The 122,947-nt window shown below is 41.8% G+C and overlaps 3 protein-coding genes and 1 long non-coding RNA gene across 4 annotated transcripts in view; 2 read left to right on the top strand and 2 right to left on the bottom strand.

Annotated features, from left to right (window-relative positions):
- Positions 1–11,696: 11,696 nt before the first annotated feature.
- LOC117514748 (B-cell receptor CD22-like) lies at positions 11,697–33,472 on the top strand. The gene is made up of 9 exons (XM_034175315.1): positions 11,697–11,778; positions 12,015–12,353; positions 12,444–12,668; positions 14,033–14,311; positions 17,163–17,450; positions 17,931–18,009; positions 23,161–23,191; positions 32,905–33,095; positions 33,221–33,472. The coding sequence occupies exons 1-9, from the start codon at positions 11,697–11,699 to the stop codon at positions 33,273–33,275; spliced, it is 1,569 nt and encodes a 522-aa protein (XP_034031206.1). The 3' UTR covers positions 33,276–33,472.
- A 1,186-nt stretch (positions 33,473–34,658) lies between these two features.
- Positions 34,659–83,899, bottom strand: hpn (hepsin). The gene is made up of 12 exons (XM_034175314.1): positions 83,815–83,899; positions 68,413–68,520; positions 66,677–66,718; positions 66,447–66,576; positions 58,005–58,124; positions 57,888–57,928; positions 57,502–57,667; positions 42,778–42,968; positions 41,993–42,082; positions 38,979–39,124; positions 38,472–38,636; positions 34,659–34,851 (listed from the first exon to the last, which is right to left on the bottom strand). The coding sequence occupies exons 1-12, from the start codon at positions 83,849–83,851 to the stop codon at positions 34,807–34,809; spliced, it is 1,281 nt and encodes a 426-aa protein (XP_034031205.1). The 5' UTR covers positions 83,852–83,899; the 3' UTR covers positions 34,659–34,806.
- LOC117514746 (B-cell receptor CD22-like) lies at positions 75,748–116,996 on the top strand. The gene is made up of 11 exons (XM_034175313.1): positions 75,748–76,075; positions 82,148–82,250; positions 94,198–94,331; positions 94,365–94,430; positions 99,109–99,242; positions 101,984–102,072; positions 102,751–102,956; positions 109,066–109,329; positions 109,421–109,732; positions 112,346–112,439; positions 115,164–116,996. The coding sequence occupies exons 4-11, from the start codon at positions 94,370–94,372 to the stop codon at positions 115,225–115,227; spliced, it is 1,224 nt and encodes a 407-aa protein (XP_034031204.1). The 5' UTR covers positions 75,748–76,075; positions 82,148–82,250; positions 94,198–94,331; positions 94,365–94,369; the 3' UTR covers positions 115,228–116,996.
- Positions 116,997–122,641: 5,645 nt separating this feature from the next.
- The window catches only part of LOC117513375, a 5,415-nt gene continuing 5,109 nt past the window's right edge, over positions 122,642–122,947 (bottom strand). Inside the window, exon 3 of the long non-coding RNA XR_004561595.1 lies at positions 122,642–122,933. This is a non-coding gene — a long non-coding RNA (uncharacterized LOC117513375). The remainder of the gene's footprint in view (positions 122,934–122,947) is intronic.

Genomic DNA, 122,947 nt, shown 5'->3' with positions numbered 1-122,947 from the left:
TGGGTAACATCTAAACCAGGGGTGGCCAAGTTCGGTCCTTGAGATCTACCTTCCTGACACTCTTAGTTGTCTCCCTGTTCCAACACACCTGAATCCAATGAAAGACTCATTAAAACCCTGCTCAAGAGTCTTTCATTGGATTCAGATGTGTTGGAACAGGGAGACAACTAAGAGTGTCAGGAAGGTAGATCTCGAAGACCGAACTTGGCCACCCCTGATCTAAATGAATTGAGTTGTTTGAACTTAAATTTGTAATTTAAAGTTGATCGGACTTATTACCTGAAGTTCAAACAGCTTAATTAATTTTGATGTTACCAACTGAAATAACTTAATAAGTTGGTTCTTTTTTCAGTGTGGGTTTAAATACAACAGCACACACCATGACGGACTTTCTGTCATGATACCATGGATGACATGCATTGGGGAGCGGGGCTTATGGCCCTCACATGGCATGCTGGGAAACTATACCATGCAGCAATCAAAGTATAGTGAATTGCACATGATGTCGTCTTCACAGTCTCACAGTGTAAACTATATTTGCCATGGAATCCCCCTAGAATAAATACTTTACCTGTAATATGGGTACTGTAATTTTATGATATATAATATCACAGAAATAAATACACTTTGTAATACTACATTTTAACATGAAGTAAATTTTGTCAAATTTATTGAAAACTCAAAAGGGATTGCACCTTTAAATAATTACTTTTAAATGTGCATTTGACATAATGTTCTGCTTATGTAGACAACAAGCATAATTGGAAAATCATGCTATCTGAATAACATGTCTAGATGACTAGCAGAAAATTAGCTGACCAAATAGGTACTAGGCAATGATAGGTGGCTGTTTTGACTAGTTGTCCCAACCCCCATTAAATTTCTCGTGACTATTCAATGATGTTATTGATGATGACATTTACTGGGAAGACAGGAAGGGAACTCACTACCAGGTTATTGCAAGTGTAGCAATTAAAATCATAGAAACTAGAGCACAAACCTCCGCCATTACTAGTTTCCAGTTTCACAAATGTTTACCTTAAAAAAAAAAAAAAAAAATCAAAGTCCTGTTAGAAGTGGCTTTTGATAAGCTAAAACATAATACAAAATATTGATCAAAAAGGCTTTTCAATGTTAAAATCAAATGTTTGCTAAATTCGCAATACAGATCAGATCTGGATCAAACTTTGGCAGATGATAGTGAGTACCAGTCTGCACCCCACTTTCAAATATGAGAGTGATTGGGGCACGTTTGTTAATTAAAATATAATGTAAAATATACATTAAATGGGGTTTTCAATGTTAAATTTAAATGGCCACAAAATGTGTAATCTGGATCAAATCTGGATCAAACTTTGTCAGTCGATAAAGGATACCATCCTACATAGTATCCCAAGATTTTTTCTGACTTTGACCTATGACCTTAAAAATGAACCAATTCTTGCCTATCAGGATATGAATCCTCTCTAAATTTTCAGAACGATTTCTGAAAAATTGTGGGTCACAGGCTGTTCACAGACTTCACTGGCGGAGGTAATAATAATGTTTTTCTTTGGTGACACAAGCAGAAAATATTTCTATTAGTAATAAAAGAACTAAAAAAAATACCATAACTAACCAGTCACCACTGTCTCAACTAAATGTTTCTGTTCTGGAGCATAATAAAATACCAAAAGTTTTTGGTTTTGTTGTTATTCTGCACAGTATTTCCACTGTTCCTGATTGATTTAGGTTCCTTGAACTTGTTCCAAGCCTAGATATGAAATGAAAAAGTGTTCCATAAATGTGTTCATAAAGTCCAAACATGACACAAGAGCGAGGCAGTAGTGGAGCCCTGAACAAAACTGAATAGGAGCAAGGAGAAGTGGCAGATATGATGTGGTGTGTTTCTGATGGAATGGAGAGCAGGTGTGTGATGTGACGAAGAGCAGACAGCATCCTTAGTGGACGGATGGAAAGCGATAGTTTCTGGATGGACGACATGTTGGAGACGACACACAGAGAGACGCCATCATGACTGACACAGGAAGTAGAGTTTGATGCCCAAAATGTTTAGTATGGGGAAAATACACACTGGATCTACAAAACACAGAAGAGAATTTTGAGGACTACCTTAAGTTGATGAAGCAAAAAAAAAAAGAAAAAAAAAAAAGCTTTTTCTGCTTACCAGTTTAGTGGTACTATCCCGCCCCCTTATGGACAAAGATGGAACATGGCAATCTGAAAGTGTAGCTAATAAGAACAAGAGCAAAATTGTCAAACACACATGATGGAATTGCAGGACACTGGTTAAGAAAAGCTTATTACCAGCTAACAAACTGATTGTAATTGGTTAAGTAATTTGATATCCATCGTTTGTGTCAGCAAACATCAATTACAATGACATTTTCACATGAATCAGTCATATAACACAAAATATTACAAAATATAAAAAATATACACACACACATTGAGGGGGCTGGAGCCTATCCCAGCAGACATGGGGCATATGACTGCTGGGATACACTCTGGACAAGATGCTAGTCTAAAGTATAAAAACACCTTTTCGTAATTTCGTACAGCCTCCTAGATGCAACATCTTCAACTTACATATGTTTAATTATAGCGATAATAACCAGAAAAGCATTTTTTTTTTTTTTTTGTCAAAATTGGGGCTGCTGAGAGAAATCCACCCAAATACAATACAAATATGTGCCATCAAGGGCAGCACGGTGGATTAGTGGTTAGCACTGTTGCCTCACAGTGAGAAGGTCGTGGGTTCAGTTTCTGTGGCCTTTCTGTGTGGAGTTTGCATGTTCTCCCCGTGTCTGCGTGGGTTTCCTCCGGGTGCTCCGGTTTCCTCCCACATCCAAAGACATGCGGGTTAGGTGGATTGGAGTCTTTAAATTGTCTGTAGGTGTGTGTGTGGGTGTGTCTGTGTTTGTTTGTCTGTTTGTGGCCCTGCGACAAACTAGCCTGGGTGTCCTGTCCTGGGTGTACCCTGCCTCGTGCTCTATGACTGCTGGGATAGGCTCCAGCCCCCCGTGACCCTTAATTGGACTGAGCAGTAGAAGTTGGATGGATGGATGGATATGTGCCATCAAAATTTAGGAATCAAATACAGGGTTCATGAGGATCTTTAAAAAAGTCTTAAAAGGCATTGAATTTGTTCATCTAAAAATAATGCCTTGGTATTAAAATGTCTTAATTCAGTCTTTTAACAGTCTTAAAAATGCAAAAAAAAAAAAAAAAAAAAACAAAACAAAAAAAACACGGGGAACAGGATTTTGTTCATGGTTTCTTATGATATTAATAACAAAATAAATGGTGATACATATACGGTAAGTCCCTTCACTCGGGGTCACCACAGCAGATCCAAGGTGGGTCTGCATGTTGATTTTTGGCACATGAATTACACTGGATCCCCTTCCTGATGCAACTCCGCATTACATGGGGAAATGTGGCAAGGCTGGGGTTTAAACTACACTGAAACTGGTACTGTATGAGTCAAAATAAGACACCAGAATGCAGGATAGCTAGGACACAAAGGGTTAAATTCCAGGCAGACAAAGGTGCTTTAATCTTCCAAGGTGACAGTGAACAGATAGTAGTGACCAGGCAATTCCACGTGACAAAAATCCAAACAAAAACCATACAAAAGTTGGTGAGATAACGACCGGGGAAATAAGTAAAAACAACTGTTAAAAACACAGTGGGGTGCAAACACTTACTGATATATAGGAACGAGGTGGAGATGGATAGGGCGGGTGACAGGAACCAAGTGACTGACATAATCGACAGGCAACAACGTAATGTGCAGGTGCAGTTTATAAGCTGACTGACAATTCACAACAGGTGCGGAAAACAAGAACGGAAACACGAAAACATGAGTGAACACCAGAGGACAAAAATTAAAAACAGAATGTGGAAAATAAAACCAAATTCATGAATGTAACATCAAAACCCAAAGCATAAACAATACAAAGATAAACCTGGACCTGAAAGACAACATGGAACATCATGAACAAATAAGAATCAAAATATGTGCAGAATCCAAAAACGCAGACCAAACGTACATGGTAAGTACACATGGAAATAACATAAGACACATGAGGCAAAATTACAACATGTATAAAAGCACATGACCTGTCATAAGAGGACCAGAGCAGGGGACAAATGTAAAGACACAACAGGCACACAGACAGATGCATGTGCAGAGCGGACATGATGATGGACAGTTTCACATGCACACACACACATACACAGGATTCAACCACGAACCGGGTACATGCAACACATGCATTCACACACAGACCGAGGGGTATTGGAGGGGGCATGCCCACACACACCAGGTGCAGAGCATGCACCCACACATACACCAAACACAGGGCGTGCGCCCACATGGACACACAGGGGAGCAACAGAGGGCGCACACCCATCCACACCGGGTGCGCGGGCGCACACACACACACGCATACACGAAAATGGGGAACATCCAAATACCAAAACAGACATGATAAATAAAAGGGACCAAAAAAGGACAGACAACATCGAACTAACAGGGCACACCCACAACAGAATATATATATATATGTTATGTGTGTGTGTGTGAGCAGTGGTCCACCCCTCTCGTTGGATTTTTATTGCGAATAAATGTCTGAACGATTTGGAGCTTTGCTGCATCAAATTTTTCCAGAAACTGTGAGAGACCTCCAGGTGGACACCATTCGGAAAATTCAGATGGCTTTCAGGGACGATTTTATGGGGATTACACAGATTAAGGAGTGCTCCTGTTGTGTGTCGACGCGGGTTGAGGAGCGGACCTGCGTCAGACGGAACCCAGCGCTAAAAATAACCAGAAAGCGGTTCCAATAACAAAAACAATTGATTTATTTCACCCACTGGTGCACAACAAAGTGTAAAAACCAAAATAGCGCCCTTCTGGTGGAGTGAAGGCTGGCACGCTTTCCAGCGCCCAAAAGGATCGAAGCCCGGCGCTCCTGGACCCACTACCACCGCCAAACACCCCCCAGGTGGACACGACAAACCGACTCTCTGCGAAGCATAGAAGAGGTGAGGTAAGTCAGCGGTTACAACTAATATCCTTCAAAAGACACACACTATCAGCAACACATTCAGGTCTGTATTTTTAACTTTATGCAAATGAGCAGCTTCTCACAACAGGTGGAGGATCACTCGTCCACACGCCACAGCAGTGAGAAGCAAGCTGCACAATTCTCATCTCAAATTCAAATATACTGCGTAACAAAATACCAAGTTACTATCAACAATTAGTCAAACACTTAATCACCTTTGATGTGTGCTGACAGCATGTGTCCCTCACCCTTCCTTGCTTCACGGGCTCGATGTGTCACACCCAGGTGCGGTCCTCAGCGTCCCACAAACGAACATCACAAGGTCGAGTTCCCGGCAGTTCTGCTTGAATCACACATGACTTAAATGCAGAACGCCATCCAATTATCTGCTTCAGCTGAAAGTCTTTAAGGTTGCATGTGAGCACCATTCACAGGTGCTGCACATGATGTTGATAAGGGTGAAGGATTCTTCAGCCAGCACCTTCTCCACAGACAAATCAGTTCTCATGCCACCTGGAGAGCAAAGAAAAGAAAGGAACACCAAAATATCCAGCCACACCCCCCCAACACACAACAGTACCCCCCCTTAAACGGGAAGCCTCCCGGCGACCGAACAGACCAGACCCGAGAACAGCACCTCCCTCCGGGGTCCTCGTCAGGTTGCAGACAGCACCACGCTCCCAAAGTCCACCACAGACAGCAGGACAGGGCACCGCAGCTGGAAGGCCGGCTGGCATCAACAAAAGCCCCAAAACATTCCCCAGTACAATCCAACACACAGGAAAAAACACAAAACCCACCCAAAACCTCCCCAGGGGACCGTCCCATCAAACCCCGGGAAGAAAAGAAAAACTCCCAAACACAAAAACCCAACACAGCCCCACAAACACAATACAAACATAAATACATAAAAGAAAAATAACAAACAACCCCCCCAGAACGACCTGCAGAGCCCAACCCCCCCCCAGAAGGCCTTTACCGCCAGTTCCAGGAGGAACAGCCAGAACCAGAATCCCACAAAGGTCCCCAGGTGTACATGGAGCAAACGGCGCCCCCCAGAGGACCATACCATCAACCCCAGGAGGTACCCTCCCCACAACCCCGGAACCCCAGACCCGGCCACACTTGGCTAGTTGGCCCCAAGCCAATTCCCCCCCAGAGGACCGTCCCATCAACCCTGGAGGTGGAACCCGGAAGGAAACAGAACAAAATCAAAAATCAACCCCCGGAGGACTACCAAAAACAACCCCGGGGGGATATAAAACGACCGTAAATCCTGTTACCCTCCCCGGCACCCCGAAAGACCCCAGGTTCCTCTCAAAGCCCCTCGGCGGCTCAATTTTGGCGAACGGCTCTAAACATTACGCCGGGGAAGGGAACAGGAAAAACTAACCCAGCCCCAACCCCAAGGCGCAGCGGAGAACCAGAAATACATCCGGTGCCCCAACTCGACCATACCCCAGCCTCTCGGGAGGGGTGGAACTACCGAAATGGCGAACGGCAACAGATCGGCCCACCCCTCCGACTGAGGTATGACTCTGCTGCACCACACCCCGGCAACACCAATGACGAATGGTACAAAGGCTCACCGAGGCTGGAGTGGAACCGGGCCCTAACCAAACCAAGAAAAACGCCCCTAACACCCCCCCCCCACCCCCCCCAGGTGCAGAGGTCTTCTGAGAACGCTCAGCGTGACCAACCTGCACCACCCCACAACCCACAAGACAAACGGTCTTGGGGCAAGTGAGGTTGGGGTTAGGGATGTAGGGAAATAAAAAACAACAAAATAAAACGACCCAACAACCCAAACAGAAAATACCTAAAAACACATAAAAATTGACAATTAAGTGAGCCCAGACGGGCTTCTATCCGCCTAACAATCACTCCACCAGACACGCCTCTGACTCCCCAAACAAATTATAACCCCTATTTAAAGGAAGCAAAGCATTAACCCGTACTAGATTTTTTTTTATTTTTTTTTTATGTGTGTTATTTTGCCTGTCCCAGAACACCTGGAGATACGTCACCATTTTTTTTCTTGACGCTTATATGTCGGGACAATACAGTGATCTCCGTTCATCCGAGCTGCATGGGCTCGTCAGCAAGAGGAGCCAGAGGTCCCGTCGGAGGAGCCTCAGTGGGGCGAGAGAAGAGGCGACCCAGATCTGTGTCGGGGAAAGCCCCGAGACGAAAAAACCCGCTCTGATGGGCGCCCTCTCTCGCGTCCACGCTCCTTCATCCGATCATCTAGACGAATCACCAACGATATTAGCTCATCTAAATCGTTTGGCTCGTCATGGACTGCCAGCTCGTCTTTTGATGACTCATTTAACCCATCTACAAACACGCCTCGTAAAGCTGCGGCATTCCAACCTGACTGAGCAGAAAACAGAGAACATTGCATCACCACACAAGGCTCCGGACGACAAACAATCAGTTCGGACGCCGAATCTCTGGGTGACGGAGTTATCTGCACTGGTATCGATGGTGCCGCAGCTGGAGCAGCAGGAAGCGGAACGGCTTGCGCTGAATTTTTTTCGGCAAAAGGAACCGCCTCTGCCGCTGGGTCCATTATGAAATGGCCGGGAACTACTGTTGTGTGTCAACACGGGTTGAGGAGCGGACCTGCATCAGGCGGAACCCAGCGCTAAAAATAACCAGAAAGCGGTTCCAATAACAAAAACAATTGATTTATTTCACCCACTGGTGCACAACAAAGTGTAAAAACCAAAATAGCGCCCTTCTGGTGGAGTGAAGGCTGGCACGCTTTCCAGCGCCCAAAAGGATCGAAGCCCGGCACTCCTGGACCCACTACTACCGCCAAACACCCCCCAGGTGGACACGACAAACCGACTCTCTGCGAAGCATAGAAGAGGTGAGGTAAGTCAGCGGTTACAACTAATATCCTTCAAAAGACACACACTATCAGCAACACATTCAGGTCTGTATTTTTAACTTTATGCAAATGAGCAGCTTCTCACAACAGGTGGAGGATCACTCGTCCGCACGCCACAGCAGTGAGAAGCAAGCTGCACAATTCTCATCTCAATTTCAAATATACTGCGTAACAAAATACCAAGTTACTATCAACAATTAGTCAAACACTTAATCACCTTTGATGTGTGCTGACAGCATGTGTCCCTCACCCTTCCTTGCTTCACGGGCTCGATGTGTCAAACCCAGGCGCGGTCCTCAGCGTCTCACAAACGAACATCACAAGGTCGAGTTCCTGGCAGTTCTGTTTGAATCACACATGACTTAAATGCAGAACGCCATCCAATTATCTGCTTCAGCTGAAAGTCTTTAAGGTTGCATGTGAGCACCATTCACAGGTGCTGCACATGATGTTGATAAGGGTGAAGGATTCTTCAGCCAGCACCTTCTCCACAGACAAATCAGTTCTCATGCCACCTGGAGAGCAAAGAAAAGAAAAGAATACCAAAATATCCAGCCACACCCCCCAACACACAACAGCTCCAGCCGGTTTAAAGACTGCCCACAGCTGCTGAGAGCGCGGCGCACTCCAAGCGCTGATCGAAAGGCTGACACCCCGCTGAAACAACCAGATCATTTCCAACGTGAAGGCTTTGTTGATCCAGGACGTCGTCTGACTTCCACAAAAATGGCAGAAGACGTGGACATCAACACTTTTTTGGCACATGCCACTGTTACAGGAGTTTTTTTCATGGAAAGAGAAGCGGAGGGATGCGCCACAGAGCCGCTCATGGCGCGGGACAAAAGCACCTCCGTGATGGTCTCACAGGACGGCTTTCAGATGTCTTTCAGATGGCTTTCGGTGGCTTTTCAGTCGTGTGACTATCCGAGAAATTGTGCATGAGCTGGACATGCCAGAACATGTTCTGTGAGGCTTCATCATGGCGTTGCTTTGCTCCATGCGGCTCCACCGCGCCACGCGGAATTCCTCCGCTCCTCTTTCCATGACAGAAACTCCTGTAACAGTGAAATGTGCTGTTCATTTCCACACTGGATGCTGTGTTGATCTGGGACATCACCTGACTTCCATAGGAATTGCGGAAGACGTGGACATCTGAACTTTTTTGGCACATTGAGACAGACAACCCCTGGCAAAAATTATGGAATCACCGGCCTCGGAGGATGTTCATTCAGTTGTTTGATTTTGTAGAAAAAAGCAGATCACAGACATGAAACAAAATTAAAGTCATTTCAAATGGCAACTTTCTGGCTTTAAGAAACAGTATAAGAAATCAGGAAAAAAAATTGTGGCAGTCAGTAATGGTTACTTTTTTAGACCAAGCAGAGGGAAAAAAAAAATATGGAATCACTCAATTCTGAGGAATAAATTATGGAATCACCCAGTAAATTTTCATCCCCAAAACTAACACCTGCATTAAATCAGATCTGCTCGTTAGTCTGCATCTAAAAAGGAGTGATCACACCTTGGAGAGCTGTTGCACCAAGTGGACTGACATGAATCATGGCTCCAACACGAGAGATGTCAATTGAAACAAAGGAGAGGATTATCAAACTCTTAAAAGAGTGTAAATCATCACGCAATGTTGCAAAGTCAGCTGTGTCTAAACTCTGGACCAAATACAAACAACGTGGGAAGGTTGTTAAAGGCAAACATACTGGTAGACCAAGGAAGACATCAAAGCATCAAGACAGAAAACTTAAAGCAATATGTCTCAAAAATCAAAAATGCACAACAAAACAAATGAGGAACGAATGGGAGGAAACTGGATTCAACGTCTGTGTAAGAACTGTAAGAAACCGCCTACAGGAAATGGAATTTACATACAGAAAAGCTAAACAAAAGCCATCAGTAACACCTAAACAGAAAAAAACAAGGTTACAATGGGCTAAGGAAAAGCAATTGTGGACTGTGGATGACTGGATGAAAGTCATATTCAGTGATGAATCTCGAAACTGCATTGGGCAAGGTGATGATGCTGGAACTTTTGTTTGGTGCCGTTCCAATGAGATTTATAAAGATGACTGCCTGAAGAGAACATGTAAATTTCCACAGTCATTGATGATATGGGGCTGCATGTCAGGTAAAGGCACTGGGGAGATGGCTGTCATTACATCATCAATAAATGCACAAGTTTATGTTGATATTGACACTTTTCTTATCCCATCAATTGAAAGGATGTTTGGGGATGATGAAATCATTTTTCAAGATGATCATCTTGCCATAGAGCAAAAACTGAAAACATTCCTTGCAAAAAGACACATAGGGTCAATGTCATGGCCTGCAAATAGTCCGGATCTTAATCCAATTGAAAATCTTTGGTGGAAGTTGAAGAAAATGGTCCATGACAAGGCTCCAACCTGCAAAGCTGATCTGGCAACAGCAATCAGAGAAAGTTGGAGCCAGATTGATGAAGAGTACTGTTTGTCACTCATTAAGTTCATGCCTCAGAGACTGCAAGCTGTTATAAAAGCCAGAGGTGGTGCAACAAAATACTAGTGATGTGTTGGAGCGTTCTTTTGTTTTTCAGAAAGTTGCCATTTGAAATGACTTTAGTTTTGTGTCATGTCTGTGATCTGCTTTTTTTCTACAAAATTAAACAACTGAATGAACATCCTCCGAGGCCGGTGATTCCATAATTTTTGCCAGGGATTGTAGAAGTCGTAGATCATCTGGGTACCATTCAACTACAACTAATTGCCTGCTGAGCATTCGGACACCCTGTGGATTGTGACGTTCTGCTTGTTGCCTAATATAGTGGTTCCCCCTCCCTCCAAAACAATAAATTGATTTATTCCTTTTTTTTGTTTTTTTCCCTTTCCTTTTCTCTTTTTTTTTTTTTTTTTTTTTTTTTTGGTAAATAGAAAAATGATGTAATAGGGTTTCCCCCTTTTCTCTTTGGTTCACCAAAAGAAAATTACCTTTTTAAATAGTTTTTATTGTCAAGTGTGTTATTATGACTTTATTGAATAAATTGTAATAATCTCAGGGTAAACAAAATCTAGGCTACCCCCTGTGATCTTTGGTTCCTCCCTAAGTGGGGGTGGCTCAGATTCCGGTTGGGAACCAGAGCTGTAAACTACAGAGCTGCTGTTAGTATTATTTGGATGTAGCCAAATACTAACCCTGAAAAATCATTAGGATTCAAGTCATCTGAGAAAACGTGAGTCTGTGTCAACTTTCTTCTCGTAATCTCTGATGTGTGAGCACAACTTCCTCTGTGTTCACCCTGTTGGAACATTTCATGTCATCAGCTCTATGACGGGGAGGGCTGGTGTTATTAATCTGCTGCCCACTTCTGCATTTCACTCACTTTTCATTTTATTTGCCTTCAGCAAATTTATCATCACTCTGCTTCATGTGGTGAGTACAATTACCATTGCCTTTCTGACAGTTCATTTCTGCAATTTCAGAAACAAGGTGAAAACCACACTGAAAAAAAAACAACTTAAAAAAGTTACAATTGGTGAAACCTGAATGAATTAAGTTTTTTGAACTTGTTAGCAAGTTAGATAAACTCTAACTTATAAACATAAGTTCAAGCTATTTAATTCATTCAGGTTTTACCAACTGTAACTCTTTTTAAGTTGCTTCAACTATTCTCTTTTTTCAGTGTATAAATTTAAAGCTGCTTTTGTTGCTTTGTTCTTTTCAGATGACATTTCTTAATGAGGCACATAATGTGTGTCGTTTCAGGGTTAATCCTCAAGATGGAAAGTGCAATTCTGGTTGTTCTGGTAATTTTGCAAGGTAAGGAAACTTTTTCTGTCATTAAGTTTCCTTTAAAGTGATGCATCATTTTATAATTAATTACTGAGTTAAATGATTTAATTATAATTAAATCATTTAACTCAGTCTGCCACATGTTTGCATTTTTTGACCAAACAACCTCCAGTATTATAAAACCCGACAATTTGTCGAAATGATCATGTAACGTCTGTACTGGAGGAAGAAAAAAATATAACATCTTCCTTTTTTTTTTTTAGGTGTTTTTGGTGGAGACTGGGGGGTGACCTTCAATAACCCATGTGCTGTGAAAGGATCAACCACCATCATAACGTGCTCCTATGACTACCCTATAATTAATTTTGTCACCTCAGTTGCCTGGTATAAAGCGGTGTCCGCTTCTGGCAAGTGGACATTGGTATCTGTCTATGATCTCACTTCAGACCCAAACCACTTTGAATATGTCGGCAACTTCAGACATGACTGCAGCCTGAAGATCAATAATGCACAAAGCAGGGATAGCGGACTGTACACATTTAGTTTTACAACAACCTTAAATAGGTGGAGGAGTAAAACATATGCTTATTTGAATATTAAAGGTAATAGCAATTCATGAAAACTATTATTTAAAAAGGTTAAATCCATCAAGAATAAAAGAGCATCATTTATGCTTTTGCTTTTGTCCTCAGAGATGACCGCCACCGTGCAGCCAGAAACTGCAGACGAGGGAAACCAGGTCATCCTGTCCTGTTTGTTAGGTTGTCCATCACCTCCAGCTTTTGTCTGGTTCAGAGATGGACAACCAGTCCAAAATCGAGTTTTCCAGGCAAAGATCGAGGATGCTGGGAGTTACAGCTGTGCCATCAGAGAACAACAGGAAGTCAGATCTGCGTCTGTGGCTCTGAATGTTCGATGTAAGTACGCAATCCTGAAAATTACCCTTTAACTTGTCACAACCTTTTTTTTTCCACAGGTTATTTTTGAGCTGGAGCACTTAAGAAACAGTGACTACAGCTCACTCAGTAAAGGAGAAACTGGTGGTCAAAGTGAGACACTGAAACCCGTGCTGGCCTGTGGTATTGGTTTTTCACCTTCACTTCTTCATGATGGGGGGACTTGTTGCAGGGTTGAATTACATGTCACTAGGGGTACCTAATAAACTGGTAACTGAGTATATATTTGCACACACACCTACCATCAGATGACAGTGATTAATGTATTTAATGATCATGGTGTAGAACCACTGTAAGCTGTTCAGGCGGCCCTTCAGAGTGTGTTATTATTGTTCTAAACAGGCGCATGTCTCATGTATATGAACCACAGATATACTTTAAAACTCATTGTTTGCTGAGGATTTTTGGCCAAGTGCTGCTCACCACCCACTTCTTGTTTTTTTATTCAGCCTATGAGACTACCTTCAATTTAAAGCTTTGATTCAAAGCTTCAAATACTCCAGAGTGCTTCAGCTGTCAGTTATGTGATATCCTACCTTGATATCTAACATTATCAATCGATAACTAGGTATCTTAACTTAGTTAATCCACAGTAAGCTTCTTGTTTTGAATTCGGCAAAAGATTTGAGTCAAAGTTTCAAATCATGCTTTACGATTCCAAAAGGATTGTTTTGCACTGAGCTTTGCTTCAAATTATGTCGCATGCTGATCATAAAAGCACAAAGACGAAATAGGACAAAGGTAGGAATTTGGACTTGGAACACAGAAGCCGTGGCAGTCGTCTGTGTACCAACACTTTTTCTGTGATGGCAGGTGAGTCAAACTCCTGTGCTGGAACTGAATGATTTGGGATGTGTCCATTGCCCAATAAAATGACAAGAGAAATATGATGCACAGGGCTGCATCCCTGAGGAGAAGTTTGATGCTCAAATTAAAACTCAGCCTCAGGTTATGAAAGTTTACAATTTTCCATAGACTTTGATACGACTGGTGACCCAACCAGAAAATGGGCTTTAGTTTTACTAACAAAAATTAAATGAAAACACTGACACTCACAGACATTTGGATGCTTCGTCTCTGAGCAAGCCATAGTTGTTTCTTATTTATTAATTATGCTGTGTATTTCCTTTTCTCAATATCTTGAGGTGGAGGCGCCCTCACGGCCTCTATTGACCAGGAACCCCTGGGTGGCACCATATGTTGTGCAAAATTTTTGAGTTAATCAAAAGAAGAGTTTTCGAGTCTTCTGAGCGGATGCACACTGAGGTGGTTTGATTAAGACAGTTGGCAGTTTTAGTTTGTTAATTATCCTAATCTCTCCTCAGATGCTCCAAAAAATGTCACCTTGTCAACAAATCCATCAGGAGTTGTCTTAAAAGGGAGTTTGGTGACTTTTACCTGCAAAAGCGACGCCAACCCGCCTGTGAGACCAGGGGCGTACAGGTTGTTTAAGGACAGAGATTTTATCAGCTCGGGAGAAAACTACACCATCTCTGACGTTTGGCCCGGCCACAGCGGGCGATACCACTGTCAGGCCCAGAATGGTATCACTTGGGGGGGCGTCCGAATCGCCAACTCCACAGAGGTTGATCTTGACGTACAGTGTAAGTATGCAATCTTAAAATTCTCTTTCATATATCTCTCAGTCTATTATTCAAACTCTAAGTTGCAAGCATCAAAGTCATCCAAATGCGGGACGCCAAGTTCGATCAAACAAAGAAAGGTATATCATGAGCTTCTATGAAATGGAGTTCGGTGGAGGTGAGGTTTGCTGCAGGTGAAGACAGATGGTTCCAGGAAAGGGAACTGAATGGAGGTCAGGTGTGCAGCAGGTGAAGGAAGATAGGAAACCAGCATTGGTAAACAGTCTTCTAACCAGGTTTGGAATCTGCTCATCCTCTAGAGTGCATGGAGAGTGATGGTGGAGATCCGTGGAAGTGACTTGGGATGTAGTAGTATCAGGGAAAGACGATTTTGACATTAGGGAATCAATGAGGTGAGTGATGGCGATTTTGGTGAGGTGGAGAGAGAAGCGAGGGAGGACAGGGAGCAAGCAAACCACCAGGGAGCAGTGTGGAGCAGATGAGCTGGACAGTGCAGAGATCTGTTTGGTTGACTCATATGATATCTGAGATATAAGAAGAAACAGGAATACTCATGAAAAGAAAACTTCACCCCAGCGTAGAGAACCACAACAATGGTTGTGTAAAAGCTGGTTATTATACAAAGTCCAGCACTCTAGATCAAGAATCCAGACACAACAATGGCTCTTACAGAGGCAGGCTGGCAGATTGGTCCCTTACACAGGCAGAGGTCAAGTATATGAGTAATCGGGCCAATCAGCAAACAGAAGTAGAGGTTCGGTACACAGAAATCTGTCACACCAGATGACCAAATCTGAAACTGGCGTACAAGACTGAGAAAACATGAAATAATGTTGGGCAATAACATATAGGCAAACACGAAGAAACACCGTGAGAGAGCATGCATGAAACTGGACAATCTGGCAAGGAGGTAACACATAGTGAGAGGTTCTGAAGGCCTGCAAACAATTATTCAAAGAAGTACAGAAACAAGTGAACCAGGAAATCAGTAAAGAGGACGTAAAGCTACACGGAGAAAACATGGGAGGATATGTCAGATCACGAAGATAAGTTGTAGAGGTCTCACCAGAGAGCATGAAGGAGAGAAATAACACATGAGAATTATTAGACAAAGGGGCTTGTTTTACATTATAAACTGATGAAAACAACACCGATCAATGAATATTCCTTCATTAATCAATGTGTAATTGAATAGGTATAAATTTAGAAATAGGAAAATTAAAACCATCAAGTCTGAATATATTCAAATTTTAGTTTCAGCTTTACAGGAGCCTTAATGACATATTTAATCTCATTTTTATAAATAGTAAAACTGAACTTTATATTATAGCTAACAAAATTAATTGAACAAGTGTGACTCATATAATTATGAAAGAATGAATGTTGACCCAAATGACTGATGCTTAACCGTTGATAGCAGAGTGGTGTTAAGTTCACTCAGAGATCTGATCTGTTTGTGGTAGTTATTGTTTGAAGGGAGGTGAAGCCAAGAACAGGATTACTGGTTTTCCCCCTAAAGTACAAATGCACACATATTCTGGGGTTGATATTTTTATACACAGAAATATATGCTACTCTATAAACTTCCCAAAAACAGATCAGTATAGTTTATAGTAATTTATAGTTATAGTAAGTAGTACAGTAAGTAAGGCAATACTATACTTAATACACCTCCTTTACATGTTGATTAAGTAGTGGTTGCACTAATAGTGTTATGCACTAGGTAACTGGAATGTCTGAGTCACAGAGATTAAAAAAAACTAGAGTGGACATTGAGTTCTTTACCAAGATATTTTCATCAACCATCTTGGGAGAGAGATCAACCCACTGCTCTACTAATGGTAACACCAACATCCATAACTCAAGTCATTACCCATGAGATAAATCTTACATATAAAAGTCAGTTATATATGGGTATGTATTTATGTCTGCTTTTGACTGGACTGTTGCCTAGCAACATTAATCAAATTCATGATAGTTAGCATTATGTTTATAAAAAATAAACATGGAGATAGAAAGAAGAAGTAAGTACTACATAGGCCCTGAGGCCCATTGGTGCCTGTACGCATTACCAGATTCCTTAGCGTGAAGCGGATGAGAGTCTTTGACTCCCTCTGGATGGGATTCTGAGCTATCGCAAGTTACTTCCCCCAACCAAAGACTGTGCCCATTTACAGTTAGTAGACTGGGATAATGTGTATAAATAGTCAATTATCTTCTAATTAAGAAGATAATTTTATTTGGATGAATCAAAGAGAAATGGGGAAACCTATCATTCATTCATTCATTCATTTTCTATGCCTGCTTATTCCAGTTATGGGTCAACTGTGAACTAGCAAATGGGAATTGAACCTGGGTCTATTGATAGCCCAAGTCTTTATTCCACTGACCTAGTACAGTACAGAGTCAACAAAAATTTGGTCAGTTTTTGAACTACTTCATGATTTGGTCTAGAATCCTACAGGAACTCTGTTTTCCCAGTGTCAAGTCACCATAATTCATGACTTAAATCACAAAATTTAATACTTCTTGCCACATGACTGAGAATGGCACCCACATCTACTTATTAGTCATCAAACTCCCTACCTCCTCTGTGAGGTATGGAGTTTTTAAAATCAAAAGGTAATTCAGTGTTGAGATAAAATTCTGAAGGCATGTTTTCCACAAGACAGAAGGTGCACCGGTGCAGTTTAGTCCAACTCCAAAAGAGATACAGGTCTGTTGCATTATGACACCAAGACAAAGATTCAACTCCAATAAGTGCTACTTTGTTTTGTCACACCGACATTGTAAAAGCATCACTTTTCATTTGATTTTGTAGGATTAAACTACACAGTTTGTGTGTTTTCAGATGCACCAGAGAACATTTCGGTTTCAGTGAATCCGCCAAATGTTGTTGAGGGAATTGGTGTGAATCTGACATGCAGCAGTGCTGCAAACCCTGCAGCAGACAGCTACACCTGGTACAGGAGGATGGCTGATCCCAGCCCCACCTCTATGCTCCAGGTGGGCTCAGGACCGGTGCTGTCTCTTCCCTCTATGGAGTCGTCCCATGTCGGAACTTACCTCTGCCGGGCCAGAAACCACTGGGGTGAAAACAACTCCACTGAGGTGCCGCTGATAATGCAAACCTCACACGGTTTGTTCCATTTTATTATCTTAAGTATTCAACCCTAATCAGTACACCTCAGAGTATATTTGCTGATATATGTTTTTAATCATTATAATTATCCAGCTAAAATTTTATGCAACTGTCACCTATCCGACTGGCTTCAATTTCACTTATTTTGATCCAGTTTGATTAAATACTGTGGGCTCTATAATAATTTTTTCTATGGAGTGCACTTCAAAATACTTGCAAAGTGGCCCTATGGAGTTATATGTGCAATAATGCTATACATAAAAAAATTGTTGATAGTATTAAAAAACAAGATGTTCTGGTGTACAGATTAGTAAGTTTCACAACGTGTACTGATGAGGGTTGAACTCAGTTATATTTGTTTTAAAATCATAAATATTCCTCAGTACAGAGCAGGGTTTTTGTATCAGTCCAAGCTGCATCTATCTTATCGATAAAATACAACTGTTTTTAAAGTTAATTAATTTTTTTTCTCCTCAGTTGGCATGCCCCTCTCTATTTTAGGTGGAGTAGTAGTTGCTCTTTTTTTGGTGCTCTTGGTTGCAGTTCTCTGGTTCTGGTGAGTCAGTGACAGAGTTGTTGAAATGTTACTTTCCATTGACAGAAACCAGCTACATATCATAATTTTGTGTTTGTTGCTGTTTTTAACCACTTGTGTAATCATCAGTTGACCGTGCACTGAAGACTCACTAAAGCTGTGTGTTTAACATGTGATGTGATCACAAACATACAAAAATGACCTTGTTATTAGTCCAACAGATTTACAATGAGATAATATGAAAAAAGAAATTAATTTTCAAATCACAATGTCAGTAGGAAACTTTGATTAAATTCAGATGCGTGAATGTGGGGAAAAAGGTGTATGTTGATTCAGACTTTATGAGGCTGATGTATTTAATGGAAAGTACATGTACTCAAGTAATGTTTTAAGTACAAATCTTAGCTAATCAGAGGCAAATGTTCTTTGTAGATTCAGACTTAAGCTAGTATCTCAAAGGGCAGTGAATGCTGATGAAAGCTGTGAATTTTGGGTTTCGTCAGGGTTTGTAAAAGGTTCCAAAACAGTTACCGAACAGTTTTTACGTTCACAAACAGAATGCAGCTGCAAAGTTTGCAAAACTGTTGTATGTGTTTGCAATCAGTTGTAACATGTCTTTAGGGTCATAAACAGAATTTATCCATCCATCCATCCATTTTCTTCCGCTTTATCCGGAGTCGGGTCGCGGGGGCAGCAGCTCAAGCAAAACAGCCCAGACCTCCCGATCCACACACACCTCCCCCAGCTCCTCTGGGGGAACCCCAAGGCGTTCCCAAGCCAGCCGAGAGATGTAGTCCCTCCAGCGTGTCCTGGGTCTTCCCCGGGGCCTCCTCCCAATGGGACGTGCCCGGAACACCTCTCCAGCGAGGCGTCCAGGGGGCATCCGGAAAAGAAGCCCGAGCCACCTCAACTGACTCCTTTCGACGTGGAGGAGCAGCGGCTCAACTCCGAGCTCCTCCCGAGTGACCGAGCTCCTCACCCTATCTCGCCCAGCCACCCTGCGGAGGAAACTCATCTCGGCCGCTTGTACTCGCGATCTCGTTCTTTCGGTCATGAGACAAATCTCATGACCATAGGTGAGGATCGGAACGTAGATCAATCGGTAAATCGAGAGCTTTGCCCCCCTACTCAGCTCTCTCTTCTCCACGACGGTCCGATACAGCGACCGCATCACTGCAGATGCTGCACCGATCCGTCTATCGATCTCACGCTCCATCCGTCCCTCACTCGTGAACAAGACCCCGAGATACTTAAACTCCTCCACTTGAGGCAAGGACACTCAGAGGGCAAAGCACCTTTTTCCGGACAAGAACCATGGCCTCGGATTTGGAGGTGCTGATTTTCATCCCGGACGCTTCACACTCGGCTGCAAACCGCCCCAGTGCACACTGAAGGTCCTGATTTGACAAAGCCAACAGAACCACATCGTCCGCAAACAGCAGAGACGAGATTCTGTGGTTCCCAAACCAGACCCCCTCTACACCCTGGCTGCGCCTAGAAATTCTGTCCATAAAAATAATGAACAGAACCGGTGACAAAGGGCAGCCCTGGCGGAGGCCAACGTGCACTGGAAACAGGTTTGACTTACTACCGGCAATGCGAACCAAGCTCCTGCTGCGGCCGTACAGGGACCGGATAGCCCTTAACAAAGGACCCCGGACCCCGTACTCCTGGAGCACTCCCCACAGGGTGCCCCGAGGGACACGGTCGAACGCCTTCTCCAGATCCACAAAACACATGTGGACTGGTTGGGCAAACTCCCATGAACCCTCGAGCACCCGATGGAGCGTGTAGAGCTGGTCCAGTGTGCCGCGACCAGGATGAAAACCACACTGCTCCTCCTGAATCCGAGGTTCGACCATCAGTCGAATTCTCCTCTCCAGTACTCTGGAATAGACCTTACCGGGGAGGCACCCTCCGGTCCCCCTTCTTAAACAGAGGGACCACCACCCCGGTCTGCCAATCCAGAGGCACTGTCCCCGATCGCCATGCGATGTTGCAGAGGCGTGTCAGCCAAGACAGCCCCACAACATCCAGAGACTTAAGGTACTCAGGACGGATTTCATCCACCCCAGGAGCCTTGCCACCGAGGAGCTTTCTAACCACCTCGGTGACTTCGGCCTGGGTAATGGATGAGTCCGCCTCTGAGTCCCCAGTCTCTGCTTCCTCTTCGGAAGACGTGTCGATGGGATTGAGGAGATCCTCGAAGTACTCCTTCCACCGCCCAACAACATCCCCAGTCAGGGTCAACAGCTCCCCACCCGCACTGTGCTGGTGGAGAGCTAAACAGAATTTATTTATCTGCAAACAGTTGCAAACCTTTGCAAAACTGTTGTGTGTGTTTGCATTCAGTTGTAACATGTTTTTAGGGTCACAAACAGAATTTATTTTTCTGTAAACAGGTGCAAACGTTTGCAAAACTGTTGTGTGTGTGTTTGCAATCAGTTGTAACATGTTTTAGGGTCATAAACAGAATTTATTTATCTGCAAACAGTTGCAAACCTTTGCAAAACTGTTTTGTGTGTTTGCATTCAGTTGTAACATGTTTTTAGGGTCACAAACAGAATTTATCTGCAAACAGTTGCAAATGTTTGCAAAACTGATGTATGTGTTTGCAATCAGTTGTAACACGTGCCACTAAAGTTCTTTTTTGTTCAAGTAATGCACACAAACAATTCTTTTCTTCTGCTGCAAGACAGCTGCAGCAGCATCCAGTCATGTTCTTCCTGACAGAAATTCATTTACATATCCTGAAAATCCATCTTCTATACCTTCTACATAGTGTCTACATGCAGATTTTCTGAGCTCTGTCTTACACAGTGGTCAGGAGAAATCTAAATGCTGGGGATGGTTTGCTTACCCTTTTTATAGGGTTGGTTCCATCGATAGGGGTAAGAGGTCATTCACCTCCAAGATTCACCTGACATTCAGCTGGAATTTTACCAGGAGTTGGCAAAAGGTCCCAATTGTTCCCAAATAGTTGGAAAAGACTGGCAAATAGTTGTTAATCATTGCAAACATTATCACTACCATTTGCTAACAGTTGCTAATGTTTGCCAACTGTCTTTTGCATTTACTTGAATGTTGCTAATTGTCACTAAATGTCGGTAAGAAAAGTTGGTGAATTCCAAAACTGTAACATTCGTCAGCATTCACCGCTCTGTGAGATACTAGCTTAGGAGTAATATATATATATATACACTCAACAAAAATATAAACGCAACACTTTTGGTTTTGCTCCCATTTTGTATGAGATGAACTCAAAGATCTAAAACTTTTTCCACATACACAATATCAGCATTTCCCTCAAATATTGTTCACAAACCAGTCTAAATCTGTGATAGTGAGCACTTCTCCTTTGCTGAGATAATCCATCCCACCTCACAGGTGTGCCATATCAAGATGCTGATTAGACACCATGATTAGTGCACAGGTGTGCCTTAGACTGCCCACAATAAAAGGTCACTCTGAAAGGTGCAGTTTTGTTTTATTTGCCTCATGCAGTGCAACACATCTCCTTCGCATAGCGTTGATCAGGTTGTCAATTGTGGCCTGTGGAATGTTAATCCACTCCTCTTCAATGGCTGTGCGAAGTTGCTGGATATTGGCAGGAACTGGTACACACTGTCGTATACGCCGGTCCAGAGCATCCCAAACATGCTCAATGGGTGACATGTCCGGTGAGTATGCTGGCCATGCAAGAACTGGGACATTTTCAGCTTCCAAGAATTGTGTACAGATCCTTGCAACATGGGGCCGTGCATTATCCTGCTGCAACATGAGGTGATGTTCTTGGATGTATGGCACAACAATGGGCATCAGGATCTCGTCACGGTATCTCTGTGCATTCAAAATGCCATCAATAAAATGCACCTGTGTTCTTCGTCCATAACAGATGCCTGCCCATACCATAACCCCACCGCCACCATGGGCCACTCGATCCACAACATTGACATCAGAAAACTGCTCACCCACACGACGCCACACACACTGTCTGCCATCTGCCCTGAACAGTGTGAACCGGGATTCATCTGTGAAGAGAACACCTCTCCAACGTGCCAAACGCCAGCGAATGTGAGCATTTGCCCACTCAAGTCGGTTACGACAACGAACTGGAGTCAGGTCGAGACCCCGATGAGGATGACGAGCATGCAGATGAGCTTCCCTGAGATGGTTTCTGACAGTTTGTGCAGAAATTCTTTGGTTATGCAAACCGATTGTTTCAGCAGCTGTCCGAGTGGCTGGTCTCAGACGATCTTGGAGGTGAACATGCTGGATGTGGAGGTCCTGGGCTAGTGTGGTTACACGTGGTCTGCGGTTGTGAGGCTGGTTGGATGTACTGCCAAATTCTCTAAAACACCTTTGGAGACGGCTTATGGTAGAGAAATGAACATTCAATACACGAGCAACAGCTCTGGTTGACATTCCTGCTGTCAGCATGCCAATTGCACGCTCCCTTAAATCTTGCGACATCTGTGGCATTGTGCTGTGTGATAAAACTGCACCTTTCAGAGTGGCCTTTTACTGTGGGCAGTCTAAGGCACACCTGTGCACTAATCATGGTGTCTAATCAGCATCTTGATATGGTACACCTGTGAGGTGGGATGGATTATCTCAGCAAAGGAGAAGTGCTCACTATCACAGATTTCGACTGGTTTGTGAACAATATTTGAGGGAAATGGTGATATTGTGTATGTGGAAAAAGTTTTAGATCTTTGAGTTCATCTCATACAAAATGGGAGCAAAACCAAAAGTGTTGCGTTTATATTTTTGTTGAGTGTATATATATATATATATATATATATATATATATATATATATATATATATATATATATATATATATATTAAACTACAAGGGGCAATTAAGACGTTTTGAGCCTGACCCAGAAGAAGTAGGACATGGTTCTCCATCTTTTGCATTTTGAGAAACCAAAATTTCTTGAGAAAGTGTGAAATTTTTACTTACCAGGTGTGGTGTTGCTTTTTCAGAATACCAACGACAGAGAACCACACCCTACTTTTTCTTCTGTCTCGAGCTGTATTTTGCTTTGTCATGAAACTTCTGTAAAATAAGATTCCACTTCAGTGGGCAACAGTCCAGTCCAGAGTGAAGAAATCTGAGTGTCACAGCATAGCTGATCTGTTTTTTTTCCCTTCTGCTTTTATACAGGAAGAACAGGAAGTCTCATGCTGACAAAAAAGTGAGTACATCCACCATAAGTCATTTAGGCTGAGTTTCAATTCTACCCCTTGGCCCTTACCCTTACCACTTCCCCTCCATTTTGCGCGGGCACGAGAGACGGCGGGGTGTCTCAATTCTCTTTTTGGAGCGAGGCGGAGGGGTAGACTGAGGGCTACAAACCACTCCGTTTGGAGGGGTAGGAGGAGCTTACTGCTGTCTCCAAAAAAACAAACATGGCACCGAAAGAGCCGCACAAATAAAGCGGCTTTCATTGCAAATTACGCTGTTTAGAAATTCATAACTTGAACAAAAACTTTTCAGGCACTATGACAGCAACATGTATGCTGCTGGATACATGTTGCGTATACTCGTATTGTGGTTCTGAAGAATATCGTAACTTCGCTCGTGCGCTGAGGCGTTATAATGCATATACACAAGAACGCTATGATAAGACACTTTTATATCTCACAACGGACAAAATCATGATAAAGGATAAGCACGTTAATTTGTATGTTCATAAATCTTTGGATAATAGCGACCCCTGCTGTTGGATTTCAAGGTCTGTAACGCGTGTGTATTTTGTAAACAGACAGGGAGCCCTGAACACACTTGGTGCTTTCAGGCAGAAAATGAGAAGTTTCATCAATGGGAATAAGATGGAAAACACACACACACACACACACACACGTATATGTGTAACACATAACCTGACGTCCTAATAGACTGTTATTATTTGTCAAGGAAATTTCTAAAAGAAATATGGCTGGATGCAAAAAAATGGGAGAATTTGAAAAAGAAATATCAGGTTGAAAGAACTAGATGCAGCCCATAACATACATACAGGTGCTGTTCGTATAATTAGAATATCATGAAATTATCATTTCTTTCAGTAATTCCATTCAAAAAGTGAAACTTGTATAATGTATACATTCATTGCACACAGACTGATATATTTCGTGTTTATTTATTTTAAATAAATAAACTGTTTTCCTGTTTTATCATTAGTATTTTATATGATTGTGTGTCTTTTTATTCTTTTTATTATTTTACTTCTTTTACTTATTTATGTTTACATTTTTTTATTGTGTTTTAATCTTATTTCATTTTATTATGCTTTTAAATGATGTTTGTGAAGCGCCTTGAGGCGATTAGTCGTGATTTGCCGCTATATAAATTAATAAATTATTATAAATTATTTTAATTACTAATTAATTAATTACTAATCAATCAATTAATGATTAATCAAACAATATTAATTATTACTATTATTGAGTAATTATTATTTGTATTATTAACATTAATCAATTACTAATTAATTAATTATTAATGCTATTAATTATTATTATAAATTACAAATTAATTAAAATAATTAAGACGACATGATTGTGATGCATCGAAGAAATCTGTGAGTTCTTCTATTTCTTTGCATTTATGCAGAAAGGCAAGGAAATAAAAAGAGCAAACAGGCTACTGCAACAAGTTGCATTTCGGTTGCCATGTTAACAGACAGTGAAGACGGCAGTTTGACACCGGCAGTTTTTTTTTTCTCCTAAGGCAGAGGGGTGTCTCAATTCATAGGGCTAGAGGCATACCCCTTCGCCTTACCCCTTGTTTTAAAGGAGTAGGTGTAGGGGTAGGGGTAGGGCCAAGGGGAAGGGGAAGGGGAAGGGGTACAAAAGAGAATTGAGATTGGGGGTTAGCCACAACAGCGCTCGGAGCGCATCTACCATAAAGCTGTATGGCCTTTCAAATTTCACAAAAACTGACAAAACTTACTTTCTACTGAAATCCAAACATTAGAATATCTGTTTATTTTTGTAACATGCTACAAAATTACAGCTTATTTTAATGAAGAGAACATATTTTGGCGGGGGGGGGGGGGGGGGTCCATAATGAATATTGTCTTTTCCTTCTAACACCGTTGTGCAAATGAACCCTTTGAATTTCTGACCATCAGGGGTCAAAATTCTAAATTGCTTCCAGACAGAGATAATTTTGATCATATTGGCAATATCATTATGAATCCCTTTTAAAATGCTAAATAAAATTAAAATGGCTACAAAAATCTTATGACTTCAAGCTTTAAAAAACCAAAGTCTCTACAGCTTTAATCAGAGACAGCAGAGCGCAATCAGAGTTCTGACGTTCATCCCCGAGATCTTTGCGATGTCATAAAAGAATAATGTGAAACAAAGAGATAAAATTAAAATCCATTTCACAATGTTAGAAGCTAGAATTTTTTTCTGATTTAAAATACTATAATTAACCCTGATTGCTGCAAGAGTTTTATTTCCAAGTCATGAACAAACAAACAGAATTTATGACTATTATTATTATTATGAATGAATGAATTTATTTATTTATTTGGCACACAGATGAACAACAATAAAGACAATAACAAAACATAAAAAGAACAACGTACAGAGAACACCTGTGGCCGAAAGGGTGAAGGTAGAAGCAAAGCTTATACTCATAGCAATAATACAAAAAAATGTGCATGAACAATGTAACTTAATCAATCACTAAAATTTCAAAACACAACCAAACAAGCAATAGTGCACCATCCCAAACACAATGACAAAAATGGTAAACCTAATCCTTCAAAACTACAATGGGTAAATATATTATTTAACAGTAAACAGATCCTGGACATGTAGCAGCAAAACCTTATGACTTTATACATAATTTGTATTGTGATGTAATTAATTAAGTCCCAGAATTTTAAAATTTGTAAATAAGCAAATGACGGATTTTATTTCTATTATTATTATTATTATTATTATTATTATTACTGTTATTATTATTATTATTTAGAACCACAAACTCAGCTGGACTTATTATTTGTTGTAAGAAATTATGTGATGAAATTTGAGATCCAGAAAGACAGACATGAATATGTATCTGAAAACCTTCAACAGTTCTAACAGCATGTTTCCTGTTGTTGTTTTTTGTTTGTTTGTTTTGTTTGTCTGTATCATTGCTTTACAGTGCATCTGGAAAGTTTTCACAGCGCTTTACTTTTTCCACATTTTCTTATGTTACAACCTTATTCTAAAGTGGAGTAAATTCATTTTTCCTCTCACAGTTCTACTTACAACATTCCATAATAACAACATGAAACAAGTTTTTCTTTAAAATTTGTGCAAATTTATTAATAATTAAAAAACTAAGAAATCACATGTACATAAGTATTCACACCGTGTGCTCAATACTTTGTGACGCACCTTTGGCAGCAGTTACAGCCTAACATCTCGAACATGCAGCACCTCTCATGCTCTATCAGGTTGGATGGAGAGCATCAGTGCACAGCCATTTTCAGTCAGATTCTGGTCTGGGCTCTGGCTGGGACACTCAAGGACATTCACAGAGTTGTCCTGAAGCCACTCCTTTGATATCTTGGCTGTGTGCTTAGGGTCATTGTCCTGTTGAAACATGAACCGTCTCCCCAGTCTGAGGTCAAGAGCGCTCTGGAGCAGGTTTTCATCCAGGATGTCTCTGTACATTGCTGCATTCATCTTTCCCCTCAATCCTGACTAGTCTCCCAGGTCCTGCCGATGATTAAAATCCCCACAGCATGATGCTGCCACCACCATGCTTCACTGTGCCTGGTTTCCTCCAAACATGATGCCTGGCATTCACACCAAAGTGTTCAATCTTTGTCTCATCAGATAAGAGAATTTTGTTTCTGCTGGTCTGAGAGTCCTTCAGGTGCCTTTTGGCAAACTCCAGGTGGGCTGCCATGTACATTTTACTAAGGAGTGGCTTCCGTCTGGTCACTCTACCATACAGGTCTGATTGGTGGATTGCTGCAGAGATGGTTGTCCTTCTGGAAGGTTCTTCTCTCTCCACAGAGCTGGAGCTCTGACAGAGTGATCATCAGGTTCTTGGTCACGTCCCTGACTAAGGCCCTTCTCCCCCAATCTCTCAGTTTAGATGGGCGACCTGCTCTAGGAAGAGTCCTGGTGAAGCTGAACTTCCTTCATTTACGGATGATGGAGGCCACTGTGCTCATTGGGACCTTCAAAGTAGAAAATATGTTTCTGTACCCTTCCCCAGATTTGTGCCTCAAGACAATCCTGTCTCAGAGGTCCACAGACAATTCCTTTGACTTCATGCTTGGTTTGTGCTCTGACTGTCAACTGTGGGACCTTATATGTAGACAGGGGTGTGTCTTTCCAAATCATGTACAATCAACTGAATTTACCCCAGGTGGACTCCAGTTAAGCTGTAGAAGCATCTCAAGGACGATCAGTGGAAACAGGAGGCACCTGACCTCAATTCTGAGCTTCATGGCAAAGGCTGTGAATACTTACGTACATGTGATTTTTTTTTTTCTTTTTTTGTAATAAATTTGCAAAAATCTCAAAAATACTTTTTTCACATTGTCATTATGGGGTATTGTGTGAAGAATTTTGAGGAAAAAAAATGAATTTCATCCCATTTGTAACATAACAAAATGTGGAAAAAGTGAAGCGGTGGCGAATATGCCCATCTGGCTGTTTGAATATGGTTCCTGTCTTGTAGGTTTATACGTTATGTTCTGTTATTGTCCCGTGCTTCCTGTATGTGTGTGGGTGCGTCTCCCCTCGTCTGTCATGTGCACCTACTCCCTGCTTCCTGTGTCTGTATGTGTGTGGGTGTGTCTCCCCTCACCTGTTGGGTGCTCCTTCCCCATGTGTGTGTGTGTGTGTGTGTGTGTGTGTGTGGTTGTCAGGTGTACCACCTTCGTGCCTTTTTGTGTCCTGTGTATGTGTTAGGTCTAGTCCCTTGCATGTGCTCATTCATTGGTTTCTGTTAGTCTGTCCAGTCTTCGGTCTGCGCCCCTGCGTCTTCCACCTACTTCTTGTGTGCACTGTTTATTCTTAGTTCCACGTCTTAGTTCTGTTGTATTCTGGATTTTGGTTTTGTTCTGATTGTCTTTCACGTTTGATCACCTTGATATTTCATTCTTAGTTTTTTGTAGTTGTAGTTTTTGTAGTTTTTTTTGTTTGAGGGTGGGCGCTAAAGAGGTGAAATATGACGTACGAGTATATGACGCAATTTCTCTATTTCCTTGGACGGAAACACGTCACTTTCTCTGAGTTTCTGGGCAAATTACACGCAAACAAAGTGAAAATGCAAAAGTGACGATGCGGTGGGAAAGTGGACATGTGTTGCGGCTTGTTTATGACTTGGAGCTCAAACGTGTCGAGGCGGTTGTGCAGGTGACAGAACGCAGCTACTCTGGTTAGCTGTGTAGGCTAACACTTACCGACACGACCTCCCCCATTTACCTCGTCTTCCCTTCTCCACTGGGAACCAAAGAAAACTGCACTTTTCACAACTGCTTCGGTGATTGCAACCAAACACAAAACAGTACAGCATTTTTCTGTGTGACGTGATGCTGTGTATATATTGTGCAACGGGAGCAGCTGTCCCCATAAGTGGTCAAATTCTGCAATATCACGCGGGATTCAAACGACTGCGCTGCCCTATTGTTATTTATTTTCTACTCACCTTTGCTGTCCATAGTACTGTATTATCTATCACCGGTTATTGTCTGTTTATCTCCTTGGGTTCTGTTCGTTCACGTGCATCTTTTAGTTCCGCCTCTTTGTTTTTCGCTCATCTGTTGTCACTTAGACCTTTATTATTTAAGCACTCACTTGTTTGTCTGTATTTGCCAGTGTAACAGTATATCTTCACCCCAGATATCTTAGGATATCCTAGGATATATAAATATAAATCCCCACCCCTGACAGGCAACATTCCTACAGGGCAGCACTGATTAACCCAAACCTTGATAAGGCTCAATCAGGATAGAGCAACCTTTAAACTCTACATTTTGTGGATGTTTTATGGTCCCAGATGAAGCAGTTTGATTTATGGTAAATTACAAGTATTTGAACACCCTGTGATTTTGCAGGTTCACCCACTTAGAAATCATGGAGGGGTCTGAAATTTTCATCTTAGGTGCATGTCCACTGTGAGAGACACAATCTAAGAAAAACATCCAGAAATCACAATGTATGATTTTTTTAATATTTGGTACAGTAGCCTTTGTCTGCAATTACAGAGGTCAAATGTTTCCTGTAGTTTTTCACCAGGTTTGCACACTGCAGCAGGGATTTTGGTCCACTCCTCCATACAGCTCTTCTCTAGATCTTTCAGGTTTGGAGTTTCAGCTCTCTCCAAAGATTTTCCATTGAGTTCAGGTCTGGAGACTGGCCAGGCCACTCCAGGACCTTGAAATGCTTCTTACGGAGCCCCTCCTTAGTTGCCCTGGCTGTGTGTTTGGGGTCACTGTCATGCTGGAAGACCCAGCCATGACCCATCTTCAATGCTCTTACTGAGGGAATGAGGTTGTTTGCCAAAATCTTGCAATACATGACCCCATCCAGCCTCCCTTCAATACGGTGCAGTCATCCTGTCCCCTTTGCAGAAGAGCACCCCCAGAGTATGATGTTTCCACCCCCATGCTTCACGGCTGGGATGGTTTTCTTGGGGTTGTTCTCATCCTCTAAACATGGTAAGTGGAGTTGATTCCAAAAAGCTCTATTCTGGCCTCATCTGACCACATGACCTTCTCCTATGCCTCCTCTGGATCATCCAGATGGTCACTGGTGAACTTCAAACGGGCCTGGACATGTGCTGGCTTGAGCAGGGGGACCTTGCTGCCCTGCAGGATTTTAAACCATGACAGCATCATGTGTTACTAATGTAATCTTTGTGACTGTGATCCCAGCTCTCTTCAGGTCATTGACCAGGTCCTCCTGTGTAGTTCTGAGCTTTCTCAGAATCATCCTTAACCCACAAAGTGAGATCTTGCATGTAATCCCAGACCGAGGGAGATTGACAGTCATCTTGTGTTTCTTCCACTTTCTAATAAATAATCATAACAGTTGTCTTCTATCAAGCTGCTTGCCTGTTGTCCTGTAGTCCATCCCAGCCTTGTGCAGGTCTACAGTTTTGTCCCTGGTGTCCTTAGACAGCTCTTTGGTCTTGGTTATGGTGGACAGGTTGGAGTGTGATTGATTGTGTGAACAGGTGTCTTTTATACAGGTAACAAGTTCAAACAGGTGCAATTAATACAGGTAAAGAGTGCAGAATAAGAGGGCTTCTTAAAGAAAAATTAACAGGTCTGTGTGAGCCAGAATTCTTGCTGGTTGGTAGGTATTCAAGTACGTATTTGCAGCAGTAACATACAAATAAGTTATTTAAAAAAATCATATGTTGCGATTTCCTGATGTTTTTTTTTTTTTTTTTAGATTCTGTCTCTTACAGTGGACATGCACCTAAGATGAAAATTTCAGACCCCTCCGTGATTTCTAAGTGGGAGAACTTGCAAAATTACAATACTTATTTTCCTCACTGTATATTGGTATTCTTTCTGTATGTATAACTATCTACAATAGTAATATTTCCTATTCTGAAGTATCTTTAAATCCCCTACCAAATATACTCTACAAATATATGGACCTGATTTGGAAATGTGATGGAAAATACTCCAAATTAGTTTTTTACATACACTCAACAAAAATATAAACGCAACACTTTTGGTTTTGCTCCCATTTTGTATGAGATGAACTCAAAGACCTAAATCTTTTTCCACATACACAATATCACCATTTCCCTAAAATATTGTTCACAAACCAGTCTAAATCTGTGATAGTGAGCACTTCTCCTTTGCTGAGATAATCCATCCCACCTCACAGGTGTGTCATACCAAGATGCTGATTAGACACCATGATTAGTGCACAGGTGTGCCTTAGACTGTCCACAATAAAAGGCTACTCTGAAAGGTGCAGTTTTATCACACAGCACAAAGCCACAGATGTTGCAAGATTTGAGGGAGCGTGCAATTGGCATGCTGACAGCAGGAATGTCAACCAGAGCTGTTGCTCGTGTATTGAATGTTCATTTCTCTACCATAAGCCGTCTCCAAAGGTATTTCAGAGAATTTGGCAGTACATCCAACCAGCCTCACAACCGTAGACCACGTGTAACCACACCAGCCCAGGACCTCCACATCCAGCATATTCACCTCCAAGATCATCTGAGACCAGCCACTCGGACAGCTGCTGAAACAATCGGTTTGCATAACCAAAGAATTTCTGCACAAACTGTCAGAAACCGTCTCAGGGAAGCTCATCTGCATGCTCGTCGTCCTCATCGGGGTCTCGACCTGACTCCAGTTCGTAACCGACTTGAGTGGGCAAATGCTCACATTCGCTGCCGTTTGGCACGTTGGAGAGGTGTTCTCTTCACGGATGATGCGAAGGAGATATGTTGCACTGCATGAGGCAAATGGTGGTCACACCAGATACTGACTGGTATCCCCCCCCCCCCCCCAATAAAACTGCACCTTTCAGAGTGGCCTTTTATTGTGGGCAGTCTAAGGCACACCTGTGCACTAATCATGGTGTCTAATCAGCATCTTGATATGGCACACCTGTGAGGTGGGATGGATTATCTCAGCAAAGGAGAAGTGGTCACTATCACAGATTTCGACTGGTTTGTGAACAATATTTGAGGGAAATGGTGATATTGTGTATGTGGAAAAAGTTTTAGATCTTTGAGTTCATCTCATACAAAATGGGAGCAAAACCAAAAGTGTTGCGTTTATATTTTTTTGATTATAAAATATCCACTGTGTGTGTGTAGAACACACAGTACCGCACCATCTTTATTTATAAAGCACTTTACTGCAATCAAAGCTGACCCAAAGTGCTGTACTCTAAAACATGCAGCTAAAACATTAAGACATATATTTAAACAAGTTAATAAATAAATATAGTGCACACACACACACAAACACATACACACAGACACAATAGTATGCAAAGAAACACGTTTAAAAAACATAATGAAAATGAGGGGTTCTATAATGTCTGCCACCTTTCTCAAATTTATTTTGTACGAACTAGGTCATAAATATAAAGAGTGTCAGATAGGAATCAACAGAATAATATAAATGTAGCATGAAAATTGACAAATATGATTATTTGAAACAGTGTGATTCTCACTGGACGAGCAGCTCGACAAATCATTTTTAACCACTAGGGCTCTAATCTGTCACATTTGACCTCAAGTGAAACACTGAAGGTCAAGGTCAATCACTTATCCCAGGTAATGGCTTATAAGCAAGGCTTATCACTATGTGCATGCCAAATTTGGAGGCAAAGTTTCAAAAATTGCAACCAGGAAAGTTGTTTAGTTGAATTTAATGTTTGACCTTCCTGTGACCGGGGGAATAACCAGGGAGGAAGATATACTGTTACACGGGTACATTGTGAATGTCCATGTCAAGGTCCTGGTCTTTGTCATTGCCTTGGTTTGCGCTCCCCACACTTCGTGTAAGTACCTGCTCTCTGTTTTTACCCCGCCGTGGTCTTGTTTAGCTCTGGTTCTCTTTTCGATGGGTTTTTGTCTTCGTCGTATTGAGGGTATTTTTGGATACTCATCACCTCTGCACTGTTTGAGCTGTTTGCTCGTTTTTCTCATGATAAATCACCTGGATTGTTACACATCCTTCCCTGGCTTGCTGTCTGTATACTGGGTTCATCACCATCATAAACCATAACAGAAGTGCTGTGAATATTTTCTGGATGCACTGTATTTGCTTTTTCAATCTGAAATTTTCATGCTGTTGCACAGTAATGCTGTATTAAATCAGAAATTTTAGCAGAAACAACTAAAGCCATGTTGAAAAGTTCCAAGCAAGTATAATGAGATGTGCTGGGTCCTCTGCAGCAGGAGGCGCAGAATGGGACAGAATCAAAGTCTTTGGCGTCAGAGGCACCGTCCGAACCAGTTTATGCAAACATCCAGAAGCCACCCTCACTGCCTCTTGCTGTTTTTGAAGAGGTCATATATTCAACAGTGTCCATCAAACCCAGGAATGCCAGCGTGTCCCGTCACAGCAGAACGGTGCAGGGCTCCAGGTGAGATTAATGTCCACAAATTGCCCCCCCGATCATTCATTTTCTTAATGAAGTATCTCCAGATGATTTGGTGACACACAGAGGCTGCGGTCTGATTAGTAATCCATCCTAATTTTCCTCTTCAGGGAAAACCCTGCAGATGACGATGTAATCTATGCCACTGTGGTCAAATCCAGCTGAGTTTGGTCAAATGATTTCAGCCATCGTGAAGAAACTCATGCTGAGTTACCATAAATGAAATATTGGTGTTATAGTTTACAGTGTTTAAATCTGTGTGCAACAGATTTACAGTTATATTTGACAATTTACAGTTTTACAAATGCAGTGGATATATTTATTCATAGCAGCATTCTTTCTTCCACTTCTCATTAGTTCAAAGTTTTTTGTACTTTGTGTTTGCAACATTTGCTATTTGTGTGTGTGTGTAATATATATATATATATATATATATATATATATATATATATATATATATATATATATATATATAAAGAAAAGTTTGTATACCTTTGCAGTGAAGTATTTTGCATAAGACAATTTATGTAAATATTGTGGATATAGACTACTGAAAATATATATTGTAAATATTTTGTAGCTCCTGAAAAAGTACATTATACAGTGAAATGCTGCAAATGTAAAAAAATAAAATGTGGAAACAGTTACTTAATGATGACAGCATTGTTTCTGTTTTGTTTTTAAAGATTTTTTTCAAAGATTTTATTTCAATACAACGGACAATGCAACGTTTTACTTAATAAAAATTCTACAGCAATACAGACAGTAAAAATATTTATTGCTCCAGTTCACATCATAGTGTACATTCATTCACATTATTTCACAGACTAACTTGGAGACACAAATTGTGCAATGTGCATTCTTTCTGAGATTAAACATCGGAGACATAAATTTTGTTGTTCCACACAGTTACTGTAATGTCAAGCTACATATAAGTAATTTCATCACTTTGCAAATAAATTTCTATGGTGCATCTGTATCTGTTGCAGCATAGAAAGAAATTAGCTTTTTAAAGGCAATATTGTGTTCAGAATGTCAACACACTTACGGTGCATCCAGAAAGTATTCACAGCGCATCACTTTTTCCACATTTTTTAATGTTACTCTTATTCCAAAATGGAGTAAATTCGTTTTTTCCTATCAAAATTCTACTCACAAAACCCCATAACAACAATGTTTTTTTTGTTTGTTTGTTTTTTTTTTTTTGCTAATTTATTACAAATAAAAATTTAAGAAATCACATGTGCATGAGTATTCACATCCTTTGCTCAATACTTTGTTGATTCACCTTTGGCAGCAATTACAGCCTCAAGTCTTCTTAAATACGATGCCACAAGCTTGGTGCACCTATCGTTGGGCAGTTTGGCCCATTCCTCTTTGCAGCACCTCTCAAGCTCCATCAAGTTGGATGGGCGGTGTCAGTGCACAGCCATTTTCAGATCTCTCCAGAGGTGTTCAACTGGATTCAGGTCTGAATACTTATGTACATGTAATTTCTTAGTTGTTGTTTTTTGTTATTAAATTTGCAATGACATGAATTGAATGACATTAACGGTCAAAATGCTCAAAGGTGCATTAAGCCTCAGAAAACCATTTTTGGTACCAAAGGGGGCAAAAAGTAACACCTTTCATCCCACCATTGCTTCACATTGTATCAAGAGCAGAAAAGGTTGAGATCCATAAAAGTCCAGCATTCTCACGTCCGGGCCATTTTGTGAACACCAGGCACATTGTGAAAATTCTGAAAGAAAGAAATAAAAGGAGAAAATACTTAACATCTCTATAATGTCAATTATATTTCTATCTATGGCATTGAAGCATGATGGATGGGCAGTATGCGTGTAGTATGTTCAAAGATCAGATTTGATCAGAAAAGATGGGAAAAACCCAGACAAGACAGAAGACCTTCTGAATTCATGGAAGTTCCACATCCGCACATAAGAACGAGCGGAATGTTTCAACACCGGAGGTCATAAATCCAGTGCAGCATTTCAAAATATTTGTAACAAAAGAGTTGGTGAAGTAACGAGGCTCCATTTGTGTTCCTCTTGACACTGACTCTGTAGCAATGTTTTGAAAGATGGGTATTGTAAAGGTTTCAAAATGTTCACAAGCATCATTTTAATTTTGCAGTCAATAATTTGCAGTACTGCCAAAAGGTTTCCCATCCCATTGTATAATTCATCCTATATTTGCAGCAGTTGCTACCTTATACACTGGCATGCGCATGAAGGCGGTTGCTAGCTGACACCAGACCTGGCGTCATGGGCGGGCCTTAGGGTGCCTTGCCCGCCCTCTGAATCAGTTAGGACCGCCCTAGGATGGACGAGCCTGTCAGTCACCCGCCAAACACACACACACACACAAAAATTTGCAGGCTACCTTGATGACAATTTGTATAAATTTCCAATTTAGATGATTCATAATAATATTGATAAACACACTGTGCTTTAACTGATTTTTACTAAAATAATTGTGAATGATTCGATTGGTTCATGAAATGATCTGTGTAAAGGACCTTTCACACCGGGCGCGCAAACATGGCGCGCATCGCTCCAAAACCCATTATTTTCCATTAGAAGTGTGGCACAAACTCATTTTTTGCAAACAAATTTGCATGACGCCCCACCGGGAGCGCACACCGCCACTTGACATCAAACCCCCAACTGACTTCTGGTTTTAAAAAAGTGCTCCCTCAGAGCAATGCAAGGCTCCTCTGCAAATCTGTGTCTGGCACCGGGTCTGGCTGACACTCATGTGAAGGTGGGCAGCTGTTATTCCATAATCTATCCAACATCCACTAACCATCCAGCAGGTGGCAGCCATGACTATGGGACATTGCATAGTCAAAGCAAAACTGCTTTTGGCATAAATCTGGTGCATCAAAGTTAAACACAAACTAATCACTTCATCCTCATTATGTGCCATTTTCAATTTGTAATTACAAGATAGCAGCATTCATTTTATTATTATTATTAATTATTATTATTATTGTGTACACAAGCTGATTCACTCACTCACCCAGTCATCTACATTTTTGCTGTCCAACCTATGTTAGTTCCAACAATTAAGTTTCTGTATTTCAAACTGAAATACAATTTTGAACAAAAATAAGAATACAATTCATAATTAAGAGCAAGACCTTACTACATTAATGTTAAATATGATCAACATGTATATGTAAGAAAAACTGAATAATCATATGTCGGTCCTTCAACTTCCATTTGTGAAGTGATAATGAAACGGCATCTTGTATGTGTTGAATATATTCACAGAGAAGATTTTGCTCAACTTTTACTCAACTTTTTCATTCCACAAAAGTGTAAAAAAAAAAAGCACATACATACATTATATAAAATTTAAGGGGAATATGCTATACATACAAGTAACAGAGCTCTGAAGTGAGCTACATGTAGCAGCAGAACTAACTCCGTAACTCTGTTGAAAAGCCACCATAAACCACTTTGTGTATCGCGTGTATTCTATGATTGCTGGAGGCATGAGCTACACTGAAAGTACAACCCCTGGCAAAAATTATGGAATCACCGGCCTCGGAGGATGTTCATTCAGTTGTTTAATTTTGTAGAAAAAAAGCAGATCACAGACATGACACAAAACTAAAGTCATTTCAAATGGCAACTTTCTGGCTTTAAGAAACACTATAAGAAATCAGGAAAAAAAAAATTGTGGCAGTCAGTAACAGTTACTTTTTTAGACCAAGCAGAGGGAAAAAAAAATATGGACTCACTCAATTCTGAGGAATAAATTATGTAAATTTTCATCCCCAAAACTAACACCTGCATCAAATCAGATCTGCTCGTTAGTCTGCATCTAAAAAGGAGTGATCACACCTTGGAGAGCTGTTGCACCAAGTGGACTGACATGAATCATGGCTCCAACACGAGAGATGTCAATTGAAACAAACTCTTAAAAGAGGGTAAATCATCACACAATGTTGCAAAAGATGTTGGTTGTTCACAGTCAGCTGTGTCTAAACTCCGGACCAAATACAAACAATGTGGGAAGGTTGTTAAAGGCAAACATACTGGTAGACCAAGGAAGACATCAAAGCGTCAAGACAGAAAACTTAAAGCAATATGTCTCAAAAATCGAAAATGCACAACAAAACAAATGAGGAACGGTCTGTGACCGAACTGTAAGAAACTGCCTAAAGGAAATGGGATTTACATACAGAAAAGCCAAACAAAAGCCATCATTAACACCTAAACAGAAAAAAACAAGGTTACAATGGCCTAAGGAAAAGCAATCGTGGACTGTGGATGACTGGATGAAAGTCATATTCAGTGATGAATCTCAAATCTGCATTGGGCAAGGTGATGATGCTGGAACTTTTGTTTGGTGCCGTTCCAATGAGATTTATAAAGATGACTGCCTGAAGAGAACATGTAAATTTCCACAGTCATTGATGATATGGGGCTGCATGTCAGGTAAAGGCACTGGGGAGATGGCTGTCATTACATCATCAATAAATGCACAAGTTTACGTTGATATTTTGGACACTTTTCTTATCCCATCAATTGAAAGGATGTTTGGGGATGAAGAAATCATTTTCCAAGATGATAATGCATCTTGCCATAGAGCAAAAACTGTGAAAACATTCCTTGCAAAAAGACACATAGGGTCAATGTCATGGCCTGCAAATAGTCCGGATCTTAATCCAATTGAAAATCTTTGGTGGAAGTTGAAGAAAATGGTCCATGACAAGGCTCCAACCTGCAAAGCTGATCTGGCAACAGCAATCAGAGAAAGTTGGAGCCACATTGATGAAGAGTACTTCATCAGTCACTCATTAAGTCCATGCCTCAGAGACTGCAAGCTAAAAAAAAAGTAACCGTTACTGACTGCCACAATTTTTTTTCCTGATTTCTTATAGTGTTTCTTAAAGCCAGAAAGTTGCCATTTGAAATGACTTTAGTTTTGTGTCATGTCTGTGATCTGTTTTTTTTTTCTACAAAATTAAACAACTGAATGAACATCCTCTGAGGCCAGTGATTCCATAATTTTTGCCAGGGGTTGTATGAGGGGGAAGCGGTAGCATTTTGCGAATGTTTACGATATAGCAGGCAGTGTAACGTGAGGGATCCCTGTCATCTGGATGAACCAATCCAGTCACTGATTGGCCGTAGCACAACAGGCCTCCAAGTTCAACATAATCTCAATATAAACATAAAAATGATGTCTGTTTTTATTGGACTCATCCAAGCTGAAGAATTCAATGACCCGAAGCAGTCCAGGAAATAAGGTTTAAGAAGTCACAGTAAGCAGTTTGCTTCATTCTCCACATCTGGGAGTTGTTATGTCCTTCTCTTGAATTATGATATGAAGTCCTATCAAACTCACCCTCATGGCAGCAGATATCCAGGGCAGAAAGCGTGACACTCTGGTGTAGACCCCTGGCTTTTTGGGTTTGGCACAGCCCGTGCCCCAGCTCACCACCCCCAGCAGACGGTACCGACTGGTCTTGGACAAGCAATCCTCAGCCACAAAAGGACCGCCGCTGTCACCCTGAAATCACATTACAATCACATAAACAGTACTATGGCCAGTTTCCCACAATCAGCCACAAAAGCCTATGGTTCCTTCAGAGCCTGACTCTCTTGATGGCTTCCTTTACTAGCTGTTACTCAGTTTTTAAGAACTGCCTACTCTTGACAGTTTTACCATGTAGAACCATTTCTGTTTGTATTTTAACGACAGAGGTAACCAACATCCAAGAGGCACTCAGTGACTTGGAATTGTTCATATGTCCATTCCCCTTAATTGTCCAAAAAATCTGGCCATAAAATTAATGATTTAAATGCTCTGAAAATGGAAGTATGGTCTATAAAAGTTACTGTTCATACAGACCTGACAGGCATCAATGCCGCCCTTCTCGTATCCAGCACAGAACATGCCGGTGGCGATCTGGTTGTCATAGTAATCAGGCGCATTACACACAGTGTCGCTGATGATGGCGACATTTGCTTCCTGTAAAACATCTGCAGCATGGTGACCTGGAAGTGAGGAAGAGCTGTTAAAGACATTCCCAGTATTAAACCAAAGTAGCTATTTTTGTTGTGTGTTGGGGGGTGTGGCTGGATATTTTGGTGTTCTTTTCTTTTCTTTGCTCTCCAGGTGGCATGAGAACTGATTTGTCTGTGGAGAAGGTGCTGGCTGAAGAGTCCTTCACCCTCATCAACATCATGTGCAGCACCTGTGAATGGTGCTCACATGCAACCTTAAAGACTTTCAGCTGAAGCAGATAATTGGATGGCGTTCTGCATTTAAGTCATGTGTGATTCAAGGAGAACTGCCGGGAACTCGACCTTGTGATGTTCGTTTGTGGGACGCTGAGGACCGCGCCTGGGTTTGACACATCGAGCCCGTGAAGCAAGGAAGGGTGAGGGACACATGCTGTCAGCACACATCAAAGGTGATTAAGTGTTTGACTAATTGTTGATAGTAACTTGGTATTTTGTTACGCAGTAAACTTGAATTGTGATGAGGATTGTGCAGCTTGCTTCTCACTGCTGTGGCATGCGGACAAGTGGTCCTCCACCTGTTGTGAGAAGCTGCTTATTTGCATAAAGTTAAAAATACAGACCTGTATGTGTTGCTGATAGTGTGTGTCTTTTGAAGGATATTAGTTGTAACTGCTAACTTACCTCACCTCTTCTATGCTTCGCAGAGAGTCGGTTTGTCGTGTCCACCTGGGGGGTGTTTGGCGGTGGTAGTGGGTCCAGGAGCGCCGGGCTTCGATCCTTTTGGGCGCTGGAGAGCGTGCCAGCCTTCACTCCACCAGAAGGACACTATTTCTGTTTTTACACTTTTTATGCACCAGTGGGTGAAATAAATATATTATTTTTGGAACCGCTTTTCTGGTTATTTGTAGCGCTGGGTTCCGTCTGACGCAGGTCCGCTCCTCAACCCGCGTCGACACATAACATATTTTATCTTCTCCAGACAACCCTAAACCACAATCAGGATGTTACTAAAAATAGATCTTCAGCGAGATATTTTAAAATGGCCACCAGAACAGGATGTTCTGTTATCATTAATTCTAGTATTTGTTGTAATGATCCATTTTAGGGGTATTTTACTGGAAAGCAGCCATTTAGCAACCATTGTGGATGCCATTTTAAATGTAAAATATCATAAATTACATTGAGGAATCCATCCATCCATCCATCCATTTTCTTCCGCTTTATCTGAGGTCGCGGGGGCAGCAGCTCCAGCAAAGCCGCCCAGACCTCCCGATCCACACACACCTCCCCCAGCTCCGCCAGGGGAACCCCAAGGCATTCCCAAGCCAGCCGAGAGATGTAGTCCCTCCAGCGTGTCCTGGGTCTTCCCGGGGCCTCCTCCCAATGGGACGTGCCCGGAAAACCTCTCCAGCGAGGCGTCCAGGGGGCATCCGGAAAAGATGCCTGAGCCACCTCAACTGACTCCTTTCGACGTGGAGGAGCAGCGGATCGACTCCGAGCTCCTCCCGAGTGACCGAGCTCCTCACCCTATCTCTAAGGGAGTGCCCAGCCACCCTGCAGAGGAAACTCATCTCGGCCGCTTGTACTCGCGATCTCGTTCTTTCGGTCATGAGCCAAATCTCATGACCATAGGTGAGGATCGGAACGTAAATCGATTGGTAAATCGAGAGCTTTGCCCCCCTACTCAGCTCTCTCTTCACCACGACGGTCCGATACAGTGACCGCATCACTGCAGACGCTGCACCGATCCGTCTATCGATCTCACGCTCCATCCATCCCTCACTCGTGAACAAGACCCCATTGAGGAATATTTTTTAAAAATGAAGTCCTACATATGTTTATTGGATACTTCAAATGGGATCAAACAACTTTCAAATATGTTTTGGATGCCATCCGAATTATTTGTCTTGAGGTCAGTTTCATTTTTGGGAACATCCTGATTGTGACACACCACTGCAGGTAACCAATGCTTTTACAAACAGAAAAACATTTCCCGGACATTATTTTTTTTCTCAACATACCATGGATTTTTCAATGTGCGTTATGCACATGACAAAGCAGATGATCCTGTGTGACTCACACTGTTTGTTGCTTCTTTATGTGTTTCCAATGCTTGAGATAAATGTTGGAAATGCTTTTGTTCACACAGAATTAATATAATAATTAGTTCACCCCAGCTTCCATATACAACCTGTGCCATTTGAGTAAATTATGCAATAAAGGATTTATGAATCAATCACCCTGCACACATGCTAAGATTTTATTGATGTAGCAGATGGAGAATTTTGCAGAATTAGTCATTGACCACAATTCATATTTATCAACAAGGTACGAAACTAGACCTGTTTTTAACCACGATGCTTGTGAATGAATTGAATACCGTATTATACAGGTAGTAATAATAATATTGTTATTTGTAACTTTCAGGTAAACAGTCTTGTCAGTGACATGTGGTCGTGGCTTGCGGGACTCACCCCTGCAAGATGACCATGGCCCAGAGCACTCAAACTAGTCATACAAACATGGGCACCATGCACTGTGTGAGTACACCCTACCATACTACACTGAAAAAAGAGAATAGTTTAATCAACTTAAATTAATTGTTTCAATTGGTAGCATCTAAATGAATCAAGTTGTTTAGTTTGTAAGTTAGAGTTGATCTAACTTATTAACTTAAGTTCAAACAACTTAATTAACGTAGACATTACCAACTGAACTATTTAAGTTGTTTCTTTTTTATTTCAATGTGGCTGATCTGAGTCTTGATAACATTACAGCAGCTGAGCCGACCTGGAGATTCTTGTAATGTTAATCAGAACAATTAAACTTTTCCTGCACATCATGTGTTAGTAACAGGGTGGATGAGGTCATTTCAGTTTGTGACAGCATAGTACTCACTGTCTCTGTATCCCCAGCCGGTTACTGTGCCCACCTGTCCATCTATCAGTCTTTGTCCATATGCTGGCAGGCAAACAGGCTGAATATATTCTACACACAACGACAAATATATCAAGTTCTAAGAACATAGACAAGTCAAACATAAACAAGACACCTCCATTTTTGTTGGGGATGCTGATTTGTTGCCATTGTGTTTTCTTGCAGCTACAGAGTTGGGCTTTGGATGAATAAAGCATGAGATGGAGAAGCGGAAAAGCAAAGAAAATTAAAGCAGTGATCTTGTCACATGTCACATATCTGCAATATGGTTAAGAGGTTAAACGAGAACACCAACTTGGGCTCTATTGTTTGAGGTTTTGGTCATCTTTTCACTCAAAATAAATGCTGAAAGGCATTATTGGAAATTCAGTTGTCTCTTTCGATCAATTCCCCCCCATAAAAATGCATCTGCCATTTACCGGATGAGAGTGTGAATAGCGGCCCATGTTGGTTGTGAATTACACTTTACAAACAGAATTTTCAGTTTTGCAAATGTATTTTTTTTTTTTACAAATGAAAAAATAACATGTTTACAAATACAGATTTATTAGTAAAAACCAACACACAAGTTACAGCAACTTGTGTGTTGGTTTTTACAAATAAATAGACCAACCAGTGAAGGAGACTCAAACGCAAATTGTGTTAAAATTTCTTTTTCATAACAATCTTGTCATCAACACCATGCTATAAAACATTATTATGGACTTTCTTTTCTTAGATTGGCTCCATATGTCCTTACGTCCTACCGTTGAAGGTGAGAGGTTGGCTGAGAGCCAGGACAGCGATGTCCCTGCTGTTGTCATCAATGTTATGAGCCACAAAGGGCAGGTAGCTGCTGTGGTAAACGATGGTCTTCACCTCCGCCACGCTGATGTTCACTGGCTTATTATAGATGGAGCCCAGCAGCACACGCCAGCGGTGAATGACGCGGAAGTGTCTGACAGGATGTCAAAGAGGTAGAGGTTGGTCGCATTATTCACTCCAACACTTCCAGTGTCCAGCATTCTTCTATGCAAAATTCAATGTACTACACTGTGCAAATGTAAGATTGTTAGTTCTTGTTTCTTTAATTAAAGATACACTGATGGTGATTTTACAAACACTGTTTTCATATTGGCAAAAAAAAAAAAAAAAATCAAAATAACTACATTTCTTTGCAGATGTACTGTCTAATACATATCAAGATGAAGGCGGTTGTGTTGTAATTCTGCTCATCAGCCCGTTTGGCTGGATTTTTGAGTTGTCTTTATTTTTTGTATTAATTGTATGTAGGTTTGAGCATTTGGGTTATTGATTTCGTGGTATTCCTTATCTGTATTGTGTTTTCATGCTGTTGGGTTTTCTTTTGATGGTTAGGTTTTTGGGGCCTTGCTATTTGTTTTCCTTGCACCTTTGATATTGATCACTGTTCCATTTAGTTCTGTATCCCATTGACCATTTAGTTGCCTTTCCAGGTGTTCTTTCCCTGAGTCGCCACTTGGTGTCACCCTGTGGTCCTGTTTTATGTTGCACTTCACTTGACAGTCACTTAACGTTAAATTTCTGTACATTATTTTCAGTATGTCTATTCCGGTTATTTTGGGGGTTTCTATTGTAGTATTTTCTGATGGTTCTTTCATGGATCAGTTCTGGTTTTACACATTTGGTTCTGTAGTCTTTTTGGATTTGTCATTTTCTGTTTCTTCTTTTACTGTGGTACTTAGATTTATGTTGTATTTATCTTTAGGCTCAGGTTGCTATGTGTCGGACGCAGCTCGGAGAACCGACCAGCGTTTGAAGGACCCAGTATGAAATAAGCAGAGCACGGTACAAAGGCTAACTGAATTTAATACATAACAGTGATGTGATACAAAACAACAGAAGAGTGTGCGGTCTGGCGTGGTGGTGATACGGTGCGCTCCCAGCAGCGCTAACGGTCCGGAGCCAGAAGCCGTTCGGACCCAAGGACCCCGCCGACACCCCCCAGGTGGCCGCAACAAACCGAGTCTCAGGAAGTGTGCTGACGAGCGTGAGACCTCACCCCCTCCTCTTTCACAGACCGTGCATCAAACCCTGGACGTTCTCTGCATCCACTGATGATGAGATGGCTCCTGAGACGACGATCTCACCCGTCTGGTCACAAGGTCGAGTCTCTGGCAAATACACACTGTACACTCCAGTCTTAAATGCCACCATGTTCCAATCCATATAGATGCACCACAGCTGTGAGTCCTGACGAGCCGCAGGTGATCAGGGTGAGGTCCTGATAACCTCAGCAACACAGCCACTCAGTCCCAAATGCAAGCCACCTGGAAGGAAAAACAAAAGACAGAAACAAAAAGGCAGCCAGGCCCCCCAGCCATACAACAGTACCCCACCCTCACGGGAAGCCTCCCGGTGACCACACAAACCTGGCCCAGGAGAAACACCCCCCTCCAGGGACCATGGCTGGAAACCGCATCTGCATTCGTCTTCCAACAGAATGGTTGATGTCCTCTCCTCTGGCTGCATCCTTGCCTTTGTTTCAGTCAGTCACTTAGCACAGGTGTGGCCAGGAGTTCTTAAACCTGTGCGGTCAGCCTTTATCCAACCATGTTTGGTCTTTAGTCATAAAACAAAAAAGACAAACACAAACAACCAAAACACCCCCCCTCCCCAGGGGACCGTCCCATCAAACCCCAGGAAGAGGAGAAAAGAAAAACCCCAAACTTAAGCTTACAAATAAAAGTGCTAAAACACCCCCCCCCCCCCCCAAACAACATGTAGGGACCAACACCCCCCAGAGGACTTCCCGCCAGCTCCAGGAGTAATAACCACAGCCGAGGTCCCTCTGGGACCCAACGTCACCCACGGGGACTCCCAGCGCCTCCCAGAGGACCACTCGTCAACCCCAGGAGACGCCTCCCCTCATGACCAACGGACCCAGCCCCGGCCGTCTATGGCTAGATGGACCCACAGCCCTTTCCCCCCCAGAGGACACCACAGTCAAACCCTGAGGGCGGAAACTGGGGGGAAAAAGAAGAAGAGAGAAAAAAAAAACATACAAACAAAACAACCCCAACCCCACCCCCTTGGCGCAGTGGAAACTGGAAGCACGTCCAGTGTCACCAACCATGACTATACCCCAGAAGCCAACCGGGAGGAGTGGAACAGCGGTTATGGCAAACGGCACAAAACGGCGCCACTCCTCCGACTTCTACACCAGCCACTAGCTGCGGGTATATCCCACTGCCCCAAACCTCAGCCACGCCGATGGCAGACGGCCAAAGGCGTGCTGAAGCCGGAGGTGGAACAGGGAATCCAAAAACACCCCCCCCCCCCCCCCCCCCAGGTGCAGAGGTTACCCGGGAAACGCCCAGTATAACCAAACTGCACCACTCCAGCAACGCCGACACTACGGCTCACCCGGCTGGAGCCAGAGGAGAAGAGAGGGAAGAAAAAGAAAACACCCCAAACCCCCCCCCCCCCTCCCGGATGCAGAGGCCACCTGGGAAATACCCAGCACAACCAAACTGCACCCCTCCAGCAACGCCGACACTACGGCTCACCCGGCTGGAGCCAGAGGAGAAGAGAGGGCATAACAAAAAACAAAACAAAAAAAAGAAAAAACAACCCAATTACCCCCCCATGACCCCCCAGGGGACCGTCCCATCAAACCCTGGGAGGCGAAACCGAAAGAAATAAAAAAGACTAACATAAGGTTGCTTGGGTCCTTTATTTATTTATTTTTTTTTTGACAGAACTGCAGGGTCACGACCCAGACACTAAATAGTGTAAAACAAAAAATAAAATCCCACACAAAAACCAACTCAAAAAACACCCACACGAAATGAACTAACACAAAACAAATCAGTGACGTATACTGTTAAGCTCAAACAAGTCGAACACACCTGTTCTAACTTAAGAGCTTAACGGTAATGTGACTAGTCACCAAAAGAGGGAGCCAAAGTGCTAAAAATGAAAAAAACCCCTTTGGTGACAGAAAACAAACGAGCTGCATCTCCGTGCGCAGCTGTGTGCAACACACAACCAAAATGTGCTCAACTAAATAACGCCGGAGCTGATACAACAGACGCAGTAGTTATCTTTATCCGGGGAAACGGGGCTACAACTGTAACACAGGAAGCTCAGTGACCCGTGCCACAGAGCTCCGCCGTGCGCGTGCACCCATTACAGACACACTCTTGCAGCTCCCGTTTAAACCTCTTATCCGGTCGGAGCGTGACGCGAAGCCGTCGCCAGTCACACTCCACCACGACCCACGGATAAGGCACAACACAGGAACACGGCTGCAAGAGAGCACAAATCAGTATTCAGCAATGGGTCTCAAACACGCACCATCCGGGCGGAGAGCACCCGCAACTGATCCGGATAACTACTGAACGTCTGCTGCCGCCTTCCCGGCGCATTACCGTCTCTGCTACCGCTGGGTCCATGATGTTTGGCCAGAGACTACTGTTATGTGTCGGACGCAGCTCGGAGAACCGACCAGCGTTTGAAGGACCCAGTATGAAATAAGCAGAGCACGGTACAAAGGCTAACTGAATTTAATACATAACAGTGATGTGATACAAAACAACAAAAGAGTGTGCGGTCTGGCGTGGTGGTGATACGGTGCGCTCCCAGCAGCGCTAACGGTCCGGAGCCAGAAGCCGTTCGGACCCAAGGACCCCGCCGACACCCCCCAGGTGGCCGCAACAAACCGACTCTGTGAAAGAAGGAACCATTATGTGAGTCCACACTCTACACACAGAGAGACCACTCAAAGGTGTACATAAACAGCAAACACTTCCTGGCTTAATTACTAATCAGCTTCCCAACCTGCAGGCATGGAACATCCAGTTCACAAATCTCCACTGCAGTGGAAGCCGATACATGACTAACGTACAGCTCAATATAATAAGGTGTGAGGGACACCACATTTACTGACTGTATAAACGTTAGTCACAAAATCTAACGTACCTCAGGAAGTGTGCTGACGAGCGTGAGACCTCACCCCCTCCTCTTTCACAGACCGTGCATCAAACCCTGGACGTTCTCTGCATCCACTGATGATGAGATGGCTCCCGAGACGACGATCTCACCCGTCTGGTCACAAGGTCGTGTCTCTGGCAAATACACACTGTACACTCCAGTCTTAAATGCCACCATGTTCCAATCCATATAGATGCACCACAGCTGTGAGTCCTGACGAGCCGCAGGTGATCAGGGTGAGGTCCTGATAACCTCAGCAACACAGCCACTCAGTCCCAAATGCAAGCCACCTGGAAGGAAAAACAAAAGACAGAAACAAAAAGGCAGCCAGGCCCCCCAGCCATACAACACAGGTTTCATTTTCAGTCACCTTAGGTTCAGTGTACACGTGCTTTTTGTCCTTCCTCAGTTTCCTTAGTTACCGCACCTGTACTAAGTGGCTCGTTTGTTATTTAAGTCCTCACCTGTGCTCTGTTCTTTGCCGTCTGATTCTCACTCGTGCTCTGAGATCCTGGGCCTTTTCTCCGTGTGTGTTGAATGCTCTTTTTTCCTCTGTGTGGATTTTTTTGACTTTTGGATTTTCACCTGTAAATAAATCACTTTGGATTGGAACTAATCCTTTGAGTTTTTGCTGCCTGCATTTTGGAACTTGTTTTCTGACTATTTACAATCATAACAAAATCAGACGGCCAAAATAATTATGAGCTCCGGAGGTAGCTTCCCTGACTTAGTGACTTTTAAAGCCTTTGGGGAAAAGTTCAGACTTTGCTTCAACTCCTTTCACTGCTGTTACATTCCCAGTAAGAAGCAGGACTTCTTGAATCAAACCTGGGATTTGTTAGACACTAATTCGTGGGCTTTTGATCTCTTTCCAGAACTTCTTGCTTTAGAGGGTCTGTTTGACCAAAAACAGCTTCCTGAATGGGCTGAGGACCCAGAAACTTATTTTTGTTCACATGTGTATGAACGTGCCAGTGTGGACAGCTGTAGACAGCCCTCCAGTTCCTCCCTCCTGGATCGTCAACAATTTTCTAAAAGGGCCTTATCTGCAGCTTTGGATCAAGAGGCTCTTAGAATGATTTTCTCTGAATTAACTCATTTGTTTGTTTGCTTCCACCACGCATACACACCCAAGAAAAGATATGACTTTTTGACTCAAGCATGGGACTTGGTGGAGGGTAATCCCTGGGTATTTAACTATTTTCCTGCTCTTTATGAATTGGATTCCCTGTTTGAAGCAGATAAACTGCCAAATTGGGTCTGGGATCCAGAGAAGCATTTGCCAGCTAAAACTTCAAAACCTCAGTTTGACTACACCTGCTCAGATTCAGAGGATGAATTTTTGTCGTGTGCAGGAGACTATATATTGGATACAGTAGAGGGTTCTGAGGCTCTGGACCTCCAGAACACTGAGGTATTTTTCCAGATCAGGGAATTGTATCTGGACTACTTAGATTGTACTGATCCTGTAGAGCAAGATGCTAGCCCGCAAAAAGTTGAGAATATTACCCAGGCTGAACCAGACCTCATGACTGCTTACCCAGACCTTCACCACATTCGAACTCTGGTCATTCAACGACAGGTCCCAGCATACATTGATGACCCGATGGACTCTTTATACTCACCTGTTCCCCAGGACTCACTAGTAGAACCCTCCCTGGGCACCATCCTCAGGAATCGCACGACTAGTACGACTGCCTCTCACACTCTACCTTCCATAGTCTTCCCTGTCTATCTTTTACCTTCCCCCTCGACTGACACACAAATTGACACGACACACAAGACCTCTAAGATAAACCTGACCTCCAGCCCCCTGCGTTGTTCTCCAATTTCAGTTACGTCATCTCCATGTTCTGTAGCTCCTCCCACTGTCTTTCAGACTGGCATGACAACACATCCCATTACTCCACACAACACCACATCAAATGTACACTCCACCACCACATACATGGCAAACCCTCCCACCGCACTCCCTCCCGTGACCAACCCGTCTGTCATCCAAGATGTGATCCAGTCACTCAAACTCTGTAGCCAGTTTGCAGTCACTGCTCCCACAGCCTACAAACTGATCCCCGGCTTTCCATCTCTGGTTCAGCTTTCCACTCGCCTTCTCCACCATTGAGTTTCTCTTTTCCACCCATCTCCCTCACCTTCTGTGCTTCCTCTGTTGCCTGAACCAAGAACGTGGAATGTTCCCCTAGGTTTAGGAGAGGCACCAGAGAGGGAGAATAAACGCTGGGTTAAGTCCGGCCGTAAAAACTGTCAGCGGGCTACTGGGGGGGCCACGGCCCTCCAGCCATTACTGCCTGGGTTGGTGGTCCAAGCTGAATCCGACTTAACTGACTCTGTGTTCCAGCTCAGGGGTCGCAGAGCAGCTTCCTTCCTCTCTTCTTCTGTCCAGGTCCGAGGAGAGGTCTGGGGCACTACCGGTCTCTGCAGCCCTGGAAGAGCCAATGGACTCAGCCACTGATGACACAGGTTTGGAGAGATCGTCAGTCTGGCCCTTCAGCATCGACGGACCTTCAGAGGTGCTGGTGGGCTCCGTGTCTGGAGGTGCCTGTGCTCTTCAGGAGCCGTCCGCCTCTGAGCTGGTTGATGACGAGGCTTCGGTGGGGTCCTCTGCCCTGATTACCAATGGCATCAGTGGTGCTGTGGAACCAACAGAGTCCATGCTGTTTAACATCTGTGCTCTTCAGGTCCCGTCCACTTCAGTGTCCGGAGATGTTCCTGAGGCATTGTCCGCCTGTACTCCAGATGACATCAGCGGCATGGAGGAGCTGGCTGGAGGGGATCCCGATGTCGTCTGCTTTACGGAAGAGCCAGCCCAGGTGATTCCTGATGATGCCAGCACACCTATCAAGAAGGATGCCATTCCTCTGCCACAGCTGGGCATCTGAGGTCTTGGCGGACGCCCTGCTGTTCTTTTGGATTCCGGTGAACCGGGTGGCCACATGGCTGTTGCAATGGTGGGCTCCTGGGAAGCGGCCTGACCTCCCATCTGACGCTGAGACGGATCACTGTGAGCCATCTGACAGTGTACAAAATGTTGAGGCACATTCCTGTGGGCCATCGGGCCATCCACCTCCCTCCACCGTGGACTTCCGTCAGCCGATCAGTCCTGCAGCAACTTCGGCAGACACCTAGTTGGCCGCAGGACCACCCTCCTGATGTAGCTTTGGTCAGTTTGTTGTTGCACAGTGCTCCTCCTGGTAATTCTGCAGTCTCCGGCCAGCCATCCGAGCGACCACCTGACTCTGTTCGTACCTCCTGGTGGCCGCAAAGGTGGCCTCCTGATGACATCTGGGACTCTGGTCGACATCTGGGATAGCCATTGATTGCTGCATCTGGGTCCTGCTGGTCATGTGTCTCCTCAAGGCTCCTGAACTTGGACTGTGGTCAGCCATTGGGCCGCGATGTGTCTGCATTCTATGCTCGTGACTGTCATTTCAGTATTCCGGGGGGGTGTTGGGGGGCCGTTTCCACCTTCCGGCCCCCTCCCTCCCGGGTCTGGTGTTTTGTGGGTTCCTGTTTTTTTTTTGTGTGTTTTTTTTTTTTTTGCGGGTTTTGGGTTAGTTCTATTTGTTTCGGTTCCATTGTGTTTCTGTTTTTTCCCCGTACTGTGTTGGGTGGTTTTCCGCCGTCGAGGCCAGCGTTTGAGGGGGGGATACTATTGTAATTCAGCCCATTTGGCTGGGTTTTTGAGTTGTCTTTATTTTTTGTATTAATTGTATGTAGGTTTGAGCATTTGGGTTATTGCTTTTGTGGTATTCCTTATCTGTATTGTTTTCATGCTGCTGGGTTTTCTTTTGATGGTTAGATTTTGGGGGCCTTGCTATTTGTTTTCCTTGCACCTTTGATATTGATTACTGTTCCATTTAGTTCTGTATCCCAATGTGCATTTAGTTGCCTTTCCAGGTGTTCTTTCCCTGAGTCGCCACTTGGTGTCACCCTGCGGTCCTGTTTTATGTTGCACTTCACTTGACAGTCACTTAACTTTAAATTTCTGTACATTATTTTCAGTATTGTTGTGTGTTGGGGGGTTTGGCTGGATGTTTTTGTGTTTTCTTTTCTTTGCTCTCCAGGTGGTATGCAAACTGGTTTTGTCTGTGGAGAAGGTGCTGGCAGAAGAGTCCTTCACCCTCATCAGCATTATTAGCTGCACCTGTGGAGGATGTTCACGTGCAGGCCTACTGACTCGCAGCACCTGTGGATGATACTCATGTGTAAATTTAAAAACTTTCAGCTGAAGCAGATAATGAGATGGCGTTCTGCATTTAAGCCATGAGTGGTTCAAGCAGAATTGCCGGGAACTCGACCTTGTGACGTTCGTTTGTGAGACGCTGAGGACCGCGCCTGGGTTTGACACGTCGTGCCTGTGAAGGATTGGTGAGGGACACATGCTGTCAGCACACATCAGAGGTGATGATTGTCTGAATAAGTGTTAACAGTAATTTGGTATTTTGTTACGCAGTATATTTGAACATTGATGAGAATTGTGCAGCTCGCTTCTCACTGCCATGGCGTACGGACTGATGATCCTCCACCTGTTGTGAGAAGCTGCTCATTTACATAAAGCTTAAATTCAGACCTGAATGTGTTGCTGATAGTGTGTGCCTTTGAAGGATATTTGTTGTAGCTGTTGACTTACCTCACCTTTCCATCCTTCAGAGTCAGTTTGTCGTATCCACCTGGGGGGTGTTCGGCGGTGAGTCTGGGTCCAGAAGCGTCGGGCTTCAATCCATTTGGGCGCTGGAGAGCACGCCGTCCTTCACCTCGCCAGATAACCGCACATTTATGTTGTACACAATTATTGCACAGACGGGAAATAAACTTGTTTTGCTTTTGGAACCGCTTTCTGGTTATTTTAGCGCTGGGTTCAGTCAGACGCTGGTCCGCTCCTCAACTCACGTCGGCACATAAGTATGTCTATTCCGGTTATTTTGGGGGTTTCTATTGTATTTTCTGATGGTTCTTTCATGGATCAGTTCTGGTTTTACACATTTGGTTCTGTAGTCTATTTGGATTTGTCATTTTCCGTTTCTTCTTTTACTGTGGTACTTAGATTTATGTTATCTTTAGGCTCAGGTTTCATTTTCAGTCACCTTAGGTTCAGTGTTCACATGCTTTTTGTCCTTCCTTAGTTACCGCACCTGTAGTAAGTGGCTCGTTTGTTATTTAAGTACTCACCTGTGCTCTGAGATCCTGGGTCTTCAGGTTTTGTAAGTATTTTGTGCAGTTATTGCTTTCCCAGCCCCTCATCAGGTTTTTATCTCTGTTTCACCAAGTGCATTTTCTCCGTGCGTGTTGAATGCTCCCCCCCCCTCTGTGTGGATTTTTGACTTTTGGATTTTCACCTGTAAATAAAGCACTTTGGATTGGAAGTAATCCTTTGAGTTTTTGCTGCCTGCATTTTGGAGCTTGTTTTCTATTTACAGTCATAACAGGTTGCTGATGATGACCTGGGGGGGACTCTCTGGGACAGCCTGAAAATGTGGGGGAACCTAAACCAATTTCTGGACATCATAGCCAGCCTCCGCATGGATATGTTGCAGAGTGGGTGGCAGAAATACTGACTTATTCCAGTGAATCTTGGTGTTCATCAAGGATGTGTACTGGATCCTAGAGTGTTTTATGCTTGATTGGACTGGGAATTAGGTCAGGATGTGGAAATCACAGGTTTACTGAACTTGGCTTTGTGAATGACACTGTGATCTTTATGTAATAAATGAATCCCCCTGACTGCAGGACGAGAGAAGCAGAGTAAGTAATTGGAGTTTCTGGGTTTGCTACTATGCTGGATCAAGACTAGGATCCAGGCTTTCATAAGATTTTGAAGTGTCTCTGTATGCAGTAAAAGTATAGAACTTCAGACACATTCAGTGATCTCAGCCATGACGTTTGTCTCTGGGTCCTCAAGCGTTTAGATGAAGAGACACCCGTGAGAAGCTTATGAAGTCATAAGGTCACTTGACAGGGGTGTTTGACAATGTTTATCTTTGCAGAAAAAATGATGGTTGGTGTCCTGGTGCTTCCTGTCTTACTGTGTGGTTGTCAGACTTGGACGCTAACCAGTGGCCTATGTCAATGACTAGATGTACCTGATACCAGATTTCACTGGAAGATCCTTGCTTACTGCTGGGGACATATCAGCTGCAACACGTTGGCCATCTGACCAGGGTCTAGCTCACAGGTACCTGAGTGTTGAGGACCCCGGCAGCTGGAGAAGGCAAAGGTTGCTTTTTAGCTGGCTGCAGTATATCCAGGAGGAGCTGATCAGCCGACCGAAGGTGGCGAGCAGGGGCGTAACAATGAAGCAGCTCAGAGAGGTAGGGCGGGGCAAGGCCATTTAAAGATTTAAAAATAAAAAATCTTAAAATGAATGAGTGGAGGGAGGCCAGGACAGGTGTAATGTGCTCCCTCTTACGTGCACCAGTTAGCAGAAGGGCAGCAGCATTCTGAACTAGCTGGAGACGTGCAAGGGAGGACTGGCTAATTCCATAATAAAGTGCATTACAGTAATCCAGCCGGGAGGTAATAAAAGCATGGATTGCTGTTTCAAAGTGCTGCTGTGCAAGAAAAGGCTTAACCTTAGCAAGCTGCCTTAAGTGAAAGAAACTCAATCTGACTACTGCACTGATTTGGTGGTCCAGTTTAAAATCCTTGTCCATCTTAAAACCCAAGTTTGTGACGGTAGATTTCAAAAAGGCTGACAAAGGCCCCAGATCAACAAGTGAGGAAGAACAGGAGCTGCTAGGGCCAAAAACAATCACCTCCGTTTTCTTTTCATTAAAATTAAGAAAAATCAATGCCATCCAGGCTTTAACATCCTCAAGGCAGGACAAAAGGGGCTGAAGAGAAGAGGCATCATTTTTCTTTAGGGGGACATATAGCTGGCTGTCATCAGCATAGCAGTGGAAGCTGATGCCATGCTTTCTGAGAATGGACCCCAGGGGAAGCAAATACAGGGAGAAGAGTAGGGGTCCAAGAATTGAACCCTGTGGGACCCCATATAAAAGTGAAGCAGAAGAGGACTCACAAACCCCGAGGCCAACACACAGTCCTACCAGTTAAGTAGGACCTGAACCAGTCCAGGACACTACCACCGATGCCCACAAGCTGCTGCAAACGATTTATCAGTATGTTGTGGTCAATTGTATCAAAAGCAGCAGTCAGGTCAAGCAGGACAAGAATGACATGGTTGCCGCTATCATTTGCCATTAAAAACCTTTAAAAGGGCAGTTTCTGTGCTATGCAACATTTTAAAACCAGACTGAAAAACCTCTGAAATGTTATGTTCATTAAGGTAAGTTAAAAGTTGTGCATAGGATCTTGGAGACAAATGGCAGCTTGGAGACAGGCCTAAAGTTTGATAGTTCAGTGTTGTCGAGGCCAGGCTTCTTCAGCAAAGGCTGAACGACTGCGTGTTTAAAACTAACAGGGACAACACCGGAGGATAGGCTGCTGTTTAAAATGTCAGAACAGACTGCCCTAAGGTAGGAAAAAGTTCTTTAAAAAAGCGGGGGGGGACCACATCACAAGGGGAACCCGATGGTTTCAAATGAGCCACCACATCCTCTAACTGTGACAGAGTCGCAGGTTCAAATCTGTTAAAAACCGCAGGGCAGGGAGCAGAGACAGAGGGGTCAAAGGTGGGTGGAGAAATGAGAGCTCTTGCAGAAGCAACCTTGTCAATAAAAAAATGAAGAAAGCTGTTACATAAGTCAGTGGATGTTTCCAGACAAACAGGCTGTGGTACATTCAGGACAGAGTCAATTGTTCTGAACAATACACGGGGATTCTTGTAATTTTCCGTTACAATGTGTGACAAATACTCTCTTTTGGACTGTTTGACAGTGCTTTGATAGTGGCCCCAACGGTTCTTTAAAATTAGAAATGAAACCTGCAGCTTGTCCTTCTTCCACCTGCGTTCAGCTCTGCGACATTCCCGTCTGGCAGCACGGGTTCTCTCATTAAGCCAGGGTTCAGATCTAGACTTAGACCTGACCTGCTTCCTGTTAATTCTAGAATAGAATTTAAAATTCTTCTTCTTACTTATAAGGTTTTGAATAATCAGGTCCCATCTTATCTTAGGGACCTCATAGTACCATATCACCCCAATAGAGCGCTTCGCTCTCAGACTGCAGGCTTACTTGTAGTTCCTAGGGTTTGTAAGAGTAGAATGGGAGGCAGAGCCTTCAGCTTTCAGGCTCCTCTCCTGTGGAACCAGCTCCCAATTCGGATCAGGGAGACAGACACCCTCTCTACTTTTAAGATTAGGCTTAAAACTTTCCTTTTTGCTAAAGCTTATAGTTAGGGCTGGATCAGGTGACCCTGAACCATCCCTTAGTTATGCTGCTATAGACTTAGACTGCTGGGGAGTTCCCATGATGCACTGAGTGTTTCTTTCTCTTTTTGCTCTGTATGCACCACTCTGCATTTAATCATTAGTGATTGATCTCTGCTCCCCTCCACAGCATGTCTTTTTCCTGGTTCTCTCCCTCAGCCCCAACCAGTCCCAGCAGAAGACTGCCCCTCCCTGAGCCTGGTTCTGCTGGAGGTTTCTTCCTGTTAAAAGGGAGTTTTTCCTTCCCACTGTCGCCAAGTGCTTGCTCACAGGGGCTCGTTTTGACCGTTGGGGTTTTTACGTAATTATTGTATGGCCTTGCCTTACAATATAAAGCGCCTTGGGGCAACTGTTTGTTGTGATTTGGCGCTATATAAATAAAATTGATTGATTGATTGAAATTGATTTAATTGAGACCGCCTGGATTTTAGAGGAGCCACAGAGTCCATTATAGAAAGGCAGGAGGAGTTAAACCGACAACACAGAACCTCCGTGTCAGCCACAGGTGAAACGGGGAGCACACAGGCAGCAGAGAAGGCAGCAGAAAAACGTTCGGCAGTGAGGGGGTTAAAAGCCCGACGGAGTCTGACAGATGCACAGCACTTCTCAGGTACACAAGAGAGTTCAACACTAAAAAAGACTGGTGCATGATCAGAAAAAACAAAGTCACCGATTTCTACGTTTGACACAAGCAGACCATGGGAAAAAACCAAGTCTGATGTATGTCCATGTTGGTGTGTGGAGCCAGACACCCACTGCTTCAAATTAAAAGAGTCCACTAAGTTTAAAAAAATCCTCCACCATGGGCTTGTCAGTGCAGCAGACATGGATATTAAAATCACCAACAAGAAGAAGACGATCATAGTTGGGCAACAGTTCTGCAAGGAAGTTTGAAAACTCATTTATAAACTCCTTGTTGTATTTTGGAGGCCGGTTGATGACGGCGCAGAGCACCTGGTCTTTGCGACCAACCTCAAAAACAGTCAGTTCAAAACTGGAGAAGGAAGCAGGATACTGTTTGCAGGTAAAAGAACTATTAAAAACAGTCAAAGTTCCTCCACCCCGGCCCAGTGTCCGTGGAGAGTTAAAAAAGGAGCAATCGGCCGGTAAAAGTTCCACGACAGGGCTGTACTCACCGGCTTTCATCCACGTCTCCGCAACGCAAAGGAAATCCAGATCACGGGTATCGAATAAGTCCCTGAGAATAAAACTTTTGTTTGCCAGCGATCTGGCATTCACAAGGCAAATTCTGGTAGGAACTGGAGCTTGTAGCCCAGTGGATCGCTGAACACAGAGCGGCATCCTCAGGTTATGGAGATTTCTCCTACGCCGGCGGAGCTGCAGGGACACCAAATTGCGTAACATGAAATTGACGTCATCCACGCCGACAACAGCTACCAGACAGCTATCAATAGGGTCGAAGAGACGCCAGGGCACCGTAAAGGAGCGCGACGAACCCTGCACAGGATGTAATCCACAAAATGAGTGTGCCAGAAGAATCCTTAACTTAACCATCTGGCCACTGCGTTTGCCATGGTGCCGATGACGCCTCCGCCGGGAAGACAGAGCTGGGGCCCGGAGCAGGTGAGATGGTATTTCCGATAGGAGCGGGGGTAGAGGTTTCGATCCATAACGGTTAAAAACACTTAAAACTCCAACATTTTGTTGTAGATCCAAGAGGGACTGGCGATCATATACCAGCAGAGACTCGATTTGTGAAGTGTTAAACCTGAGAAACACCAAAAACACACAAAAAAAACGAGAGAAACAGACAGAAACAGATCTTCCAAGACCTCCTCAGGTACATCAGGTAAATCAGGTACATCGGGTACATCGGGTTGCTCAATTTCCTCACGAGTTACCACAGAGCTGCCAACCATCCTTCATTTGGCATGATTTACCGCCATGTCTGTATGAATGTGTGTGGGATGCCCATTAGTTCCACAGTTGTGTGGGTCCGGGCACACCCCAGACCCCCTAGTTACGCTTTACGCCGTTGGTGCTCGCGACTATGCATGGGTGTCCCATATTGCGACACCAGCAGTGCATGCTCCCAGACCTGACCTCACCAATATTAAGCTAATTCCCTTGTTTTCCATTTGAAAACCATCCAAACAGTGTCTGTGGTTAATTACACTTAAAAATGCAAACATCTATTTTTTCCATTACTTACCCTGGGAAGCAATGAGCTGCAGAGGCGATCCAGCGGCTGGAGATGATGGATCCTCCACAGCGATGAACTCCATCATACTGCAGACTGACCTGCCAGGGCCAGTTGCCATGCCTGGCATCCACACCACCGACTATACGGTCTGCTGCAAAAATACGCCTGCCGCAGTCTGCCACATGAAAGAAAAATGCCTTTACTCCCTCAATAAACAAGGAGAAGACAAGGAAATGGCGGGTGAATGCTGGACTACAGGAGGTGGAGAAGAGGAAACTTTAGACAGAGAGGAGAAAGAGCACAAGGGTGGATAACAGCACACCCACCAAGTGGAAAAAGATCAGAGGTGTGAGAAAGTGTGCCAGAAAGGATAGGGATGTGGCTGCAGGTCTTACCTTGGCACAACAATGTGAGAACCTCCCTGCTGTCACAGTCACTGAAACAAAGACAGGCAAAGTCAAGCAGATTAACGGAGCAGAAGGGTTTAGATGACTGCAGGACACCTTCGTTACCATGGGAACAACGAATCTTGTATTTTCTTGCCAAAGCTGAGCTCATCTTCTCTGACACAGAAGTAGTCGCCACCATCACTGCTGCCCTCTTGGACTAACGTGACGGAGTAGTTCACCACACTGTAACACACAGTCATGTGAATGCATGAATTCACAATAACAGAGAGGCAGCACTCATGAAATCATACAAGTCTACTGAAGGACAAAAGTGTAGGGGTGGTGGCCAAGTGGATAATGCACTTGGTTTCAGTGTGGAAGGTTCCCGGTTCGAATCCCACCCCTACCATATTTTTCCATGTAAGGTGGAGTTGCGTCAGGAAGGGCATCCGGCGTAAAACTTCAATTCAACATGCAGATCCACCTTGGATTTGCTGTGGCAACCCCGAGTACAAAAACGAGGGAGCAGCCGAAGGGACTTACTACTGAAGGACAAAAGTCTACCAACTAAAGAAAAACAGGCAAAGACGCCCTCCATCTCATTTTCGCTATTGGCATACACACTGACACCCATGCCAACCTTCTACGGTATTGCATCGCTTGCGGTCAGTTTCATCACCCTTCAAAGAACTACAATACCTGTTGTTACGTTCCTCCCTGTAAGTGATGCAGGTAAACAAGAAGAGAATTGTCAGAATAAACAACAGCCAGTGGTTTTACCTTACATGAGTCTCATAAGGATAACTAGTAAGGTTAGCCTAACGTGCATGACCTGACTCCAGGATAACAACTCTACTGTCCAAACACATGACCTCCACTAATCTTTACCTTAATTTTATACCACACTCAGTTACCTTGGAAGTTGCAAATTGCGACTAGGAATGATGACACACCGAAGGTAAAGGTGTTTCAGTTTTTGTACAATACTGCAAGTTGGAAAATAACTACAGAGTGCGACAAAAATATGCAGAGACCTCATGGCAGAGAACTGATGGTGCACAAGTTACTTTAGTGTTTGACAAACATATTACATGGAATTTTCACAGCAAAAAAATACATAAATAAAACAACTCCATAGCAACATGTCCACAGTCAGCAGGAGGACAGTGCACGACTTATTAAATTTGACTAAAGTTCTTAAAAAAGGTAATATAAAAAAAACAATAGCTTTCACTACTGTTGATACTCTAATCAACCAGGTCCACCAAGGTGCCCTGTGGGTAGTGTTGCAGGAGTATGGGGTACTGGAACTAGTACCGGAACTGCTACAATGTGCAATCTGGTCTCTATTCGACCAAAGTAGGAGTGTGTTTGCATTCTCAGGATGGCATCAGACCTGTTCCTGGTGGGTGTTGCCCCTTGTCCATAATACTTCTTGATTTTAAATGGACGGGATTTCAAGGTGCAGTCATGGATTGAAGAGTGTCCAGTTTGGTGACCTCAGAATTACGTGTCTGCTTTTTGCAGATGATGTGGTTTTGTTGGCTTCATCAGACAGTGACCTCCGATGTGCACTGGGCAGGTTTGAGACCAAGTGTGAAGTGACTGGGATGAGGATCAGCACCTCCAAATCTGAGACAATGGTCCTCTATCAGACAAGAGTGGCTTGTCTCCTCTGGATCAGTGGAGAGGCACTGCCTCAGTGGAGGAGTTCAGTTATCTCAGGCTCTTGTACACTAGTGGGGATAAGATCGATATGACATCGATAGACAGACTACAGTTATCTGAGGTCTTGAAGATGCTGCAGTGGACCATCGTGGTGAAGACAGAGCTGAGCCAAAAGATGAGACTCTTGATTTACCAGTCGATTTAAGCTGCTATTCTTATCTATGGTCATGAACTTTGGGCAGTGGCCAAAAGAACAAGGTCATGAATACAAGGAGCAGAAATTAGATTCCTCTATTGGGTATCTGGGCTTATACTCTGTGACAGAGTGAAAAGCTTGACTATCCAGGAGGGACTCGGACATGAGCCACTGCTTCTTCATATGTAAAGCAGCCAGCTGGTTCAGACATGTGATGAGGATGCCCTCTGGTGGTCCCTCCAGGTCTTCCAGGCACGTGCAACTGGGAGGAGGCCCTGGTGAAGACCCAGGACACACTGGAGATTATTTCCAAGAGGGCTTGGGAACTCCTTCAGAATCCTCCAGGGACAGTAAGTGGACTTAGTTGAAGATATGCAAGTGTGGGCCTGAACCCTGCTAAGTGGCAGAAAATGAATGAATGAACAAACAACACTAATTACTGTCAATATTAACAGGTATTTTTAAGTTCAGCGTACATGATGGCCAGCACTAACAGGTGAGTAGCCTCGGGGTAACATGGTTCATGGCAATGTTTGCCAACATAATCAGCAACTTCATTGTGGTATTTTGTCAAGATGGTCAAGATGGCGCCATTGTATGTGGCCTGCCGTCGGCACTCGCTTCTTTTAGTGTCGTTTTTATTGTTTTTGCACTTTGTTGCATGGAATGTGTCACCGCTCCTGGTGTATGATCGCCAGACTCTTATCAGCATTCGGGCTTCGCTGGAGAATTTTGCTGTTCCTGGCTCGGGCGGACAGCCAGGGACGCAGCTGCCCCGCCGCCTGTCTTAGCGTCCGTACCAGACTTTCTACGCCGGCCGCTTGGCGTGTTGCCTCAGCGTCTGCGTCGCAGAGGACACGGGAAGAGAGGAAGAGTCCGTGTTCGGCTCAGAGTGTGCCTGGCTGTTTCCTGCAAACATGCTCCACGACAATTCATAGCCAGATTCTTCACACCATATGACGGCTACGACGTGCAGCGTTCCCTGACTTTTCGCTATCGGTGGCTCCGGCCGGTTGTCCGGGGTGCCGGGTCTCCACTCCCGCGTCGCCGTCCTGTGAGGAGCTGCAGTCGTGGCTGCATGCAGCCGCTCAGTCGTGTCTCGCAGCAGACTAACGTGCGCTCAGTCCGTGTGGCGCTCGTCAACACAAGGTCACTCACAAGTAAGACTTTCATTTTGAATGACTTTTTCTCCAGTCATGATCTGGACTTTCTCCTGTTAACGGAGACCTGGTTGAAACCAGGTGAAAATAGCGCCTTTTCTGAGCTCCTCCCCCCCGGCTGCTCGTTTTTCAGCTCCCCGCGAGCATCAGGTCGAGGCGGTGGTGTGGCCACGGTTTTTAAAGACAGTTTTAAATGCCGATTTTTATCTTCTAATGTCTACTCCACTTTTGAACTTCAGTTGTTTGTGATGGAGTTCGACTGTCCTGTGCTCTGTGCTGTTGTTTATCGTCCACCAAAATTTAATAAGGATTTTATTCAGGAGTTTTCTGAGTTTCTGGCAGATTTTATCCCAAAATATGATAAATTTTTGGTCTGTGGTGATTTTAATATTCATATCTGTTGTCCTTCTAATCAGCTGGCTGATGATTTTAAAAGCCTCCTGAACTCTTTTGGTCTAACACAAGTTGTGGATGGACCAACACATAATCTTGGACACACGTTGGACCTGGTTATTTCTTTTGGGCTCTCAGTTTCACTTAAGGACATATCAGACATTGCTATTTCAGATCACTTTCCTGTTATTTTTGAATTTACTGCTCCTCCATTTGCTAGTAAGCCACTTGTTCCTGTCTCTCGCCACCATTTGGTCACCTCCTCGACAGCGGGGGACTTTGCTGCTGCCTTCATGGACTCTCAGTTTTATGCCATGAATGGACTGGTTTCTCCATTACTCCCAGATAACATCCTCTCTTCTTTCCACTCTACATGCACAGTAATTTTGGACTCTGTTGCACCGATGCGCTGCAAATCCAGGAAATCAAAATCCGACCCCTGGTTAAATGCCACAACCCGTGCCCTCAGACAACGCTGCAGACGGGCGGAGAGAAAATGGAAAAAGGACAAACTACAGGTGTCTCTGGGTTTTCTGAGGGACAGTCTGACTGACTATCAGAAGGCTGTGAAGGAGGCAAAAGCACAATATCTGTCTCATATTATTTCGAGCAGTTGTCATCGTCCCAGAGTGTTATTTCAGACTATAAACTCAGTTGTAAATCCACACACCTCTGTTTTGTTGGACGCTACAACCACAACCTGTGAGGAGTTTCTTCAGTTTTTTATTGATAAGGTTTCATCAGTCAGACAGAACGCTGATCAGAGCTGTAATGTTGAGTTGTCTGCTCCTCGTGCACATTCTGCTGTGCTCGAACAGTTTGAGCCCATTTCTTTTGCATCTCTCGCTGGTGTTGTAAAACACTTATAAAATCTACAAGTTGTCCTTTTGATGTTGTTCCAGCTAAGGTGCTGAAGGAGGTTTTTAATACTGTTGGGGAGGGTCTCCTAACTTTTATCAATGCTTGTCTTAGATCAGGGTCTGTTCCAGCTGCTTTTAAACATGCTGTGGTTCGACCTCTTCTTAAAAAACCTCACCTGGACTCATCAGTTTTATCCTATTTTAGACCTGTCTCTCATCTGCCATTTCTATCTAAGGTTTTAGAAAAGGTTGTCTTTTTACAGTTACAATCATTTTTAGAAGACAATCTCATCCTTGAAAAATTCCAGTTTGGGTTTAGATCGCAACATAGCACTGAGTCAGCACTTTTAAAAGTTCATAATGATATTACTCTGTCGGTGGATGCAGGGAATCCTGCTGTGCTGGTTCTGTTGGACCTCACAGCAGCCTTTGATACTGTGGATCACACAGTACTTGTTTCCCGGTTGGAACATTTTATTGGCATTCATGGTCCTGCACTTAAGTGGTTTAGATCATATTTGGCTGAAAGGAGCTTTTCTGTCATGATTGGGGACCTTTCCTCATCAACTGCTCCTCTGTGCTGTGGAGTGCTGCAGGGATCTGTCCTTGGGCCGATTCTATTTTCTTTGTACATTCTGCCATTGGGGTCAATTATAACCCAGCACAACCTGTCCTTTCATTGTTATGCAGATGATCTGCAAATCTATCTGCCTGTGAGGACTAATGGGAGTGATGCTTTGTCATCATTATTTAATTGTATTTGTGATGTAAAGCAGTGGCTGTCCCAAAACTTCCTTTACCTGAATGATGGTAAAACTGAGATCATGGTGTTTGAGCGCTCTGGCATACCAAATGTGGTAACACCAAATTTTGGTGCTTTGGCTAACTATGTAAAACCAGCTGTCAAGAATTTGGGAGTGATATTTGACAGCTGTTTGAGGTTCGATCAACAGATAAATTGTGTTGTCAAAGCTAGTTTTTTCCAACTTCGCCTTTTGGCTAAATAAAGCACTTTCTCAGTAGACGTGATCTTGAGACAGCCATTCATGCTTTCATCAGCTCCAGACTTGATTATTGTAATGCACTTTATTCTGGCATTAATCAGTCGTCTCTTGCACATCTCCAGTTGGTGCAGAATGCTGCTGTTCATCTTTTAACAAACACTTTTAGACGTGAGCATATTACGCCCGTCCTGTACTCACTCCACTGGCTTCCAGTTCGTTTTAGAATTGATTTTAAAATTTTAATGTTTGTTTTTAAAGCTATTTATGGCCTTGCACCTCCCTACTTGTCTGAAATTTTAACTTTGCACACCTACAGTAGGACATTAAGGGCGTCTGGCCAGCTTTACTTAGATGTTCCAAGGTCAAGATATAAACGCTGGGGTGATCATGCTTTCGCGGTAGCTGGCCCGAGACTGTGGAATGAGCTACCTCTTGAGTTACGTACTACAACCCCTGGCAAAAATTATGGAATCACCGGCCTTGGAGGATGTTCATTCAGTTGTTTAATTTTGTAGAAAAAAAGCAGATCACAGACATGACACAAAACTAAAGTCATTTCAAATGGCAACTTTCTGGCTTTAAGAAACACTATAAGAAATCAAGAAAAAAAGATTGTGGCAGTCAGTAACGGTTACTTTTTTAGACCAAGCAGAGGAAAAAAATATGGAATCACTCAATTCTGAGGAAAAAATTATGGAATCACCCTGTAAATTTTCATCCCGAAAACTAACACCTGCATCATATCAGATCTGCTCGTTAGTCTGCATCTAAAAAGGAGTGAACACACCTTGGAGAGCTGTTGCACCAAGTGGACTGACATGAATCATGGCTCCAACACGAGAGATGTCAATTGAAACAAAGGAGAGGATTATCAAACTCTTAAAAGAGAGTAAATCATCACGCAATGTTGCAAAAGATGTTGGTTGTTCACAGTCAGCTGAGTCTAAACTCTGGACCAAATACAAACAACATGGGAAGGTTGTTAAAGGCAAACATACTGGTAGACCAAGGAAGACATCAAAGCGTCAAGACAGAAAACTTAAAGCAATATGTCTCAAAAATCGAAAAATGTACAACAAAACAAATGAGGAACGAATGGGAGGAAACTGGAGTCAACGTCTGTGACCGAACTGTAAGACCGCCTAAAGGAAATGGGATTTACATACAGAAAAGCTAAACGAAAGGCATCATTAACACCTAAACAGAAAAAAACAAGGTTACAATGGGCTAAGGAAAAGCAATTGTGGACTGTGGATGACTGGATGAAAGTCATATTCAGTGATGAATCTCGAATCTGCATTGGGCAAGGTGATGATACTGGAACTTTTGTTTGGTGCCTTTCCAATGAGATTTATAAAGATGACTGCCTGAAGAGAACATGTAAATTTCCACAGTCATTGATGATATGGGGCTGCATGTCAGGTAAAGGCACTGGGGAGATGGCTGTCATTACATCATCAATAAATGCACAAGTTTATGTTGATATTTTGGACAATTGAAAGGATGTTTGGGGATGATGAAATCATTTTTCAAGATGATAATGCATCTTGCCATAGAGCAAAAACTGCAAAAACATTCCTTGCAAAAAGACACATAGGGTCAATGTCAATGAGCAGATCTGATTTGATGCAGGTGTTAATTTGGGGGATGAAAATTTACAGGGTGATTCCATAATTTATTCCTCAGAATTGAGTGATTCCATATTTTTTTCCTCTGCTTGATCTAAAAAAGTAACCGTTACTGACTGCCACAATCTTTTTTTCCCTGATTTCTTATAGTGTTTCTTAAAGCCAGAAAGTTGCCATTTGAAATGACTTTAGTTTTGTGTCATGTTTGTGATCTGCTTTTTTTCTACAAAATTAAACAACTGAATGAACATCCTCTGAGGCCGGTGATTCCATAATTTTTGCCAGGGGTTGTATTCCTGACCTAGCACTTTTTAAATCCTAGTTAAAGACTTATTTATTTAAACTGGCTTTTAACACTTAGTGGGGAGGTGACATGTTCTGTTATTTTTATGTTCTTTTTTATGTGTTGTTTTAAAAATTTTATTTTATGTGTGTTTTATTTTTGTAAATTTGTGTTTTTAATGTTAAGCACTTTGGACACCAGTCGGTGCTGCAAAGCGCTTTATAAATAAATGTTGATTGATTGAAATGTTGATTTTGTGTGTGGTGTGCAACTGCCATTTTTAAAACAATATAAACATCACATGCCAGCAATTCCATTTGCAACACCTGCACGCTATATTGAAAAAGGTGGCAAAAAACTACATTTGTCATATTAGCACTTTGCGGGGATTTTCAAACTTCATATTAAAAATTCAAGGACTGCTCTTGCAGTGCCGAGGAGGCGAGTGTTGGCTCTGTAACATCATCACTGGAATACTGTCATGGACATAGTAATGCTACAACTTGAATGTTTGTAGTCTGGTGTCTGTTTTGAGTTTGTTTGCTAGGGTAAGAGCGACCTACGTACTTACTGCTGAGAACGTCTTTACTGGAATGTGGACTTGTGTCTCGATATTAGTGGTTGTCCGTTTGTGTAGTGCAATTAGAAACTCTCTAGTGATAAGTTAGTTGTCCATCAAAACAAATGCTAAATCGTAGTTGCAGTGGTTGAACATTATGTTTATATCTAAGGATGCCCAAATGGAAACAGCCTGATAAATTAGCGTTACTGCGGATTTTAACAAAGAGCTGCAATGCAAGTTTTAAAAGTACATTAACTCACTGATGTAAGTTTATTTTATTCACACAGATCAACAGTGCACCTCAGTCTTGGTCTCTTTCATAGCACAGTATATCGTTGTAGGAAAACCGGACAGCAAACCCACGGTGCAAGTTGTAAACGATTCCTGGTCTTTAAATGCACTATGCCTATTTTATTCAGAAAGCTCATTAACAATGTGCATCATGAACGTACATCCTGCAGACTAACAATAGTGGACGATGTATTCAATGCCCACCCGATGTGATTTTGCACCCAACACAAAAATGATGATGTGTCACCAGCAAGTAAGTAATGTTTATTTATATACCACCTTTCACAGACAAAGAAAGTCACAAAGTCCTTTACAAAAGGCACACACAGATAAAAATTCAATTAACATCACAATAAAACATTAAGACACACACAGTGGTCATAAAATAGTTATCTCATGACTATGAGCAAGTAGCCTGGATGTTCTTGCAGCCTGATACACTGTAAATGTGGTATGACAGGAGTGGAGATATGTGCACACGTACTACAAGGATGCAACACTGTGTTAAAAATCATCTCACCTGACAAAGCCGACTTCTTCACAGCTGATGCTCGCCAGCAGCTCATTGGCTGAAGAGGAACACACCTGACGCCACCTTCTCTGGGCAGTGTCAAAGACTCTGAGACGCTGGTCAGCAGAATTCACCTGGACTGGAGTGGAGGAAGCTGGGTTTGAAACTAGTACGGCGCAATAATGCCTAATCCATAATGATAATAATTTACACTCAGGTAGTTTTGTCCTCTCACTCACCATCATACAGCCCCATGTCTTCCTCCATTGTGCAATATGTGACTACAAAGAAAAGCAGTCAACCGTGAAGATTGTAAAGCATCAAATCATAGCTACGTCTAAGAGATTTCTGATCAAATTTTTTTTTTATGTATTTAGTTATTTATTTATTTATAGTGTTGCCAAACAAATCTCACAAGAAGTTGCTGTTGGCTCTCAGAAATGATACTAAAAGTTGCTACATTATGTGATGATGTAATCACATCTAATTTGCATATGGCAGAAAGATGAACAGAGTATGTAGCAGTTTTTTTTTTTTTTTTACTGAATTTTGTTTTATAATTAGTCGCTTTAGCTAGTAGCTATATTTTCAAGTTTTATTGTTGGATTTCTGATGCACTGGATGGTGCAGTAAAGGTCCTTTGGGCAGAAATCTCTTTTTGTATTTGTCGCCTTGTCATTGTGGTTATCTGCAGCACATCTTTTAGTTAGTGTGTGTGTGTGTGTGTGTGTGTGTGTGTGTGTGTGTGTGTGTGTGTGTGTGTGTGTGTGTGTGTGTGTGTGTGTGTGTGTGTGTGTGTGTGTGTGTGTGTGTGTGTGTGTGTGTTTGCAGCAGACATGATTACATTTTTACAAGTGCTGTAGGTTATATTTGCTTTTGTTCTCTGTGTTTGCACTCAATTTTCTCAATTTACAAGACATTTTTTAATGCAGCTACCTGCTGTAGAATTGATGCATCTGGGTGGGTGTCTTTTTTTTTGTATTTGTGTTTTCTACACAGGTCTTGGGGCTATTTCACAAAGCGCTGTTTCTTCCTGTTTCATCCCAAATAGCAAATCGGGGCACGTTTTGAAGCTTCACAGTAACTTCTTGATCCATCTAGATCAAATTTGGTATATGCAGCAGTTACGGCCATCATCAGCTCCAAATATGTACATTTGAACCCGTTGAAATCAGTCCCCCCCAATGACGCGGTTCACAGATTAACACCTCATTTCTGCTTCAAACTGCACACCAGTCATCTATCTCAGCGACATATCTGAAGCTTTTGTACAACAATCATTTCCACATAAATTCAGCATTATTTCTTAATAAAAGGTGGCAGAAGGGATCAGAGTGCCGCGGCTAAATGAGCCGCTAGCTGATGCGTTTACTGCGTGTTGGACATTTCAAAGCTTCACGAAATTTCGCCTCGTTTCTGCTTAAAACGGCCTTGTTTCTGCTTCAAACTGACTTTAGAATGATTTAAGAGGTTTTACCTTTATCATGTGATGGTTAATAATCCCATTAATCCATCTGATTGCTTTGGGTGAAGAGACTCCGTCTCAGATGTGCTGCTGTGGTCCGAAATGATGCATGCGCAGATGCAAAAGGTGGACTGATTTTTAGGGGTGGACCGTTCGGTCTGCGACACCGATTCATCCTGTTTTCACACTTTTTTGGATCGTGAGCGAGTGTAGCAGAACAGCGCCTTGTAGAATAGCCCTGTTAGTGTTGCCTTTAACGGCAAGTGTTGTGGTCCCTACCAGCCACCATAGCTTACATATTTGTGGTACTATTGAGTGCTATTGCAAATTTCTGTCTGCAGAGGAAACTCGCAGCAACACTTGGGTTGTAATCGTGTGGCCCTTTGTGCTGGGTGGACATAGTGGTCTCAGACTGTCAGACTGTAAATGTCCTAATAAAAAAAAAAAAAAAAAAAATCCCTTGAAAAGTCAACAGCAGTCGTGTTTTTTTTAGAGATAAAATGATCTGACCTACGGCCCACACAGCAGCTCCGATGGCTCCCAAAGTCATCAGTATCACGCACACGCCGACCACGCGGCAAGGTGTCAGCACACAGGTCAGAGAGATGGCCTTTCCACCTGTGGACACAAATACATACATTCGCATCATGTCTCATGTAAAAGACCAGCCAACAGAAAGATTCTTGTCATTGAGAACTTCAAAGTGATGAAGTTAGAACAATGACTTTGGTTACTTGTGTTGTTGCCGATGTTTTTGCTATAAACACAAACGTTTAGCATAATGACACAGGAAGAAGGAAGCGGTAGCATTTAATGTGAGGTCTTCCGGGTTCTTCAACCACGTTACAAGCAGCTTCTGCAAAGTCTCATTCAACCCTGCAGCACATTTAGTGTCACAACCTGAAAAGTACAAATGACACTGATTAAATCAATAGTCTAAAGTCGAGCTTTTCTGCACAAAGCAGCAGGAGGCTGTGCCAGCCGCGCGCTTACGCCGTGCACACAAGAGAACAGGGGAGCTAATGCGCTGCTGTAGGGGCACTCGCACATGTGCAGGCGTGAGCAGAATAATGTTACAGTACAACACTCAGAGTGACTTTGAAGCGCGCCACTCAGACACAGTCACTGACGCAATTCGACAAACCGGCTGACTCTGTGTTCAGACCCCATGTTTTACAATTCCTGATATGTTCCTGAAACAAGCACAAGGCACTTTTTCCTCACTGAGGTCGAGCAAACTGGCAGAATCAATCCCAGTCCCTGGATTTATTTGGAAGCATTTCACAGGTGTCAGTCATCAAATTATTGTGTCATTTCAAAGCAGAGAACTGATAAGGAGGTGAAGGTCTAATATATCTTATTATATATATATATTGTTCCTGTTGGATCTCTGTAGAACACTGACATTCGTGCTCTTCTCCAAACCTGAAATAAACATTTCCTTGATTAATAATTTATGAAAAATAAAGCAATCATTGTGATTCAGTTCAACTTATTAATACAGCACGAGTGACCCTTAACTGGAGTAAGCGGGTGTTGAAAATGGAGGGCTGGATTTTTATTAGCATTATTATTGCAGGAAGAAACCTCAAGAAGACCAGACTCAGTGGGGTGACCATCTGCTTCATTCACACGAATGAAAATAAAACAAGAAATTGTCAGAACATATAGTGACAGAGATGTTGCAGCTGAGACACACGCTGTGTCCCAATACAAAGGCCACACCCTTGTAAGACTGTTCCACAAAGTTATGGCCTTCCGAGATCACAGAGGCTGAACCAACCGATCCCAAATGAGACTGTCTAGCCCACAGAGAATTTTGTGAATCGTTAGCTTTTTCCCACCCTACCCCTTATGACCTGACAGACTTTGACAGCTTCACACAACTTGTTTTCTTTTATTTGGTTTTGTTTTTGAATTTACCAACAGTCTTGAAAGAAAAAAAAGTGCAATGACTCATGGGATTGTTTGAGCTGTGAAGGATACACCTGTTCTATTTTCAGGAGAAAGAACGGTACACTGGTCGGTCGCATTCCAAGAAGCTTTCAAAAGGGGACGGCCTAATTGCAAGACCTATGATGTATGTGGCCAACAAATGCAGCCTTCGTAGGGTGTAGCCCTTGAATTGGGACATGGCCACAGAGTCCAGCGTTCACAATGAACAATGGTTGAAAAGGAAACCAGGAAGTGAGGAGCACAGTTCCAGGAAAACTGGTGACAACTGGCGAGTCTGTGATTGTACTGATAGCAGATCTGCATTGATATAGGATCCAACCCTGGCTATAACCCCCCCCAAGCCAACACACACATACGGGATGTCCCCATATCCTGCAAGGACGTTCTCAACTACAAAAACGTCTTATATAGACTGCACACATCTCAGCGAAGAAGCACCGTATTCACCGGTAGATAATCTCACCTGTCCTCTTTGGCAGTTGCCAGATGACATGCAACTCTTGAGTGACTATAATCTGGGTGTGCATAGAATTAATGGAATCCACACATAAATTCCATAAGTAATTCCATCAAACTGTCTACATATCCAGCTCTGAATTTTGGAGTTTTGACAGATACAGGGGTGTACCACTGAATCTTGGACTTTTGCCCATGTTGCCAACTTTTAACATGCAAACTGACTTTAACACTAGTGTTTTCCAGAACCAATAAACGTGTTCTGATATTCTCCCACCGTTGTTGAACTCTGAGTCTATTTCAAATGTTGGGGCAGTATGTCTCATGGCCAATTTGCTACTTTGCTAACTTCATATTTCCTTATACAATTAATAATAATAATAACTTCCTAGGGCAGCACGGTGGATTAGTAGTTAGCACTGTTGCCTCACAGCGAGAAGGTCATGGGTTCAATTCCCGTGGCCTTTCTGTGTGGAGTTTGCATGTTCTCCCCGTGTTTGCATGGGTTTCCTCCGGGTGCTCCGGTTTCTTCCCACATCCAAAGACATGCGAGTTAGGTGGATTGGAATCTTTAAATTGTCCGTAGGTGTGTGTGTGGGTGTGTCTGTGTTTGTTTGTCTGTTTGTGGCCCTGCGACAGACTGGCGTCCTGTCCTGGGTGTACCCTGCCTCGCTCTCTGTGGCTGCTGGGATAGGCTCCAGCCCCCTGTGACCCTAAGTCTAAGTGGTAGAAGATGAATGAATGAATAACTTCCTATCTCCTGTGGAGCTCTATGATGCATCCTGTTCTTTTGCTTACCACGATACACAGACAAAACACAGTTTTCTTTTATACATACTGTTTTAAATAATACAACGCAAGCAGTCACCGCATATAAATGTCAAATGCAACATCTTTCAACCAATCACATAACTTTACTGATCCACGCTGAGGGGAACGGCCCACCCATCTGGGTGCGGCGCTGGCGAGCAGGCAGAAGAGGAGCAGAGCGCTGTGTGGTCAGCTGAAGTAGCAATTATCTGTTTAGTGAAACAGTTTCCTATAAATTTTTTAAAAATCGGGAAAAACCACCCCAACACAAAGAAACCTGATAGCTGCAGAGACCTGCTAATCCAGTCACCTAAACCATCTTCTCTATCTCTTCACACCCACCTCCTCCATCTGCACCACACTCTGCATTTTGCTCATCTGTTGTTAAAAACGTCTCCTCAACCAGACCCAACACGACGCACCTTGTACCCCTCTCCTGTGTCAGCCTCCTCATCTGTGTCACTTGACTCCCTCATCCCACAAAACTCACAATAAGCTTCAGAATGATGGACAATTGTTGACGTTTGCTGAACTGGATAAGCATTCCCACTGTTTCCTGTCCTACACTGAGCACTGTATTCCAACTTTCCATCTATAAAATTCAATGATCCGGTGAGAAAGCAGTGACATGTCTGGTTAAAGTGGAGCCTATCCCAGTGCTCACTGGATTAGTGGCAGGGTGCACCCTGGACAGGCAGCCCGTCTATGACAGGGTCCTCCTACAGCTGTCCATCTATTATCGGTCCACCCGTCCTCAGCGGTAGTGATATAGGGGGGGCATTACTTTCAGTCCAGTGCGTCTGTTTATGTGTGACAAAATTCCTTGAAGTATGTTATCTGAGTTGGATTTGATTTGATCATTTATTTAGTCCCCATGGGGGCAATTCAGGTGCAGTCAGCAGTAAAAATTACATTACATTCATAAAACCACATCATACAAATTCATAAAAAACATAAAAACATAAAAAACATAAAAACACAGCAGAATAAATATATAAAACAAGAGCCCAGAAAATAAGGTGCGAGTCAGTATAGACTTAAGTGCAACAGTGAGTCCTTAGGTGTTATTTAGGAGAGCAATGGCTGTGGGAATAAAATAGTTTTTTAGTCTGTTGGTTCTGCATCTGGGCATAGCCAGGCATCTGCCCGAGGGCAGAAACTTAAATTGTGGGTGCAGAGGGTGTGCAGAATAGGCCATAATTTTCCTGGCTTTTGACATAACCCTTGTTTTAAAAAGGTCCATAATGTCCGTGCACTGAGTTCCCACAATTTTACCACATTCCTTGACAATATTACAAAGACGATTGTGATTCTTAAGGTTCAATAGGTTAAGCCAACACAGGAAGGAAAAGGTTAACACAGACTCCACAAAGCAACTGTAGAACATTTTCATGAAGACACCATCTACATTATAATTCCTAAGTTTTCGTAGAAAGTGCATTCTCTGATGAGCCTTACTGCACACTGCATTAACCTGCAATTCAAAAGATAATTTATTGTCAATTTCGATGCCCAGATACTTATGATTCTCAACAATATCTATGGGCTTCCCATCAATGGACATATGATTCAGAACAGGTGGTGTTTTCCTGAAATCAATGTGCATTTCTTTGGTTTTATCCACATTTATATATAGAAAAGATGAATGGCACCACTCTAAAAAGTCCAGCAAGACCAAACTATGGTCTGTGGAGTCATCACGGTGCAAAAGGGACAGGATGACTGAATCATCTGCATATTTTATGATGTGATGATTATCATGTTGGCTTTGACAGGGATGAGTATAAAAAACAAACAACAAAGGGGATAAAATGCAGCCCTGAGGGACTCCAGTGGATGATACAACAGCATCGGAGAGAGTTTCATTAACTCTGACTCTCTGCGATCTGTTTGTTAAAAACTCAATAATCCATAAGATTAGGCCAACATCAATATTCATGTCTCTTAATCGCTCTGCCAATACATATGGTTGTATGCAGTTAAAAGCAGAGGAAAAATCAATAAACAACATCCGAATAAAGGTATTTGCACCTTCAAGATGCTGCAAAGCCAGATTGAGTAAAGTGGAGATTGCATCATCCACGCCCCTTCCAGATCTGTATGCGAACTGGAGTGGGTCTAACACTCCCTGTGTTTGTCTTAAAAGCTCCTCTTTAAGAATTTTCTCAAAAGTCTTCATAACAAGAGATGTTAGTGCTATAGGCCTGTAGGATCAAACTTGGAGGAATGATCAAGTGTCAGCCAAAAACAAAAACAGGTTAAAAGTCAAGATTTCCTGTCAAATTCAAATTTTTGACCCAGTGCTTACCTATAAAGGATATTTAGAATATTTACAAGATATTTAGAGTGTCAATGCATGCCATTAGATATGCTTGAAAAGCCACATAGACACTTTAACAAATTTAATCCTTGCACTGGCGTGCCAATGAGTAAAGTCATCGTAAGGGGCTGTAAACTGTGCAAGGCCCTGTGCGAAATGGCTCGCAGTGACACGTGGTATTTGCAAACAGGTTGCGCAATGTTCAGGACTAGTTCATGCACATGCCAGAAATTTTGAACATTTCAAAATTTTCTTTGCGCACTGGCACGCAGCCTCACACAGTTTACAACAGTTTGCGACAAGTTTACTCACTGGCACGCAAGATTGCCACCGCGGGGATCTAGGTGGCTTTATACTCTGGAAGATACGCTACATAGAACTGATACATCTATTGTATTATTAAAAACTAATTAAATACTATTACTGCTTAATATTAACACTACTATTAAAATTGTACTCTCAACTGTACTAGTTAAACTGGTTATCTGGATCCAGAACCATTTCGTGTTGTGGTGGATGCAGTGACACCTAGTGGCAGCACATGAACACAGACTTGACTAGATTTGCTGATATTAACGAAGGTTCATTGATCATAAACACAGTTAACTCTTAATTAACTGTTCTTTAATGCTTATTACTGCATTAACAGATGTCAGTTAATGTACCTTACTGTAAAATGTCGTATTACACAGAAACACAGTATGTGGTCTTGGCAACACTACACATCATCTACTGTACTTTACTCTGCTGGGATAACATTTGATCCCAGTCCAAAACCTCCTAAATCATTCTAAAGTCAGTTTTAAGCAGAAATGAGACGATAATCGGTGATGCTTTGAAATGACGGATGGTCAGTGAACGCAACAGCTAGCAGCCTGTGGAGTTGCGGCGCTCTGATCGCTTCCTCCGTCTTTTATGATGAAATAATGCTGATTTTATGTGGAAATGATTGTTGTACAAAAGCTTCATATATATCTGTGGCTGAGACAGATGATGACTGGAGTTCAGTTTGAAGCAGAAACGAGGTGATAATCGGTGAACCGCAGCTAATGACGCATGCACAGTGAAGGCAGGGCGGACCGATTTTTCGGGGGGGAACTGTTCAGTCTGCGACACCGTCTAGTCAATGCAAGTGGATCTACTCACTATGTTGAGTTGATTAACCCCATGGTAGAGTATATTTAACTCTGTTTAGACAGGGACCAGCAGAGTAAATTTTACTCAGCAAAATTTACTGTGTAGTTTGTTCATTTGTTGGTTATTTAAGTCTCACAGGCACAGTTCTACATCTGTCGTCAAAAAACTTGGATATACGGTTCAGATCATCCTAGAACAGAGTGAGTTCATTTTTCAGGGTCATAGCTCAAGGTTTAAGGTCAAGGTCACGCAAAAAGTGAAAATCGCATAATCAGCCATAACTCACCATAGAAACGACCACTTTGGCTCATATTGTTCCTCTTAGGGAGATGCTTTCTGATTGACCTTGGCCTTCGACCTTGACCTTCAAAAGTTCAGTCAAGGTCAAAGTTGACCCAAACATTTATGTTCTCTATTTAAATCTGACACTTGGAAGTGGTGTATTGCACTCAAAAAACTGACTCACTGGACTGGATTTCCATCTAATAAATATATGTAGTCTCAACTAAATTAAATTATCTTGCATGGATGTGCTTTATTTGATTTGGGGCTACATATATTTACTAAATGGAAATCCTGCAGATAATTCAAGTGAGTTCAGCCAATAAGTAATTTTTTGTCTGTGGGTACTAGAATACAGTGAGTTCACTTTTTAAGGTCGCAGTTCAAATGTCAAGGTCACACAAAATGTGAAAAATTCATAATTTTGCTCCGACTTGAATTTCACCATTCTGAAGTGTGATTTTCGTCAATGTTTAGTTGGAATTTTCAAGTGGAACCACTTGCAGGGCTTCAAGCCTGAACTCTTTAGGAAATCTTTGATCCTACTTGAATGTTACCATTTTGAAGTTCCAGTTCGGTCAACGTTTATTTTTATAGCGTGACATCAAAGGTTACTACTCTGTTGGCAGACGTACGTACTTAGCTCTAGTTTTACATTAGTGACATTGTCCTTTTATGCCTTGAGTGGAGCGAACAGGAAGTAGGCGTGGCCGGAGTGCGATGATACGCACGGGAAGAGTCCATGCGTCATCTGTGGGAGGGGCTTTGAGTGACAAACTGATTCCACTAGTCTGCGACTAAGTTGATCTCAGCTTGGTGTGGCTGCTAAGCCTTTTTTGATCTGTGAGATGTAGACACGGCAGCAGCTATGACTCACGGCCTCAGCCGTCGTCATAGCAGAAAAGTCCAAATAAACACCCGCAGACTAAGATGAAACCCGACCTACAGGGTTGTTTGTGCAGATTTGAGATGTAAGTGTGTAATAATCAGTATAACCACAACTCCACGAGGAAAAACACATCTGTGCTAAGAATAGGTGGGATGTGTTTTGTCTCATGGAGCAGACTTTATGATGAACCACACCCTGACTGGAGTGTGAGACTTTTTACTCACACCAGAGTCAGGTTGGTTGAAAACTCTCAGAGAAGGACGACGTCAATATTTTCCACTGAAGACCAGCTTCACTGCGCTGGAATCTGCACCCGATGAAAGGTAAGAACTAAAACTTTCTAAAATTATGATTAAGCACTTTCATATCATCTGTTAAAACATATTGTCATGTAATGTGCATAGAATATTTTTTATTTTCTTCTTTCTTTTCAACCACAAACACATCCTGCAGCATTTTTCACTGCTTTACAATGTGTCAAAGGTTATAAAGGTTATAACCGCCCTTGTTTGTAGATCTGTCTGTCTGTTTGTGAACAGCCTGGAGCCCACAATTTTTCATAAATCGTTATGAAATGTTTACTGAAGATTCACATCCTGATAGGAGATAAGTGATTACATTTTTAAGGTCATGGGTCAAAGGTCAAAGTCAGGAAAAAGCCCTATGTTTTAACACTGAATGAATTTTCAAAAAAAAAAAATCATAATTCTGTCAACAAAGATCTAATTGCTTTCATATTTGAGAGCCTTATGAAGGATGGATTAGTTTATCGACTGACAAAGTTTGATCCGGATCTGAGATTGTGTTGCCATTTAAATTTAACACTGAAAATCCCATTTAATGTATATTTTTACAATATCTTAATCAAACATATCCCAATAACTCTCATATTTGAAAGCGAGCTGCAGACTGGCACTCATGATCACCTGACAAAGTTTGAGCTAGATCTGATCTAAATTGTGGATTTTGTGGACATTTGAATTTAATATTGAAAAGCCCATTTGGTGTATATTTTGCATTATATTTCGATCAAAAGTGCCTCAATCACTCATTTTTCTGTTCTGGATTCACCGACACCACCAAATTGGATGGAGGTTCCAATTTATGCCTGTTTGTCTTCCAGTTATCGGTCGGAAACAAGTGCCAAAAAGCAATGAGAAATTGTGCGTAGTAGAGATAAACAATGTTGTTTGACAGTTATCTGAAAAAGAATTCAGAAACTGAAAAAGTTGAAAAAAAAAAACTGACAACACAACAACAAAAAAAACTTTGATTCAAATGCATGAACTAAATACATCCTCCTGACATTTGATAACATCTATTTTATCTTATGAAAAGCCACTTCTAACGAATTTTTTCCAAGGTAAAATTTTGTGGAATTGGAAACTAGTGTTGGTGGAGCCCGTACGGTGCTGTAGTATTTTATTTGTCACGACTTTTGATGATTACAATTTTGAAACAAAACGTGTAGTTCATGGAGTATATTATGTTTGAATTGAGTTTTTTTTTTTTTTTTCCAAAACAATTTAGAAAGTAAAATGTTTCATTTGTTTAATTTAACAGATGGTTAGAGATGGGAACTGATAAGATCTGATCAAGATCAATTCTGCTTATGGGGATGAATCTCTGTCAAATCACTTTCAATCTTCTCTGTGGAAAAATGTGGGTTTTTCAGGCTGGTTGCAGCTGTTTTCCTTGTTGCTGGACGCAGAGTTTGTCATCATAACATGATCTGATGCAACACCAAACATGAGTTTTTGCAAAGCGTAACAGTCAGGCATTGATAAGAGGAACTGACAGAGTCTAAGGCATTCAATTCCGAGGGAGTTGAATAATTTCAAATCGGTTATCAAATGGAACCAGTCCTCAATTCCCATCCCTGTTCTTGCCGTTCACCAGACCTAGGCTTTGGAAATAGAAGAAACTGACAGGCAAGTTCATTTTAAGCTACAGCTAACATCAAATCCACGGCTAACTTTGGTGAGGTTCATGTAGAGAAAGTATTTCTAAATGGTAAAACCCAGAAGCAGGAAACGCTCCTTGATCAGAAGGTAAATTTTGCAAAGCTCACATACAAGGAGCGTTCCTTAATTGGGCTGTAGCTAGAAACTGGTTGAGTCCCTCGTACAGGGAATGATCCTTAATTAAGCCACAGTTCGATTGGGCAAGACTTGCATACAGGAAGCCTTTCTTAATGTGAGCACACCTACACTTGCAAAGCTAACATATAAGGTAGGGCGACCATATTTTGATTACTGAAAACCAGGACACTCGGCCCAGCAATGACATACGAGGTCTGTGAGAAAAGTATCGTACCTTTATATTTTTTTCAAAAACTATATGGATTTGATTCATATGTTTTTACGTCAGCCAAGCTTGAACCTTTGTGCGCATGCGTGAGTTTTTCCATGCCTGTCGGTTGAGTCATGTGAGCACGCCTTGTGGGAGGAGTGGTCCAGCCCCCTCGTCAGATTTTCATTGTCAGGAAATGGTGGTATGATTTGGGTTTTTTTCCATCAGAATTTTTTCAGAAACTGTTAGAGACAAGCAGCTGGAAACCATTCAAAAAATTTATCTGGCTTTCGGTGAAAATTTTACGGGCTTCACAGAGAATAAGGACTGTTACTACAGCTTTAAGGACGCCCCACAATGGCACACGGCGCACCGCGCTCCGAGCCGCCATCGAGAGGCAGAAACCACCACATCATTTCTAAACGGATGGCTGTGTGGAGCGTTTCGGAGTGCCAGGGGACAAGTTGGGAGCCCAGCCCAGTGAGTATAAGAGAAATTGTGAAGAGCTGGACATGTCCCAACTTGTCCCCTGGCACTCCGAAACGGAGGTGTTCCTTTGTCTCGCTCGATCAGTGAATCGGTCGTGACGCGCGAAGCCTCCGCGCGGCTTTCCATGACAAACTCTCTTGCTAAAAGTGAAATCTGCAGGAAAATGGCTGATGTCCAGCTCTTGTGATAACCAGAGAAACTGATCACGAAGGTCCCGGCTCCACACAGCCATCCGTTTAGAAATGATGTGGTGGTTTCTGCCTCTCGATGGCGGCTCGGAGCCATTGTGGGCCGTCCTTAAAGCTGTAGTAACAGTCCTTATTCTCTGTGAAGCCCGTAAAATTTTCACCGAAAGCCAGATACATTTTTCGAATGGTTTCCAGCTGCTTGTCTCTAACAGTTTCTGAAAAAGTCTGATGGAAAAAAAGCCCAAATCATTCCGCCATTTCCTGACAATGAAAATCCGACGAGGGGGCTGGACCACTCCTCCCACAAGGCGTGCTCACAGGCGAATGACGCAACCGACAGGTGTGGGAAAAACTCACGCATACGCACGAAGGTTCAAGCTTGGCTGACGTAAAAACATATGAATCAAATCCATATAGTTTTTGAAAAAAATAAAAAGGTACGATACTTTTCTCACAGACCTCGTACTCAAAAGATACTCGGTTGGCAACGAGTACTAATCTGCTGAATTGGAATGGTTGGCAGAACTGGAAAAAATTATTCAACATGTCGAATAATTCCGGGAGCGCTCCTGGAGAATTCTTGTGAGAACGATGACAACGCGAACAACGGCGTTTGATACTTTTTAATCACTGTTTCATCCTGCCCTTTCCTGTAGTGCCGCAGTTTACACCACCGTAATTGGCGGCCGGCGTTGTATCCCTAATCAACGGCGTGTAAAACAGCGATAGAGCCCACATCGGCATCCTCAAGGGTGTTTTAACCAGCGACAGAGACAGCCAAAACGGCGGCGCTAGCGGACAGTACACCGTTCTAAACGCCACCTCCCGGTTAACGGCGTTCCAAACGGCCGATAGGCGGTGGTCAATATAAAAACGCTAGCGCGCTGCATGCAGGCCTCTCACTCACGGCCAGCTCCAGATATTTTTGCAAAGAAGCTCCAGTATGACTCCTAAAAGAAAATTGGCAACAGCAAGGACTTACCAAAAGGTCTGGTTCAGAAGCAGAGGGGAGGCCTGTGGTGGAGACGAGCAACACGCTGAGGAGGGGAAAAGGAAGGAGAATAAAAGGCTAATGAGCTCCCTCCCCCTGCAGTGACAGAGGCATGTATTCCTGCTGCTTCAGCCTATTACACTCTGGGGACGGTGCCTATATGCAAAAGTTCCTGGAGTAATGCAGGATTTGCCTGGATAAATCCAGCGGTACACAGGGCATTATCGGCGGTCAGCAACTTCTCAGACAAAGGAATTCCGACGAGGGGCTGGACGACTCCTCCCACAAGGAGTGCTCACAGGCGAATGACGTCACCGACAGGCGTGGAAAAACTCACGTATGCGCACGAGGGTTCAAGCATGTCTGACGTAAAAACATATGAATGAAATCCATATAGTTTTTGAAAAAAATAAAAAGGACCTATACTTTACGGACAGACCTCGTATAAACGCAACACTTTTGGTTTTGCTCCCATTTTGTATGATATGAACTCAAAGATCTAAAACGTTTTCCACATACACAATATCACCATTTCCCTCAAATACTGTTCACAAACCAGTCTAAATCTGTGATAGTGAGCACTTCTCCTTTGCTGAGATAATCCATCCCACCTCACAAGTGTGCCATATCAAGATGCTGATTAGACACCATGATTAGTGCACAGGTGTGCCTTAGACTGCCCACAATAAAAAGGTGCAGTTTTGTTTTATTGGGTGGGATACCAGTCAGTATCTGGTGTGACCACCATTTGCCTCATGCAGTGCAACACATCTCCTTCGTATAGAGTTGATCAGGTTGTCAACTGTGGCCTGTGGAATGTTGGTCCACTCCTCTTCAATGGCTGTGCGAAGTTGCTGGATATTGGCAGGAACTGGTACACGCTGTCGTATACGCCGGTCCAGAGCATCCCAAACATGCTCAATGGGTGACATGTCCGGTGAGTATGCTGGCCATGCAAGAACTGGGACATTTTCAGCTTCCAAGAATTGTGTACAGATCCTTGCAACATGGGGCCGTGCATTATCCTGCTGCAACATGAGGTGATGTTCTTGGATGTATGGCACAACAATGGGCCTCAGGATCTCGTCACGGTATCTCTGTGCATTCAAAATGCCATCAATAAAATGCACCTGTGTTGTTCGTCCATAACAGACGCCTGCCCACACCATAACCCCACCGCCACCATGGGCCACTCAATCCACAACATTGACATCAGAAAACCGCTCACCCACATGACGCCACACACGCTGTCTGCCATCTGCCCTGAACAGTGTGAACCGGGATTCATCTGTGAAGAGAACACCTTTCCAACGTGCCAAACGCCAGCAAATGTGAGCATTTGCCCACTCAAGTCGGTTACGACGACGAACTGGAGTCAGGTCGAGACCCCGATGAGGACGACGAGCAAGCAGATGAGCTTCCCTGAGATGGTTTCTGACAGTTTGTGCAGAAATTCTTTGGTTATGCAAACCGATTGTTTTAGCAGCTGTCCAAGTGGCTGGTCTCAGACGATCTTGGAGGTGAACATGCTGGATGTGGAGGTCCTGGGCTGGTGTGGTTACACGTGGTCTGCGGTTGTGAGGCTGGTTGGATGTACTGCCAAATTCTCTGAAACGCCTTTGGAGACGGCTTATGGTAGAGAAATGAACATTCAATACACGAGCAACAGCTCTGGTTGACATTCCTGCTGTCAGCATGCCAACTGCACGCTCCCTCAAATCTTGCGACATCTGTGGCATTGTGCTGTGTGATAAAACTGCATCTTTCAGAGTGGCCTTTTATTGTGGACAGTCTAAGGCACACCTGTGCACTAATCATGGTGTTTAATCAGCATCTTGATATGGCACACCTGTGAGGTGGGATGGATTATCTCAGCAAAGGAGAAGTGCTCACTATCACAGATTTAGACTGGTTGGTGAACAATATTTGAGGGAAATGGTGATATTGTGTATGTGGAAAAAGTTTTAGATCTTTGAGTTCACCTCATACAAAATGGGAGCAAAACCAAAAGTGTTGCATTTATATTTTTGTTGAGTGTAGATTAGATTAGGATAGATTAGATTAGATTAGGATAGATAGATAGATAGATAGATAGATAGATAGATAGATAGATAGATAGATAGATAGATAGATAGATAGATAGATAGATAGATAGATAGATAGATAGATAGATAGATAGATAGATAGATAGATAGATAGATAGATAGATAGATAGATAGATAGATAGATAGATAGATAGATAGATAGATAGATTTTATTATCATTGTCATTACAACAACAAGATTTCCGCACTCACATTCCACATACAACAGCAATTGATCTACAATTATTACTTGTTTACCGTAATAATGGCACACATCAGAATTAGGACAACACGTATACATTTGACACTGTTTATGTGCACTAAACGTGAAACAGTTCGTTTCTCAATTGAGGCGATGTGAGTGTGTTTGTAGCCGCTGCAACTGTCAAGTCGCGCCGCCTGACCAGCTTGGGAAGACAGAGGCCTGCCGCAGGGAGGGAGGGGCAGGATAAGAGGTAAGAGGAGAAAACTGGAGCATGCTTCGGTCCATGTGTAAGTCTGTCAGTTTATTGTCCTTGTGGGTTGAGATAAGAATGGAGCCGAATAATCTCACCAGATCCTGAATAAATTCCTCTGGAGGTAAACAGTGGGCAATTGACCTTGATGCTAGATAGCCTGTAGTGTTGCAGCCGAGCAGTGAAAAACACTTTTTACAGTTTCACTCGCACAGCCAAATCCCAATTATGAATTAAGAATATTCCCAATTATGAATTAAGAATATTCACCCCTCTGGCTATGACCCTGACCTCAAGTGACAGTAAACACATTAACTGATCATAAAAGTGGCAGTGAAACACAAGTAAACTTACTTTCTGTCCTTAACAACATCAATAAAGAAAAACCTTGTCAGAAGACATGAAAGTGTAAACCATGTGGCTAAAGCTGCTAATGCTAACAGCTAACGTATCACGGATTCTCAGCTTTCTGTTGTGTGGGCCGCTGAATAGGAGGTACTGCTGGCTCACCACCACCGGATGGCGCCCTGCTTGGAGTGCGGGCTTCAAGCACAAGAGGGCGCCAGAACCACTGGGAGTGACAGCCGTCAATCATCCTCAACACCAGCTGTCACTCATCATCTCATCATCACCATCACCATAAAGGCCGGGTGGCGACTCCACCTCCTCGCCGAGAAATCTCCTACGATACAAGGTAATCTCTCTGCTGACTTATACGTCAAATAATAATCTGATCTGTTTTGCAGCTGTTTTTTCCTGGTGGTATTTCCTTGACTGGATTTTCGGAGCTGCACATGTGTATGATTGGAGGTGGAGGCTCTCCCTCCACAAGAATCAATAATCAAGGTTGCTGGGTGTGAGGATTCACACTCACTACCTTCTGTTTTTTCTGCCAGCAGTACCAGGGCCGACAACGGAGGACAGAGACCACCTGGGGACTCGGGGCTTGGCGGCTTCAGTGTTCTTCAGGCCGTTGGTGGTAGAAGCGGTGTGGGTCCCGGCTCTTCGTTCATCTGAGGTCTCCTATCTTCGAGCCTGCCCGCAATCCTCTTGTGTGTGATTGGCAGTACCTTTGTTTATTTTACGTTGTGTTCTTGTGCAACATTAAATTGTTACTCCTTCCCTTATCCATTGTCCGTTCATTAGCGCCCCCTGTTGTGGGTCCGTGTTACGACACCTTCCCAACACTTTCCTGGGATTTGTGTTTGCTTTCAGAAAATGTAGGATAAATCCACACTGAAGTGTCGCTGGAGCAGCAGTTTGTTATTTTATCAATTCCAGAACAGAGTATGCCGTCACTGCCGTTACATTTTGTGATTTGTAGGTTGTATTAGACAGAGCGTCTCTTCTTAGCAAAATCGGGTAAAGAAACATGGATAATTGTATGTGCCCTCCAATTTGAGGGCCAAACCCAACAAACAAACATCAGAGAGGCTCCGGCCAGCTTTGAACAAATCGGTTAATGGTTAACTGTCAAGTGGACTGATGTGTGATCCCAAATATTAGGAACACACACACACATTTGGGAGAATTCAGTATGGTCAAGAAAAATACGTGCACTTACCCATCTTCCCGTCCGTCACAATTTTCTCAGCATACATGGCTGAGCCGTGAAGACGCCTTCTTTCCTTTCCTTCTTTCCTTGTGGCAAAGTGCTCACTTGCGCCTGTTAAAATATTATTATCGTGTCAAGTGCCAAAGGCCACATTGGAGGCAAAAATCAGACACATTCAGTAAATGTTAAATTGTTTATATAAGACAGACAGACAGACAGACAGACAGACAGACAGACAGATTTTATACTAAAAGACCACTGATCAAATGACTTAGGTGAAGATCTCATAATAATAATAAGTTATTTGGAATTTCAGTCATCGATCTTTAAGCTGATATTTGTCCGCATATTTCTTTACCAATTATTTACTGATACGCCAAGAGTTTTTAAAAGCCTAGGCTGTGGGAAAGCCTAGAAATGTACACTGTAAAATGCAATGAGTGAAATATTCCATCCCCTCCAGGTAGGTAATACAATAACTCAAAAACAATAAATGCTATTATCATATACCTATAAATGATACGCCAATATGATTGGATAAAACACTAAAGAATAAATAGCAATACACCCTTTTCGCGGACGTGTAATATTTTTCATACCACCCAAGTAATCAGCCAATCCGGACAGCGGAGCGGTGCCACAACGAAGAGGCGCGGTCAGAGGAACTGTGAAATACTGGTGAGTCACTATTAATAATTTCTTACGTGTCCAACCTCGTAGGTTGATCGTTAAAATTAAATTCGTTAGTTCTAAAAGCCATCATAATTATTTATAGGAAAACATTCTATTTTTTTTTCTACTAAGGTTTGAACTTTGAGTGTTTATACAGGAGAGAAAAGTGAGAAAATGTTAATGCCTGATTGAAAAAAGTGTATAAAGTGTGTAGTGAGGGGTTTTACAGCCTTAAAACATCTATAATAATTGTAAAAAAATAACGTTGACTACTTTGCAGATTTCGCCTATCGCGGGTTATTTTTCGAACATAACTCTCGCGATAAACGAGGGACCACTGTATATGATAAAATCGTTATCAAGTTGTTTTACCAATGAATATGGCTTTTTACACCCTTGAGAAAACCATACAACATTTATCATCTACAGGTATATGATAAAATCGTTATCAAGTTGTTTTACCAATGAATATGGCTTTATACAGGGTGTATAAATTGGTAAAACAACTTGATAACTGATATTATGTAGTAACTCACAAAATTAAAAGATTATAGTGAGGATAAATTAGTTTGATGTTGATTAATGCCGAAGCATCAGGTCAACCCAAAGAACAAATTTGTCATGTTAATAATGTGTGCAATATATCTGTACTGCGTGATGATTGGTGGATGGTAAGTGGATGATGAAAATTAGGAGCAGGTTTGCTTAAATTTATCTGAAGCTTGTCTGCCATCTGTTGGGCATATCTGACCATGATGCAAGAAATAATCATCAAATGCATGATGGAAATTAGAAGCAGGTGTGGTTACATCTGCTTCTATTGCTTGTGTTACAATATTAGCTGATATGAATCATGAGCACAAAACTATTACTGTCAAACTGTATTTATATTAATAATGAGTCTGATTGTACTTGACTTCCTACTCAAATAATAAATCATATTTTCAGAAGCCAAGGAGAAGTTCCTAGAAGGTCTTTTCATGTTTCCCTAGCACTGAAATATGTACGAGTGGAATCAAAATTTGGTGATGATGAAGATACAAATGTATGAGAATTATACTGTTGCGTATCTGTGCCACTCTTAAGAAATGGTCAATTAGCCACTTAACAATAATTACATTACCCACTGACTTGCAGTTAGCAGACTATTACATTACATAATTAACGCTAAATAAATAAATTAAAATTTCAGTTTGATCTGCAGGAAATTAAATTTCACCCATTTTAACAGTATCCCATAAGAGATTTGAAATATTTTTAAATATTTAGAGAATTTTAAAAATGTTCCAAGCGCTGAGGTTTTTCATTGAGATTATTTATTTTATTACATTCATTCTTTCATTTTCTACACCCGCTTAAGGGTGTAGAATATTAAGGGTCACGGGTGAGCTGGAGCCTATCCCAGCAGTCATAGGCCGTGGGGCGGGGAACACCCTGGACAGGACGCCAGTCTGTCACAGGAACACATACAGACAAATATACATATTTGCACCCGCACGCACACCTACAGACAGTTTAAAATTCCAAATCCACCTCACCTTCTCACTGTGAGGCAACAGTACTAACCACTAAGCCACCATGCTGACTACATATTTATTTACTTACTTTAAGCATTTTTCCATATTTAGAGACCATAGGTAAATGGACAAATTAAAATTGATCATTTTTTGCCTCTTGCTTGCCTCTACTGGTGGTTGGCTCTCACTGCGGTATTGTATCACTTCCTGTTCCGGAGCACAGCAGTGTTTTTCTGTATCTGTTAGCTGTTTAATCTGCGCAGTTAGATTGATCTAGATAACTAGATAACAATTTGTTTCACAGTGTAATCTTCACGTGCCTTAACTAAAGCACTCCCTCTGCTGAATCACCTCTAAATTATTTACACATTATTCACTTTGTGTGTTTTTAGGAGTCCGCTAGCTTAGCGCAGCTACTAGCTCTTAGCCGATTTAGCATGGCGGCTTCTCCTGTCTCTCCCGCACTTTTCTGCTCTGGGTGTGAAATGTTCAGTTATTCCTCGGCCTCCTTTAGCAGTAATGGTACTTGTAATAAGTGTAGCTTATTCGTAGCTTTGGAGGCCAGGCTGGGCGAATTGGAGACTCGGCTCCGCACCGTGGAAAATTCTACAGGTAGCCAGGCCTCTGTAGTCGGTGCGGACCAAGCTTAGCCGCCGTTAGTTCCCTTCCAGCAGATCCCGAGCAGCCGGGAAAGCAGGCCGACTGGGTGACTGTGAGGAGGAAGCGTAGCCCTAAACAGAAGCCCCGTGTACACCGCCAACCCGTTCACATTTCTAACCGTTTTTCCCCACTCTGCAACACACCCACCGAGGATCAAACTCTGGTTATTGGCGACTCTGTTTTGAGAAATGTGAAGTTAGCGACACCAGCAACCACAGTCAATTGTCTTCCGGTGGCCAGAGCAGGCGACATTGAAGGAAATTTGAAACTGCTGGCTAAGGCTAAGCGTGAATTTGGTAAGATTGTAATTCACGTCGGCAGTAATGACACCCAGTTACGTCAGTCGGAGGTCACTAAAATTAACATTGAATCAGTGTATAACTTTGCAAAAACAATGTCGGACTCTGTAGTTTTCTCTGGGTCCCTCCCCAATCGGACCGGGAGTGACATGTTTAGCCGCATGTTCTCCTTGAATTGCTGGCTGTCTGAGTGGTGTCCAAAAAATGAGGTGGGCTTCATAGATAATTGGCAAAGCTTCTGGGGAAAACCTGGTCTTGTTAGGAGAGACGGCATCCATCCCACTTTGGATGGAGCAGTTCTCATGTCTAGAAATCTGGCCCATTTTCTTAAATCCTCCAAACCGTGACTATCCAGAGTTGGGACCAGGAAGCAGAGTTGTAGTCTTACACACCTCTCTGCAGCTTCTCTCCCCCTGCCATCCCCTCATTACCCCATCCCCGTAGAGACGGTGCCTGCTCCCAGACCACCAATAACCAGCAAAAATCTATTTAAGCATAAAAATTCAAAAAGAAAAACTAATATAGCACCTTCAACTGCACCACAGACTAAAACAGTTAAATGTGGTCTATTAAACATTAGGTCTCTCTCTTCTAAGTCCCTGTTAGTAAATGATATAATAATTGATCAACATATTGATTTATTCTGCCTTACAGAAACCTGGTTACAGCAGGATGAATATGTTAGTTTAAATGAGTCAACACCCCCGAGTCACACTAACTGCCAGAATGCTCGTAGCACAGGCCGAGGCGGAGGATTATCAGCAATCTTCCATACCAGCTTATTAATTAATCAAAAATCCAGACAGAGCTTTAATTCATTTGAAAGCTTGACTCTTAGTCTTGTCCATCCAAATTGGAAGTCCCAAAAACCAGTTTTATTTGTTATTATCTATCGTCCACCTGGTCGTTACTGTGAGTTTCTCTGTGAATTTTCAGACCTTTTGTCTGACTTAGTGCTTAGCTCAGATAAGATAATTATAGTGGGCGATTTTAACATCCACACAGATGCTGAGAATGACAGCCTCAACACTGCATTTAATCTACTGTTAGACTCAATTGGCTTTGCTCAAAATGTAAATGAGTCCACCCACCACTTTAATCATATCTTAGATCTTGTTCTGACTTATGGTATGGAAATTGAAGACTTAACAGTATTCCCTGAAAACTCCCTTCTGTCTGATCATTTCTTAATAACATTTACATTTACTCTGATGGACTACCCAGCAGTGGGGAATAAGTTTCATTACACTAGAAGTCTTTCAGAAAGTGCTGTAACTAGGTTTAAGGATATGATTCCTTCTTTATGTTCTCTAATGCCATATACCAACACAGTGCAGAGTAGCTACCTAAACTCTGTAAGTGAGATAGAGTATCTCATCAATAGTTTTACATCCTCATTGAAGACAACTTTGGATGCTGTAGCTCCTCTGAAAAAGAGAGCTTTAAATCAGAAGTGCCTGACTCCGTGGTATAACTCACAAACTCGCAGCTTAAAGCAGATAACCCTTTAGTTGGAGAGGAAATGGCGTCTTACTAATTTAGAAGATCTTCACTTAGCCTGGAAAAAGAGTCTGTTGCTCTATAAAAAAAGCCCTCCGTAAAGCTAGGACATCTTACTACTCATCACTAATTGAAGAAAATAAGAACAACCCCAGGTTTCTTTTCAGCACTGTAGCCAGGCTGACAAAGAGTCAGAGCTCTATTGAGCCGAGTATTCCTTTAACTTTAACTAGTAATGCCTTCATGACTTTCTTTGCTAATAAAATTTTAACTATTAGAGAAAAAATTACTCATAACCATCCCAAAGACGTATCGTTATCTTTGGCTGCTTTCAGTGATGCCGGTATTTGGTTAGAGTCTTTCTCTCCGATTGTTCTGAGTTATTTTCATTAGTTACTTCCTCCAAACCATCAACATGTCTATTAGACCCCATTCCTACCAGGCTGCTCAAGGAAGCCCTACCATTAATTAATGCTTTGATCTTAAATATGATCAATCTATCTTTATTAGTTGGCTATGTACCACAGGCTTTTAAGGTGGCAGTAATTAAACCATTACTTAAAAAGCCATCACTTGGCCCAGCTATCTTAGCTAATTATAGGCCAATCTCCAACCTTCCTTTTCTCTCAAAAATTCTTGAAAGGGTAGTTGTAAAACAGCTAACTGATCATCTGCAGAGGAATGGTCTATTTGAAGAGTTTCAGTCAGGTTTTAGAATTCATCATAGTACAGAAACAGCATTAGTGAAGGTTACAAATGATCTTCTTATGGCCTCAAACAGTGGACTCATCTCTGTGCTTGTTCTGCTAGACCTCAGTGCTGCTTTTGATACTGTTGACCATAAAATTTTATTACAGAGATTAGAGCATGCCATAGGTATTAAAGGCACTGCGCTGCGGTGGTTTGAATCATATTTATCTAATAGATTACAATTTGTTCATGTAAATGGAAATCTTCTTCACAGACTAAGGTTAATTATGGAGTTCCACAAGGTTCTGTGCTAGGACCAATTTTATTCACTTTATACATGTTTCCCTTAGGCAGTATTATTAGACGGCATTGCTTAAATTTTTATTGTTACGCAGATGATACCCAGCTTTATCTATCCATGAAGCCAGAGGACACACACCAATTAGCTAAACTGCAGGATTGTCTTACAGACATAAAGACATGGATGACCTCTAATTTCCTGCTTTTAAACTCAGATAAAACTGATGTTATTGTACTTGGCCCCACAAATCTTAGAAACATGGTGTCTAACCAGATCCTTACTCTGGATGGCATTACACTGACCTCTAGTAATACTGTGAGAAATCTTGGAGTCATTTTTGATCAGGATATGTCATTCAATGTGCATATTAAACAAATATGCAGGACTGCTTTTTTGCATTTGCGCAATATCTCTAAAATTAGAAAGGTCTTGTCTCAGAGTGATGCTGAAAAATTAATTCATGCATTTATTTCCTCTAGGCTGGACTATTGTAATTCATTATTATCAGGCTGTCCTAAAAGTTCCCTGAAAAGCCTTCAGTTAATTCAAAATGCTGCAGCTAGAGTGCTGATGGGGACTAGAAGGAGAGAGCATATCTCACCCATATTGGCCTCTCTTCATTGGCTTCCTGTTAATTCTAGAATAGAATTTAAAATTCTTCTTCTTACTTATAAGGTTTTGAATAATCAGGTCCCATCTTATCTTAGGGACCTCGTAGTACCATATCACCCCAATAGAGCGCTTCGCTCTCAGACTGCAGGCTTACTTGTAGTTCCTAGGGTTTGTAAGAGTAGAATGGGAGGCAGAGCCTTCAGCTTTCAGGCTCCTCTCCTGTGGAACCAGCTCCCAATTCAGATCAGGGAGACAGACACCCTCTCTACTTTTAAGATTAGGCTTAAAACTTTCCTTTTTGCTAAAGCTTATAGTTAGGGCTGGATCAGGTGACCCTGAACCATCCCTTAGTTATGCTGCTATAGACTTAGACTGCTGGGGGGTTCCCATGATGCACTGAGTGTTTCTTTCTCTTTTTGCTCTGTATGCACCACTCTGCATTTAATCATTAGTGATTGATCTCTGCTCCCCTCCACAGCATGTCTTTTTCCTGGTTCTCTCCCTCAGCCCCAACCAGTCCCAGCAGAAGACTGCCCCTCCCTGAGCCTGGTTCTGCTGGAGGTTTCTTCCTGTTAAAAGGGAGTTTTTCCTTCCCACTGTAGCCAAGTGCTTGCTCACAGGGGGTCGTTTTGACCGTTGGGGTTTTTCCGTAATTATTGTATGGCCTTGCCTTACAATATAAAGCACCTTGGGGCAACTGTTTGTTGTGATTTGGCGCTATATAAATAAAATTGATTTGATTTCATTTGAAATATAAGATTTTTTATTATTATCACAAATCACTTTTGTACCCTTTATACCCTTATAAAATTTTATTTAGAGAGATCAGCGGATGGATACATAAACATTTACCAGCCACTAAATATATCTTGGACTTCATTTGCATCAATCATTTGAGAAATATACACAGTATGGTACTTCATGGTACAGTAGAGTACTGAGTGACTGTGTAAGAATTGGACTAGTGAAGAAACCACCAAGCCGAAAGAAACTGTGCATAGTGCAACTTCTTCAGTGACTTTAAAATGTTCATGTATTCATCCCCTAACTAATCAAACAGAGCATAAAAGTGATGATTTAGTTATATTATATGAACAGGGACACATACTATTATCAAAAAAAAAAATGAACAAAGTCCATATATTTAATTTGTCTAATATCGTATGGTCTCTGACAAAATATAGCTGGTATGTATAAAAATGGTTGCAATGTCTAAATAATTCATTTAATATTTGTGTTGAACTCCTTGAATTAACGTTACTACTGCATTGTGGTGGTTAGACAGACAGACATTATTACACATCATTATGTAATTTACTCCATTTTATCCATTATTACTTAATTATTATTGAGATACTACATTATTACTTAAGTTACATAGTCATCACTATTCTTAATTATTTTGGCACAACATTCTTCTTCCTTTTTCAAAGTGCCAAATCACTACAAAAGCCGTCTCAAGGCGCCTCAATATAAAATTTTAAATAACTAAAAATTTAAAAATTCAAATACATTTTCTTCCGCTTTATCCGGAGTCGGGTTGCGGGGGCAGCAGCTCAAGCAAAGCCGCCCAGACCTCCCGATCCACACACACCTCCCCCAGCTCCTCCGGGGGAACCTCAAGGCGTTCCCAAGCCAGCCGAGAGACTTAATCCTTCCAGCGTGTCCTGGGTCTTTCCCGGGGCCTCCTCCCAATGGGACGTGCCCGGAACACCAGCAAGGCGTCCAGGGGGCATGCTGAAAAGATGCCCGAGCCACCTCAACTGACTCCTTTCGACATGGAAGAGCAGCGGCTCGACTCCGAGCTCCTCCCGAGTGACCGAGCTCCTCACCCTATCTCTAAGGGAGCGCCCAGCCACCCTGCAGAGGAAACTCATCTCGGCCGCTTGTACCCGCAATCTCGTTCTTTCGGTCATGAGCCAAATCTCATGACCATAGGTGAGGACTGGAACATAGATCGATCGGTAAATCGAGAGCTTTGCCCCCCTACTCAGCTCTCTCTTCACCACGACGGTCCGATACAGCGACCGCATCACTGCAGACGCTGCACCGATCCGTCTATCGATCTCACGCTCCATCCGTCCCTCACTCGTGAACAAGACCCCGAGATACTTGCATCCTAAGTATCTCAGGATACAAGTCTTGACTTAAAAATGTCCACAGTCGCCGACTGCCTCACGGTCGCAGGAAGACCGTTCCACAGAGCAGGAGTACAATACGAAAAAGCTTCTTCTTTCGGCTGTTCCCATTAGGGGGCTCCACAGCAGATCAATTGTTTCCATCTCGCCCTGTCCTCTGTATCTTCCTCTGTCACACCAAGCACCTGCATGTCCTCCTTCAGCACATCCATGAACCTCCTCTTTGGTCTCCCTCTTCTCCTCCTGCCTGGTGGCTCCATCCTCAGCATCCTTCTCCCTATATACCCTGGGTCCTCCTCTACACATGTCCAAACCATCTCAATCTCGCCTCTCTGACTTTGTCTCCAAACCATGCCACCTGAGCTGTCCCTCTGATATGTTCATTCAAAATCTTGTCCATTCTTGTCACTCCCAAAGAGAATGTCAACATCTTCAGCTCTACCACCTCCAGCTCCACCTCCTGTCTTTTTATTAGTGCCACCGTCTCTAAGCCGTACAACGTAGCTGGTCTCACTACCGTCTTGTAGACTCTCCTTCACTCATGAAAATGTCCTGTCACAAATCACTCCTGACACCTTTCTCCACCCACTCCACCCTGCCTGCACTCTCTTCTTCACCTCTCTACCACACTCTCAGTTACTTTGGATAGTTGACCCCAAGTATTTAAACTCATCTACTTTCACCACCTCTACTACTCGTAACTGCACTATTCCACTGGGCTCACTCTCATTCATTCATTCTCCTTTCATTCTCCTTCTCTCCAGAGCATATCTCCACCTCTCCATGCTCATCTCAACCTGTTTTCTGCTCCTACTATAGATCATAATAGTATCTGCAAACATCATCGTCATGGAGACTCCTGTCTGATCTCGTCCATCAACCTGTCCATCACCACTGCGAGTAAGAGAGGGCTCAGAGCCATACTCATTATTACTTAAGTTACCGCATTATTATTCACTAGTACCTAAACATTATTTAGATACTACATTATGACAATTTACTACAGTTTTATCCATATTAGATCATTATTATTGAGATACTACATTATTGCTTATTATCTATTATTCTTAATTATTATTCCGGTACTCTGTTATTACTCATCATGATTTAAGTTACTGCATTAGTATTTATCATTACATAATTTGGTACTAACTCATTGTTCCTTAAGTCATTACATTATTATTCATTATATACAAATTTGCAGTTTCTTCATATCTTATGTTCTCCTGCTTGTTTGCTGCTGGAATAAATGTTGGCTTTCAAATACTACTTGATGTATTTCTTGTAGTTTTAGGCTGCAATCCATCATTTCATGAAAGCACAAGTTAAATTTTTTGTTAAAGGTACTCACCTGTCGTTTGTCGCAGCAGGTGGGGGCGGGGGCAGGTTTTCTCCTTCTTCACTTCAAACAGAATGATTTGGAAATAAAATCGAATAAACTGATCACTTTCAGTCCAGGTGACAGCTGACGAACATGTTTAAACTCCGAAACATATGAATCCAAAGTTTTCTGCAGATCCTTTCTTGTTTCTCTTCACAGGTTACTGACCTCAGTGGACGGAGGAGAGAAACAAAGGACAAAAAAAAAAAAAAAAAAAAAACACGTTTGAACGACCGCTTTGAACGGTTTCCTTTAACCGAAGCCACCTGCTTCTAATAGAAAAGAGAGACACATTTGGAAACGTGGGCGAATTGAAACATTTGTTAAAGTTTCTCCAGAGTTCTTCGGGTGTTCTATGCGCCCTCCTCTTCCTCACAGCTACAAAGCCAGGAGGGGGAGCTGTTAGTGACGTCATAGAGCAAAGGTTGGGAATGGGCAATTGGAAAAGAATCAAATAAAATATAAGACCAATAATTCTAACCCGATGCCATCTCATTTGGAAAATATTTTTGTTATGTGTTGTGATGCTTTTTGAGTCGGCGCGCACACGCACGCGCACACAAGAGTTTAAGTTCTCTTTTCTGGTGTGAAAGTTCAGTAATCATGAGTTCCCTGTCAACAGCAACATGCAAAGGGAAGTTGAACAATCGCATGAAGAACTTCTGTGGTGGAGAAGAAATGGCAGCATGTAAGTCGTGAATTAACTGAAGAGGAGAGAGTAAGGAGAGGAAACGAGCAAAGGTGACACCAAAGGAGGTGACTTCCAGGAGCTAGAAGACCTGCAGAGAGAACAAATGATGGGTGGAGGACTGGTTCTTAACTGCTACCTGCTGGTGATCACAGCGTCTGTGAAAGGTAAAATACCAGCTGCCTTCATGAAGACAACGTTCACATTATTGGCTGAAGTGAAGTGAATTAGTCCAGCGGCTGAAAAAAAATACCCATACCCCTCCCTGCGGCAGAACAAAATGAGACCTGTTTTATTTGAAGGGTATGGATGTCTACTTTTAGAAAATCATGGTTGTACTAAATTAAAATGTGTACAGTGCAGCAGATTAACCCCCTGTTTGCCAAAACATTAACATGCCTTTGTACTGCAATATCTGATATATTCCCCTAACAAAAAAGGCACAATATGTAATCAGGGCATCAATTAACCCCATTTTTTAGGTGTAAGGCATACCACTACATACATTCTTAGGGTTTAATTAAGTTCTTACCCTACTATGGGGATATTAACCCTTTAGAATCCCAAATTTTTATGCATTTTTTCCCCATATATTTTGTTGATAGCACAGATTATTCATGAGTGAATGGGAATAAAATAAGTTGCTGTGTATATCATTTGACAATTTTAGATGTCTTTTATTAGAAAATACCAGGTAGAATCATTAAAAATGGGTACAATGCTTCAAATTAACCCTTTGTTAGCGGTAAACCACCAGTTCACAGTTAGCTATTTGACTGATTGTGGCTGAGAATTCCTTTGGGGGTGAAAGTACATGACTTTTATATAAACATCATCACAAAGTTCATTGAAATTAAAATTTGTACCATCTCGTTAGACCAATTAATACTATCTTATTATAACTTATTTTGGTCAAATTTGGTCATATTTTGTTTGTTTAGTCCTGATTAAGATCAAATCCATTTCTTGAAACAAAGGATCAATTGTGGAGCCATCTATAGGCAAATTGAAGACATAGAATCTATGGGAAGCTACACCTGAAAATGATGAAAATGGTTATCAACAGCCAACTGCTCTTTAAGTTGCTGCGTTCAGAAATACAGTGAATTAACTGGGTAAAAACACTGAAAGATAATTAAGACACTCTGTTGTTTGTATTAGTAGTGGTTAATTTCAGAAAGATTATCAAAACTGTACAGCCAGATGCATTCCGGCAAGTTTCGAAAGAATTCTTGATCAACATGTCATTAGCTGGAAAGGGGTTAACACTGTCTATACTGCCATTAAAAGGACTTCAGAACACTCTGTGTGATGATTTTTATATAAAAGTCATGTACTTTCATCCCCAAAGGAAATCTCGGCCACAATCAGTCAAATTGCTTACTAACTGTGGACTGATGGTTTACCACAAACAAAGGGTTAATTTAAAGCATTGTACCCATTTTAAATGATTCTACCTGGTATTTTCTAATAAAAGACATCTAAAATTGTCAAATGATATACACAGCAACTTATTTTATTAACATCCACTCATGAATAATCAGAGCATCAAGAAAACGCGGGAAAATTCATAAAAAAAAATTTGAGTTCTAAGGGGTTAATATCCCTACAGTAGGATAAAACCACATTAAACCCAAGAATGTGTGTAGTGGTATGCCTTACACCTGAAAGATGGGGTTAATTGATGTTCTGATTACATATTATGCCTCTTTGCCAGGTGAATATATCAGATATTGCAGTACAAAGACATGTTAATGTTTTGGCAAACAGGGGGTTAATCTGATGCATTGTACACATTTTAATTTAGTACAACCATGATTTTCTAAAAGTAGACATCCATACCCTTTAAATAAAACAGGTCTCATTTTGTTCTACCGCCGGGAGGGGTATCACCCTTTTCTAGCAGTCTTTTTTGGGCATGGCCGCTACTCTAAATGTGTTTTGAGGTGTGTCTGGTGGGCAGTTTGATTGGTTAAAAAGTTGATGAAGACTGAGATCAAGGGAGGGGTCCAACAGTGTTTTATCACTATCATCTACATTTACAATTCTGCACAGACATTAAAAAAACCTTAAAAAACAAAGTAGGTTGTGCAATTCTAGAAAATTGACTGGATGAAAATGATTTAAAGTCATACAAACACTGAAACAAAAGACAACCTGCTTCACTTGCTAAAACTTTGTCTAAATTTGGTGTAAATATGACTTTCTAAATTAATTTGGCTCAATGTAATTCTTTTGAGTGTTACCAATTGAAGCATTTTTTTAAGTTGGTCTGACAAATCTTTTTTGTGCGACAGCTATACTGCAAGTGGCACAAATCAGATCTGTTAGCAGAAAAAGTGGTTTTGCATGTTTACAATGTGCAAAAACACCAAATGTTTGTTTAATGCATGCAAAGCACTCAAACGCACACACACACAAAGATTAAAGTCTTTTCTGCTAGTAATGTGGACATATTCTAAGAGATATTTGTGCAGACGTCAAAGCCTCCTTGCGTGTTGCTGCAGCAGATTCAGGTGGACAAGTGAATTCTCTGTTAAATGTACAGCAGATGGTTCAACAGTAGTCCTGTCAAATATTTAGCATATTTTTGTGAGTTGGATGTTGAATATGAAGCTGAGATGCAGGTCAAGACCTTGAATGCATAATAGTGTTGACCATAATATTGTCCATTGTCCAGGATTACTTTTAAAAAGTACTTTTTAATTACATCCAATTATAATCACCTCCTCCTTAAATAACCAAAACTAGCTATTAGTTGTTGTTGCACTTGCAAATAAATAAATACTACTAGTGTGGTGCACACGGGGATCCATGGGCTTGAGATTGAGTAGTGTTTATAAAACAGGTATGTGACATTTTTCAAGGCTGGGCATAAATTATGCAAAATTTCTATAATGATTTTAACTGAAAGTGCAGGAAATTAAAATGAGAAGGTTTTGTGAATAATTGTATTTATTATTTGGCACATATCCCTAATATATCCATCATTTCTCCAAAAATATTAGTCCTATCAATTATCTGTTTTCGCGACGTTCATCCTTGACTCAAAATACATAAACATACCAAACACACACATGCTCGTACACAGAGGCCACTTGGCTTTTAACATATAGATGATTTACCGCCCCCTGCTGGATTGGCGTATGAGTCCAGAAAGTAAATATCAACATCCATTGTTCACTGTTTTTTTTACCTAATATCCATAATTTCTCCAAAAATATTAGTCCTATTAGTCCTAGTCCAACCAAACAGCAAATGTCAGCTTTCAATTTTTCAATTTCAATTTATTTTCATTTATATAGCACCAAATCACAACAGAGTTGCCTCAAAGCACTTCACACAGGTAAGGTCTAACCTTACCAACCCCCAGAGCAACAGTGGTAAGGAAAAACTCCCTCTGAGGAATAAACCTCAAGCAGACCAGACTCAAACGGGTGACCCTCTGCTTGGGCCATGATACAAACATAAATTACAGAACAATTCACAGAACAATTCATGGACGAATATATAAGAAATGCTATTGGCGCACAGGACAGGAGGATCGCCAACACAAATACAACTCCCATCTCTGGATGGAGCTGCACCTTAAACAGAGAGAAAAAACAGAATCAGGCATCAGAAAGACAAAAAAATACTGTATAATTTGCCAGCATTAAACAACAAGAAAAACAGAGAAATACTAAGGTGATCGCCGGCCACTAGCCCTAAACTTCACTAAAAGACCCAGAATTTAGGTAAAGTTGAGGCCGCGGCACGCTCCAATTACTAATAACATGAAGAGTAAAAAGCGTAAAACAAAACTGTACCAGTATGCAAGCCACGTGAAAGGGAAAAGAAGTGCGTCTTAAGTCTGGACTTGAAAATCTCCCCAGTTTCTCTGTGATTGAAGGTACACATACACAGATATATACACTTTGCTTTTAATATATAGATTGTGAGATTAATTAAGGATATTAGGTAAAAAAAAAAAAAAAATAGTGAACAGTGGATGTTGATATTTACATTCTGGACTCATACCCCAATCCAGCAGGGGGCGGTAAATCATCTATATGTTAAAAGCCAAGGGGCCTCTGTGTACGTGCATGCGTGTGTGCACCTTCGATCTCAGACAAACAGGGGAGAGCTGACATTTACCGTTTGGTATGTTTATGTATTTTGAGTCAAGGATGAACGTCGCGAAACAGAAAATTGATAGGACTAATATTTTTGGAGAAATTATGGATATATTAGGGATATATGCCAAATAATAAATACAATTATTCACAAAACCTTCTCATTTTAATTTCCTGCACTTTCAGTTAAACTCATTATAGAAACTTTGCGTAAGTTATTCCCAGCCTTGAAAAATGTGAGGTGATTACATTTTTGCTTGATTTGATCTCAAACACATTATGTTTGCTGCTGATCTGGACAGAGATCCAGAACAGATGGACCATTGGTTCCTGGCAGAGGTACGTACCCTAATGAGTGCTGCTCTTTTCAGCATTTTAATAACAAATAACAGGAATAACATAACAAATGCAGGAATGCATTTGTTATTATGTCATAACCTTCTGTGTTTGTATCCAGTTGAATCAGCTCAGCTGCACTTGTTTAGTTGCTCGACGACGTTTGGTTCTTCATCCTGAAAAGCTTCATCATTTGTCTCTGGAGTAGTGACAGACATCAGTGACCCCACAGAGGAGAAATATTTAAACTGATGAAGCTTTTTCCTGAAACGTCTTCAAGGAATTGATCAAGTGGAGTTGACTGAACCCGGCCCACGTGGACATTGTGACCTGGATGACTGAGAACCTCTGCAGAAATCTTCTTTGTTTGTAACCATCATGATCTTTTCTGCAGGTATTCTTGCTGGTAATTGGTCAGTTTTTCTCGCTGTTGGTCCTATCTGTGCTGTGATTGGTTCCTCTGTGATTATCCCATGTTCCTACGACTATCCCCAGAGTTCTGGAACAGAGGGGCGGAGCTTTACCAAGGTACAGAGAATAAAGGCGCCATTGTTAGCAACTGCAATACAGCGTGTCCTACATTTGAAGACATTCTGTGCAAGAGCGAGAGAATGAATGACAAGTGTCTAAAATGTCAACGTCGGGCAGAAATACAAACAAATATGGTTTGTGAAGAAGTTAATTGTATTAAGTATAAAATGAAGTTACATCTTTTTTAATGAAAAGGTGCAGCGACAGTGTTTCTTGATGATTTGTTTAAAAACAAATGACAAACCAGAATCTTGGTGGTTGAGTTCCTGACGATGTGTGACAAAGTTCTCTCAAGCAAGACAAGGTCTTGTCCAAATAAAATTAAGGGTAACTCTAAAAATACAAAGTATTTTGACACCTCAGCTCAGGAACAGCTGGGTGGGTCGATAGTGATTTTAAAATCCTATGTTGATACTTTCAGCCAAATAGATCAGATGCTTCAGTAAATGATTTGCTGTTTCAAAAAAGCAGAGAGAGCAAATTAAACAATTACTATTAAAAAATTCATCCATCTTTCAATAGCATATTATATAATATATAATGTCATCCCATAGTGTCTTACATTGGAAATATGTTGTTTTAATATTCATTTATGTAATTTGTAATTTCTTTATTAAGATAGCTGTGTTTTGCATTTGTTTGTAAATTTTATTTTTTCAGTAAATTTGTATTTGTCTGAGTTGTCGTCATCGTCGTTACCATTCGTGGGCAGCATGGTGGCCAAGCAGTTAGTGCACTTGTTTCCAAAGCAGAAGGTTCCTGGGTCAAGGACACCCCGGCCTATTCTCCATATAATATGGAATTGCATCAAGAAGGGCATCCAGTGTAAAATTTGTGCCAAATCAACATGCAAATCTGAGCAGGTTGAGGAAGGGAGAAGCTGAAGGAACTTACTACTACTATTATTCATTGTACTAACAGTGAGTTTCAAACACTAAATGAAACATTTGCTCCACAAATTCATTTATTCACTGTTTCAAAAGGCTCAAAGGTCTAAATAAACTGATTGCTTCAGAAAATGATGTTAGAAGCTCAAAAAAGTGAATTAAAAATGGTGTGTAAATGTATTAATGCTTGAAAAAGTTTATAAGTTAAAAAAAAATCATTAAATAGTTCTCCATTTTGAAACGCAAAACACAAAAGTAAACATCTACTTCTGAAAACGATTCACTATTTCTTCATCTTCATTTTTAAGCGCTTATACTGGATTGGGTCGCGGGGGCAACAGCTGTAACAGGGGACCCCAGACTTCCCTTTCCTGTGTCACATTGAGCACCTCTGACTGGGGGATCCCGAGGCATTCCCAGACCAGTGTGGAGAAATAATCTCTCCACCTAGTCCTGGGTCTTCCCCGGGGTGGCTGGCTCCCACGGATGACTGAGCTTCTCACCTTATCTCTAAAGGACACACCAGCCACCCTCCTGAGGAAGCCTATTTCAGCCTCTTGTACCCGCGATCTAGGTCTTTCAGTCTTGACCCAACCCTCATGACCAAAGGTGAGAGTAGGAACGAAGATTGACCAGTAGATCGAGAGCTTCACCTTTTGGCTCAGCTCCCTTTTCATCACAACAGTACGGCAGAGTGAATGCAACACTGCCCCTGCAGCGCAGATTCTCCAGCCAGCTTCACGCTCCATTGTCCCCTCACTTGTGAGCAAGACCCCGAGGTACTTGAACATCTTCACTTGGGGCAAGACCGTATTCCCTACCTGGAGTAGGCAATCCATTGATTTCCTGCTGAGAACCATGGCCTCAGATTTAGAGGAGCTGATCCTCATCCCAGCCGGTTCACACTCAGCTGCAAACTGATCTAGTGAGTGTTGGAGGTCATCAGCCAATGAAGCCAACAGGACGACATCATCTGCAAAAAGCAGTGATGACACCCTAAGCCCACCAAACTGGATGATGGTTCCCTCTCCAGGAACCATCACCTTATCATGGTGGAGAGGTTTGTGTGCCGCTATGAACCTAAGAGCTGTGTTGTCTGGAGCCTTTATGCTCTTGGTAGGGTCTTCCATGAAAAATTGGTCTCAGGCGAGAGGCCAGACTAAGAATAGTTCACAAGACACCATGACAGAACAAAGGAGAGGAGATGTGGCCCGGCCTTGAGGAAGCCCAGGGCCCCCGTCTGGAGCCAGGCCTGGATGTAGGGCCCATCAGTGATCGCCTGGTGGCTGGGCTTGCCACAGAGCCCAGTCGGGCACAGCCTGAAAAGACAACATGGACCTTCCATCTCCACCCTGTGGGCTCACCACCTGCAGCGAGAACCGCTGGTGTCGGGTTCGCTATCCCATGGGTGGCAGTGAAAGTCGAGGGCCTCGGGGGACCAGACCCAGTCAGCAGGGGCTAGCTCTGGGGGTGTGGAACATCACCTTGCTCTGGGAGAAGGAGCCGGAGCTTGTGCGGGAAGTGGAGGGCTCACCAGTTTAGATCTGGTGGGCCTTACCTCCACACACAGCCTCGGCTCCGGAACCACTCTCCTTGATAGCGGTTGGATTCACTATTTTTAAACACTTAAAACTTGTTTTAGGAAAAAACATTCAGTGTTTCAAAATGGTCTAAATATTATAATGGAGTCATCTAGTGGCCAGGGGGTCACCTACACACACACCCCATCCCCAACTCACCAAAATAAATTCCTGGCTATGCCCCTGTCCAACACACAAATAGAAGATGCAGGAGATCTTCTGTTTTAAAGCTTCACTTCCTTTTTTTTTTTTTTTTTGGTCTGTCTGACAGACCACTGCTGCAGGGCAGGTGGAAGATCAACAGTATAAAGTTCTGTCTGTAATGTGGTGCCTGGAGGAAGGCCGCTGTATCACACCAAGGTATGAAACACGCACACAGAAAAGCCCAAACACTTTCTAGATAAGACAAGATTTCCAGCCTCAGAATGAGCTCATGTTCAGAGATGATTCCTCAGTTATGGTCATGTGTTGAGGTGGTTTGATTTGGGGCCTTTATGGAGATCAGACTAGCTGTCACCCAGAAAAATGAAGTCAGCAATAAATCTTTTTTGAATTGAGAGTATCACACAGTGTTACTTTCCAGTTATTAATAAATGTCCTTCAAGGCAGATTTTACAGATCAGAGAGCAGAGTGTCATCTGACAGAAAGTTTGAACCCTTTCTTTTGGTTTGTTTGATTTTGAGGAGGATTTCATCAAAAATAAATAAATAAATAAAACATTTTTTATTGGAAATGTTGACTTATGGCAGAAATTACTACATTTTCTGGGTTGATTTTGATAAAATAGCAGATCATGGGGATTTTCAAATTTGTAATATTTGGAGAGGAAGTAAATATTTAAGTACTTTGATCAATTACACAAGAGAAAATAGTGCAGGTCTGTTTTATGCACTGACAATGGATCACAGTCTCTCATCCAGGCCATTGTTCAAATCCACTTCATGGCTTTTGTTTAACTCTTTTGATTGATTGTTGTATTTTTATTTGATTATTCTATTACAGAAAAGCATCTCTGTCCTTCTTTCTGTCCGTTCCAGCTATGTATTCCACAGTGATGGTATATTTCCAGATCTGTCCTACCAGAACCGGGTGGAGTATCTGGGAGTTCCGGGAACAAAGAACTGTTCTCTGAGGATTTCCAACCTGAGACAGTCGGACACTGGAACCTACATGTTCTACCTCATAACGAACCATCCCACAGAGAAGATGCTGGAACAGAGCGGCATACAGCTCCTGGTGGCAGGTGGGAACAAACTGAAACTGGCCCATAGCTCAATAACTTTAGGCCGTCGAATACAAACTATACCTTTAGGGAATCTTTGGAATCAGACAAATAATGTAGTTTTCAACACAGTTGGAGCAAGTTTCATTCCAGTGTAACTGCTACCTGGCTCTGGCTACCACTCTGAGAACGGTATCCTAAATGTTTGTTTAGGCCATGATATACTGAGGTTGTGTTAAATAGACTGCATTTCTACAGCGCTTTTGCCATATGAAACAGATGCTTATAGCGCTTTACAATGATGCCTCATATTCACCCATTCACGCACAAACACAGATGTAAGTTGTTGCCATACAAGGTGCTCAGTTGCACACTGCGATCAACGTGGGCATTACTGCCCTTGACTAACGGCCCTTAATGATTTTTGGTCTGATGGAGTAAAGGGGACATCAGCTCCTCGAAGACAGGCGGTTGATTGTTTTGTTTTGCCACATTGACCTTATATGTTTATTAAATGTTTTATTTACTTAATCTCAACCGGTCTAACAAAACTTGATTGTTTCAATGGGAAAACAAAGTGTTGCCATTAACTGTAACAGTTTGTTAAATTTTTCCATTTCAACAACCAAGTTTTGTGGAATCGGTTGACATGTTTATTTATCTATTTTCTAAACTCACTTATTAGGGCCCCTTCACACACATACACACACACACCACGCTCATGCACGAAACCGTCACCACAGGATCGTTCATGTCTGCCCGACCACATGTCCCTCCCAACGTCAGCTCAGTGTTTTCGTGGTTCGCTCATATGAGCTGTTTCGCCGTGATTTGTACTTATTCGTACGATGTGTGAAGGGTCCATAAAGAGGGGAGTCTACCACAGTGGTCATCGGGGAAGAGGCAGGGTACCACCCCGAGAGGCCACCAATCTATTGCAATGCAAACACTTTCACACTCATATAGGTTAGGCAAACTGGTGGCTATAAATTGACTTTATGCCTTTTGAAGCCAGAATACTGAATAGAAAAAAGTTCATTTTCCATATGAACAAGGCATAAGTGTAACAGAAATCTCTCCTTAAAACAGAAGAAATTAAATTGTGTTATAGTACAAACAAGAACACCTTTTTTATCAGTTATCAACTTGTTTTCACCCACTTTTCACAATCATTTAATTTATACATTTAAATCCATTTGTTTTGTAATATATATATATATATATATATATATATATATATATATATATATATATATATATATATATATATATATATATATATATATATATATATATATATATATATATGATGATGATTGGAAAAAAGAGGCAATAGTTTGTGTGTCTGTGGTCAGTCTCAGTGTTGTAGTCAAAGCAGAACTAGAATTGCCCCAGACAGGATATAAATAGAGGACAAACTCAGTTTGGCCTGAAAAGAACTTCATCAATTCAAGGAACTGCTTCATTTTTCTTTCTAAGTACCAAACTCACTCAGTTACAATTTGTCTGTCAGTGTGGATTGGAGGAGGCATTACACACACGACCGTCTGACTCTGCATGCAGGTGGAACGTGATCAGTGGTTTGTTCCATCACAAACACGTTGTTAAGTAACTATTGAGAAACGTCTGTAGGAAGTTATACTGAAGCTGTTTTTCCTCACTGTTTTAATTCTGCCTCAGCCTTTGACAACATTCATTACACTGGTCAACAAAAAAATAAATAAATGAACAGAATTTCTTACATGGACTTTGAGAATAGATTTAGGGTAATTTTGTGGTGCTGAATATGAGCTCAGATTTCCTCGATCACATCACTTTTTTTTTTTTTTTTTTTTTTTTTTTGCAATCTGCATGTTCCGTATTGATGTTTTACGCAAAAGTTACTCACTCACTCACTCACAAGTTTGACGCCACTAATCATGCACAAAATCAACTTCATAGTTTTTAAACCAGGTTCGTGAAATGTGAACAAGAGCCGTAATATTGTTTGTGGAGCTGAAGAGGTGTGCAGGACTGCAGCTTCTGCTTCAATGCTTGACATGAGAAATATGTTTTCATATCTCAAAAACGTGATGCGATTGGCAAAAACTAACATCAGATTCAGATTCGGTGCCCCCAAATTACCTAAAATCTGATGGAAAACTCCATGCAAGAAAAATTGTGTTGACCGGTGTTACCATCATAATTTGTCCACTGCTTTTTTATGTTATAACCTCTAAAACCATTATTGGAAGGTGACTGAAAGGTTACACAATAGAGTGCATCTCTTTGCCAAAGTTCAGTTCTGGCCAGCTGAATAAGAAGAAGAAGGAGTGATTGATTGAGTGTACCTCGCATAATAATATGTAAAATACAGACATATGCACCCTATTTAATATGCATTAAATGGGGTATTCAAAGTTAAATTAAAATGGCCACAAAATCTGTAATCTGGATCAAACTTTTGCAGGTGATAAATGATACCATCCTACATAACACCTTCAAATATGAAAGAAATCATCTTTTTTTGACAGAGTTATGAATTTTTGAATATTCGGTCAGTGTTCAATATAGGGATTTTTCTTAACTTTGACCTTTGACTTGTGACCTTGAAAATTAAATCGGTTCTTGCCTATCAGGATATGAATGTTCAGTAAAAAAAAAATAAAATAAAATAAAAAAAAATCATAAAAAAATATGAAAAATATTGGGCTCTAAGCTGTTCACAAACTAACAGAAAAAAGATGTAAAAATTAATATTAAATAACAAAAAAATGTATGCAATGCTCAAACTAAACAAAATCATTACTAATTATGCAATTAAATAGTGCCTTTTTTCCTAGATTTAAACTGCAGTGAGCTTTGAGGGTTGATTGAAAAATTTTGAGTCTGACCCAGAAAAAGTTGGGCGTGGTTCTCCAGGATAAGACCTTCTAGAACGGTATTAAAGCACTGCAGCGATGCTGGAAACTGTGTGTGAACTTGCATGGGGATTCTGTTGAAAGATTAATGTTTTAGATCTCAGTGTCAATTTTTTGAGGAAACTCTTCAAATTTTGCTTAAGTCATGCTCCCTCACATACGTAATTTATGATTTTGTAAGAAAAGTGCCTCATTAATATAATAAAAACAATGAGTGAACAGTTTATGAAGGAAGAGTACAGTAGTGTTCAGAATAATAGTAGTGCTATGTGACTAAAAAGATTAATCCAGGTTTTAAGTATAGTTCTTATTGTTACATGGGAAACAAGGTAGCAGTAGATTCAGTAGATTCTCACAAATCCAACAAGACCAAGCATTCATGATATGTACACTCTTAAGGCTATGAAATTGGGCTATTAGTAAAAAAAAGTAGAAAAGGGGGTGTTCACAATAATAGTAGTGTGGCATTCAGTCAGTGAGTTCGTCAATTTTGTGGAACAAACAGGTGTGAATCAGGTGTCCCCTATTTAAGGTTGAAGCCAGCACCTGTTGAACATGATTTTCTCTTTGAAAGCCTGAGGAAAATGGTACATTCAAGACATTGTTCAGAAGAACAGTGTAGTTTGATTAAAAAGTTGATTGGAGAGGAGAAAACTTATACACAGGTGCAAAAAAATTATAGGCTGTTCATCTACAATGATCTCCAATGCTTTACAATGGGAAAAAAAAAAAAAAAAAACAGACGCGTGTAAGAAAACGGAAAACAACCATCAAAATGGATAGAAGAATAATAGAGGAAAGCTCAGAGAGTCCTGGCAGACAGCTCTCATCCTCTGTCCTGTCAGTTTGAGCTCTTGAAGTCTGGGAGGCGCTAAAGTGCTCCTCTGGCCAAAGGTTCTTTTAAAAAATCTTTTATACCAAATGCCATCGCCATAATGAACTCAAAAAAGTGACCACTCCACAAATAAAACCTGAACTTTACTTCTGTTTTATTTGATTTTATTAGATCTTATTTTACGTTTTATTTATCTTACTAGGTCTTATTCTACTTCTTCCTTTACTTCCATGTATTCTATGTATCTTATCTTTGTTTTATTCATGTGTTTGTATGACTGTTTGTATTTTAGTGTTGTCTTTTTTGTGCTGGTGAGCCGAAGACAATTTTCCACATTGGTGGACAATAAAGAATTATTCTATTCTATTCTATTCTAACCAGAATGGCAAAGGCTCACCCATTGATCAGCTCCAGGATGATCAAAGACAGCCTGTGACAGTTAGAAGATGCCTATGTGAAGCTAATTTATTTGCAAGAATCCCCCGCAAAGTCCCTCTGTTAAATAAAAGACATGTGCAGAAGAGGTTACAATTTGCCAAAGAACACATCAACTGGCCTAAAGAGAAATGGAGGAATATTTTGTGGACTGATGAGAGTAAAATTGTTCTTTTTGGGTTCAAGGACTGTAGACAGTTTGTGAGACAACCCCCAAACTCTGAATTCAAGCCACAGTTCAATAAAGTTGTCTAAGTCTAAGTCAGTGAAGACAGTGAAGCATGGTGGTGCAAGCATCATGATATGGGCATGTTTCTCCTACTATGGTGTTGGGCCTATATATCGCATACCAGGTATCATGGATCAGTTTGGATATGTCAAAATACTTGAAGAGGTCATGTTGCCTTATGCTGAAGAGGACATGCCCTTGAAATGGGTGTTTCAACAAGACAATGACCCCAAGCACACTAGTAACCGAGCAAAATCTTGGTTCCAAACCAACAAAATTAATGCCTCGCAGATGTGAAGAAATCATGAAAAACTGTGGTTATACAACTAAATACTAGTTTAGTGATTCACAGGATTGCTAAAAAAGCAGTTTGAACATAACAGTTTTGAGTTTGTACCGTCAACAGCAGGTGCTACTATTATTGTGAACACCCCCTTTTCTACTTTTTTTTTTTTTACTAATAGCTCAGTTTCATAGCCTTAAGAGTGTGCATATCATGAATGCTTGGTCTTGTTGGATTTGTGAGAATCTACTGAATCTACTGGTACCTTGCTTCCCATGTAACAAAAAGAAATATACTCAAAACCTGGATTAATCTTTTTAGTCACACAGCACTACTACTATTCTGAATACTACCGTATTTACAGAAAATCTGTCCCTCAGTTCTGATCTTGTTTCCTAATAGGTTTGAAAGGTTTTTAATTCATGCATAAATCATTAGTTGATATCCTCCCAAAGTCATTTTTATCTGTCTCTGTAGAACATCCTTGAATCTGAATATTTGTTTTCTTCAGTTTTTTGGCCAGCAGTCAACCTACAGTTTTATATTCAGGACAAGTTCATCCAGTTTAGAACAAATACTTTGTGTAGTTGTTCATGTTTACATGTAATGTGCAGAGGACAAACCAGAACATCAGAGAACTGTGAAATTACACCAGGACAGCACACTGTTTGGTCAGTCAGCCCCCTTGTTATCACTACGTGTCAAGGGTTCATTGCACTTTTGCATTTTGCTGCAGGACGGTTCCATGTGCAATTGGAGTATTCAGCCAAAAAACCTCCAAAAATGTCGGCAAAGATACGGGAGAAAGTACATTAAAACCAGAGGACAGAAATATAAAATATCACCAAATAATTAACATTATGGTAAAGTTTGCCATCTCTCTGTATCTTACTGACCATTAGAACTGACTACCAGTCTGTGGTAAGCAGCGTACTCTTTTACACCATGGTGTGCAGGGGGGTGGGGGGGGAGCACATCCAAGAAGGACAAATCCAGGCTGGATAAACTGATCAGGTGGGCTGGCTTTGTGGTTGGCATGAACCTGGATTCTGGTGATGGTGAGAGAGAAGAGAGAACACTGAACAAGCTGCACACTGTCATCAGCAACCAGAGGAGCCTGTTCAGCCACAGACTGCTCCTTCCCAAGTGCAGGACCTACAGACTGAAAAACTCCTGTGTCCCTCAGGCCATCAGACTGTACAACTCCTCACTCAGGGGGAGGAGGAGTAACAGGAAGACAAGGGACAGGAATGAGAGGAACAGTAGTAGCCAGAAAACCAGCAACAGGCAGGACTTCTGGTATTTATATTTGTGCGTTATATTTATATTTGCAAATTGTTTTTTACTTCTACTTTTCATACTTAATAAAGTTCTGTCTAATCAAATTTCTGGTTACCTCAAATGCACGTGCAGCTTCTCACATTCTGCTTCGTACTTGTGTTCTGCAGACTCGCCCAGTGCAGTCATGGCATCTGCAAGTCCATCTGATGACATCACTGAGGGCGTGGCCTTACGCTTGGCCTGCTGCAGCCCGGCCGCCGGTCCAGAGGCTCATGTCAGATGGTTCCAGAACACAAGCGCCACCTCAAAGCATTCTGGAGTAGTGTGGAATGTGGGTGAAGTTACAGCTGATTTTTCTGGAAAATACTTCTGCCAGATCCAGACTGGAGGTGACACACAAGATTCACCAGTGCTGAACATCGACGTGCAGTGTGAGTGAACGCAGAAATCAAGCATTTTGTTGAAAATGCATTTTAAAATATTACATTCACCATTGCTTTTGTTTTTTTTTTTTTTTTCTAGATTCTCCTCGCCACACCTCTGTGGCCATCTCTCCTGTTACCAACCAGGACCAGGGCCGTCCTGTGACTCTGACCTGCAGCAGCAATGCTAACCCAACCGTGCACACGTACACCTGGTACCATGGCGCTGCATGCCTCGCCACATCAGGGATCAGCTTTAGTCAAGGAAGACAGTCTGCAGCTGAGGATGCTGGAGCGGGTTGGACACTTAGCAGCATAAACGTCAGCGCTGACCATCACGGGCAGCACTGCTGTGTAGCCAGAAACAGACACGGATCACAGACTTCCACTGTGGCAGTCAACCTTTCCTCAGGTATGTGCATGAAGAGTCATGAGAATATGAAGATGAGATTTCATGTACCACAATTCTCAGTCAGAACTCCAAACTCCATCATGAAGTCTTCAGTCTGCTGATACTGTTGCTATAAGGGCAATTTATTTAAAAACATTTTTAAATTCTTGAATGAATTCAACACACTACAGCAGAATTGCACCAGTAAAGTACTGAATTTTCAAGACTGTCACCTTTTTTCCTATTATTTTAAGAGGTCCTGCGACTTTGTTCTGAAGAATAAAAAAGAATAAGTGCCAATAATAAAAAAAAAAATTCACAACAATGCACAAAAATCTGAAATTAAAGAGTTGATAAGACAAAAAAATAAATAAATAAATATTCCAATTATACTCTGGAAAATAGGGTGTATGTCAAACAGTAGTGGTGTAACGAGACACAAAAAATCAAAGTTTTGTAGGTTTTTGGTACAACGGACACAAGTAACAGAACATTAGTGATAGTTTGACGCGAAGTGGCTGACGCTGGCCAATGTAGCAGGTTCGCTCCAGGGGTACAAATTTCCTGTCTTCAATGCAGGCCGATATAGCTCCCCATCAGATTCCTGGCACATTGATAGCACATTCAGCGGAGCAGTAGCATAACTTGGTGGAGCTGATCGCCAACTTAACATTTGTGACGTAGGCTGTATAAACTTGACATAACTTCTCGATAGCACCGCTTGCTACTGGTTCATCACCAGGACAGGTTCTAATGTATTTCTTCATATTTCTTCATGCCCAAGGGATCCAGAGGAGGCGATGCATCCAGTCAAGCCTCCAATGTTGGCCAGCAGAAGCTAACAGAGCAATAATGGCATACTAGCAGAGGTGACCTATTGTTAGCGGAGCTCAACTCTTGCCAGCATTTTTGTATGAATGTTGAAGATTTGAAGCATGTTGAAAATTTCACTGGGACCGAACATCAGTGTTGCACCACTGACGATGACTTAGCTCCTGCAGAGTCTGGTGGACCTCAGTGCTGGTCAGCGTTAATCAACTTTTCAGTCTCCATCAGCAAAAATCGAGCTAGTCAGCGTGCAGATGGACCGTTAGGCTCTTGTGACCAAAGTCTTTCCAGAGTGTTATAAAACTTTTATTCAAAATAAATGCAACTTATACTCTAGTGAGTCTTATGTTTTTTCCTGTCTTCAGGAGACTATTGCTTCAATGTACTTGGTCTAATTTACACCAAACTTGCTGTGGGCATCTAGGTTGACCAAAGAATTGCCCTAAAGTGACAAAGATGAAGGTTACTGAGAATAAATTTCAAGGTTTTGGTATATTTGTTTGTTCCTCTATTCCTCCCTCGTCAATTTCCACCAAAACTTGATATGTGGATGACAATCAGCCTCAGAACTTCCCTTAATGGGTTTGTTTTAGCAAAGGTCAAGGTCATTGGGGTGAAAGTCCAAAATTATGATTTCTCCCCCAACTATGATGTCTGCCAAACTTGGTATGTGGGTTCTGGAATTGCCCGTGTCACATCAAATTTACCAAAAGTCAGTTATTGGAGTCATGGTCTCACACACACACACACACACACACACACACACACACACACACACACACACACACACACACACACACACACCTTCAACCGCTTAGTCCAATCAAGGGTCGCGGGGGGCTGGAGTCTATCACAGCAGTCAGAGCGCAAGACGGGGTACACTCAGTACAGGACGCCAGTCTGTCGCAGGGCCACAAACATACAAACAAACATTCACACCCACTCGCACACCTATGGACAATTTAAAGTTTCCAATTCACCTAACCTGCATGTCTTTGGGTGTGGGAGGAAACCCATGCAGACATGGGGAGAACATGCAAACTCCACACAAAAAGGCCACAGGGGGACTTGTACCCATGACCTTCTCACTGTGAGGCAACAGTGCTAACCACTAAGCCACTGTGCTGCCCAGAGTCATGGTCATTGGTGTTAAAGATAAAAACTGAAGGTTTTTTTTTCTTCTTTTTCTTTCTTGTTTGCACCAAACTTGGCACACGTGGAGGTGGGTTCTAAATTTGCTCGGGCAAGGCCAAATTTGGCAAAGGTCAATCAGTGGGGTTAGGGTCATGTTTGCATAGTCCTCCGTGGTCCTTTTGCTAATTTCTACCAAACATGGCATTAAAAAACATTTTGTAAAAGGCCAAAGAATTTCCAACCACATTAGGACCAAATGTGGTACACACTTAGGAGAATTGTAGAACTGCCCTGGCAAGGTCAGTCAGAGGTCAGGCATTTGGGTAAAAGTCAAGGTCATTGGGTTCAAACGTCAGATTGCCATGGCAATTTCTGTGATAGCCACTGGTACTAATAACTCACTGTTAAAAAAGTGGAGAAAAGGCATTTTAAAGGAGCTCATTTCATTTAAAAGGTCTTGTTTTGGCTTGATATAGTAACTCCTCAAAGTCTTGGTGAAACAAGTCCATCAAGCATGTGGACTTGTTTCTCTTCTCATTTATTCTGCTTTAAGTTTGTCACTCGACTTCTCAAAAGAAAGTTCAAATCTAATCATCAACGTGGTGGAAGGTCACCTAACTGTAATAGAAACACTTTCACTAAAAGTCATTCCTACTGTTATCTTCACTACAGTGTCAAAGTCTTCAGGCAGCCATGTGGTGGCTGTCGGGGTAACCGTCGCTGGCCTACTGGCGATTATTGGCATTATTATCTTTATCAAGATGAGGTGAGTTTTCTACTTTCTCATGATCCATGATTTGTGTTTGTTTTCTGTCTAAATATATCATCACTGGAAATCATCAGAGTCAGTAATGTAGCTGAATGAATAAAACAGTTAATGAATGAAGGACAGTTTGATCTTGATGAGACAAGAAGTCAATTCGAAATGAGAATTAAATGATACGTAATCTGTGAATATGAAGCTGTGTATATGCGTGCGTGCTCCTCCAAAGTTCTTGGGCTTTTTCCACCAAATTTGCTTTTTGCATGTAGGCTGACCTTGAATTGCCCTGAAAGGATTGGTTTTATATTCTTCAAAGATTCACTCTTTAATTTAAAATAAAATATATATAATATATAAAATACTACACAAATAATGTTTTGTCTTGTATAACCATCCCAAAGATGTATCGTTATCTTTGGCTGCTTTCAGTGATGCCGGTATTTGGTTAGACTCTTTCTCTCCGATTGTTCTGTCTGAGTTATTTTCATTAGTTACTTCATCCAAACCATCAACATGCTTATTAGACCCCATTCCTGCCAGGCTGCTCAAGGAAGTCCTACCATTATTTAATGCTTCAATCTTAAATATGATCAATCTATCTTTGTTAGTTGGTTATGTACCACAGGCCTTTAAGGTGGCAGTAATTAAACCATTACTTAAAAAGCCATCACTTGACCCAGCTATCTTAGCTAATTATAGGCCAATCTCCAACCTTCCTTTTCTCTCAAAGATTCTTGAGAGGGTAGTTGTAAAACAGCTAACTGATCACCTGCAGAGGAATGGTCTATTTGAAGAGTTTCAGTCAGGTTTTAGAATTCATCATAGTACGGAAACAGCATTAGTGAAGGTTACAAATGATCTTCTTATGGCTTCGGACAGTGGACTCATCTCTGTGCTTGTTCTGTTGGACCTCAGTGCTGCTTTTGATACTGTTGACCATAAAATTTTATTACAGAGATTAGAGCATGTCATAGGTATTAAAGGCACTGCGCTGCGGTGGTTTGAATCATATTTGTCTAATAGATTACAGTTTGTTCATGTAAATGGGGAATCTTCTTCACAGACTAAAGTTAATTATGGAGTTCCACAAGGTTCTGTGCTAGGACCAATTTTATTCACTTTATACATGCTTCCCTTGGGCAGTATTATTAGACGGTATTGCTTAAATTTTCATTGTTACGCAGATGATACCCAGCTTTATCTATCCATGAAGCCAGAGGATACACACCAATTAGCTAAACTGCAGGATTGTCTTACAGACATAAAGACATGGATGACCTCTAATTTCCTGCTTTTAAACTCAGATAAAACTGAAGTTATTGTACTTGGCCCCACAAATCTTAGAAGCATGGTGTCTAACCAGATCGTTACTCTGGATGGCATTTCCCTGATCTCTGGTAATACTGTGAGAAATCTTGGAGTTATTTTTGATCAGGATATGTCATTCAAAGCGCATATTAAACAAATATGTAGGACTGCCTTTTTGCATTTACGCAATATCTCTAAAATCAGAAAGGTCTTGTCTCAGAGTGATGCTGAAAAACTAATTCATGCATTTATTTCCTCTAGGCTGGACTATTGTAATTCATTATTATCAGGTTGTCCTAAAAGTTCCCTAAAAAGCCTTCAGTTGGTTCAGAATGCTGCAGCTAGAGTACTGACGGGGACTAGCAGGAGAGAGCATATCTCACCCGTGTTGGCCTCCCTTCATTGGCTTCCTGTTAATGCTAGAATAGAATTTAAAATTCTTCTTCTTACTTATAAGGTTTTGAATAATCAGGTCCCATCTTATCTTAGGGACCTCGTAGTACCATATTACCCCATTAGAGCGCTTCGCTCTCAGACTGCGGGCTTACTTGTAGTTCCTAGGGTTTGTAAGAGTAGAATGGGAGGCAGAGCCTTCAGCTTTCAGGCTCCTCTCCTGTGGAACCCAGCTCCCAATTCAGATCAGGGAGACAGACACCCTCTCTACTTTTAAGATTAGGCTTAAAACTTTCCTTTTCGCTAAGGCTTATAGTTAGGGCTGGATCGGGTGACCCTGGACCATCCCTTGGTTATGTTGCTTTAGACGTAGACTGTGGGGGGGTTCCCATGATGCACTGTTTCTTTCTCTTTTTGCTCCGTATGCATCACTCTGCATTTAATCATTAGTGATCGATCTCTTTTTCCTGGTTCTTTTCCTCAGCCCCAACCAGTCTCAGCAGAAGACTGCCCCTCCCTGAGCCTGGTTCTGCTGGAGGTTTCTTCCTGTTAAAAGGGAGTTTTTCCTTCCCACTGTGGCCAAGTGCTTGCTCATAGGGGGTCGTTTTGACCGTTGGGGTTTTTCATAATTATTGTATGGCCTTGCCTTGCAATGTGGAGCGCCTTGGGGCAACTGTTTGTTGTGATTTGGCGCTATATAAGAAACAAGTTGATTGATTGATTGATTGTATATTTCACAAAAAAATGTTCATTAAATTCCTGATTTGATTGCACGTTTTCTTCTGCTCCCACAATGAAAAATGCAAAATCCAATTAACCCCGCCCACTGCCCCAGTGATTGGTCGATTCAAAGTTTTGCTGTCCAGTGATTGGTCTGTTCCATTTGTGAGGCAGAAAATGCCCACGACAAACAACATATCACTGAGGTGCAAAGAAACATCTCTACTGTATAAAAACACTTACAATTTGTGGATGCAAATGTTGTAAATATGAAAGTTTTACGCAGTGTTACTTCTGTACTTACAGGAATCGGAGGACGTCTGGTCACCAGTCATATGTCCTGACTGAGACAAACCCTCCAGCACCATAAGGACTCACAAAAACTAAAAACACTGAGTTCTCGACACTGGCGCATCAACACACACGCAACATCTGTACAGGACTGTTCCACAGTCATGACGTCACCACAAAAACCATCACATATTCAAAATGTGAGCATCTCAAACACACTATGGCTTTAAAATATATAATTGCATATATTAAAAAAAATATGCATGTTTACAATGACATCACATGATTGATAATATTGATTATCTATCTAAATAGAACATATCTGTCAGACTGAGGAGAGGTAAGATAACCACACACTGGAATCCTAAATTTAAAATCGTCTGAACTGAAAAATGACCTTTGAAATGTTTGAAATGTGCCAGTCAATCATGTATTGATTGACGTTCCATCACAGGTTTCCCTCCAATATGATTCTTTTTTTTTGGGGGGGGGGGGGGGGGGGGGGGTTCTGCGGGATGGGTGTTGGTCAGGAGCATGGATGCCACATCCACCACACTACAAGAACCAACTTTGGTCCTGGATGGCAACCACCCAACAGGGATGTGGTTTAAAAAAGAAAAAACTGAAAGATGGCACAATTTTACATTTACCAAACTCTGTTGGCTGTGTATCATTAAAAACCTATGAGGTCTGCATCACTGACTCTGAATTACACATAATGGACACTTTATTAAGTACACCTTGCTAGATCAGAACCCCCCTTTGCCTTCAGAACTTCCTTAATTCTTTGTGGCATTGATTCAACAAGGTGTCGGAAACATTCCTCAGAGATGTTGGTCCATACTGACATGATGGCATCACACAGTCACCCTTTCAACCAGTCTGTCAATTCGCCTCTGACATCTACAAGGCATTTTCATCCACACAACTGCAGCTCTCTGGATATCTTCTCTTTTTTGGACCGTTCTCTGTAAACCCTAGAGATGGTTGTGGGTGAAAATCCCAGTAGATCAGCAGTTTCTGAAATACTCAGACCAGCCCATCTGTCACTTAAATCCCTTTCTTCCCCATTCGGATGCTCAGTTTGAACTTCAGCAAGTCATCTTCACCACATCTAGATGACTAAATGTGTTGGGTTCCTGTCATGTGATTGGCCGATTAACTATTTGTGTTAATAAGCAACTGAACAGGTGTACCTAATGAAGTGGCCAATGAGTGTATATGGTCATGTTCAAATATTTGCTATCATATTAATTCAATGTAAAAAGTACAGCAGAATATTCAGCGTGTGGAAAGTAGAACCCAGAAAACTAGGGGGAAAAAGATATATATGAATAACTAAACACATCCAGTTATTTACAGCCCTGCTGACCAGTCAGATATTTTTAATGTAATTCATTTTAAATTAATATTTTAGAGCACCAAGTAAAGAGCAAAGAACAAACACCCAATACATGTTGAAGCAATATACAACCAATGTGAGCCCATTAAAAACGGACTGCAGTGAAAACCGGGTCACATCTGTGTCGTTTTACATTAAACGTCAAGAATGATAAGAAAACCAACAGATCCTGACCAGAGCCTGGAGACAACCGGAGGAGGATGACAGCCTGGAGGACAGTGACTCTGAGAACAGGATATTCATTTATACAAAAAAAAGTAAATATGCATAGATAAACTCTGTGGCTTAGGAGTCTTTATTTCTTCTTTTTTTTATTATTATTATTATTACTATTGCATCTGATTTATTGATGATCTGAGTATTACAATGTACAACCTCAAGTCAGGAAAAGTTGCATGATATGGAAAATGCAAAGAAAAAATTAAAGAGATTATAATGCATTGTTTCAACAAAAGTGTATGGAAGGGAAGGAATTTAAAAAATACTGTGGCGAGTGATGTGGAAGAACAAGACGCTCTGAGCAAGGAGGTGCCGTTTTATTTGCAACTCAAACAACACAAAAAATGGTGGAAAGCATCAAACGCAATACACTTTTCACTTATGGTGGCAACAGACACTTAACTAAACTTGACTAACTCAACTGAACTATTGAACACAATAAATCAGTAAGACTAACCACACTATTAAACTAACATGAAACACATTAACAACACTTAAAACTCTCAAAACCCTGTACTCCCATGATGCACTGCAGCATAACAGTTCACAGTCTTAGCAACCGGCCGGCGATTGCTACAATACATTTAAATGTTCCAAAGACTTTTATTTTAAAAATATTATGAAGGAACACCTCATGAACACCTTGTCAACCAAAAGACAAGTAAAAACAGGAAAAAATGCATTAAAACTGTACTGTAAAAAATGTGACAAATGTTTACTAAAAAAAGGCAACAAAGTGACACATAATATAAATGAACAGATTTTAAGTTCTACAATTTTGTTTAAAAAGTATTTAATACATTAACTAAACCTAAACAAAAAACATTAAGTGCATGTTAAAAAAAAAAAAAAGCAACAGTTGAAATGTGTTTGATTTAGTAATAGCACACCAAATGATGAGTTATACTGCCAAAAAATAACTTCAGTTTAGCTAACGTGTTCTCACTGGACCACTCTTTGGGCGAAACTAATTTCCAGAAAGTTATCAACAAATAACTAACTTGAAGCCTACATTCCACTTTCTTTAAGTCAGTGTTTCTTTCAAACACCCACAGCCAAGTGTACACTGTGTACAGCGGAGAGGAAAAAAAAGAAGAAGCACTTAAACACTAAGTTATTTTCAGTGAACCGTCTTTTGACCAGAAAGTTATGTGTTGCTCTCAAAATCCACAGGTTTTGAATTTGAGCACAGCAAGCCATGAGCAGAAGCAGCAGGATGACTGGAGTCTTCACGCTTGACATGGTTGCTAGGTAGAATTTAAAATAGGCCCCTCCCCTCCCTTACAGAAACTTGAGACAAAAAGTTAACTCTGCTTAACATGATCATTGCACCGAAAATTTCAGTTGAATAATGCAATCAACTAATTTAGTTTAGTAATGAGAATGCTTTTTTACAAAACGCGAAAGAATAATTAATGATAACTCAGAAATTTAAGTTAAAACAAAATCTGGGTTAAGAGTGTAAGAAATATGCGCAAAACCTGGATTAATCTTTTTAGTCACATAGCACTACTATTATTCTGAACACTACTGTATGTCTTAGACCTCATTTGCATCAGTCATTAAGAAATACAAACATCATTTTACTGTTTGGTAACTCTGTGTCAAGTCCACACCTCAAATCTTGAGTGACCATACCGGAAGGAGACTAGTGAGGGAAGCCACCAAGACAAATGACAAAGAATGATAAGCCTTTTGCGGTTGTTGTGGTTGGAGAAACTGTACATAGTGCATTGTTTTGTTTCATCTCCAGTTACACAGCTGGATTTTTGTAAGAAAAAACAAAACAAAAAAAAAAACCACAACAACAACAACAAGCATAATTTCAGCTGAAGCTTGACAGAAGGCACATGGGACACCCAACTTAGATTAGATCTGCTTTTTGTTTAACAATCCTTCTGCCTCTTTTAAGACTTAAAAAACCAACAACTTTATGAGATGAGTGCTTAGTTTCGCAGAGGCTGGTGTACTTGTGTAAGGTAGACGCTAGGGGGCAGCATATAGTTGATCTACTGACATGATTTGGGAGCAGAATTCATATGTTGAATTTTTCAGAGCACAAACTTCATTATGGATAGTAAGAATATTAAATATAATGTAGATAAGAAACGCACTGAGAGGATTGTTCAAACTGCTTTGATCCACTTATCTGTGACTGACCATTCAGAAATAGAAATGGAGCTCTCTGTACATCCAGGTCTACCTGTTCAGGTAGAGAGTTCAATACTGGGAGACATAATAATATGAATTAAAAAAATAATAAAGGTTTCAAAGAAATTATGATTTTGTGCTTGTTGCTTTAAATGGAAAGGAGCTGCTTGCTCCACCTCCTTTGTTAAAAGAGCGATAACACCAGGTGACTTTTCCTCCGACACGGTTTTGGTGCCAGACCCAGTGCCAAATCTGAACCGTTAAATTAACAGTGTTAATTAACTGATAAAGGGGACACATATTAGTGCAGCAGATAACTGAAACAATCCTTCAAATGATGATGCAAGCACCAAATTCAACATTACTCTTGAAAAAACTGACTGGCCACTTGTATTTTCAATAGGCAGCGAGGTAGGGGTTAACTGAAGAATTACACAGGGGTCAAAATTTAAAAATGTTCCAATCATATTGAAAACTATACCAAACTATTTGTGTTATCATAAGTATTCCAAAAAGGTATCGTTTGGACAATCTGTGGCTGAATGTTCTGGAGTTATGGGTAAAAACAGCAAGAATGGTGACAAAGGTCATTTTCAGGTTATAGAGGGGTCAAAAGATAAAGTTGCTTCAATTTTGGTAAAAAGAAAAATAAAAGTGGTGCACATTATTGATTGAACTAATAAGATTAATAAATGAAATAATTTTGACTATTGAATGGTTGGTCTGCAAAGTAAAGGTCAAACAATGTTTATGTCCACTGGATATTCCGTGACATACTGTATGTTCCCCTGTAACATGACAACTAAGCATGACACATGGTGCAAACTATTCCTTCTTAACATCCTATAAACTCAACCAATAATTTGCATCACCTTTAACCAAAATTGAAGCAATTGCAACTTTTGACCCCCCTGTACTCCAAAAAGGTACAGTTTGGACTATCAGTCACAGATAGTCCAAACTGTACCTTTTTTGGAATACTTATGATCAGACAAATAATTTGGTATAGTTTCAATATGATTGGAGTATTATTAAATTTTGACCTCTTTAATTGACCCCCTACCTTGGCACATATTGAAAATTCAAGTGGAAAATCCTTTTTTTTTTTGCCCCTCAAAAGAGTAAGGCCTAAGCAATATTTGTGCCAAATTTGTTGCTTGCATCATCATTTGAAGGATTCCTCTGTAAATATTATGTTATCTGTTGTACTATGTTAATTCAACACTGGTGAGTTATTCTACCTGATGTGAGTACGCAGTCTGACATTTACACAGAGGATTGGAGACTGGGTGAAAGGTGAAGATGCATTCTTCAAGGTGGAAAACCTGCTCCACAACTGAAAGTCTTTGTAATGACATTTCTTCTTCCTCCTCGAGTTACGTCAAGCCATCGTTTTCTGTGTAACTCCGGTGTTGTGACCGACTGATGCAACACGTAGATTTTCATAGTCATGATTGGGCTCCTGATATAAAAGATGTAGAGACACACTTGGGTTGGTCTTCTTCACCCCTGCAGCACTCGTACGTGTGCGCCCCCTATATCAAGAATAGAGGTCAAACAAAGTGGGTATGAACAAAAATCTATTTATAAACACGCTTTGGATATAGAACTTTAAAAGAGAGCTTAATTTATCTACGGTATATTATACAAAATATGAAATGTGAATTTACCAGATCCAGACAATAATCAGTGGAACCGCCAATACTACAGCAACTATAACTCCAGCCTTGGCAAAGTGGATAAAACTGAACTGTAGGAAAAAAGAACAAACATTTGAAAAAAAATATATAATAATAATCCAGTGCTCCAACAATAACAGTAAGAGTCAGCTTAAAGCTTTAATATACAACAGATTTGTTGAGTCAACAAATGAAGTTGATGTTCAACAAGGTGTGCAAATCAGAGAACTTTAGAAAAGAGAAAATTAGGGACTCTGAGAAAAAGAGAAAATTAGGGACTCTGATTTTAATTAAGAATTTTTACTGTCAAAGGATGAAATATGTGAGACAATGTACACTGAAAAAAGAGAATGTTTGAACCAACTTAAGTGTTACAATTTGTAAAAAAAAAAAAAAACCTGAATGAATTAAGTTGTATGAACTTAAGTTTGTAAGTTAGAGTTGATTTAACTTACAAACTTAAGTTCATACAACTTAATTTGTTCAGGGGTTTTTTACAAATTGTAACACTTTTTTAAGTTGGTTCAAACATTCTCTTTTTTCAGTGTACCTATGTGCTAAATGAGCTGCTACTTTTTGTTATTAAGTTCTTAATTTGATATTGCCTTGTTTACTTTTAATTGCACATTGTATATAATGTTTATTATATATTAATAAACAGAACCATTGTTTTCCACTAATAACAAAAACACTGTTTTATGTTTAAACTCAAATTTATGTGTTCAATAATCTGTTTCAACCATGTTGACAGCACAGTATTTAATCATTTGTAAAGATATGGGACACCATTAATAAATGATAAATAAACACATTAGCTCAATTAATTCAGTTAGTTAATGCTTATTATTACAGTTACTAACAGGAGGAAGATCGTCTCTCACTCAATTCCCGGACGGGGTGGTGGACTTGAAGAAAAAGATTGGCTACATAGAAAATACAGTAAATCTTCAAAACTGAAATCAAATTTAATCATGAAAAAAAGGTTGGTTTTGAGCTACTGTTAATGTAAAAGATAAAAAAGAAGTTTTTCAATTGATTTGTTCAGTAAACTTATTTTCTTTGCAGCTACAGCGTCTCACCAGCAGAGGGTGCTGCAGCCCCCTCAGCACCCCGACTTCCAGCTCCCCTGGGAGAAATTCTATATCCAGGGTCGATCCGGAGACACCTGTGTGTGGATTTGTTTAACGGGGAATGTCGTTGCATGCAGACAAACACACGGTCCTTGACAAATCCTTAGCCTGGCCCTTGGGCTGGGAAAATCCCAGACAACTGGGATCTAAGGATCTGCTGCAGCCGTCAACCACCATCACAGCCACTGGGTTACAAGCCATCACCTCCAAGCCTGATCCACCTTTGAGTACTTCTTGTTTCACCAGAGCCCCATTAGCCATTTTGTATTTAAGGTTCCTGTTGGGCCTTCATGGTTACCGTAGCGGCCATGAGGTACACAAGGTCCCCACCGTATTCCACCCCAATAGGCAATCCTCTACTTGACCCATTAGGGCATAGGTGTGTCAAACTGATTCCAGAAAGGGACAAGAGGGTGCAGGTTTTCCACCAGGTGATTTCACTGATGAACTCTTCCCATCTGCTCAAAGTGATGTTCATCATTGAAATCACCTGGTGGAGTTGGTGGTTACAAAGAAAACCTGCACACTCTTGGCCCTTTCTGGAATCAGTTTGACACCTGTGCATTAGGGGTTGGATTTTGATACCCATACCATTACTAAACACACTAGTTAACTCTCAATTAAATTAGTTAATACTTATTGGTGCATTAATGTCAGTTAATGTACCCTTATTGTAAAGTGTTAAGAGATGGGGAGGTGATGGTTCAGTGGTCAAGCGGTGGGCTTCAGACGAGAGGATCCAGAATTAATAATAGCTGTAAAGATGAACCAAATCCACTGAGCCGTCTGTGATCTAGTTCCAGATGGACATGTCTTTTCTCCCCCATGGGCTTCTCACCATGTCACGGTTAATCAACACCATAACTGTACGACTGAACTGTGGGTCACTTACAGCTTTCCTTACACGACTCACTGTTTGAAATGTTGATTTCCAGAAGCACCTCAGCAGAGTTTTTGTCTCCCAGTGAGTTTGTAGCCCTGCAGAAGTAGAATCCAGTGAGGGAAGAACTAAAAGACAGAAGGGACAGCACCTGACCCGAGTCCACCTGCAGCAGGGAGCTGGGAGCAGATGTTCTCCTGTACCAGGTATAGTTGTTGGCTGCAGGTTTGGCAGAACTCCTGCAGGTAAGATTTACACTGCTGCCCTTTGCCAGCTCTCCAGGAGGATGACGACTCACGTCCACCCACACTTTCAGTGGAGGATCTGCACAAACAACA

Source organism: Thalassophryne amazonica, chromosome 7 (assembly GCF_902500255.1).
Source record: "Thalassophryne amazonica chromosome 7, fThaAma1.1, whole genome shotgun sequence".
In the NCBI taxonomy this organism is placed as follows: Eukaryota; Metazoa; Chordata; class Actinopteri; order Batrachoidiformes; family Batrachoididae; genus Thalassophryne; species Thalassophryne amazonica.
The sequence above is the reverse complement of the archived record's forward strand: the minus strand, read 5'-3'. Positions and strand labels throughout refer to the sequence as shown.

Coding starts and splice junctions, on each gene's coding strand:
- LOC117514748 (XM_034175315.1), top strand. CDS start 11,697: ATGAGGCACATAATGTGTGTCGTTTCAGGGTTAATCCTCAAGATGGAA. Junction 11,779..12,014: donor TGTTCTGGTAATTTTGCAAG/GTAAGGAAACTT, acceptor TTTTTTTTTTAG/GTGTTTTTGGTGGAGACTGG. Junction 23,192..32,904: donor AGTCTCATGCTGACAAAAAA/GTGAGTACATCC, acceptor GGTCCTCTGCAG/CAGGAGGCGCAGAATGGGAC.
- hpn (XM_034175314.1), bottom strand. CDS start 83,851: ATGTATGCTGAGAAAATTGTGACGGACGGGAAGATGG. Junction 58,125..66,446: donor GAAGAAGTCGGCTTTGTCAG/GTGAGATGATTT, acceptor TGTGTGTTACAG/TGTGGTGAACTACTCCGTCA. Junction 38,637..38,978: donor GCGGCATTGATGCCTGTCAG/GTCTGTATGAAC, acceptor ATGTGATTTCAG/GGTGACAGCGGCGGTCCTTT.
- LOC117514746 (XM_034175313.1), top strand. CDS start 94,370: ATGATGGGTGGAGGACTGGTTCTTAACTGCTACCTGCTGGTGATCACA. Junction 109,733..112,345: donor GGCAGTCAACCTTTCCTCAG/GTATGTGCATGA, acceptor TCTTCACTACAG/TGTCAAAGTCTTCAGGCAGC. Junction 112,440..115,163: donor ATTATCTTTATCAAGATGAG/GTGAGTTTTCTA, acceptor CTGTACTTACAG/GAATCGGAGGACGTCTGGTC.